The sequence below is a fragment of the Sceloporus undulatus genome, chromosome 6, assembly GCF_019175285.1.
Source record: "Sceloporus undulatus isolate JIND9_A2432 ecotype Alabama chromosome 6, SceUnd_v1.1, whole genome shotgun sequence".
In the NCBI taxonomy this organism is placed as follows: Eukaryota; Metazoa; Chordata; class Lepidosauria; order Squamata; family Phrynosomatidae; genus Sceloporus; species Sceloporus undulatus.
This window is the reverse complement of record NC_056527.1, coordinates 154,125,290-154,259,573: the sequence shown is the minus strand read 5'-3', so window position 1 is coordinate 154,259,573 and position 134,284 is coordinate 154,125,290. Positions and strand designations below refer to the sequence as shown.

Genomic DNA, 134,284 nt, shown 5'->3' with positions numbered 1-134,284 from the left:
GACGATTGCGGGTTGCTCTAGAACTGTTCTAGATTTAATTCGGTTTCTAATAGGAACGATGTAGCTTCGATTCGATTTGTAACACGGAGTATAAGCAAGTGAGAACACCCCCTCAGTGGGCCATATGAGATTAAATCAGGAGTAAGCTGAATTTTTACACCTATGTCAACTGGGCCTAAAGATACCCATGAACAGGAAAAAAGACAAATAAGGGGTTGTTCAGACAGCCCCGAAGGTGTGGCATGGAGCCGCCCCTGTTCCAGGCAGATTGGGGCTGCGGCAGCCGCATGCCACAACCCCGATCTGGCCCTTCCAGGCTGCAAAAAGGAGCTCCAAAAAGCAACTCCGTTTTGCACCCTGGAAAGCCATGTTGCTGCAGCTTGGTGGGGCATGCAACATGTGGACGCAATGCCCTGACTCCGCCCTCAGGCCAGCCTTAATGGCCAGTCTGAACAGGGCCTAAATTCAACAATGTCCAAAACACACTGCAGAAATAATCCAGTTTGAGACTGCTTTAATTGCCCTGGCTCAATGCTAGGAAATTCTGGGAACTGTAGTCTTGTGAGACATTTATCCTTCTTTGTCAGAGAGCTCTGGTGCCACAACAAACTACAATTCCCAGGATTCCCTAGCACTGAGCCAGGGCAGTTAAAACAGTCTCAAACTGGATTATTTTTGCAGTGCATTTTGGACGAAACAAATCAAGACTGAGTTCTGACTAGAAACCAAAATAACTAAACAGTAGATATCTTACCTAGCACATATCATGACATCTCATGACTCATTCGAAAATGCTTTAACCTTGGTATAATTTAAAGTAGTAGGATAGAAAGGAAAACCACATTATCAGGGTATTGACTCCATTAAGGGAGCCACAGCCCTGAGTTTGCAAGATCTGAGTAGGGCTTTAATAATGGGGTCTCTTGAGGTTCTCTTTCATAGGGTCACTATGATTCGAAGCCAACTTGATAACACATAACAACAAGGTTTGCTTGCAATTTCTCCATCACATTCTCCACCCTCCATCTCTACAGTCAGTCCTAAGAGTGTGCATCACCCAACATAAGATTCAGTTTGGACACAATTTGGAAAACAGCCCAATTCATTTTCAGTGGCATTCTGATCATCTTCTTCTAATCTTCAAAAACCCATTGCCCATATCCAGAGCCAATTTATAATGGATAAACATCAGTTCTTCACTAAACAGTTTTGCAGTGGAGCAATAAACCAATGCCTAACAGTATATTACAAATCTAACACTCGAGATTAAAATTAATGAAAATTTGGAGGCTGTCACAAGTGGAAAGCCACCGAGTGAGACTTGTCATATGCAAAATCAAACTACATCCCAGCACCCAATATCAACACTTCAGAGATGATAAAATCAATGAGGTTTTTAAAGTTGGCCTTTTCACCCACTTGCAAAATCATTCATCAAAAGAAACAAAACAAAATGGCCACTTCAAAACAAAAAGATTTGCATGCCATTGTTGCTTTGGAAAAAGGAATGCATGAGTTCCTCGTTGTGACAAATTCATACATATAGACCATTTCTTCTACTATGCTGTGCCAATCTCATCTGTAATCATTAACAATCTTCTATGTTACTAGTCAAGTAGAGAGATGCCCGGTTAGCGGAAAGGGTCCTGCCACCCTTGTTTCAATTCATTACCCAATTTAATTGCATTTTCTAAAGGTTGTTGTATAGGGGAAAGCCATTAAGCAAAACAAGCACAGTTGAATGTGTTGCCGCCCCCTCCCTGAGAACACTTCCATTTGCTTTTGGTGGAGCTCATTTTGCGGCTTATCCCTTGGGGAGGGACTTTCTGGGATGTGGCAACTGAGCAGATGATGAATTTTGAGAGCTGGGTCAACATCTTAATTGGCACAGTGTACATTTTCTGTAATGTTTTCTATCACCATCACTGAATGATCACAAAAGAGCTGAGGATGAAACCCTTCTGGATCAGACCAAAGGTCCGTCAGCCAGAACCCTGTTTCCCAGAGTGGGAAACCAGATGCCTTTTGAAAACCTCACAAGGAGGGCATGATGTCAGTAATGAACCTCTCAACCAATGGATGTTTAGTGATAGATCTCATATTCAAGCATTCTGATTCAGTGTTTAATCAACAAACAAGGAGGCGAAAGGTGTTAGCCCTGTCCCTTCTTTATTACCAAGTCCATCATCATCTACTCATGAAGGGCAGTGAACTGAAAGAGGAGAACCATGGCTATTTATGGAGCCTTTGTGAGTGATTTGGAAGCCAACAAGAATCACATCAAGGCTGTAAATGACTGCAGAAGCTATGGCGATAATTACAGTGGACACTTAGTGTCCACTTGGGTTTGGTTCCAGGACACCAGTGGATACCAAAATCTGTAGATGCTCAAGTCCCATTAAATACAGTGACAAAGTAAAATGGTGTCCCTGTATAAAATGGCAAAATCGAGGCCCTCATTCCCACTTACAGATAAATTGGTGTGCGATCCGAATCAATGGATTGATTCGACATTGTGGTTTACACTACACTTGCCCTGATCGCATTTTCTGACATTCTCTGGGACCAAAATAACCCATTTGTGGTTCACACTCATGAATGAATTGATTCAAAATGATTCAGCTCCAGCTGGCCAAAGGGCAAATTTGAATCAAGCATACTGATTCCCACTAGGGGTGCTCTAGCTTCTGGTTCACATTTACGTTGAATTGATTTGGTGAAAATGACGCAGAGAAAATCAGCGTGAAAAAGACATGGGTTAAATGGGTCTGGTGCATGGCCCCCCGCACTGAATCGCTTCAACAAATCGATTCAAGTGGGAACCAGGGTTGTTTGAACTGTGTTCCTGCATGGCAGGAGGTTGGACTGAATGGCCCTTGTGGTCTCTTCCAACTCTATGATTCTATGGTTCTATGGCTCAAACTGAATTGCGATCCGTAGAGTTGGAAGAGGCCCCATACTTAGGGTTGCCATACTGCTGGACCTCGAAACCGGGAAAAATGTAGGACAAAATTTTCAAATGTAGGACACACAAAAAGTGTGTCCTACATTTGAAAATTCTGTCCTACATTTTACCGCGATCGCGGCGGGGAACGGAGGCCAAGCGGCAAGGGAAAGCCTCCACTTAAGGAGGCTTTCCCTCCCCGCCTGGGCCCCGCCGTGATCGGAGGCCAGGATCGGGGCCTCTCCTCGTTCGTGGCCCCCGCAGGGACCAGGAAGGAGGCGAGGAGCCCGCCGGCGATCGCCGCGGCCTCTCCTCCTTCTTGGCCCCCACCGGGACCAGGAAGGAGGGGGAGGCCGGTGGCGATGGCCAGGGCTTCGCCTCCTTCTTGGCCCCCGCGGAGGCCAGGAAGGAGGGAGGAGGCTGCAGGGAGGCGGGGAGGTTGGCGCGGCTGCGCCCAAGAGGCGCCGCCTCCCTGCAGCCTCCTCCGCCTCAGGCCTCGCTGCCCTCCTTTTCCTCCGCGCGACCATGCGCGGGGGAGGAGGAGGAGGGCAGTGAGGCCCCAGGGTTGCCTAGCAACCCCGCTGCAACCGGGCTTTTCCCGGTTTTTGGCTGCACCCGTGCCGTGACCGGGCAGGTGCAGCCAAAACCGGGAAAACCCCGGTTGCAACCGGGTTATGGCAAGCCTACCCATACTCCATCAAGTCCCGCTCAATGCAGGAATTCTAGCTAGAGCATCCCTAGTGGGTAGCTGTCACATCTGGCCTCTTTTTGGAGATGTCCAGACGTAGAGACCTCCCTAGGCAACTGGTTCCATTGCTGAACAACTCTTATTAATAAGAAGTTCTTTCTAACATCCAGTCAAAATCTACCCTCCTGTAACTTGAAACTAGTAGACCTTGTCCTGCTTTCTGGGGCAGCAGAGAACAAACCGGCACCCTTCTCTCTGTGGAAGTCCTTTTGATATTTATAAAGTGCAATCCTGCTTCTTTTTACCAGACTGAACATGCCCAAATCCCACAACCTTTCAACTCATATGTTTTCTCCAAACATCTTAACATCCTTGTTGCTCGTCCCTGAATCCGCTCCAACATGTCTATATCCTCCTTAAAATGAAACACCCAGAACTGAACACAGTGCTCCAGATGAGTATCTGCTTGTGACATTCCAGTCTTAGGATCAGGGTGAGTCCCCTCCTTTTTCTCTCTTCCTATTTGGTGTTTGTTTTTTAAGTTGCTTTGTAAATAAAACACTGGAGAGAACTAATCCAATGCAACATCAGACTGATTTCCAAGGTGACAGAAATCTGAGCAAAAGGTACCCATTATGTCAGGCCCATATGTCTTGCTGAGTGTTGACAGCAGCACCTGCAGAGTTCAAGTAGACATCCACGGGGGAGAAAAGTCCATTGTTTCTCCGAGAAGTAAACAACAGATAATAGATACCTTGCCAAGGCTCCATTGAAAGGTAATCATTTCAGCATCGCTTGACTGGCAGGGAGATTGCTAGCCTCCATGTCACTTCACAAAAGACACAGGAGATATAATTAGTCTATTTTTCTTAACCAAGTTATGTAACTTATCATCTCTCATTGCAGAAGTCAGCTATTAGAAGAGAGAACGGCGACAACAGAGGAACTTTATCCAGTGTATTTGTGTGCATGGAAACTCCCATAAAGAGCTTAATCCTCTAAGTTGATGTTCTCTTCAGCAAACTGTCTTAAAATAAATGAATGTCCCTCCTTCACCACGGTTGATACATGACTGGGAAGGCTGGGGATTAAACAAAGAGGTCTGACTGTTGTCAAATGTAGGTCGAGGGATCATCTGTAGGCATTTCTGAGAGCTGGACTGTACTGTTGGGTTATGGCACCATCTAGTGCACCATCCACATCTCTTTGCCAGTACTGCAATCTGACATCTGATAAACAAGTACATCATAGAATCATAGATTTGGAAGAGACCTCAAGTGCCATAAAATCCAACCCTCTTCCATGCAGGAATATACAATCACATGCAAAATTATTGTGGTGATTTGAAAAGCATTGATAGGTACATGAATGCATGCAGCTTGCACATGCAGATGTGAGTTCCAAGCTACACCTTATGATAAATGGGAAAGCATCTTTTTTCTACTACAACATCCATATGCCTCAGTTAGCCTAGCCATAAGCAATGCTAGTTGAGAGGTTCCAGGAGTTGCAGGGCCTTTTCACATTGCACCGTTATAGTGTTATGATCCCACTTTAACTGCTATGGCTGCGTCCTATGAAAACCTGGGTGGGGTTACAGTTCAGTGAGCTCTCTGGCTGCAAATTCTAAATCCCCTCCCTAAACTCTAAATGCCAAAACTCCATAGGATGGAACTATGGTAGTTTAAACAGGAATCATGACACTACAGCTGTGTAGTGTGAACAGGCCCACGGGCCCAGAAAGGAACATTTTCAAGTGCTGATAAACACATTTTGTATAAGTGGCCATTTTTTTGTACAGAAAATATAGCCACAGATCACTGAGCGGGAATGAATACCAGTCTGAGTCAAACCCTTTCCATTATTTTTCTGCTGAAAATTGCACACATCCCATCCACTGCAATTTGATGTTTGTTTGCAGGAATCAACAGCAACATTAAGGCAAACAGTGGGAAGTAGATGACAGGATTTTGAGCAGCACACTGTGGAGAACCAGTAGTAACAAGTTGATCTTCTAAAACAAAGCAATTCTAAAGAATAACTCCTTGGAATTATATCTGCAGCCAATTAGCTTTTCGAAACTTTTTGTGATGCTAGAGACTGCATGGCTGAGTTTAGTTTTCTTTGGGCTTGGGGCAACCTTACAATACTTTGCTTCATTTATAAATGCACAAACAGTGTCTAAGTAGAAGGAAAAAGGCGCTCTTATGAAGCAAGAGATTGCTTCCCAAAGAATAATGGGGGCATTCAGATGTGTCACAAAATAGATTCCAGCTTTCAAAGGGGCTAGACAAGGTTATGGAGATATAGAGTACCCATTTGATATGGCCATTCTCTTCATGATCAGAGGCAGTCTACTGGGAAGGAACAGCAAGAGAAAATGATGCCTTTCACATCCTGCCTCTGGACTTGCAAAGGCATCTGGGTGGCCGCTGTGAGAATGAAACGCAGGACGGTAGGTTCAATGGACCTTGGCCTGAGCCGGCAGATCTCTTGCTATGTTTTTACAGCTTTTATCCAGGATGCTTTGGTCCTTGTCCTCAACCTGACTCACATCACCAGCAAAAAAAAAAAAAAAAGGCTCCATTTCCCTAGAGGCCTCTCTCCCTTTTCTAAGAACCTTCTTAATCACGCTCTGGAATGAGTTTTTCTCGCCAGTGAAATTAGGTCAACATGCTGTCCTCATTCCTTAGGAGCATAGAAAGCTGCTTTCCACTGAGTCAGAACTTCTCCTTGGGAGTCCTTGCTCACCTCCATCCCCTCCAGCTGCATCCACCCACCGCCATCTTCCAGTGGGTCTTGATTGCACAGTAGACATCACCTCTTGCAAGCCCCAGACTCCAGAGAGAGGCTTGTTTGGCATTTCTAACCCATGTCACACACACACTGCTCTTTCATTCCTGCTGTTCTGACCATTGGTTCCAAAAGTACAGTCAGCCTGCCGTACCCACTTATTTTTTTATCCATGGGTTCAAGCATCCATTTTAAAAATATATACAGTGTGCCCGCATCATATGCGGGCATGCCATATGCAGCTTTCAGCTTATGCTGAAAGCAATGCACCAGAAAAGGCAATGGCGTGTGCACCCATAGTGCACGAGCCCTATTGTTTTCAATGGGGCTCAAGCATATGTGGTATTTCCCTTATGTGTGTGTGGGGTGCTCTGGAATGAATTCCCAAAAGCAAAACTTGATTTGGCCATTTTATATAAGGGACACCAATTTACTGTGTCATTGCATTTAATCAAGATTTGAGCATCCATGGATTTTGGTATCCACAGGGGTTCCTGGAACCAAACCCAAACAGATACCAAGGGCCCACTGTAGTCATGCTGGCTACAGTTAGTTCTAGACCCCAAGAGTAATTTGTGGCATAGTGATCTGAGAGATAGCCTATGACTCTGGAGGATCTGAATCCCAGCTTGGCCAGGAAAAGCTACTGGCTGCCCTTGGGCACCTCACACTCTCTCAGCCTCAGAAGCAGTGGTGTCACTGGGGTTGGAGTCATCCAGCGTAGTAACTTATGGCGTCATACACACACCCATTGACCTCCTCCCATTTCACACCAACCAGAATTCTTAGTAATGTTCTTTTGCATTAATGTTAGTAATAAATTGTAACTCCCATATGCCACTGAATGTAATGAAATTTGAATTTTAAAAATTTCTGGGGCCTCTCCTTTCCCCTCCCACTAAGCTTCACCCCACTCCCACCATCTCTTAAAGCATTTTAAAAGGACACAGGTGAATGTCATAGCTCATTTCTGCCAAAAAGTAGGTGTTTGAGGAGCAGTGGTGTCACCCCCTCCCCCTTTTAGGGTGTCACCTGGTGTGGTCTGCACCCCCACATTCCCCTAGTGATGCCACTGCTCAGAGGGAGGCAATTTCAACCCCCCTCTGAAAAAACTTGCCAAGAAAACCCTGTGATAGGTTGCCTTAGGGTCACCATAAGTCGGAAATGACTTGAAGGCAGACAACACACACTAGGTTTAATGGAGAAATTAAAGGACCAGTTAGGCAAGTGGGTTGGCATCACTTGGTGCAATAACTCATGGTGTGTTCCTCCTTCCCCACCCCACATTAACCTTCTCCCCTATAACACACCATACAGAAACCTTAAAAATGTACTAATGTCACTCATAAATCATAATTCCCCCAGTTCACTGAATGCAAGGGCAATAGTTGCAACACAAAGAACCAGAAAAATTAAAATGATACCTGTAAATGACAATATCATAAACACAGCCTAAAAGTATTTAAATTACATAGTTCCATGTGACTGATGTGGACATTTGGTAAGAGGTGATGTTTTTAAAGAAAATTGTAAAGAGTAACAAAATTTAAAAAATACATGTGGCCTCCCCTTTCTCCACTCACTGAGTCTTGTCCCATTCATACCTGCTGAGCTCAGGGTTTTAAATGGACATGGGTGAGTGCCACAGTCCATTTCTGTGAAAAAAGCAGACATTTGGGGTACAGTAGTGTCACCTTCCCCCCCCTTACCGTGTCACCAGGGTTGTCCATACTCCCCATACACCACTACTGACACCCCTGAGTTATGAGAGTAAAAAAAGAGTGTTCCAGCAAAGGATAGGATGCATACATCTCAAGTCAGTGCATTTATAGTTGCTAGATCATGCAGATTCTATGGGAGACTGAATACACATAAAGTAAGAGTACCCGTTGTGTTTATATACACATAGCGATCTTGGGATAACAACCTTCAGATGGAATGTGGCCTCTGATTTGTTTGCATGCTTAGGAGATGACTCAGAGTCTAAAGTGACCCGAAATGGGACGAAAAATAGCATTTTGAACTGCTAGCAAACCCTCCAAGATTTCGCAGATGTAAAGCAGGGCACATGGGGCCAAGTAACATCAGAATATGTTCAAGATGGCAATGAAGAGGGATATATGAGCTAGATGAAGCTGCAACAATTTATTTTGCCTGATCCTACTGGGAAGGGCAAAAGTTTTAACCAAGTGTCAACTGCTTTTGCACTTAACTCAGCAGCAATTGATATAAGCTGAGGGACAAAGTGGGTAGTTGAAAGAGTACAAACCAAACCAATGGGTTCTAACAAAAAATGTGAATACCCAGGATAAATAGGAAGAAAAAAGCCAATAAAATATCAGCATGGGTACAACCCCCCTTTTAATTGGCAAAAGCAGAAAATAAACTGTTATAGTAATAAAAACACAAGGCCAGATGCGTTTCGACTACCGTCTTCCTCAGTGGCCTGCCAACATTTAAAATACAAAATATATATCAACTCCATAGCTCACACAATGTGACTGTACTCAGTTCAAAAGCAGCTGCTTTTTTCTTCCAGGGTTTAGTTACTCTGGTTTTGAATTTTGAAATTTTTATTATCATTATATATTCACCCTTTGCATTTGCAGACTTTTCAGTAGGGTATTTATACCCTTTTAGAAATAATATTGTGTTTTTTTTTGTTCCAGGGTGCAGTTATTTTCCTATTTATCCTGGCTACAGTGGTACCCCGGGATACGAATTACCCAGCTTACGAATTTTTCGGGATACGAAAAAATCCCATAGGGATTTATTGTTTCGGCTTACGAAGGTTTTTTCGGGTTACGAAAAAACCTCGGCGCTATTTTCAATGGAGCCGCGGTGGAGCCGCGGCTTTTTTTCCATTAGCGCCTATGGCAATTCAGGTTACGAAGGTTTTTCGGGTTACGAAATTAGCCACGGAACGAATTAATTTCGTAACCCGAGGGAGCACTGTATTCACATTTTTTGTTAGAACCCTTCGGTTTGGTTTGTTGAGAGAGTAACCAGGACATTTTAAAGCAGCTGGAAAAGTGGGATGGCAGAGGATTAATCTGGGCTGTCCTTGCTGATTTCAGGACAATTTGAGGGTATATGCTCACCTACCCCTCTCTTCCATCTTGGGCTCATATCATACAACTACAACAGTAAGCCTGCTTAAATGTTATCATACAACTACAACAGCAAGCCTGCTTAAATGTGATGATAGTTCCAAAGAGAAACTGAGGGATGTTAAGAAAGTCCAAAGATAATTCATAAGAGGTTGGCATTAATGGTTGGTAAACTCCCCTTGGCTCGGTTCAGAAGTGGCTTGGTATTTACAAGCTTTCGCTATGAATGTTCAAAGCTGATTTTTTATTTCTCCTGTTTTGTACTGCTGGTGCTTAGGAACTGATGTTTTCTATGTATCTGTTATCCCACTAGCTGAGAAAGAGATCCACTTCCAAATCTGACTCAGTTCATCCCAAACCAAACACATCTGGGATCGTAGCTTTGGAGGCTCAAGAAAAAATTGTCTCAGGGTTCTATATAGCACTATATAGCACTTCACTGCCATGGCAACATGTTATGGAAACCTGGGATTTGCAGTTGAGTGAGGAATGTCTCTGCAAACTGCAAGCCTTTAAGGTTCCATAAAATGGACTCATTCTGCTACAAATGCGTATTACAAAAGGGCCTTCAGTTCCATTTTGGTAAGAAGATAACCAAATTTGCAAATATGAAGACTTTGATGAAGACGTATGAAGAAAATGGAAAGATGTTATGATACTGAATGTGGGAGAAACATACCCTCCAATTGTCCTGATCAATCCTTTGTCATCCCACTTTTTCAGCTGCTTTTAACAATTAAACTGGCAGATTCACATATCCAAGTAGAGAGCTTTGAGTTGTGAATGTTTAAAAATGACTGTTCAAATCCCTGTGATTCAGCAGTTCACCAGCAGCTGGCATCCTTTTACAGACATGTACATTCCCTTATGCATGGGTGTATGTGTGTGTTTAGCCATGGCGTAATGTCTGTTGTTCAGTTCAGTTGTGTAAGTGGTCTTCTACAGATGTAATTGTCTGATATACAGTTGTGCATTCTTGGATCATGAGTACTTTCAATGTAGCACTTGAGTCACTGGGATTGTAGAAGCAGCCAGCAGATTTTCAGATACACAGCTGATTGCAAAATGTAAGTGTACAGCTGAAGGATGGTGCAACACAATCACAACTTGATTTACACCATGCAAGCCCAATATAAGATCTAGGCTTATGTCTGTGGTGCTCTGTTAAGGCTGCCACAGCTTAGTTTATAGCTAAGGGTTCAAACCAGGGACTCCCTGATGCATAGCTCAGTCACATATCAATAAACATCATGCTGCATTTTAGTTCATTTTAAATCAATTAATGAAGGCACTTTAAATAAACTACTCAAGGCAATGCATAAGCACACATCTCTTCTGTCTGAATTTGGGGAATGTTGACCCTTTTACAACATGGTCCATATTGAAAAGTGCTCTATATCTCTTGAGATGTCTCCAAGTATGCCAAAGCATTGTTTGCATACAGTCCCAATTTACCTCCAAGAAGGACTGCGACATCACCAACTGCAATTGCAATTGGAGGAAATAATACAAACCAGTGCAAACAGTTCACACAACACTGCACAAGACTTTCATCAAACGTTTCTGCACATTAGCTCACGAAGGAGCTAGGATTTGGAACCAGTTTGGTTTCACAGAAGAGACATGTCTGTACTGAAGGGAAAACCCGGCTTACTGTCAGGGCTTCCAGATCCATGTGGAGGACAGGCTGTCTGCATTACCAGCAAAAATTATTAATGAAGAAGAGCACACAGTTAATGAAGAAGGGCGCATAAGCTAGGAGAGGCTGCAGGAGTTTGCTTTTGCCTAAACTGACTGAGAAGGGCAGGATGCTCCCCACCTCTTTCCCTCTTCCAACTGCTGATATAACTGAATGCAAACATGGTTTGAATGTTAGACTACCACTCTGGAGGCCGGGGTTCGATTTCCAGTTCAGCCATGAAACCCACTGGGTGACCTTAGACAAGTCACACTCTCTCAGCCTCAGGGGAAAGCAATGGCAAAATCTCCTCTGAACAAATCTTGTCAAGAAAAAAACCATGATAGGTTTGCTTTAGGGTCGCGATAAGTCGGAAATGACTTCAAGGCACACAGCAACAACAAAACAACTTAAGCATTTTGAACTACTGTAGTTTGCAGTAATTGAAGTAAGCTGGGAACAAAATGGGAAAGTAGGAAAGACAAGAGGGAAACGGGGGCATTTTAAAAGCAATGGAATAAATGGAATGGCAGAGGATTAATCGAGACTGTCTTTGCCAAACTGGGACAGTTGGAGAGTACAGACCCCAAAGTTGACACACTGTGTTTTTTATACTCATTTGTGAGTTAGGGTGTACCTCTTCGTGGCAATTGCTTGAAAGCTTTAATGATATTTTCTGAGAAACTGTTGTTAATGGTAGGGCAAGCAGGGCAAAGGGGATCTGGATGGCGAAGAGAAAAACTGAAAGGGACTAACTGGAGCCTCTGAGTTTATCCAAAATTTTATTTCTGGCACGGACTGCCGGTTTATGACATCAGCTCTGGTATTTCCAATCCCTGAGGGATAAGAGGGGGGGAGAGGAAAGAGAGAGAAAGGAGAGGGGGAGAAAAAATAAACAGGAAAATAACACACTGTGGGACATCTTTCTTCAGGGTCCTAAAAGTTGTGCGGTTGTTTAGACCGAAGATGTGACTCCCAGTTCCTTACTGAAGATGGAGAGGATGCTGCAATGAAAGCACTGGAGGCCTGAGTCGGCATCCAAAGCTCTCCTCTTTGCTTGAGCTGGCCCCATTCCCTTGGCACTGGAGCTGAGAATTGAAAGCAGCGGGGGGAAAATAAATTAAAACACAGTCAGAGTTTAAAGATACAAAATCCTCTTGTAACTCTCCCCCACCTCCTGTCACCGCTTTCAACAGCCTGACTCCCCAGGCAGTGACAGAAAAAAAAAACATCCTGAGCCCTGCAAGTGCACAGTTGAGGGACAGTAAGGTATTTTTGGCCTTCTGCTGCACAACCTCCAAAACTTCCATAGAATAGAACAGAATCTCTATTATGGTTATAGACCAGCACAACTTCCATAGATTCCGATAAGGATGTGCTTATAATATCCCTGTTTCTCATAACAGACCACATGTCTTGCTGCGTGCCACAGTGGCCACAAGTTCCATTTTTCAGGGAACTGTCTTCTGTCTTAAAGTGTTCTCTGTTTGAAGGACTTCTCCATTCCAGGTCACCCAGTGGGTTTCGTGACCAAGCTGGGTATAGAATCCTGGTCTCCAGAGACCTAGTTCAACACTCAAACCATTATACCATGCTGGCTCCTAATACTCTAATAGAAATTATGTACTCTGCCACTGAGCTATGAGAATTCCCATGTCACTTGGTTAGTCACTGGCCATAATGGTTAGAACATCATCATCACCATCATCATAAGGCAGTAACAGAAAGAAAAACAATATATTTTCCAAGCTCTGGTCCAGTTTAAGTCTCATGTTGCTATTGCTTCTGTGTGCCTTCAAGTCATTTTTAACTGATGGCACCACAATTTAAGAAGGATGTTGACAAACTATACCCCCTCCAAAAATAATCTCTCCAAAACTACTCCAGTATTGGAAAGCAATAAAATAATGCAAACCCCTTAAATCCCCTTGAGCTTACAGTCTCGTATTCACTGAGGCTGAAACCATTCCTCTTTCTGGCTGAATTCCCTCATTTCCTCCACCCCCCACAGGTACAATCTTTGAATACCATTCAAGGAACAAAGCATGCACCTGGTTGCAATATTTCCTCCACTTCCAAGCAAGCAGTTCCCCTCTATAAGAACTTCTAAGCAGAAGAAAGACCACAATGGGTACAGTATCTATCTGGTATAAAATCAATAACAGATTAGAGCTTGGAAAAGTGACATTTGGGGGTATCACAGCTCTCAAAATCCCTCAGACAAGTAACTTTTCCAAGCTCTGGAAGGGAATCCTGTCCATTGAGACTGTGGCTCACAATAGATAGATAAGATTGCAATACATCCTGACATCACTGCAGTGCATTTGTGAATTTGTGAATACAGGAGTCAACCATATGAGTTCTTTTCTACCAAATAGGTTGCTGAGAAACCAATGGTGGTTCACCATTAAAAACAGAAGAAAGATAATCATGTTTAGACCAAAGTCCTATCTCAGAGTGGGGAATAGTTTTGGTCAGGGGCTGGATTAATCTAGGAGTCTATTGCATTAACAAATCTTCCAGTTTGAATTCAAGATCTGGGATGCCCCCAGATATTATCATATCTAAATCACTGCTGATCTAGCCGGAATACCACCACCCAGATGCATCCCGGGTCAAAGACTTGCTCAGCCAGCATTTTTTGAAGTTGGGGAGCTTCTGACTTCAAAAATTGGCTGGCTGAGCAAGGCTCCGACCCGGAATGCACCCAGGCAGTGGCATCCCAGCTAGATCGACTGTGATTTAGGTATGATAACATCCGGGGGCATCCCAGATCCTGAATTCAAGCGGTAACCCGGCTTATTTGTTAATGCGATAAACTCCCTAGTCTGACAAACTGGATGATATCAAGGAAGGACTATAGACTCTGAGATTTAAAAACCCTGCCTAGCAGGTATAATAACCTATGACATGGTGCCATACAATATAACAAAAGAACAATGTTAAGCTTTCTTATTGTTCATTCTTGCTCCTTTTCACTGAGCCATGCATCTGTTAAGAGGGTAGTCTTCACCTTGCCCTTCCACATTAATTCTTGCCTTTCCATCCTCTGCCTTGCACACTAATTCAGCAAATGCAATAGGCAGGGATGTCATTGGGGGAGTGCGAGGAATGTTACCCACACCAGGTGACACTTCAGAGGGGACAGAGAAATTTGGTAGTTTAATAAGGACAGCACTGTGTACATTTACAGCACTATAGAAATAAACTATGATGATGATGATGATGATGATGATGATGATGATGATGATGATGATGATGATGATAATAATAATACTTATGCAAGCATAAAGTAAAATTACACTAGCATATGTGACTGAGAGGATGCTGACTATAGTATGTCAGGAATCTGGGTAGATCTTCAGCATGTTCTGACCAGTCAGTTATCTATCTGGTGGGATATGGATGGGGAGCAGATTCCTTTGATCCCCAACCTTCCATCCAAAGTGGAACAGCCTAGGGATGGTGCAGTGGCAACCAAGGTGGTATGGCCTCTCCAGCATGCCTAAATGGACCAGTTTCACAAGTATAATGTCATGCCCTCCAAAATCTCACTGGTGAAAACCAGGACACATGGGGCCAAGAGACATCAGAGTGTGATCAAGATGGGGAAAGTTATGCATGAGGAAAAACACACAAGCTAGCAGAGACTGCAGCAGTTTGCTTTTCCCTGAGACTACTGGAAAAGGCAAGACCCCTCTTCCTCTCCCTGCAACTGAATTAACAGAGTACAAAGCCCTTTTGCGTTTTGAACTCAGTTTGCAGCAACTGCACTAAGTTGAGGGCAAAGGGGGAAAGTAGGAGGAGGAGGGAGAAAGTGGGACATTTTAAAAGAAGGTGAAAAGTAGGCTAACAGAGGATTACCTAGAATTGTCCTTGCCAAACTGAGACATTTGGAGGGTATGCAATGCCAATCACTGTCAATATTCAAAATGGGGGGGGGGGGGGGGGGGAAGAGCTGGGCAAGGATTTGCAGTGGCATTTCTAGCACTGATATCACCTGCCTCCCCCCCACCTGCTCAGGGGGACCAGCTACAAGCTATCCAGTGCAACAGGGAAGGTGGGAGAGCAGTCGTGCCCATGCACATGCTCACCCCTCCTTCTCTGTTTTGGTGGAGAGAGCCATGGCAGCAGCACCAGGTGCCACCCTTCTCTCAAATGTCACCCGGAATGGTCTGTACCCCCCGCACCCCCCCTAATGACACCATTGAGGATTTGTACTGCTGTAACCCGCGAGAGCCCCACTCCTGAGAATCTATCTCTCCTCTTTACCATTGCAACCTCCTTCTTCATTCTGGTCCAAATGGGACAAACAAGGACAGAAGCAAACATGGTAAGGAGGAGCAGTGGACACATCTGTTATCCGCTTGCTTTCTGTCACTCTACTCAGCAGGTAAGCAGAAATTATAAAGAAGAGGGACAGCTATAGCTGGCAATAGTGGTGGTGAAGATACAGGCTGGATAGAAAGCCCATCAACTGTGGCTGAGTCTAGAATGCAGAAAACTGCCATGGCTCAATGTTATGGAATTTGGGGTTTGTAGTTTTGTGAGATACAGCCATGAGCCATGACAGTTAAACTGCCAATGAAACCACATCAGTGTCAAACTGCATTATTTCTGCAGTGCAGATGCAACCTGTGTCTTGCCTAAGGGCTCTTCAAAACCCTATTCTCCCAAACAGCAGTGCTAGTTTAATTAAAAGTGGAAAGGACATGGGTTTCACCAAGAGTTCCCCCATTCTCCTCCCCCCGCCCGCCCCGGGCCATAATATCAAACAAGTTGACTGTGAAGCAAAAGTGAGATCCTATTATTTAACTCTGAAGTTCTCCCTGCAAGCTTCTGTTCAACATTGTAGTGCTGTTAAATGCAGGTCCAAGTACAAATGAATAATTCTGTATCTTCTGAAAATTGCTCACTTCTAGTTTATCTGTGCCTGCATAAACGGACCATTTCTCATGAGCCAGTGTGGCATAGTGCTTTGAGTGTTGGACTACAATTCTGGAGATCAGGGTTCAATCCCCATCTTAGTCATGAAACCCAGTTTGGGGCATGTCACATTATCTCAGCCTCAGAGGAAGGCAATGGCAAATCGCCTCTGAACAAATCTTCCCAAGAAAACCCCATGATAGGGACCCCTAAGACCACCATAAGTTGGAAATGATTTGAAGGCACCCAATGCCAAATTTCTCAATTTGCCTGGAGGAGATAGTGACTTTTAAAGAGTGTTTCAATGTTAGTGGAGATAGTGACTTTTAAAGACTGTTTCAATGTTAAACAAACAAACAAAAAATGGTTTGAGGAAATATAAGGAACTTGTCAGAAATTTTAGCTACCCTTGTCTAGATGTTCTGAGATGTTAAATGTTTTGTTAAACCTTAGACAAAGATTCTGCTCAGGAACAGTCGTGTGGCCTAGGCACTGTGGCGAGGGGACCACTGAAAAATGAAAAATGAAAACTGGATGGATTTTAGGACCCTGCGCAGCAAAGCCTGGAACTTCCCAACATTTTTCAGAGCCTCTTGCTTATTCATTCAGAGAAGGAACAAGGAAAGCTGTCCAGCCAACGGGAAAGAGCAAGTGGGACAAACTAACATTCGCACTGCAACAGGCACAGCAGACATGTGAAAAAAAAGCAAAATAAGAGAGATTGCCAAGGGGGGAAACAAGATTTTCCAGGCACCCCTCAGTCTTCCAGAACCACATTCCTTACAGATTCTTCTCCTTCACAAAGCTCAACATGAAACTTCCAGGAGAGGCCCGGAGCAGCTTAAAAGAAGACAGGAATGGACAGAGTTGAAATTCATTCACCTAAGGAAAAAGAGAACAGGGTGCAGAAAGGGGAAAGACAAGCACTTGCTGCCATAGACCCTCCAGGCTGCTTTTCACGGATTTCCTCCTCCAAAAAGCATCCCTCAACATTGATCTTGGCATCACCATGACTGCTCATGGCTTCTTCTGGGACCTGTGGGCTTTTGTAAGCTTTGGGGTTTTCCTGCTGGTCCGTGGGCAACATGCCCAAAGCAGCACTAACACGGACAACGGGCACTGGAGGCAGATGATCCAATGGGAAAACAACGGCAGAGTGTACAGCCTCCTGAACTCGGGCTCAGAGTATGTCCCAGCCAGCCAGGTGAGGGCCGACAGCAGCACAAGGGTCATGTTGGCGGATGCTGCCACCCACCAAACCCGAAGGGTGCCAGGGAACACCCGACGGCAAGCCCCAACCTTGCCAGTCAGGGCAGGATCAGATACCGTCCGGGGACAGACACGGCATCCCTTTGGCTTTGGACAGGTGCCAGACAATTGGAGAGATGGGGCCACCGGGGATGGTCACTCCAACTCCCAACGGCCTCGATCGCCCACCACTCGGCAGCGTCAAGTTGGCTCTTCTTCCTCTGCTTCTTCCTTTTCGCAGACCTCTTTTGGTCAACTCTACCCACAGTCCTCTTATCCACAGCCGCCTTATGTCAACCAGTATGAGACCTATGATCCACAGGTGCCTCGTGCCTATGATGAGACCTATACCTACTATCGTACCGCAGGAACTGGAGGGAGTGCTGTGGCTGCGGCCGCAGCCAGTGCTGGAGTCATATACCCTTTCCAGCCACAGGTGAGATATGAAGAGTATACGGAAGATCAGACCCCTTATCGAGCCCAAGGATACTATCCAGCCCCAGAGAGACCCTACGTCCCTGTGCCCCAGCAGCTTCCATCCTCCGATGGCTTAGACCGAAGGTACTCACACAGCCTCTACCATGACACAGGAACTAGCTACGACCAAAGTGTCCAAGACCCTTATTCCTCCACCCAGAACCAACAGTCTGTGGGCCAAGGGGTCCCCCTTGCAGACAACTTGCATCTCAATTCTGGATCTCCTGTGAGTACTGGCACCCAGTACAGGAATGAGCCATGGGTAGGCCAATATCCACCTTTTGGGGATGTGCCAGGAGAGCCTTATGTTCCTTCTCGTAACGTGGAAGCTCAGCCACCCTTCCGACCCTTAGACCCCCAAGGGGTCCCTAGGCCTGAGCCATATCTCCCCATCCGGAATGCGGAGCCTCCCCAACTGATTCCAGACAACCAAGGTGTTAACCAAGGTCGGATGAGCGTGGGCAGCATCTACAGACCAAATCAGAACGGACGGGGTGAGTTACTGAATCCCAAGCGTTTGTGAGAAGGGAGCTAGGGAGGAGAAGGAACAGTGCATTATGGGGTGGCTCTTTTCTTTAGGTCCCCTGAGCAGAGGTGGGGAAGAAACTGTGGGTGCATCTACACTATAGAAATAATGCTGTTTGACTGCACATAAACTGCCATGGCACTATCCTACAGAATCCTGGGATCTATAGTTTTGTGAGGCATCAGCACTCTTTGGTAGAGAAGGCTGAAGACTGAGTATAATGACAAATCCCAGGATTCCATAGGATGCACCTATAGTACTTGAACTAGGGTCAAACTGCCTTATATCTACAGTGTCAATGCACTGTGTGTGTGGCACCAGGCTTCCAGGCTGCATCCACACTGGAGAAATATTTTGATTTGATGCCATTTCAACTATCCTCGCTCAATGCTGTGGAATTCTGGGAATTGTAGTTTGTTGCAGCCCCAGAGCTCTGCTCAGAATTCCCAGAATTTGACAGCAGTGAGCCTCAGCAGTTGAGGTGGTTTCAATCTGGATTGTTTCTGCAGTGTGGATGCAGCCTGGCCTTCTTGATTAATGAGAGTTGCATCAGAGAGACTCAGACTGCACATGGCTGTGGTGTCTAAGAACAGAAAATCAAACAGCACAAAGTTAAGAGGTGATATGATGGTTCTGTTTAAATATTTAAAAAGATGTCATACTGAAGATGTAGCTCCAGAGAATAGGACTCTGAGCAATGGAGTAAAACTACACCTAAACATTAGAAAGAACTTCCTGACAGTAAGAGCTGTTCGACAATGGAAGATGCTGCCTGGGAGAGTGGTAGAGTCTCCTTCTTTGGAGGTTTTTAAGCAGAGGCTGGATGGCCATCTGTTAGGGGTGCTTTGATTGTATATTCCTGCATGGCAGAATGGGATTGGATTTGATGACCCTTGAGATCTCTTCCAACTCTATGATTTTATGACATCAAGGTGTGTCTGCACCAAAGCTTTTTAAAAGTGTGAAACAACTATTGAACAACGGTGCTTGAACCATTGGCCCAGCTGACCATGGGAACTAACAGCATTCATAGAAAAGCTTTCATGCTGGAATTGAATCAAACCAAAAGGATCCTAGAAGAAATTCATAATTTTTATGTGTGGCCTTGGATATGGGAGGGTCTTTGCATAGAACACATAGAACACAAAGAAAACATAGACTGGTTCAGGCCAGAGCTTGGGAAAGTGACTTGTATGGACTACAGCTCCCACAATCTCCCACCTCATGCCACTAGTGGCTGGGGGATTTTGAGAACTGTAGTCCAAAATAGTAATTCTCATTCAGACATCATCCAAACTACCATTCACAGGTTCCAACAAGCAATGACTTGCAGGATACCTCTTCCTATAACCCTCCCCACTTTACATATTATGCATGATGCCCCTTTCGGTAACTTTCCCAAGCTGTGCTTAAAGCACTGCTGCATATATGCTTATTTGAACCAGAGTCTAATAATACTGTGACTTGTTTTGAGATGGTGTGGGACTCATCTTAATTAGATGTTTTTAAACATAGGTTGGATGTCTACCTGCCAGGAATACCTGAGCAATGGATCCTGTACTGATAAAGGGTTGGACTGGACTGCTATTGGGTTCCCGTACAGTTTTATGATTCTGTGGCAGTAGTTTTCAGTCTTTGGTCCTCCCAATGACTGAGACTAACTTCTAGAAATCTTCTGGGAGCTGAGGTCCCGAACATCTGAAGGGTGGAGTTTATCACGCAATGGAAATTGGAAGTTTATCCCGTGAATATCCCGGAAAAATCAAATTATACGAAACAATTTCACACAACGTCACACAAAACCCGCCATTAAAGTGGCCACAAAGAAGCTTTAATGCACATCTTTTTTACTTTTGGGACTTCAGCAACAATGTATTTCCAAATCACTTTATTTGCACAATACCATGTGATAATCATTTGCGCAATTACTCGCCATTTCCGCTTCATGTGCGGGATGCTTTAAATGCGCTTTAATCTCTCTTTAATGTCAAAATCAGCCCCAGTGTGATAAACTCCAGTCAAAAGTTGTCTGCAGGTGACGTACGCTCCCCTGGGGTGTTTTTGTGGCTCCCAGGGCCCTCTCAAATCTCCCAAGGTGATCATGTTCTTTTCTTTGAAACAACAAGCAAATCGGAAGTGCTTCTGCTCGTGGTGATAATGCCCCCATGCCCTACAGGGCTCTGGGCTTGCTTAAGACCAAGAGTGGACTTAAAAAAAAACAACACCTATTACAGGGTTCTCTGGGGTTGAGAGGATGTGACTCGCCCAAGGTCACCCAGCAGGTTTCCATGGATGAGCAGAGAATCGAACCCTGATCTCCAGAGTCCTAGTCCTATTATGCTCAAACCACTACACCATACTGGCCATAAATCTAATTATTAGCCCAGACTAAATTCGACCCATTGAGTCAATTGCATTTACCTATATTTTGACTCACTATTCCACAACTGAGTCAACAGGTCTACTTGAATTGGATCCAGACAACAGGACTCGAGCCCAGGATTGTTACACCCAAGAAAAGATAGAGAGGGGGTTTCATTGCAAGCTACATAAGGCAAACACTCCTAATATCAGAACTGTCCCGCTTTTACGTGGTCAGCATTTGGCCAACATCCTTTCCCCAAAGACCTGTACCTCCCGATTAGATAACCCAACAGTCTTGGAATTTAGGGGAATCCCAGTGGTCCAAGAGGATGCCAAACTCTAAGTTTGTTTTTGAAATTAGACCTCTCCGGTCAATGTTTCCTCCAAGCGACAGCGAACAAAGGGCTGTGTTTATGAGCTTGACCTGATGCCTTCCTGGCTTGCCTCCAGATGCTCTTCGTCTTACAGGCCAAAGAGAGCCATAAGTGTAAATATCCTTGTCAGCTCTATCAAGACATAGGTCAGCTTTTCTCAAATAAAACCAAACCCTTGCTCCTTTTTTACTTGGCTCTTCTCAGCTTTCCCCTCCTTGGTTTAGTTTAAACCAGTTGGGGAAGATGCAAAATAATTCTCATAAACCATTCCATGGGGAGAATCCATCTCATCCTTAGGATTCAGATGAGGTCGAGGACGACAGTCTGTCTACAGTGAGTCATACTCCACTAAAGGTCATATAAAGATTCAACTCAACCCAGTTTCATAAACAAATGCTTATTGGGAACAGATCATGTTCTCCAGACCAAAACACTGTTGCACTACACAATTACAGTGGGCCCTTGGTATCTGCTAGGGTTTGGTGCCAGGACCTCCATGGATACAAAAATCCATGGATGCTCAAGTCCCATTGAATACAATGGCATAGTAAAAAGGTTTTCTTATTGGAATTGATATATTTTAAAAATGTTTTCAAGCTATGGATGCTTGAATCCGTAGATGAAAAAGCAGTGGATATGGAGGGCTGACTGTATGGCACTAGGAATCCACTTTGACTGCCACAGCAACTCTGCATGGAATCCTGGGGTTTGTAGTCTGATGAGGTACTAGGGGTCTCAGAATGAGAATTCTAAATGCATCTGCCTCAATAACTATCCAGTATCCCCTAGGATGTTGCCATGGCTGTTAACATGGGATTATAGTACTATTATTGTTTAGAACTTTATCCCAAGTCTCTTCCCTGTTATTGTTTGTACTAACTTGGTCCAGTGAGGAACTGAACTCTTGCAAAGAACTATTAGTTGATCTATCATAGGGGTGAACAACTGTTGAAGTCCACGGGCCAATTTTCTGCCTTTTCAGGCTTTGACCTTTGCGGATTTGATTATTTGTGGTTTTGGTTAACATGTTCTCTCTAGGAATCTCTAAGTCCTCCAGCACAATTCTGCTGGAAAAGTTGACCACAGAGTTGTGCTGGAGAACGTAGAATTTCCTAGAGAAGACACTTCTCTAGGCATTTCTGGGTCCTCCAGCATGATTCTGTGATCAACTTCTAGCAGATATTGCACTGGAGGACCTGGAGATCTCTAGAGAGGTGTTCTAGAGAGATATTCTCTTAGGCAAAAAGACTAGTGCCTTTTTATTTGGGGATTTTCCACATGAGTGTGGAGGGACCACTGTAATCTCAAAGGTTCTACAAGATCTCTCTACATACTAGCTCTTACAAAGTTGATCTTGCAGCTCTAAATCAGTAAGAAGTTTCCTCCCAAATAAAGGGAGAAGATGGAGCTCAGATGAAATTAATCACTGGGTGGGGGGACCCTACAAGGCAGTAGATAACATTGGAAGCTAGTGAGCAGAGATCTTGACCAGGCCTTATGTTGGTAATCAACCATTTGAAAAGAAAACGTTGTCTCCTATCAGGCAGACCTGACCCAATGACCAACAGATGACCAACATTCCTGCTTGGAGCTGACTTTCCCAACTCCTTTGCTGCCTCCACATGTCTCTGATTAGATTTATTTCCATTTTATTTCCGTATATGTACAATGGTCACTTAGCAACAGTTCAGTTTAGCATATTTGTCTTGGATTCCCACCGGGGCTTTGATTCATCGCGTGGGCGTTGGGATGATGGTCTCCCCCCCCCCTTTCCTTCCTCCTTTCCGTTTACAAGATTGCATGAATCTCAGATAAGGACACTTAAGTGAGACAACCTGGCTTCTCTGGGTTCATTTCACTGCTCGCTTATAATCTTAAGAATGGTGCTCCTTCCTTGATTTCCTGCAGAGAGAGGTAACAGGAAGGTCCTGACCCCATGTAGCCTGCTCTGAAAAAAATCCTTGACAGTTTGGAGAGAAAGGAGCCACAGAGAGGAATTTGCATCTCTTGGCTGAATCTGAATCATTCCTTTCTGGCTTATCGGAAATTCCCTGTGCAGCTTCAATTGCTTTCATCCTTCTCCTATAAACAATGTTTACATAGCAGTGCAAGCACACAAGAGCTGTCCATTCCATTTAAGAAGGAAGCACATTTAACGTGCCCAGATGTTCCCAGATAGGGAACATAGGAAACAGCCTTGGACTGAATCAGGCCGTAGTTGATGGAGATGCCTCTACCCCAGCCTTGTCAAAAAAAACGACGACTGAACTACAGAAAACTGAGGCCTGGGGCCTCTTCTCACTACACAATTACAGTTGGCCCTTTATATCCACAGATTTTTTTATCCATGGATTCAAGCATCCACGGCTTGAAAATATTCAAAAAATATATAAGTTCCAAAAAGGAAGCCTTGATTTTGCCATTTTATATAATGGACATCATTTTACTATCTATTGTATTTAATGGGACTTGAGCATGCACAGATTTTGGGATCCATGGGGTGTCCTGGAACCAAACCCTACCAGATATCTAGAGCCCACTGTATAGTGCTATGATTCCACTTTAATTGCCACAGCAATATCCTGTGGAATCCCAGTCTCTATAGTTTGTTGTTCTTGTCTTGTTCTTTTTCACCTTCAAGTTGTTTCCAATTTATGGCGACCTTAAAGCAAACATATTGTGGGGTTTTCTTGACAAGATTTGTTCAGAGAGGTGGTTTGCCATTGCCTTCCCTTGAGGCTGAGAGAATGTGACTTGCCCTAGGTCACCCAGTGGGTTTCGTGGCTGAGCCATGAATCGAATCCTGGCTTCCAGAGTTGCAGTCCAACACTAAAAGCATTATGCCATGCTGGCTCCCCCAAGTTATCATTTCTAATTTGGTTAGAGTTCTATAGATTAAGGATTTTAAGAAAGAGCATTTACAATTCAGGGCCAAAGAGCTCCAGCTCCTCACCAGACTACAAATCTCAGTATCCCAGGCCCATTAAAGCAAATCACACATTTGTAATCGTGGCTACTGCCACACTGCTAAATTAATGCAGTTTGATACCACTTTGATTGCCCATGCTATGGAATCCTGGGATTTGTAGTTTGTTGTGGCACCAGAGATCTCTCACAAAGGAAGGTAAATAGCTCACAAAACTACAGATCCCAGGATTAGGTAGCACTGATCCATGGCACATAAAGCGGTGTCAGACAGCATTAACGTTTTATGTGAAAAAGCCCCTGATGAATCTGGGATTTTCTCCATTCAAAGCATAGTTTTGCTTTTTTGGACTACAGTTCTCAGTGCAAAGTGTTGAAAGTACAAAAGCAGGTTGCACACAATCAGCTCAGTGTTTGAGGGGAGGAAGAAGAGGAGGGATTTTGTCTTTCCCAGTAAGCTCAGGCATAAGCAAACTGCTGCACCATCTCCTAGTTTATGACTTCTTCCTAATTATTAACTTTTGCCATCTTGAGCATACTCTGATGTTAGTTGTTGTTGTGTGCCTTCAAGCTATTTCCAACTTGCGGGTACACTAAGGCAAACCTATCATAAGGTTTTCTTGGCAAGAGGAGGTTTGCTATTGCCTTCCTCTGCAACTGAGAGAGTGTGACACCCAATGTCACCCAATAGGTTTCTGTGATGGAACAGGGATTCGAACCCTAGTCTCCAGAATCCTAATCCAACACACCAAACCACTACACCATGTTATCTCCTTCTTGGCCATATTTGCCCCAGTTTTTATCTGTGAAATGTTAGAAGGCATGACCTATCAGAGGGCCACCTTTCTGGAACAGAGACCTCCATTTGATGTCAATTATTGCAAGCAAAAGAGGATTTTTACAGAGTAAACGGTAACAAATCCCTTTCCTTCTCAAATGCATGCATGAAATCACTTACTCATAAAGATATGTCCCCTCCCCTTAAAACATTGACAATTGACTTAGGGGAGTGTTTGGGATGGGTGGGAGAGATGTCTCAAATTTTATTTCTGGAAGGCAAGAGCTCAGCTAAAGAAACTGTTCCCCCATCACACGCATACGCACATAAATGCACTGACTTCTCTTAATGTGAGAATCCCTGGCGCATTACCTCAGCAGAAATGACCAAGCATCGAGGCAGGAAATGAAAGCCAAAGTGGTGATGTGATTCCTCCAGGGAGGACAGCCTGAGAAACAAGGAGGCATTGTTCTTTTCGGCTCTTGGAAAAACAAATCAGGGTCTAATGGTGTTCCCACTGAAATCTGCAAAGGGGCTTATGTTATATGGCTGGAGAGGGAGAGATCAGAAAGGGTAGACTTTAGCATTGCGTAGCTCACTGCCTTTTCTGAATTAAACTGTGTGAATTGTGTGTTTTAATTTTGCACAAGAAGAGAGTGCATGCTCAGGACATTTCTGAAAACATCACAAAACTAAATGACTGATGCACATGGACAGCACACCCTCCAAATGTCCAGATTTGGTAGCGACAGTCCCAATGAACCCTCTCTTGTCTCTCTTTTCCAGTTGCTTTTAAAGTATCTCAGGCCCCATCCCCACTTACAGATAAATCAGTGTGCAATCCAAATCGATGGATCAATTCGACAGCAGAGTGTGGTTCCCACTACATTTGTCTGGATTGAATTTTTCCCTCCAAAACAATCCACTTGTGGTTCTCATTCACAAATGAATTGATTCAAAATTATTCAGTTCCAGCTAGCTGAAGGGGAAATTGGAATCGATTCCAATCCACATGTGGTTCGCACTTGCACAGATTCGATTTATCGAAAAAGAAGCAGAAAAAATCAGCGTCAAAAAGATGCAAGTTAAATAGGTCTAGTGCATGGCTCCTCTCTCAGAATCGCTTCAGCGATTCAGATTAGTGGCAACCAGGTTCGTTTGACCCACTTCAAATCGATTCATGGTTTTAAACCGATTCCAGTTTAAAAAGTAGTGGAAATGAGGCCTCAGTTTCTCTTTCTTTCCCTCCCACTTCCCTGCTTTGTCCTCAGCTCACTTCAGTTGCTGCAGACTGCATCCAAAGTGCAAAAATAGGTTGCACTCAGAAGTAGACAAATCTTGTCTTTCCCTGTAGGCTTCAGCAAAAGCTAACTGCTGCAGCTTCTCCTAGTTTGTGTGTTCTTCCCTTTTACAAACTTTTGTCCTCCTGACCCCACTCAGATGTTGCTTGGTCTCATGTGTCCTGATTTTCACCTGTGAAATGTCAGAGGGTATAGACTCCATCTGCAAATAACATTGGCCAGAGTATCCTTCAGGACTGAAACCCAAAACTTAGGGTGATGTCTCAAAGGGAATGTGTGCCATTAACCATAAGCATCAATCGCAGGAACACAGACTATACAGTTTAAATAAAAAAAACACTATGTGAGAGCCAGCATGGTGTAGTGCTCTGACCATTGGACTATGGCCCTGGAGTCCAGAGTTCAAATCCCCACTCTGCCGTGAAAACCCACTGGATGATCTTGGACAAGCCAAGTACTCTCATCCTCAGAGAAAAGCAAAGGCAAACCCTCTCTGAAAAATCTTGCCAAGGAAATTCTGTAATAGGTTCACCTTAGGGTTGTCGTAAGGCATACAATAACAACCACATCCAACAAATGAGGAAATGACCCACATACATGCCTTTCAAGGTTGAGCTCTTACCCCGAGATTCCTCCCCTTTAACCTGAGGTCCAGATAGGAGCATCCTGAGATCTAGGAATCCTATTTGCAAAGGTGATGCAAGTAATCTGACCTACTGTATATACTCATGAATAAGTTTACAAATTTTAGTCAAAAAATTGGCCCCAAAAGCCAGGGTCGACTTATCCATGGGTCAATGCAAGTACTGTACTTTAACTCTCACACATACATATATAGGCGCTGTCCCCTTTCTTTGAATAGAGTGGTAAAAGATGAGAGCTATCCTGAGAGCACTAAAAAGAAGCATAGATCACCTCTACTCTCTCATCTGTCTAGCCTTTACAATGAGCACAGACAGTTATGCCTGCCAGAATTTGCTAAATTCTCCAGCATTATTTTCCTTTGCATCATACTTTACATCTTTTATTACATGCCCCTAAGTTTTATCCTCAACTTATCAATGGATCATAACAAAATCCATAATCTTGGCCCCAAAACCTGCCCTTGACATATACGTGAGGTCGATTTATAGTTGAGGATACAGTATATGGTAAATCCAAATGCTAGCCCCAGTTGGATTGGACTATTCAGCAAATAACTGAGTGGGTCTACTCTAGTTCGAGAGCCAACCTGGTGTAATGGTTTGCAGGTTGGACTACGACTCTAAAGAGCAAGATTCAAATCCTTGCACAGTCATGAAAACCCACTAGGTGACCTTGGTCAAGTCACACTCTCTCAGCCTCAGAGAATGGTAATGGCAAATCCTCTCTGAACAACTCTTGCCAAGAAACTCCTGTGATAGGTTTGTCCAAAAGTCAGAAACAAATTGAAGGCATTCAACAACAACTTTAGTTAGGACTGGCCCTTTAAACCCGTTATCTTTTTCTTGGGAAGCATTTGCCAACCTACACTTCAAGAGAACTGAATTTTAAGTACTCCAATGCAATATCTTCAATATCCTTTTCTTTTCTTTTCTTGCAGTTGGTTTGCCCGGTAGCAGATCTCTGCATGTTTTTTATGCTGAGATTATCGGCTGCCTGCTTATAGTTATTGCTTCTAAATAGGCATCAGCTGCTCTGATAGTCTTTTCATGGAAGAGTAGATTAAGAAGAATGGGGCAATGCTTTATTAAAATGCTTTTGTTTTCAGTTATTTATTTATTACATGCGCATCCTTCTCTTTGCCAAAGAAATTCATTGCCTTTAATTATGTTAGGCATCATTCCATACTTATCTGTGTGCAGTAAATACCGTATATATAACATATATACTATAAGTCAAGAAATTTGTGCCCCAAAATTGACCCTAAAATCTTGGGTAGACTTATATAAGGGTCAATACTTCAGTAGTGCTTAGAAGGGTCCTAAAGCGAGCATGCCCCAAACTACATTAACACCAATTCCTTCCCCCTCCAATCCATTTTGCAAGCCTTTGCTTCCTATCGGAAAAACTCCCCATTTAAATCCACTTGCTTCTCTTTCTACTCCCTTTTGCAAGCTTTTGCTTCCTATTGGAAAAACCTCTCTATTTAAATCCACTTGTTTCTCTCTTGCTCCCTTTTGCAAGACCTGGCTTCCTATGGAAAAACCTCTCCATTTAACTCCACTTGCTTCTTTCTCTGCTCCCTTTTGCAAGACCTGGGCATGGTACAGACATGCCTTTTGTGCCGTGCTGGTGGCGTAGTAGGGTTAAGGGACTGCGCGGCAGGTTCTCCATAAGTTAGAATTGAATTGAAGGCAAATTACAGCAACTATATACCAACACTTGCTTCTCTTTCCAGGCCTCCCAGACCTTGTACCTGATCCAAATTATGTCCAGGCTTCAACTTATGTCCAACGGGCTCACCTCTATTCCCTCCGTTGCGCTGCAGAAGAAAAGTGCCTTGCAAGGTAATGCTCTCCCTTCTTTCTGTCAGACCTAGGCTGAATCTGCACTGCAAAATTAATGCAATGTTCAATCTGCTTTAACTACCATAACTCAATGCTATGAAATTCTGGCATTTGTAGTTTTGGGAGATATTTAGCCTTCTCTGTCAGAGAGATCTGGAGTCACAACAAACTATGGAACCCACAATTCAATACATTGGCATCAGGACAGTTAAAGGGGTGCCAAACTGCATTAATTCTGCAGTGTGGCTGTTTTAACTTGTTTCACCTGGTATTAAATTTTCTGGCTTTTAATGGATAAACTATTTAATGTAGTTGCAATCTTTTAAAATTATTGGTATTATTGTTTTGAATGGGTTTTTGATCTCGGCCGTGTGATCCTAACAGATAGGGCCAGATATCAACATTTTAATAAATACAATAAAATAAATTTATAGAGAGGTCTTGTAGCACCTTTGAGACTAACTGAAAGAAAGAAGCTGGCAACATGAGCCTTTTTAGACTTCAGTCTCCTTCCTCAGATGCATTTGGTGGCATCTGAGGAAGTAGACTGAAGTCTACAAAAGCTCATGCTGCTAATTTCTTTCTTTCAGTTAGTCTCAACAGTGCTACCAAATCTCTCTATCTACTGATTCTACAGACTAACATGGCTATATCTTTGAATAAAATACATTATTCAGCTAAGAAATGTACATAAAACAGCATTAATCTACAGTGTCACTGCAGTCTTATCCTGTCATGGAAGGTTGGGTTTTTCTCTCTGACCAAAAATGGTTCGTGTTGCATTGGCCTGCTGTCTCTTTATTCCTGCTCACATTTGTGATTTTGGTTTGCCACTGGAAAAACCTAGAGTGCATACAAGTTAGTTTTTTTGGATTAAAGGGTTTGCATTTATGACTGATGTTTTCCCAGAAAGCAAATTTCCTATTCTTGGGATGTACTTTTATGTTCTTCCAGCACTGCCTATACCCCTGAAGCCACAGACTACGATGTCCGGGTGCTCTTGCGTTTCCCCCAGCGAGTGAAGAACCAGGGGACAGCAGATTTCCTGCCCAATCGGGCTCGCCATACCTGGGAGTGGCACAGCTGCCATCAGTGAGTACCAGGGAATTAGTGGGATTTTGAGGTTGGCAGGAAGTGGCATTGGGAAGGGATTGGACATAACCAGGCTTCCTTGTATCCCATCATTTCTCAATCTCTTTCCCAACGCACAGAGTGCTTAGCTACTGCCCATGGGGATGAGAAGGAGACAGAATATGAAAGTTAGAAACGTTTGCTTTGGGGGTTTGAACCTCTAGAATTCCCCAGCTCCCAAAACAGTGGTGTATACCCTCCAGCATTTCACAGTTTTAAACTGGAAAGCACATTTCCAAGCAACATTAGAGAGTGTCAAGATGGTGAAGGTTATTAATGAGAATGAACACACAAACTAGGAGAGGCTGCAGCAGTTTACTATTTAAATGTCTGTTAAATAAATCAATTCTTTAAAAAATAATTTTAAAAATTCTTTTAAAATTTCCTTTTAATTTTTTCCCCTTTAAAAACCATCAAATATTAACAATTTTTACTTTAACCATAAGAAACTATGTACATGTAAACATACTGAGGCTGTGAGTTGTAAGTTTGATCCTAGAGGAGGGCTCCAAGGTTGACTCAACCTTCCATCCTTTTGTAGGTTGGTAAAATGAGTACCCAGCTTGTTGGGGGCAATTGGCTTACAGATTGTAAACTGCTTAGAGAGTGCTGTTCACTGAGAAATTGTATAGAAATACACTTGCTATTGCTTGTGATTGCTATGAGACATTCAAAAAGTGGAACAAAAGCTCTTCCAATATGAAAAAGTAGTGGATGGTGTAGCTCAACCAGCATGAGGCTTGGTATGTGAGCAGGATGATCACAGGTTATGGCAACATCCAACCCTTGGTATCTGTTCCTAATGCAGGCTTGCATGTAGGTTAGAATCATAGAATCACAGAGTTAGAAGAGAGCCCAAGGGCCATCCAATCCAAACCCATTTTGTCATACTTGAACTCACAATCAAAGTACCCCCGACAGATGGCCATTAAGCCTCTGTTTAAAGCCCTCCAAAGAAGGAGATTCCATCACTCTCCGATGGAGTGTGTTCCACTTCTGTGTTGTTCCCTTCTTTCCCATCCGCAGGCATTACCACAGCATGGATGAATTCAGCCACTACGACTTGCTAGATGCTGCCACAGGCAAGAAAGTGGCCGAGGGCCACAAAGCGAGTTTTTGCCTGGAAGACACCACCTGTGACTTTGGGAACCTCAAGCGCTACGCCTGCACATCACACACACAGGTGGGAAGAAAGGAAGGGCTGCTCAGGTTTTGGAGGGATCCAACTCTCATACCCTCCAACATTTCACAGATGAAAGCTGGGATGTGTGTGGCCAAGCAACATCAGAGTTTGGTCAAGATGGCAAATGTTATTCATGAAGGAGAACACACAAGCTAGAAGTTGCAGCAGTTTGGTTTTGTCTAGGTCGACTGGGAAGGATCAAATTCCCCCTTCTCTCCTCTTGCTGTACTGAGTGCCAACTACTTTTGCACTTTGAACTAAGATGAGGATGAAGGGGGCAAGTGGGAAAAAGAGAGAGACTGGGGCATTTTAAAAGCAGCTGGGAAAAAATAGGATTAATTGAGATTGTGCCTGCTAAATCCAGACACTTGTAGGGTATGTGGTCTTTGACAAACAGCATGCAGTACTGTTGAGGTCTATTCCTTAGGACCAAAACCTGGGTTGTAGTGGAGTCCTGTCTTGCAGGATCAAACTGCTAGTACTTCTTGATTTTCAGGATTAAGGAAATAATTTACTGTTGCCACTACTTTCCCCATTTCGTCTAGTTTAGCACAATATTCACATTTGCTGAAGTGGGTCAATCATCCCAGCAACAATGAGTTGTTATGCTAGCCATCTAATTCTGGGGTGGTTTAGTTTTAAATGAGTAACTCAGACCCCATACAATACTTTAAAGCTTCACGTTTTTGCTCTTTTTCCAGGGTTTGAGTCCTGGTTGTTATGATACATATAATGCTGACATTGATTGCCAGTGGATTGATATCACCGATGTACAGCCTGGGAACTATATTCTAAAGGTAAGTGTAAGTTTAAATCTTTGGTGGTAATGAAGGAGGCATAATAATAATAATAATAAATAATTACTTCTGGATACTACAACTTCCCCCAGCCGGTATGGCCACTGGCTGGAGAGCCTCTGGGACTTGTAGTACCAAAAAGGAACTTTCTCACACTCCTGGCTACAGTACACTTTGAAATGTCTCATGTCAAAAATTAGCTCCATAAGAACGGGGAAATGAGAACCATTTCTGTGTTCTTTTGTGTGCACTGCTACTGTGCCAGAAACGTCTTTTGTGTTTTCTTCTTGGCAATGAAAATGTTTTGCGGCCGAAATGGAGTTCTCCCACCCTTTTGCATATTAGTTTGTTTTCTCTGTAAGGGAGAATATTATAGACGCAAGGATTTCATTCTGTGGATGGGGTAAACAGGGTCAGCCAGGAGCATTTTGCTGCCTAAAGCTAAGGAAAACATGGTTCCCTCTCTCCTCCATTCCCCTGCAAGAGTCAACTGGAAGTACAGCTCAGTTTTATGCCCAAAGTGGCAATGGGTGGGAGAGCAGCCTCAGCCATAGGTATGGGGTACCTCAGGCCCCGGTATTAATTTCAGCCCTCTGAATCCCCTTTCCCTCAACCAGTAGGAGCCAGTGGCATCCATGTCAGTGGGGTGGCATATCCATTCTCGGGACAAAGGGTGAAAGTGGGAGGAGAAGAGAAACTAGGACATTGTAAAAGCAATGGAAAAAGTGGAACAGTAGAGGATTAATCAGGACTATCCCTGTCAAATGAGGACAGTTGGAGGGTATTGCCTTTCTCTTTGGGGTGAATGCAGTTTTCCATATGAAAGGCTTACTTGTACTCTCTGTCATTGCAGGTCCAAGTGAACCCCAAATATATTGTGATGGAGTCAGACTTCACCAACAACGTGGTGAGGTGCAACGTTCACTACACTGGGCGCTACGTGGCCACTACAAATTGCAAAATCTCCCAGTAAGAGTTTTTCTTGTTGAACGCTTTCTTTTATTTTCCTTTGTCTGAGCCAAACATGATGTATCAAACTCTTTGGGCAGAAAAGTGAAGCAAGCTGGGGTCTATTGGAATGATGATGGGACGTAACAGCACTCCTGAGATGTCACCAAGGCACTGTGGAAATAATCCAATTTGACACCGCTTTAACTGCCATGCCTCAGTGCCACGGAATTCTGGAAACTGTAGTCTTGTGAGACCTTTAGTCTTCTCTGTCAAAAAGCTCTGGGGCCACAACAAACTACAATTCCCAGAATTTCATAGCATGAAGCCATGGCAGTTAAAGCAATGTCAAACTCCATTACTTCTGCAGTGCAGATGCAATCTATGTTACAGTTGTACTGTAATATACTTATGTCTTTGTTGCTGAAAAAAGAATGAATTACAAGTAATTCCATTTGTTTTATATATACCTTATACACATTTGTTGTTGTTGTGGTGTGCCTTCAATTCATTTGCAACTTACGATGATCCAAAAGTGAATTTATCACGGATTTTTTTTCTTGACAAGATTTGTTCAGAGGGGGTTTGTCTTCTCTTTCTTCTGGGGCTGAGAGTATGTGACTTACCCAAGGTCACCCAGTGGGTTTTAATGGTTTCACCCCTTTCCCCATGGCAGCATCCTTTGGTGTCTTCCTAGCTTTTATGTGCTGTTTTCTCCATTCTGAAAGATGGAAATGCCTCTCCAAAGCTTGAGTTCTTCACACTGCATTGTTACAGCACTATGACTCCACTTCAACTGCCATGGCTGCATGCTATGGAATCCTGGGATTTGTAGTTTTGCGAAACACTAAAACAGATCTCTTGTAATAACCAGTACACTGCACCAAATAACCAGAGAACAACAAAGAGAGAAGGCTCTTGCCATCCCACCCAGGACTAATGGGTTTCTGGGGGCATCTGCAGTGAGAGAAAAGCTGGGGGAAATGACCATTTAGGATTACAATTCCCAGAATGCCCCAAGGTAGGGGAATCTGGGAAATGTAGTCCAAAAAGGTTACTTTCCCCAGCTCTTGACAAAGGTCATACAGAAAACAGACTCCTGGTTAGGAATGATCTCATGTTCTTATAGGAACAAGCTAACCAGACATCCTCATTTTCCCGGGCATGTCCAGGAGAAATTCCAAAATGTCCTCCATTCTGAGCATGACAAAGAAGCATGAACTTATATTTGCCATATATACTTGACTATAAGTCGATCTCACATATAAGTCAAGAATAAGTTTGGGGGCCAAAATTATGGATTTTGGTATGACTCATAGATAAGTCGAGGGACATATAAGGATGTAAAGGATGAAGCAAAGGAAAACAACACCAAAGAACTTACAAAATCCCAGCAAGTATAAATATTTGTACTCACACTGAAGGCTGGATGCATGAGAGAGTAGAAGGGGTCAGTGCTTCCAGAGCAGATGAAACTCTTGCCTATCACCAGGAGCCAGTTATATCTACAGCTTACAAGTACAGTACTTACATTGACCTGTGGATAAGTCAGCTCAGGTGTTTTGGGTCCATTTTTTAACTTAAAATTCTAGACTTATACATGATTATATATAGTATATGAGTGTTTTTAGCTTTTATTTTGTAATGTCTTACTTTTTCCTGAATATCCTACATTTTGCAGTGACTCTTTTGCATTTAGGACATCTGGTCTCCATGTATAGGAAATTCTTCTGCCTATGTAAACTGCACTTAAACAAAATAGGGCAAATCTGCCATTGCAGGGGCACAGAAAGAGGCAGGTTAATGTCGATTTGAGCTTCCACAACACTATCATTTCATCCTGACCATGAGCTGCAGCTTTGATCTTGCCTTCCTGTGCCTCTCTGCCTGATTTTTTGCTTCCTAGGGTTGACCAAAGTGTGCAGTTTTTTGCATGCTTCCAGTTTCTTAACCACATTTGCTGGACAGCCAGGATAAATAGGCGCCTTCCCAGAAATGCATGGCGATGCTTGTTGATTTTGACAAGGGAACTGAGAGGGAAAAGAAAGAGGAAGGGAGTGTTTTCCCCTAAAATTTTATAGCTATATGGCTGCTCTTTATATATATATTTTTCAAGTCTCATTAAAAATGCATTGCTCCAATTGGGATTTTGAACAGAGAAGCAGGCAGACAGCTTTATTTGGCAGAGTCTGGAACCGAGGCTACAGTGAGTCTTTTGGGGGGGCAGATTTCCCAACTGGCCAACAAATGCAACCATCAGTTGTATGGAAGCACTAGTTTTGCTCTCATTGTTGTTTCTGGCTTATGGTGACCCTATCATTGGGTTTTCTTGGTAAGATTGGTTCAGAGACAGATTGCCATTGCCATTGCCATTGCCTTCCCATGAGGCTGAGAGCATGTGACTTGCCCAAGGTGACCCAGTGGGATTCTATAGTATAGTATTTTAACTGTGAGTTTTATGTGTTTTTAATTGTCTTTTGTATTCCAGTGTGTTCTATTCTGTCTCAAGGAGAGTTGTGAAAGAAATAATAGTTATGATTATCATATATTACTATTATTATTATTAGCATAAGACCTGAGCCTTACACTTCTCCCCCTGCTTCTTTTCCAGGTCTTAATTTCCAACCAGATGGTAGACGCCTTCTCCTCTCTCCACTCCAAATATTTCTCAAGGTGGAAGAACCCAACAAAGCAGCGATCAGAGGGTGACCAGCATCTTTCTGAGATTTTTTTTCAAAAAATCAAAAACATGGCATTGTTATGTTTTGAGAGCACAAGTTAAAATGACAATTGTCACTTCAAATACTTTTATAAAGCCTTGGTTTTTAACCTCTGTTTCGTTCACAAGATCTCTGGGTTCCTTGAGAGGGTGGGCAAGGGTTGCTGTGCAAACAGGACCCTGCATGAATGTCTATGGTCTTCAAAGGCAGTTAAACCTTGGATTGCCCATCCCTGCTATAAATGAATGCAGCCATCACAAAATATACAACAACAACAAAGTCTGTGGTAACCTTCGAAGTAAGTTACACATTGGATCATCTCTTTCTCTCCCCAGAGTTCTCATCACTTGGAAAACTGGGATCCAGGTGCATAACAATATCACTACATGCTTGTGTACACAATCATCTAGTGATATTGTTATGCACCTGTATCCTGGTTTTCAAGTGATGAGAACCCTGAGGAGAGAAAGAGATGATCCAAGGTTTAACTTCCTTCGTAGGTTACTACAGACTTTGTTGTTGTTGTACATTTTGTGATGGTTGCATTCATTTATAGCAGGGATGGGCAACCCATTTTCCTCAAGAGCTGCATTCTTTCACAGGTAATCTGTCATGGTAGCTGGTAGCTTCTCTGTCAGTGGAACGGCAAATCCACCCTAGGATCAAATCTGAACTGTAAAAATGCTGTTCATGGTGCTGGACCCATTTGGAAGCCCTTGACTATTGTATGTACTCATGTATAAGTCTAGAAATTTAGGTCAAAAAATTGACCCAAAAAAAACTTGAGTCAACTTATCCATTGGGCCAATGTAAGTACTGTACTTTAATTCTCATTAAAAGAGGAACCATCCCCTGGTGAAAGGCAAGAGTGTCATTTGCCCTGGAAGCAGTGAACTCCCTCTATTTTCTCATCCATCCAGCCATTAGTATGAGTACAAACAGTTGTGCCTGCTGGAATTCTGTAAGTACTTGGCATTGTTTTCCTTTGCTTCATCCTTACATCCTTTCTTAGATGCTCCTAAGTTTTACTCTCAACTTGAGTCATATCAAAATCCATAATTCTGGTCTCAAAACTTGCCCTTGACTTATACATGAGGTCGACTGATAGTCAAGTATACACGGTATTCCTTTAAAGCAGAGGTGGGTCAAGCACAGGCCTCTGGCCCAGTGCCTCTAGAATCATTTTTATGGCCCCTAGGAGTATAAAAAAATAAAATAAAAATTGGCCCACACAAAGCACACTTTGGTTGTGGGGCATTTTAACAACAATTTTTGACCAGTGGTCTAAGATTCTGGGAGCTGAAGACCAAAACATGGAAGGCCAGTGTTTGGGAAGTATTGATCAAAACCAGTGATTCCCAAACTTTGGACTTCCAAGGGTTTTGGACTTCAGCCCCCAGAAGCTCCAACCAGTTTGGCCAACAGCCACAAATTCTGGGGGTGGAAATCCAAAACATCTGGAGGACCGAAATTTGGGAACTGCTGCTCTAAACACTGCATCACATTGGTTCTCTAGGAAGGATCTATCTGCTCTTTCCTCGCTTCTACCATAAAGGATTCAGATCAGTTTCGCCCCTCTGCCAGTTACGTTATGTAAAAACCACTGTTGGAAAGAGACACGTTGTGGGCTCATCATAATTGCACACAGCCTTCTCTTCTGTGAAACCACGGTTGCCGCTCCTGCGATTAGGCAGTAATCCCCCCAAAGAAAGAGAAGCCAAATTCCCAAGCTGCAGGGCCTGGGAAAAGCAGATCAGGGCAGAGAGGGTGGTCAGGAATGAACAGAATGCGGCGGTGGTCCATGAAGCACATTCCTTGCTCGGAGTTAACCCTTTGCTAGGAAGGAGAGAGACCAGCAAACCCCATTCCCTCAGTTCAAAAGAGGTTTCATGGCCATACTGTTTGGGGAGGGGGAATTCTGTGAGTTGCAATCCAAAAAAGCACCTTTTTCAAAAAGTCAAGGGCTTCCTTGTTTGGGGTGGGCAAAGTAAACAATTGTGATATTGAGCTACAATTGCCAGCAACTGCCTATCCAGCAGAGCCAGCGGTGAGGAATGATGGGAGCTGCAGTCCAACAGCATCTGGAAATCCACCCCATCCTAAATGTTAACATTTTTAGGAGAATTTAAGAGATTTTAGAGGGAATATGTTAACTCTCTGGATTATTGGTAGACTGCAGTCCCCATAATTGCTCCTTATAGAATAAACTCACTACAGACAATAGGATTCACAGTCCAAGTGTTGAAAAAACAGCATGATGTAGTAGTTTCAGTTTTGAACTAATACTCTGGGAGACCAAGGCCTGAATCTATACTCAGCCATGGGACCTTGCAGAAATCACACTCTCTCAGCGTTAGAGGAAAACAATGGCAAGCCTCCTCTGGATCAACCTTGCCAAGAAAAAACTGAAAGAGTCAACGTAAGTCAGAAGGTGAGTCTACACTGTATAAATAATTCACTCTGACACCACTATAAGTGCTGTAACTCCATCCTATGAAATACTGGGATCTGTAGTTTTACAGTGTCCTTGGCAAGGAGTGCCTCACCAAATTAGATTCCAGGATTCTATAGGATGAAGCCATGGCAATTGTAGGCTTCATCCACACTGCAGAAATAATACAATTTGACACTACTTTAACTATCACAGCTCCATCCTGTGGAATTCTGGAAACTGTAGTCTTGTGCCTTCGCTGTCAGAGAACTCTGGTGCCACAACAAACTACAAACCCCAGGATTCCATAGCATTGAATCATGGCAGTGAAAAGTGCTGTCAAACTGGATTATTCCTACAGTGTAGATGGACCCAGAAAAAACACAGAGCAACAACAGAACAGTTCTCCACAATCAGGTGCTGACGAGATGTACAGGATTATACCTCCCATCATGCAAGTTAGGCACCATAAGAGTTACAGTCCAGAAAATACCAGGTTGGAGAAGGCAGGAAGAGAAGATATATACACATTTAGACAGGACAGAGCATGAGCGAGGAAGCTTTCCAAAGCACACAGCACTGAAGAGGAGAAAAGGCAGCCTCTGAATTCTCTGCCGAAAGAACAAACTTCAGTTGAAATTCCAGCTTCCTGAACATGAAAGGGCAATTTTTAAGCCACAGGGGGAAAGTGGGAGACGGAGGTGGTGGAATTAGAAGGAAATGGCTGCGGCAAGAGCCTTCTGACAGATCAAAGCACTTGCAAAGCACCTTTGGCAACAGCAAACACATTTTCCTCTTCCCTTCTGAGCCTCCAAAGGAGCAGGTGTGGGCAGTCTGAAACTTGTGGGGATGGAGGGATGTTTTCTTGAGTAAAATAGGAAAAATAAATTCCTGAAAAAATAGTTTTTAAAAAATACCAAGCCACATACCACTTACAAACTCTTTTGGTCGCAGACAGATCCAAACCCCAGGCTACATTTTGTACATACCTCCAAACACAGTATGGAATCTATGCCCTTGAAGGCACAGCAGCATTAGAACATATAAAGCAGGGGCAAGCAGAGTGGCATCACTAGGGTTGGTGTCAGGGTGTCACCCCTGGGATGGGGGTATGGATGGTGCGTAAGTGGCCTTCTTACTGGGTCCCATGGTGATGAATTTTCTCTCCTGAAAGTCTTTGGGAGACACAATTCTCCTTTCAAATAGGTTGCAGGCCCTCCTGGTATGGTTAAGAAAAGATGGGCTAGCATACTACTTGGGACTTCAGTCTTTGCAAAAGTCCTTATGTGTGTACAAAATTGAATCGTGTAGTTGCTCAATGTCCATATTCTCACGGTTGCCATGATGTTTGAATGTAAGGTCATCCATTTCACAATGGTAGCCAGTGGAGTTGACTGATATGCCACTTTTGGTGCACATCATGACACCGGCTCAGGAAGTGATGGAGTGCAGTGGGAGCATATGATGTGCATCACAATTCTCCAAAGCACATTGTTGCAATTCACTAACAGGGTTCTGTTGTGTTTCTGCAATTCTACAGATTCATACATATTACAGACTGTGATGTAGGATTGTAGCCATGCATTTTTTAAAAAACAAGACATGGATCCAGAACACGGCCTCATAGCCCGAAAAACCCACAAAAAGCTATGGATGTCAGCCATGAAAGCCTTCGGCTTCACATGAACCTCTGTCTGTTTTAAGTTCTTGTTTTTTTCTGCATTTTTGGTAGCTCATATAAACTCTGGAAGTCTCCAGAGGGAGAAAATGGGCTCCCAGACTAACTGTATTTGCAAACATTGGGTTTTGAATTCAAGTTTAGCAAATAACTTTTTAACAAGCGATTTATTCCGTTCTGAGTTCCAGTTTCTTTTTTGAAGCAAGGCAAGTTACTTCTAATTTTACATCTGAGGATTGCTGTATGTCCCTCAAGCACTCTAAGGCAAACCTATCATGGAGTTTTCTTGGTAAGATTTGTTCAAAGTGGGGTTTGCCCTTGCCTTCATCTGAGGGTGAGAGAGTGTGACTTACCCAAGGCCACTCAGTGGGTTTCCACCCTGGATAGGCATTCTTAAAACTATCACTCTCTTTGCAAGGGAGGGGAAGCAACAATGGATTCTTCTCTTGGGCATGCTGTCAATGGAGATCTAGATTCTGTGGCAATTTTTTTGCCTAAAAACCATCACTACCATCAAGCTGTTAAAGGTAAAGGTAGTCCCTTGACATGAATGTCTAGTTGTAACCGACTGGAGGGGGCAGTGCCCATCTCCATTACTAAGCTGAAATGCCAGCATTGTCTGAGGACTGCTCTGGTGGTCATGTGGCAAGCATGACTGCACTGAACACTGTACCTATTTATCTACTTGCATGTCCATGCTTTCGAACTACTAGATTGGCAGTAACTGGGACTAGTGATAGGAGCTCACTCCATCATGTGGAACTTGGGCCTCAAACAGCCAACCTTCCAGCCATCAGAACCAGCATTTTAACCACTAAGCCACCACATTTAGAGTCCAGTAACAAGCTGTTACTTAACTCTAAGTCAGACAATAATGTAGACTCAAATTGATTAACTCAGACAAGTCACTTCAGTTACTCAACTTGGACTGGAGTCTGCAATACTGACTCAACTACTGTATATTTTTATTAACTGACTTGCTGCCCTAACTTCATTCAGAAATGTTACAGAACAGAAAACAGTTTTCCTCCTTTGATCAATGCTTCCATCTCACTGCTTTTTGCTTACTGTGATGAAAGCAGTATTTTACATTTGCTGTACAAGGAGAGACCTTCACTTCCTATAGCCCCCCCACCTGAGGCCCATTGCCTAATGTGTTTTCTGTTCCCCTCTGAGAAATGAACCCTGCACAATGGGAATGACTCTTAGGAATCTTCTGCACAAGCCCCATCCTTGCAGCGGTCACATTACCAAAAGTAAAATGGGAACACACCATTTTCAAGGCAGCCATCAATGCACTTCCTCTCAATTGTGTTACTGGGGCTGCTCACCCATTGCTCTTTCTTCCTGACTCTCCTTTAACCCTGCCTCCATGCTCTACACAGCATGGGTTTTTTGATTCCCCACACACACATTTTCTGCACAATTCTGTAACTCTGCTACCTCAATTGATGTTAAAAGGAAAAGAAAGAAAGTCAAGAATTTAGAGAACCAGCATGGCATTGTGGTTTAAGTGTTCGACTACGACTCTAGAGAAGAGGGTTCAAATCCTGGCTCAGCCACTGAAAAGCATGGGATGACCTTGGGCAAACCACACTCTCTCAGCCTCAGAGGATTGCAATGGCAAACACCCTCTGATGGAACTTGCCAAGAAAACTCCATGATATGGTCCCCCATAAGTCAGAAAGGACTTGAAAACACACATACACAAACAAGAATAATGAGAGGGAATGACTCACAACCATGCAACAGCCCCAGGAGTGACATTTTGTATATCTTGACCGAATGCCTAAATTTTGGATCTATGGACCATAATAAATTATGACTCACTGACATTTTGCACCTGGGGATTTGTGTGCTTGCCAGATCATTGACAGGTTTTCCTCATCAATGAAAAGGGACAGGTTGGAGACAGTGCAGCTAAGGGTCAGAGGTGTCATCATGTAATGAGTATCGCCAAGCCAGTTCCTTCCTAGTGTAATCACAGTGTAAAAGCTGTATATAGTAATTTCCTTACCTGTTGCTCCTAGGAAAAGCTTTAGAAGGCTCCTGGGATGGGCAATGGGGTGAGTAGTAGTCACCCCAGAGTGTTTCTCAGAGGGGAACCGCAAATGTGTTAGGCAATGGGATTGAGATGGGAGTTGAACTCTACTCAGCAGCCTGTCCCTGATGCACATCCAAGAAGCCTTCTAAAACATTTCCTAGGAGCAGCAGATTTCAAATGACTTGAAAGTATCTTGCAAGGACTTGAGACTTAAAGGTAGAGATTTCTGTCTTGAAGTAAAAGACTTCAACACTTCCAAAAGGTGGTGTCAACATAACCCAGGCCCATGGAGGCAAATACCAGATGAGAGAAAGGCTCTCTACAACAGGGGTGTAACTACAGATTGGAGGAAGGGCAAAATGAGGACACTGTCCCCCAAATAAAAATTCTTTTCCCTTCCCCATGAAATTTTCCTTCATTCCCCAAATTTCTAGCATTGCAGTAACTTAAAACTTCATTTGAGCATTTAGAAATGCAACTTAAGCATCCCAAGAAAAAGAGCAGGTATAGTTACAAGGGAATGAAAAACACAGCAAACATAAAGAGTTCTGGGTGTGAAGAATTTTGTGAGCCTTCAGTGCCAAAAATCTGAGGACCGGAAGAAAATTTTATGGGAAGTCAGAATTTTTATTTAGAAGGGCAATGCCTGTATTTTGCTCCCTCCTGTAGCTACAGCCCTGCAAAAGCTGGCATGGGGCCCTGATCCTACCCACAGGCATTTCTGGGCCTGTACTTTGAAACCAAAGTGGCCAGTTCGAACCACTCAAAGCTTGAAAGTCACTTTCAAGATTGAAAACTGGAATGGTACCTTTAATGGTTGTGTAGAAGAGGGAACAAGTAACAAACTATACCTGCTGAAATTCCACCTTCAAGTTGCCCATTGACCTATGGCAACCCCCTGAATTTCATAGGGTTTTCTTAGGCAAGGAATCCTCAGAGGCAGTTTTGCCAGTTCCTTTCTCCGAAACATAACCTACAGCATCTGGAATTCCTTGGCAGTCTCCTGTTTAAGTATTAACCAAAGTCAACCCTGCTTAGCTTCCAAATTCAGACAGCATTTGGGGTCTTTAGAGTATTTACCAAACACAACCATTAAAGGTACAACCCTCTCCACTTTTACTCCAGGCAACACTACTTGCATAAAACAATGAGTTTAGTGCAATTGGTTCCTTACTCTCAATTACTGCATTGCATTAAAGTTTGTAAGTAAAGGGATAACTTCACGTTATTTGCCATTGTAACTAATTCCTTTCATGACTCTTACAATTCTAACTAATTGCAGTTAGTTTTATAGTTACAGGATATGTGTGATACCACTTCTTAACTTTAAATGACAGGCCAGGAGTTGGTGGCATATTGATGTTTTTCTGCCTTTCCTTTGAAAGAAACCCTAATGCTTGCATATTACAATTTGTTTTTCAACACAAAGAAAGCAAAGAGACATTTAATATTTTGTTTTAAAAAAACACATCTATAATGATAACTACTATTGTAAATGTGTTTAAGTTTTCCACACTCAATGATCACTATGTGTACACGCATGTATACGTACTTTGGCCCTATTAACTTTCTCATGTTTATATTCTGTCAGTTCAGCAATAATTCCCAACTGCCTTACTACAACATTTCTAGCCAGAGGTCTATTCTGTGAGTGCAGCAAGCCATGCTGGGGAAAAGTTATGGCAAACAGCTGTGACCTTCTGCTTCTGTTTATTCTAACACAGGAGTGGGCACATGTGCCAGATGTGGAGGTCATATCTGCCACCCACAATACTCTACTGGGCCCCATCACCTGTGTTTGTATTCTGTAGTTCCTACCCTGAAAATTCATGGAGCTGGTGCCAAATGGAAAAAGAGTGTCCCCCATGTTGCCAGAGGGCTCTGTTGGCCATTTTTGCTGCAATTGGGAGCAGCTTTACACAGCAACAGTTTGCTTTTGTCTGAGCCCACTGAGAAGAACCAAGTCCTCATTGATTCAGTACGTCTGCTGTAGCTGAGAAATATTTCAATCTGGGAAAATTATAATTTACTAAACAATAACAAAATAATCAAGTCAGGATGGGAAATTCTGCTTCCAAAGCAGGCTGCATCACAGTAGCTTTGCTATATATAAATATGTCTTTAAATGCTATGCATCATCACCACTAAGTGGCAGTAGAATATAAGCTATGACTAGAAATTACATTCATTTACAAAGCAACCTGGTCAGTGGGGGGGGGGACATAATGGAATGTGGATGGGCTTTACCAGGCTGTATAGGTGTGGCGTGGTGTTTTGAGCATTGGACTGTGACTCTGGAAACCATGGTTTGAATTCCCGCTTGGACATGGAAAACCACTGGGTCACCTTGGGCAAGTCACATTCTCTCTCAGCCTCAGAGGGCTGCCATGAAAGCCCGATTCACCTTCAGATCACCCTAAGTCAGAAATGACTTGAATACACACAACAGTAACAATCACTACTATATAATATAGCACTTTGATTTCACTTTTGAACTATCATGGTTCCACCGTATGTAATTATAGGATATGTTACAACACCTTCAAAAATGAGCCTGGGGGATTCTGGGAGCTGCACTCTAAAAAGTAGCATTTCCAAGCACTGGTGATGATGTTAATTTTAGTGTATGAGGCAGCACTTAAGAGGTGATATGACAGCTCTGTTTAAATATTGGAAGGGATGTCATATTAAGAAGCAAGCTTGTTTTCTGCTGCTCCAGGGAACAGGACCCCAAGCAATAGATGCAAGCTCCAGGAAAAGAGATTCCACCTCAACATTAGGAGGAACTTCCTGACAGTAAGGGCTGTTCGACAGTGGAACATACTCCCTAGGAGTGTAGTGGAGTCTCCTTCTTTGGAGGTCTCAGGAGGTTGGACTGGATAGTCCTTGTGGTCTCTTCCAACTGATTCTATGATTCTATATACTTCCCTCACCCGTTACAGAAGGTACCACATTTTTTTATTCCACCCATTTTATTTTATTTTATTGTTTTGCATTTCAAAATTGGTCAAGACAGCTCACGGTTGACCCGAGTCTGGCTTTTCTTGCAGGCAAGGAGAAACACCAGAGTCACTGAAGCCAACGCTAGAAGGGCAGTTGCTACAGTCAGGCCCATCATTGTAAACAGAAACTTTGCATGGACACCTGAAGGCAAAAATCATAAGAGACAGTCAGAACTTTGTCTCCATCACTGGAAGCCAGTCACCGGGGCTGCTTCATGTGCATCATTTCATGCGTCATTCAAGAATTAAGTTCCCATATCTGCATGTCTTTTAAAAATTGAAAAAAATTAAGTTCTCAAGCAACATTGAGAATTCAAGTGGCATCACTAGGGCAGGAGTTTGGATAAGAAGTTCCAATGCAGAAAAGGCCTTGCTTAACATATTTTTAACTAATACATTGCCATTCTCTAGAGAACAAGCCCCATCGAGCCCTTCAAATCCAAAATCTAAGGTTACCCAACTGCATCACTTCTTGTCTGTCATCATAGGCTATTTTTAAATCTGAATTAAACACTTTTCTTCCTAAAGCATTTGGGACTTTAATTTTGTTATCTTTGGTTACATGTATTGGCTAGTTTTTTTATATATATCGTATCACATTTTTGTGTTTTACCTGGATTAATTTGTTTTGTAACTATACTGTTATAAATTTATTTCTTCCTCCGCTCTGTATGTTCATGCACACATTTTAGGTTGTACATCTCTGGCAGGACCCACTGGTTTTGGTTACCTGTAAAGTGCCATGCAAACTGATGGTGCTTTATAAACAAACAACAACAATTCTTGCTGTAATTCAAACCATTTACTTCTCCCAAGTGTAACCTGGACTGTTTTTCCAGCACTGGCTATAAAATACAATATTGTATTTTATATTGAGTGTGACCATCAGTACACTTAGTTATGTGGTGGTTACAATGATCAGCCTCAAGTCTGCTTGTTTCCTTACCTGAAGATGCCAGAGCCTGAACCTTAGATCTTCTGCATGTAAGGAAGGTGCCCTACCACCTAAGCTACAAATAGAGTTTATAAGTTTCTACACCATAGAAATGCCAAAAGCTGACTAGAATGCAGTAATGTCACTCCATTTCTCATTGCGAGACGTTCACATCTGGCCCTCCCTGACAAAGATAGACCAGATTCTTCCACCAAATGCCAAAGACAGGTGATCAAAGACTGTCTTATCCCTTTTATAGGTATAGCCCTATGCCATTGGAACCTGTTCTTCTATAAGCTTGGGCAGCTGCAGTTCCCCATGGGACTTCTATAGTCAAACCTACTGACTTGCCTAGCAAGGCACACTGCCAAAATATTTAAAATGGAAAGTGCAGCTGTGTCCTGCTTTACCAAGTCAAACTATAAGTCCATCTTTCCTAACAATATCATAAAAGATCTGAACTTTTGGTCCTCCAGATGTTTTGGCCAATCCAAGCTATCCGATAGGCCGTATCTCCATACCTTGAGATCCAAAGGAGAACCCCTTCTTCAGTCCCACCACCTTTATAGGAATGGTTGGTGGGAACACTAGAGGGCCTTCTTAGTGGCTGCTCCTAGACTTTGAAACCTCTTCCATAAGAAGGCTTAAATGACTCCCCTATTCTTGCTGTCCTTCCATCAGCAGGCAAAGAATTTTTTCAGGCAGGCTTTTAGAACTGGATACATTTAGCAAAATATCTCTAAGTGCTGTATGGTTTTTAAATTATATAGTTTAACTTTCTAAAATTGTGTTCAGAATACCAGCATGATTTTGATATGGTCCATAGTTTAATTTGGTGTTCACGTTGCCTTTTTATATGTATTTAATTGTAACCTTTTAAGCTGCCTTGAGTCCCAGTCTTGGGGAAATGGCAGGATATTAATAAAGTGGAACCAGTGGCCTTGGGCAAGTCACACACTCTCAGCCTCAGAAAACCCTATGACAGGCTCACCATAAGCCAGAAATGACTTGAAGGCACACAACAAAAATTAATAATGATGATTAATGAGGAGGAGGAGGGAGGAAGAGGAGAAGGTGATATTCTTGGAACTGAACCAAACTATCTGGAGATCCAGCAGTTGGGTACCAACGTAGCCAGATTCTGTAGCTGCTTCAACTGATAATCTCTCTCCAGGGTCTTTGACAGTGGTCTTTCCTAGTCCTACCTTGAGATGCCACAACTTGAACAGTAGAACACTTGCAAAGGTTCAAGGCTCAATACCTGGCATACTAGGAAAAACAATCCTGAGAAACCAATTTGATGAGCCACTTCCAGTCAGGATTTGATAATATCAGACTAGATTGGGGTGGGAATTATGCAGCCCTCCAGTTGCTATTCCCAGCAGCCCTCACATTTGGCTAGAGGTGTTGCAAGCTGCAATGGAACAATGTCCAGAGAACCACAAGATTCCCACTCCTGGGCTAGATGGACCAAGACAACTTGGAATAAGGCAACCTCCTACATTGCCATGCCCTTCTGAACTTAACATAAATGGCCTCCTTCAAACTAGTCTTACCTTTTTTCATTAGCCCCATTCTGTCTTGGAGTTCAGAACGAGGCATTAAAGTATTTGGATCATCCAAGATGACAGGTCCTAGCACAACATCAGCTTCCGTTTCTTCCACTGAAGGATCATCTGTGTAGGAAAGAAGTTCAGAACAATTTTCACCTAGGCTGAGCTCATTTTGTATTGACACACACCCTCCAATCTAAGAGATGGGGATCAGAATTTACTGTGTATAGAAGCAGCGTCTCTCTGGAATCGTCCTCCTGAGCCTCTCCACCAGGCATTGCGGCTTCCAGATTGGCCTCCAAATAACCCACAGTTCTTAGTCTCACAACATCTGCAAACATCTCCAGTACCTTCAACTGGGAGCCAACTGCAGCAAGCCAAAGTAGAGAAAGACATTTGAGATCACTCCTGCATTAACCTGCTCTTTATTTTCCTTTCCTCCCTCCTCTCCATGGCTCTCACTTGCCCTTCTTACTTGTTACTGGCTTTATTAAAAGAGCAAGCCTTGTTCAGAGGATCCAGAGGTTGATCAGCTGCTGTGACTTTCAAGTGGCAGGTAATATAAATCTGGAAGGACAGAATAGGGGATGACAGTGAAGCACCTCTGGAAAGTAAGTTAGGGCAGAGAGGACAGAACTGGATCTTGAAGTAACGTTTTGCTAGCATTAAGTGGTGGGAGCAGAAACTAGTTTATCTGAAGGACAATTCATGGCTAAAGTAACAAGCCACTGTAACATAAATCAATGGCTTAGTGTGACATACAGTCACTTTGCCAATAACACTAAGGCAGTTCTTCCAGTGATCAATGTTAAAAGGGAATACAGCATGCAAATGTTGTGTGTATTATGGTGCATTTCAGGACAACAAGCTCAACATCTTCTCGGTTATCTAGAGCAGCATTCTATTGAACAAACAGAGAATTAATTCATTTCTAAAGATCTCAATAAATGTATGTGAGATAATCTTAGGCTTCTAGATGTTGGGTTAAAAAACTCATCATTTCCCAAAGTCCATGTCGGCAGGGGCTTGTGGAAGTTGGAGCCAACATCTAAAGAGCTTCAGGTTCTTTGTGCTTGTTTTAGATACTCACCACATCTCTGATGTCTCCTGCAAACCTGAAGGCATCAATTTTGAACTGGAGAGAATCTTGTTTGGGTCTTGGAGACACAAAGGCAGAGCTGGAGTCATCTGATTGCCCATCAACCAAACATCTAGATGCAACATTGAATTAACAACATTATACAGTAAGTCTGAAGCCAAGAAAGCTGACACAACCCAGAAGATACCACAGAGACACAAGTGCTTCTTACCCATGGTAGTCAACAACAGCATATCTGGGAGAAGACGCAGTGTCTGGACTCAGGGTGGCCACACAGTGGTCAACAAAGAGCCTCAAGGCCACATGGTTGTCAGTATTCACATCTGCCTGGATGTGCATGGTTTCCCCCAGCTGGTACCTGTTTGAGGTTCTCTCAACACTCCAGTCACCTATAAGACAAGTTTTAATCAAGGTGCTGATGGGCAATGTCCCTAGATGTCACCATTACAGGAAAGGTCCAATCAGTCAGGGATGGAAGCATCTCTGACCCTGCAGAAGTTGCTGAATTCCATTTCCCATCCATTGCCTGAGCAGGGGTGGCTGAGGATGATAGGAACTAGAGTTCAGTGACATCTGGAGAATCACAGGGTCCAAAACCCTGCACTAGTCAATGGTTTCTCAAAGTTTGTGGAATTTGGTTTAGACTACAATTCCCAGAATAGAGCAAGAGGTTCCCCCACCCAACCGCTCTATGGAAAAGGAGTAACAGGTGGTTTCTGCTACAGTCACAGGAGATGTGTTGATGCATGGGACATCTCCAGACAGACAGCACGATTTGGGAGGAAATCAACTGGGACCAGAGTACTCAAACCTGATCTCCAGCTCTTTTGTACTTCAGCTCCCAGAAACCTCTATGAGCATGGTCAATGGGTGCTGGGAGCTGCAGTTTGATTGAACCATTGTCAAGAGCAGTCTCTTTCCCAGGGTCATCCACTAAGGAGGGAAGGGGACAGCCACAGTTACCACTAGATTTGGCCCCCAACCATTGAAAATATCCAGTTCCCAACCAATTTCTTCCAAGCAAATCCTACCCACTACCTGGCCCTGGAGAGCATACCCTTCAACTGTCCTTTCTGCAGGTCTCTTCTATGGAGTGGATTACCCTTCCTCTCACACTGTCACCTACCATTCATGAGGCGTAAGGAGAAGGCCAACCGCTGTTCTGAAGAAATGGTAGAGGTGAAGGGAACCCATGTGGGTCGGATGGCTTTGCTGCTCACGTTGTCTTTCCTGAAGGAAGGAAGGAAGGAAGGAAGGAAGGAAGGAAGGAAGGAAGGAAGGAAGCTCAGTTGGGTCAACTACATTCTTAGAGGAGCAGTTCTATATAATCAGAGCTGGATTAGATGGGTTAGATGGCAACTTAGTATAAGGCCAATGGATCTTCTAGTCCATCTTTTTGTCTCTGCAGAAATTCATAACTAAAATGTTCCCCAAAAAACCAAAGGCCTTGGATTGTCTCGATTAAGCCAAGTTGATTTAAACCCAGTTTAAACCAGGTTGCTTTAAACTGCTCTTTAAAGAAAAACTAAAGTTCAACAAAAAACCACTCCTTGTTCTTCAATATGAAACAACGACCGTTTGAATTTAAACATTTTAACTTTTAACCATTTTATTGGCAGTCGTACAATGTTAGGCCTGTATCCAGTGTTACTTGCTTGTTTTTAATCCCTTTAAAAATGCCATTCAGAAACAAAATCCTTCCATTGATATAAAGGTCAATCAAAACAATTCTGATAATATTTTGCATGTTTTTTCACAAAGGGCCCATACAGACAGGCCAAAATAAAGCTGCTTCGGGTCACATTGGAGATATGCTGTTTAAATGATGTACGTATGTGTCCTAAGAGGCCAGAACCTGTGCCAAAGCTGTGGTCCAGTCCTTAGGACTGGAGCGTGGTTTTGTCGTGGCTTCTGGCCTCTTAGGACGCATGCTTCATTTAAACAGCATACCTCCAAAGTGCCCCAAAGCAGCTTTATTTTGGTCAGTCTGTACAGGCCCATAGAAAGGTAAATGTAAATCTCTAGTCATAGGGGGTGGTGCTCATTTCCAATACTAAGCCGAAGATCAAGCATTGTCCAAAGACAAATCCAATGGTTATGTGGCCAGCATGACTGCACCAAACACTGTTACCTTCCCACCAAAGTAGTACTTATCTATCTGCTTGCATTAGCATGCTTTCAAACTGCTAGGTTGGCAGAAGCTGGGGCTAGTGACAGGAGTTCACCCCATCATGTGGCACTCAGGCCTCAAACTACCTGATGGTCAGAATTGGCATCTTAACCATTAAACTACGTATATTCAGATTTAAGCAGTAGAAAAATGGTGTTTCATTGAAAGATGTCGATCATATGTTTGCATGGCTGGGGGTTTGCACCTGATGGCCCTTGAGGTCTCTTCCAGCACTATGATTCTATATCAAAACTTTGTAACTTTGGAATGTTAATGGTAGAAAACACTAAGATCAAGCTTCCTAATACATAAAAAAGTATTTCATGGTATTCATCTAAGGAGGACTCATTTTTTTTCAATAAAACATTAATTAAAAAAAACCTGGCAACAAAATAAACCAGTTTCAAACCTACCCACCCCCAAATTTTTAAACCCAGTGTTTTTCCAACCTTGAGAAGAAGGTCCCTCACCTTGGAAAATGACATTCAATTGGAACTTCAGCTGAACTGGTCCTGACAATAACAGGATTGCTTCCAAGATTCGGGTGGTAGTAGAGGGTTACGCTATAAACCAGGGAGTCTGGAGTCATCTAGAGAGAAAAGAATGGTGCAAAAAGATGACTTTAAAGCAAGTTTCCTCTCCCCCCCCCATCTGATCCTCTCCAGATACATTGAGCTACATCTCCTGTTGTCTTCAGCTGACATATTTGACGGGGGAGTCTACTGCTCCTGATATGTTTTCTTTCTCCATCAGCAGTTATATCAGCAGTGAAGGGGTTGTAGCCTGCCAGGAGCTGTTAAACTCTAACTCCCATCAGCCCTATGTAAACTGATAAGTAGTGAGGAACTGTGGAAACTTATGGTCTTGGTGGGATAAAATGTTTCCCAACCCCAGCTGTAGAAATTCTTCATTGTCTGGGGAAGCATCTATATCAACATATTATGCTAGTGAGAGCCATGAGAGCCAGTGTGGTGTAGTGGTTTGAGTGTTAGACTAGGACTCTGGAAACCAGGATTCAAATCCCAGTTCAGAAAACTAAACCCACGGAGTGACCTTGAGCAAATCACACTCTCTCAGCCTCAGATGAAGGAACTTGTCAAGAAAACCTGATGGTAGGTTCACCTTAGGGTCACTACAAATCAAAAATGTCTTGAAGGTACACAGCAACAATAAAGAGAGAGCCAGCATGGTGTAGTGGTTTGAGTGTTAGACATGAATCAAAATTCTTGTACAATGAATCGTCAGAAAGCAAAGTTGTCAGTAGCTCAGCTGCCCATGAAACAAGTTTTGGGTTTTGGACTATTGCAGATTTCAGAATTCCAGATAATTGGGACTCAACCTGTGGCTACATACATATATGTTTGTGCGTGTGTGTTATTGGTTATGTTCCAGCTCTGAACAAAACAGTATGAAAAGGAAAAACAAAACCCAACAATAAATACAGTCCCTAAGGCGAACTTACCTGCAAGGTACTGCCACACTCATGGAGCCCCACATCAAAGATCACAGCATCTTCTGCAGCATCAAGGGAGGTGGGCCGGCAGCCCAGGGAACCCAGGGTCAAGTCAGCAGCCTGGATGAGCCTCCCAGTGCCAAAAAGGTCCCTTTTGACAGTCACCACCACCTGAGCCTCTCCACATTGTACAGTCACTGGTTGCAAACTGGACAAAACCCTTGGTTGGGAGACATCCACCCAAGCCCAGGGGGAGGACCAAGCCAAAGAAGAGCCATAGATCTGCTCCACTGGTGGGACATCTCTGGCAAAAGATCCCCAGGACAAATCATTTCTTGAAAAATCCCAGGGATTGTAAGGATTTACCAGGCTGATTGTAATAAACAAAAGGATGCCCTGAAAACCATGAGAAAACCCCATGCTGATATCTGAGTTGAATGAACCAAAGAAGCCAAACAGAAGGCCCAGGAAGCTTTATATACTGCAGATGGGTCTCCTCTCCTTTCACAGCTGACTTGTGTTACAACTATGGGGTGACTTTGGCCTTCTGCAATGAGACTCAGCTGGAGATAAGGTGAGTTATAGCTCTGCGACCTGATCCTGAAAACACTTCAAACTTTATAGCATCAAGAAAGCACCTGCACCATCTCTGCTTCTAGAAACTCCTTTATGACCTCTGAAGATCTGCCCAGAACTGATGCTGGGAAGGTTGCTTTCAGAGACTACACATCCCAGAATCTTCCAGCCAGCCTTTCTCAAGCTGGTGTCTTCCAGATGTGTAAAAATTCCCTTCATACCACAGCCCTAGCCTATCCCAATCAGGCATCCTCCAGATGGAGACAACTCCCATCATCCCCAACCCTAGCCTTCCCCAATGTGGTACCCTCCAGACGAGATTCACAACTCTCATCACACCCAACCAGAAGGGTTAGTGGCTTGAAAGGATGTCAGGTTATGGAAGATTGCCTTGCACGCTCCTTCCACACACTGAAAAAGGCAGTGTTCCTGACCAGAGTTCAGAAAAGTTACTTTTTGCTGGAGGAATGCCAGTTGTCATAATGCAGGTTCTGTGCCTGGCTATAATGTCATGACAAATTTTGAACTGCTAATTCTCATCTGAAGTACAGACATTTGACAAAGGCCTTAGCTTTCCACCAAGGTTTAGAAATTATGGCTTAGTGATCTTGATGAGTGATCAAAGCACCATTGTTGTTGTGTGCCTTCAAGTCAGATCCAGTTTATGGTGGCCCTAAGGCAGAATTTGTTCAGGGGGGGGGGGGGTTACCTTTGTTTTCCTCTGAGGCTGAGAGATTGGGACTAGACCAAAGTCACTGAGTGGGTTTCTATGGCTGAGCAGGGATTCAAACCCTGGCCCTGCATAATCCTAATCCATCACTGAAACCACTGCACCATGCTAGCCTTCAAAGCCTCTGTGGGCAACAGGTGGGATGGAGATAAGCCTAAATCATAATACAAATGCAGTGAAAGGTGATGAGGTAAACAGTTTGATTTCAATGAGGGCCATGAAAGGTAGTTAAAGAACCAATGAAGATGGGTCTTTCATAGCAGTCAAAATAAACATGTGAAGAGTAGAGTGTGACAGATCCTGCTTCAGTACAAAGTTCTCAGCTTTTTGTCAGCACATCATGTGTATTTGTGCCATCAAGTCACTTGCCAATTTATGGCAGCCCCATGGATTTCATAGGGTTTTCAAAAATGGTTTTGCCAGCTCCTTCCTCTGAAATATGGCTTATAGCATTGGCAGTCTCCCATCCCAGTACTAACCAGGGCCGACCCTGCTTAGCTTCCAAAATCAGACCAGATCTGGTCCCTTGACAAGTATTAATTGTGCATCTGATGTGTCTGGCCTTTCCACCTGGAACAATGTTGTGGTTGACCAGAGTATAGGTAGATGTTCGTTGGAAATGACTTAAAGGCACGCAGGAACTTCAATCAGCAGTGGAGAAAAGAGCTGGCATCTTCCAGATGTTTTGTGTTTTCAACTTACATTAGCCCCAGCTAGACCAGGAGTGCTCAATTCACACACAAAGCATCTGGAGGTCTCCAGTTTTTACCATCCCACTGACATGAAGGCCAGCAGCCAGCACCACAGAATCTTTCAATGAAGCATTTTTTTCAATAAAGCATCACTGAACACAGCAGCTCTCCATGTGAAAATAGTCAGTGGATACAGAGTAAAGCTGAGACTTTTAGCATACAATGCAAACTACATGATAACGGAGGGGGCCTTTTCAGTGATTTCACCCAAAATCTCTACCCTGCCACTGAAGACCATTTTAATCTTCCCAGGCACATTATATATTGTTTTGTGTTTCAGCATCTTAAGACATGTATCCTCCTACATGTCCTCCAGGATGTGGTTTCTTTTGGTATATGTGTGTTGTGTGTCATCAAGTTGTTTCCAACTTACGGAGACCCTAATATGGGGTTTTCTTGGCAAGATTTGTTCAAAGGAGGTTCACCATTGCCTTCCCCAGAGGCTGATAGCATGTGACTTGCCCAAGGTCACCCAATGGGTTTCATGGCCCAGTGGGGAATCGAACCCTAGTCTCCAGAGTCATAGTCTAACACCCAAACCACTAAGCCACATTGGGCATCTGGCTTTATCCTAGTTTTGTATTTTGTTTCTTTAATGTACCAGTTCAGTTCCAGAAGGGCAATATACAGTCGGTCCTCTGTACCCACATATTTTTTCATCCATGGATTCAAGCATCCACAGCTTGAAATATTCAAGATTAATATGAATTCTAAAAGCAAACCTTGTTTTTGCCATTTTATATAAGAGACACCATTTCACTATGTCATTGTATTTATGAACACTCACAGACCTCTGTATCTATGGAGGGTTCCTGGAATCAAACCAAGGACCCACTGTGATAATATAGTAATACTAGGAGGAAGGAGGAAGAAAAGGAAGATGAAGATGATATGTGGTAATGATTAATTCCAGCATTATTCCCAAGTCCCATACTAGTTCATAGATTTCTCAAAATCAAATACCCTCCAAGAAAAGTATTCAATAGAGTTTATTCAGAACTACATTTTAATACAACAGGTTATTTGGAAATAATGGCTAACAAGCATTGAAAAGAAAAAGAATGAGTATACTATGTGCAGACAGATTCAGCTTGTTGGCTATAGAGAAGAAAAGAAAAAGGAAGAGCCAGACAGCTGGTAAGGCCAATTGACTGGGGAGAGAGGGGAGCAAAGTATCATTTGTGACAAAGCTTTCGTGAAACAATGGAAAATGCTGCTTTAAAATGGAACAGAATGTGGTGTATCTCTGCAGGCAGACCTTTAAATCAGTGGTGGACAAAGTACAGCCATCCATTTGTTGATGGACTCCATCAGACATAGTCATCAGTGAATAATGCTAAGAGATCTGCCATTCACTAACATGTGGAGGGCCTCAACTTACCCACCCTTGCTTTAAGTCTTTAGGAAAGAGAGATGGAATAAAAAAATCAGAGCTAAAATGAGTGCTTTCAAGCCAGTGGTTGCATGCTCCCTATTCCTACCCATGGACTATGGGGTAACCATGATGTCTTTGGAGCCATCACTCTTACAAGAAGGTCATTACAGGGTTCAACCATAGCCAAAATATCTCTTACAAGCTCTATCTAGACAGAAAACTCTGGCCTGTTACAGACTGCCAAAATAAAGCTGCTTTGGGTCTCTTTGGAGGTATGCTATTTAAATGATGCATGGGTCCTAAGAGTCCAGAGGTCGCGCCAAAGCCACACTCCATTCCTAAGCACTGGAGTGCAGCTTTGGTGCAGCTTCCGGATTCTTAGAATGCATGCATCATTTAAATAGCATACCTCCAAAGAGACCCAAAGCAGCTTTATTTTGATAGTCTGTAACAGGCCTCTCTCAACATGACAAAGGATGGGACAAAATTGGCCTTTGGAACTCCAGTTCTCACCATCCCTTACCATTGGCTGTGTTGGCAAGGGATAGGATCTGTCATTCCCACCCTTAGACTAAAAATCCCACTTGGGTGTTAATTTGGTTCCTAACCATTCAGGTTTGCCATCTTCCTTAATACATTTTTACTTACTATCCAAAGCATCCCAAGTTCCTACTTGACAACTTCAAGGGCAATCATGATGTCTTTGGAGCCATTCCTCTCACAAGAAGGTCATTACTGGCTTCAACCCTAGCCAAAAGGCCTCTGACCAGCTATCCCTAGATAGAAAACACCGTCAAGATCCAACCCAACAATGGCAGGACAATGATGTACACTAGAGTGTGGAATTGCAACTGCAGTTGCAGTGTGCAGTGCCATACATCTGAACAGGTTTGTCAGGCTCTTAGAAGACCATGGCTTCCACAGTCATAGGTTGTCCCCCAAAATGCTGATATTGTTATTTACACTTCCACACTCTTAAAATGTTCTCCCCTCCATACAACCAAATGGAACCCCAACTAAAGGTAGGTCCTCCCTCCTCCCATGCCAACCTTGTGCTTTTAAATCCCAGCACGATCCAGTCAGGACAAAATACAAACAATTTCTATACTCTAGACATGTTTGAACAACATATTTAAAAGATCCAACCTATTAATAAAAAGAGACCATTATGCTTTTGGTGATACGGTCTGGGGATGCTGTCTACCACTGCTGTAAAATCAAGGTACTCCTTCCTCCTTCTATGAAATTCAGGATGCAGACAAGTGTTGCAAAACATCATCCGAGTTTTCTGCAAAACTGGTTGCCTTTCCATTTTCAGAAATCACCACCAAACTCTTTCTTGCATCCTCAGCAACTCAAAGGTTCAGGCGTGCATGCCTTTCTGGTCCTATCTGCAGGTGAGGGACCAAACTCAGATGGAATGAGACATCATTCCATCATCACTGAAAGCCTTTGTCGATCTAACCAACTGCTGTTGTCGGAAAGTCCAAGTGTCTGCCCTCATCCTGTGGGTTAAAGGTAAAGAGATTACAGTCAGCTCAGAAAGTCTTTTGAAACAAGGCATCCATAAATAAAGTGGAAGAGATGCAGCAGAGTTTCCCACTGCTAAAAGAAAAGGCCAGTGGGAAATATGACCACCAGGCCTATATTACCTAAAAACTATCACCAATCCAAGGGGAAAAACTCGCTCATCCTTCTTAAGAGTTTTACTGTACACTCACATGTTTGTGTTCAGACAGTCCAAATGTACCTCTTCAACAATGGGGTGGAAAGCTGGGTTATTCAGTTCAAACATCTCAGTACCTGCTTCAAGATTGCATGGTCCAGTAATTATAAGCTTGTCTTTCCGGCCGAGCATCTTGGGCTTTAAAAAAAAAGGTCAGAAGTTAGGAAACCTCACCATACTGTAGTCTAGCAAGTTTTCACATCAAGAAGAAAAAGCAGCACATTCCCAAAAGTAGAATTAAGGTGCATACGAGTGACATGTGCCATTCACAAGACCTAGAAACTGTAGTGCATGCACTGGTAACCTCACAGCTCAATTTCTGCAAACTCCTTCTTGCATCCTCAGCAACCCAAAGGTTCAGGCGTGCATGCCTTTCTGGTCCTATCTGCAGGCTACACTTGTACCTAGTCCGGAAACTGCAGTTAGTACAAAACATGGCTGCCAGGCTGATCACTGGTAAAATTAAAAGTGATCATATTACACCTATTCTGAAATCTCTTCACTGGGTCCCTATTGGTTTCCAGGCGTAGTACAAGGTTTTGGTGATATCCTTTAAAGCCCTACATGGCTTGGGTCCAACCTATATAAGGGATCGCCTAGTTCTGTACAATCCGCCCTGCACCCTCAAATCCACTGGGAGGAATTTATTGCAACCCATAAAAGCCAGACTAATGGCAACCTCCCAGAGGATGTTCTCCGCTGCCGCTCCCAGACTACGGAATGCCTTGCTAGAGGAGATCCATCAAATAACCAGTCTAGACAGCTTCAAAAAAGGTGTCAAGACGGATCTCTTCTGGCAGGCCTTCCCAGAATAGTTCAATCTAATTTCTGTACTCTCCCTACTTTATGTAGCCACTGCCTCTACTAGCAAATTACTGTCATTTTAACAGGTTGAATTTTTAAACTATATTGTATTTAATCCTGTTTTAAAGGGGGGTGTCAATTTATTTATTGATAATATGTATTATTCCAATATATTCTAGTCATGTAAGCCGACTTGATTGCTGCAGCAGAAAAGCAGGGTATAAGAATAAAGTTTATTATTTATTTTATTATTTATTATTCATAGGACAACAGATTTCTGCTTCTAAGGCAAGGCTAGGAAATTGTAGCCCTTCAGATGTTGATGAACTACAATTCCAACATCCTTTGACACTGACCAGGGGCTCAGACTGATGGGAACTGGCATACATCTCAGTTCCAGGGAGTATTCTGCCTCAAGGATGCACACAGTTCTTGGGTTTCATTTGAATAAAAATATAGTACAACCTGAACAACCTGTATGCTTTATGTTTAATACAAGTGAGAGGAGGAACTTTGTTAGTTGCTGTGTGCTTCCCAGTCATTTTTAACTTATGGCAACCCTAAGGCAACCTTATCATAAGGTTTTCTTGGCAGGTTTCTTCAGAATGGGTTAGCCAGTGTCATCCTCTGAGCCTGAGAAAGTGTGACTTGCCATAGGTCACCCTGTGGTGTTTTTTAATGCTCAAGCAGGGGAATCAAACCCTGATCTCCAGGACTCTATGTTGTTCAACACTCAAACTATGACATCACCCTAGCTCTCGAGAAGGAACTACTGTATTATCGAGCATTCATCTACCTGTACAATTCAGTCAAGCTGGGCAAACAAAAAATTAATGTTGTGATTGCAGTTTGGAATATATTGATCAAGTAAAATCTGACCACAACTCCAGTTGTGGGAGTATTTTTGCTATCAGGTGCAGGTTATTTCCAATTTATGGAGATCCTAAACCAACATGCGAGTTTTCTTGCTCAGAAGAGGTTTGCCACTGCCTTCCTCTGAGCTTGAGAGCCTGTGACTTGCCCAAGGTCACCCAGTAGGTTTCCGTGGCTGAGTGAGGATCTGAATCCTGGTCTCCTAGTCCTAGTCCAGTGCTCAAACCACTACACCATGCTGGCTGTATAATCCTAAAAAATTAGCTTTTCCAAAGCTTTGCTACAGCCCTTGAGAGATGAGTGTCCAACTCTAGCATGTTCAGATAAGGTTCAGATCAAAGACACAAACAATGGTTATAAAAGTGTGTTAATATGACTGAAGCAAGGCTGTCTTACCAGCAAAACCAAGATGGGAAGAGCAATTAATGCAAGGACCAACAGAGCAATGATGGCTACAGCATAGCTTGGAATGCCCAGATTTGAAAAGGGAGGCTCCAGCCCATCACCTAAGGGAAGAAACAAAAGGGAAAACCTTGTTACATTTCCAGGGCATGCTTTGAATGAAGCAACAGCCCCTCCTTCTAACTTAGGGAAGAACACCTCGTGGTGCTCCAGATACTGCATTGCCTATCCCATGATCCCTGGTTAGGGATGGTGGGATCTGCAACACCATTTGGAGGGCCACAGATTGTTCACCGTTATTATTATAGAGCAGGGACTGGCAACAAAACTAAACTAAATAGTATTGTACCTGAATGCCCTCTTGGGGTATGCAGAACATTTTGCCACATTTTCTTGCCCCCGTGCCATCGGTGGGCCAAGGAGATGCCTTTTTAAAAATCAGGAATTCATTTCCAGTTTGCTACTGCTTGTTTAAAAAAAAAAAGCACTGCCTCTGAAAATTGCCCACCCTTGGTCTCCAAGCAAGAGTGAAGAACCTCTTTCAGCTCAAGGGCCAAATTCAATTTCAGATATATTCTCAGAATATCAACTGATTGGAGGATAATTACTATGGCTAATTATTTTTAAAAGCAACTTTCCAGTGCCAGTTCTGTAGACACAACGTTTGTGTTCAATCCTTGAGGGTCAGATTAACTCAGCCTTCCATCCTTTCATAGGTCAGTAACATGAGTGCTCAGTTTGTTGGGGGCAACTGGTTTACTGATTGAATAGAGAGTGCAGAGTTCATTGAGAAGCTGTATAGAAATGTAAATACTACTACTATTGTTAAGCTCTGTTTTCCTTCTCAGGAGGTCATGTTAAAACCCATCCTTTGACATACCTGCTACAGTAAAGGAGAATGGGTCCACCTGAAGGGTTGATGAATCCAGGTAATCCCTTGGACCAACTGCAAGGGCGAGGGTTTGGAGAACATCCTTGCTGGTTGGGGCTGGATGCTGGAATATCACATCTCCATGACACATCAAGGAGCCACCTCTGTAGTCAAAAGGCAAAAAAATATCTTAAACTGTTCTAGATGGGAAGACTTGAGAAACCACTGTGAAGCAGGTTAGCCTTATACAGAATGAACTGCCCAAGTAAATTTCACCGCTAAGTGAAAGGTTACTTAACTTAGCCCAAAAAAACGGGCAAAACATGGCCCTCCTGATGTTGTCAGATTACAACTCCCAGAACCCTCACCATTGCCTATACTGGCAAGGGATGGTGGGAATTGCAGTCCAACTATATTCGGAGGGCCATTAGTTTGCACACGCCTGCCTTGATCTCTCTCTCTAACCCAGCAGGGAGGAAGACAGTTTGGTCCTCCAGTTATACTTTAGTTCCAAAACACCCGTCAAACACTGAAGGCTTCTGGGAGCTGCAATCCAAAAATATCTGGAAGACATCAAAAAGCCTGCCTCCTGCTACTTATGCTTCTCTAACAGTCCTCCATTCAAGGATTCACTACCTTCAACCAGCACCTTCAACAGCAATCACAGTAATTCCAGTTTCTTTCCAGCCCCAGATAAACTCTTATGCCAGGGATTCTCAACTAAGATTCCTTGGAACCCTACATTTTAATGAAAGGTCAACAAGGCGTTTGCGACAGATTGCAAGTGAAAAAAAATAATTAACTATTTTTGAGCTGTAGATTTAACTATTTTTAGACAGGGATTCCCTGAGTCCTGAAAATTATCTCAAGAATTTCTCCAGGATAAAAAGATGGAGAAGGCTGTCTTGTGCCGATGTCCTTAACTCAGTGCCCTCTGGCTGCCTTGCAGTCAAGTAACCATAATCTTCAGTCACTATTTCAAATCCTATCACCCCATTTCAACTCCTGATAAAAGGGCTTTTATATATAGATATATATATGCAGCGCCTCACAAGCTTACTGAGCAGTAAGTCTCCATTTGTTGTTGTGTGCCTTCAAGTCATTTTCAACTTATGTCCACCCTAAGTAATTTTAAAACGTAATTATCATGGGGTTTTCTTGGCAATATTTTTCAGAGGAGGTCTGATATTACCTTTGCCTGTGGCTGAGAGATTGTGACTTGCTCAAAGTCACCCAGTGGGTTTCATAGCTGAGCAGGGAATCGAACCCTGGTCTCCAGAATCAGACTCCAACGTTCAAACCACTACCCAACGCTGGCTCTTAAATCTCCATACAAGGTCTATTTAATTGAACATTTTTACACTGGCGCTTATTGTGGGTTAAGCGCCGGTTAAACGTCCCTGAAGTGCGAAGGTGCGAAAGCTGGTTGTGCTTCTGAAATGTCAGTGAAGCATCCCCTCCTCTCTACCGTCCTTCAATAGTTCGCAGAGCAGCCATTTCTTATTAATGGGAACTTTGTGTTAATAGGAAATGGCTGCTCCATGAATGATTCAAGGATGGTAGAGTTGACGAGACGTTTCACTGATGCTTCAAAAGTGCGACCAGCTTTCACACCCTTGCGTTTCAGGGATGTTTTACCGATGCTTAACTTATGGTAAGCGCCAGTGTGAAAATCTTCATTATCTTGTTAATTCTGCTGTGTCACAGGCTAGGTTACTAGCAGGACTCGGGAACTTGAAGACTCCAATTCTCATGGAGCCCCATTGAGCCTAGCCAGTGATGGGGATATTGGGTAGAGCAGCTCAACATTTGGAGGGCTTAACATCCCAGCAGCAGAGTATATGTTGAAAGTGCTACTTACGTGATCCCTCGGATTGCCACTTGCAGGAGGTTTTTGTACTTGCCCAGTACATGCATTAGCTAATGGGGAGGAAAAAAAGAGGTTTACAGCTCTGTAAGTCATCAGTTAAAATCTACGAGAGCCTAGACCAAGGGTAGGCAACTATGGTGGGGCCAGGAGCCAGTTTTCTTCCCCTGAGATCCTCTTGGGACCAGATGGCTAAGAATGCAAAAGAAACAACAAAGACCCATAACTGACCAGAAACCCACTCCTGCTTTTTGGGGAGCGAAGGGGAAAATGGAGTATTGTACACATTTTGAACCCAGAAAAGGAGGAGATCTACCTTTCCCAATGCTTTATCCAGTTTCAAATCTCTCCTACCATTTTAACGACAAACAAGGAGTGCATCTACACTGTAGAAATAATGCCATTTGACACCACTTTAACTATCATGGCTCCATCCTACAGAATCCAGGGATATGTAGTTTTGCGAGGCACCAGTGCTCTTTGGCAAAGAAAACTAAAAACTTTATAAAACTCCAAATCCCAGGATTCCATAGGATGGAGTTAAACTTAAAGTGGTGTCAAACTACAATGTACAGGCTCTCTAGAACTCAGGACGCCCTTCAGATGCCCTCATTTTGTGAGCTTTATTGATTGATTGATTTAAATATTTATAACACATTCTCCATAGCCAAAGCTCTGAGGATGGCTCACAAAGTCGATTTCAAACATTAAGTAACAATGATTTTAAAAATGTAATTCATTTATCAATTGAAACCCATACAATTTAAAACAGGAGAAAACGATTCAAAGTAGTGCCAGCCACAGCACATGCACAACCTGGAGGAAAAAGACAAGTTTTGGCTTGGTGCCGAAATGCTGACCATATGTACCATTTTAAACAGTACAGTATCTTTTTTTCCTATTTTCAGACTGTCCAGTCATTTTCATATCAATGTTAATTTTGTCCCATTTTCAAGAAAAAATGTCCTGTTACATTGTGAAAATGATTTGAAGATCCCTTTTTGAAACTGTGGTTGTCAAAAAGTTGTGTCACGGAGGGGCATGGGAAGTTTTATGATAAGGTGTTCAACGAGTGAAATTTGCTGAATGAGATTACTTCATCGGAGAAATATTCATGGTACAATCGTGGTAAAACACAGTCAGTCCCCCTCTACTTATACCAAATTTTTTGTACAAGTTCTGTCACTGAAGAATAATTCAAAGTTATAGCCATGCTAGTCTGTGGAAAGATCTTGTAGCACCTTTGAGACTAACTGAAAGAAAGAAGTTGGTAGCATGTGTGCTTTTGTAGACTTCAGACTAGTTCCTAAGATGCATTTGGAATAATAATTGTTAGCTCAATATGTGCATGTATTAAAACTTTTGTTATCATCTTTTTCACAAATATGGAATATTATATAACCCTGTCCTGGTTTTGCCATCCCAATGTCCCATTTTTGTCTCAAGGAAATATGATCAGCCTATGCCAAAATGATGCCAACATTGGTGCCAATCCAAGGGGAGGGTATTCCACAATTGAAGTGCCACTGCAGAAAAGGCCCTTCCCCATGTCCTTCCACAGTGCATTTTCCATACCGGTGGGACACAGAGGAGGACCCCTCCAATAGATCGCAATTCTTTGGCAGGCATCGATAAAGAAGAACTCCCTCAAGTATCAAGGTCTGCATTTTGCCTGCCATGACTTTTGTGCAAAGGTGTTGTTGTGTTGCCGTATTGCAATGGGATATGCAATGAAGCAATTATTGGAAGGAAGGGGTTACTGCATTTACAGCTGGCATGATAACAACCAAGGGAGGGAGATTTGGCTCCAGACTATCCAAGGTCATTCTTCTGGGAAGAAAGTGGCTGTAGAAACAAGGAGAGGGCAGTATGGGAAAGGAGGGAACCAACATTGCTTTGAGTTTGTAAGAAACAAGCAATTAGCCCACCAGTCATCTGAAATTAGTTAAGGCATTGCAAACACTTGTTGTTCGAACAATGAACGTTTCCGGTATGCACCTTTAGTTAGGGTTTGCTGAGTTTTAACAACTAAATTTTGAATTTCTGAACTTGGGCTGCAGAAATAATGCAGTCTGACACCACTTTAACTGCCATGGCTCAGTGCTATGGAATTCATGGAACTGTAATTTGTTGTGGCATCAGAGCTCTCTGACAGAGAAGGCTAAATGTCTGACAAAACATGGACCCCATTCTTAGGTTAAGGATTGTGGGGGCAAATTCACAGAAGGCACATATGAACTAGAAATGGGAAGTTGGTGGCACATGTCACAGAATTGAAACCCCCAACTATTCCACACTACTGGATATGGTAGGGCTACTGGGAGTTGAAGTCAAACAACTTCTTAGGAGAGCCACATGACTCCCATCCGCTTCTGATTTAGAGTTGCCAGAGATAGTGCAGGGAAGAATCCAGCTCCCTTCCTTTGCCCAAGGAATTTTGTACCCATCTGTCACTAGAAGAAAGATCAGTCAGTCCTTGTTCCAAGATTGCAAAGTGAAATAAACATAGAAGAAGATGTACTGTTAATTCAAGCACAACAACAACACTAATACTCTTTTCACAGTCCCTTCAGTCTTCTTTTAAGGAGGCGTTGCTCATCTAGTCTAGCCGTAAAAGACTTGATGGGCAAGCTCTAGAGGTCCAGGAGCCAGATTTTCATCCCTGGCACCCACCCAGGGACAGCATCACCCTCAAATAATGAAATCACAATTAGAACACTGTAGTTTCACTTCAACTTCCATGGTATCAGCCTATGGAATCTCGGGACCTATAGTATAGCATGGCACTAGAGCAGTAGTTCTCAACCTCTGGTCCTCCAGATGTTTTGGATTTCAGCTCCCAGAAGCTGCAGCCAGCATGACCAATGGTAAGGTGGCCTGGGAGCTGAAGTCCAAAATGGACTTCAGGATGGAACCATGGCAGATACAGTGGAATGATGCACTATAACTAGGTAGTGTGAAAGGGTCCCAGGAATTGGCCAGTGCATTGATTCAACATGTTTGTGTCTTATTCATACCACATTAGAGAGATCCCTTGCGAGATTCTGATGTTCTGCCGAAGAACGGTCCATCATTTTCTCATTGAATATTCTGTTGGTCACCAAGAAAGAAACTGGGAATACTTGAAGGCTGAGCCTTGACCCTGTAATCAGAGAAAACTTTACTGGAGTAGACTGGTAAGCTTCCATTCATTACCCACTATCACCCTTAAAATGGGATGCAGAGAGGTTGGGTTGGACAAGTACCTACTGACCATTGATGGAGAGAGATGTGAGGTCTACTGAGTAATTTGAAAGTGCCATAAGTGCTTCTAGAGCCCAGCCAATGTCAACATGAGTGTCGGTATCAATGTAGACTTCTCCATTTATGTTTATGCCACCTTGGATGTTTCTGTGCAATAGAAACCATGTTACATTAACATAAGAAAAACAGGAGATGAAACCAAAGACCTAGCTAGTCCAGTATTCTGGCTGGCCACTGTGTGGGTAGATGCCTATGGAGAATGCCAAAGTAGGATTTGTGTGCTACAGACACCTCCTATTTGTATTCTCCAGAGGCATACTATCATCACAATTAAGCAGTCACTGATACTTTCATCCATGTTGTTGTGTGCCTTCAAATTGTTTCCGCCTTATTGTAACTTAAGAGAAAGTTTGCCATGGGGTTTTCTTGGCAACATTTGTTCAGAGGAAGTTTATCATAGCCTTCCCCTGAGGCTGAGAGCATATGACTTGCCCAAGGTCACCCAGTGGATTTCATGGCCAAGCTGGGAATCATAACCTGGTCTTGAGAGTTGCAGTCCAACACTCAAATTATTACACCACACTGACTCTCTTCATCCTCCATATAGACTAATTAAGGTTATTCCCCTCCTCCTTAGCTACATGCAATGCTACAATATACAACCATGACCCTCTCAAAATTGTTGGGCCACAATTCTCAGCATTGCTACTCAACATCATCAATGATGAAGGATGCTGGGGGTTGCAGTCCATCAGCAAGTGGAGAACCACAGTTGCGAATGCCTGTGCATTAATACAGCATTACTACCTATTTTATTTTTCTGCCAAACAAGAAGACATCAACCTTGTTGGCCAAGTAAGGTCTCATGATTTATTAAATGTCAAACCACACTGGTCTCATGAAATTTTGTCTACTTATTATTAATTATTATTATTATTATTAAACTTTATTTCTATAGCGCTGTAATTATACTTCTTTGAGAACAGGTCCTCCTATCAGTACTTGATATTTAGCCACTACTGGTGGACTGACCCAAGATTAGCATCACCCAGATCTGAAGAAAATTAGCTTACGTACATACCCACTTTCAACAAGCGAGATGTTCCGCACAGCATAACAAGCTCCAAGCAATTGAGTCACCTACGGAGATAAGAACCATAGTTTTATTTAGTTATAAGGCTTCAGCTCACATACTAAAAGAACCAACAGGCCACCACAGAGACAAAAGCCGAATGCTCAAGCCATACACAGACAACTCAGGCCCCCTTAGAGTTTGTTTTAATTATTTAATTTATCTCAGTCTGCAAGGAATATTTGTTAGCTTTGCTTTATACAGTACTTGTTTTGCCTTGTTAATTGTTATATATTTTGCTTACTTAATTTTTTGCTACTGTTGATTTGCTCTGTATTTTTGTTTTTGTTATTTACTGCTATTGTTAATTGTTTTCCGAACAGTGAACCTGGCCTTCAGGTTGAAAGAAGTATCCCACCCTGGGATTAGAACAAGGGGGGCCAAAGTGTGGCCCTCTAGAAATAATAGCTTTAAAAATTACCCATTTTTCACAATCCAAAGTGGGATTTATTTGTTGTTTGGCAATCTGTATGGCCCCATGAGAAAAAGTTGGCCTCTGGGATCCACCACAACTGTCCACCACTGGATGGACCTCTTGGACTAGGATGAAGGACCCAAGTTTTTCCCCAATTTAATGATGGGAGGAGGATGCTAAACCTCCCGTGTGATAATCTCCATAATCTCTTCAGACACTTAACAAACTGACTGGATGTAAAACTATCTGCCATTTCTATTATACTCTCCTCCTTACTGCTTTTTGTTCTTGACTCAGTTTGTTCCAGTCTTAAAATAGGTTATAGGTTGGTAATAAAAGCACCTACAAGAATCGTCACAAGGCTAAGGCAGGAAAAAGCATTTGGAGTTACTGCCAGCGCTCAGCAATTCAGACAAGATGCATTGTTTACCTCCAAGGGCTTGGCATGAGTTGGTACAACCAAAAACATATCATTTACCTATATGGGTACATGAGGCAAGCAAGAGTAATGGACACAACCTACACAAGAACATGACAGTCTAAGTGCTATGTCTCCCAGACTCAAGCTCAAATGCTTATGTTACCTTGTTTCCCAGACTTTCCAGATGGTCCCAGTTCATCATACCATCCAAGGCTCCTCTGGAAGCTAATCCCAGAGAATTGAAGGATATGTCCAGCTTCTCAGGTTCTAGGTTGTTCAAGGTGAATCCTGGTAAGGATGGAGACAAAGAAGCATTCATCCCTTGCCAACATCCCGAGCACGCCCTGATGGCCATTTTGCTCGAAGGAATTCAGTTGGCACAGAGCTTGCTTGATAAGCACTCACCATTTGAATGAAGAGACTGGACATCCAGCCTCCAATCAAAGAAGGTGTCCATGGCCCGTCTCTTTACCTCCGTGACAATCGTACGGATGACATCAGAAGGTGTGGGAACAGGGACCTTTGTCTGGAATATAGCCTCACTCTCAACAATCACAGAGCCATTCCTATTCAGAAGTGAAGAAGTTTAACATTAATTTGGCCATTTCTATAAACCTCCTAATGTATCACTGGTCCAGGACCACTTCTACAGACCTTATAGCACAGGGGTGGGTAATTGTGGCTTCCAGATAATCCCCCCCCCCTTTATAATCCCCAGGTGGGCTTTGGGAAGAAGGGTCTGAAAGCTGTAGTCCAAACAAAGAATTTAGTCAAGCTCTGGTCCTGTTCGCAACCTCTTCCACCTGCAGGGACCTTCTACTCTCATCAACTTGAAAACAAGTAAAAGTATCTAACCAAAATCTCTGAACAAGTATGTTCCTTGTTACTAGCCATGCTGGGGCTGCTGGGAGCTGAAATCCAAAACTTCCAGGAGTCCAAAGGTTTCCAACACAAAGGCTACTATTTCTATACAAGCAAGGATAAGTTAATTAAAGTAAGAATTTATTCAAAGATTAGTCAAAGAAGGTCAACTGGATAATCATAATTTAAAACGATGTCACTAAAAGGATATAAGTTACTGTACAGTTTACACAACTAAAAAATATTAAGATAAAACAATAAATTGAAAGAAGAGATGGAAAAGAGATCCTAGGTAGAAGGAGGTCAAACTTTTATGTTACGTGTTTTTTTACAAAAATGAATGAAATGTAAGTTTTATGTCATGTTGTATATGTTTTATGTCTGATGTTGATATGTGGATATATATATTGGATTAAATGGCAATAAAAACATATTTAAAAAAGCAAGGAGGAGCAGTGGCTTTCAGTAGGAAACATCAGGCAGGTGAAGGCCCATCCCCTCTACTTATACAGATAGGTTGCCTTTGGGCATAATACCTGCTGTGTTGGTCTCTAGTCTTGCCCAATTAGGTGCTATATGCCCACATTTTCAAAGCACTGGCTAGGAGTTCCCTCCGCTGATCCAAAAAAATAATAATATAAAATCAGGACTCACAGTACCTTACAAGAGTGCTGTGGCAAAGACCCTTAGGAAACGTGAGTGTTGAAACAGGATGGGGAGATTACCGTCACTATTGCAAGAGCAATTAAGAAATTGAGCAATTCCTGAGAGCTACATCAAGTAAGGATTCATCATCAAGTTAATGGTGGGCAGTGAAGGATCACCATCCATCTATTCCCTTTATTTATATCTCACCTCCCCCCCTGTCAGAACTCCAAAGCCAATAACTAATCAATATTCCCATCCACTGTAGTTACTGTTCATATTGTTGTAATGGCTTAAAATTGTAGTCTGCCAGCTTGCTTTGCTATGGGGGTTGGGATGCTTTGGCGGGATAATTGCATAGGTCTGGAATGCACTGTTTAATTAGTAAGAGACATCTGCAGAGCTTCTCCAAGGTCACCCTGCTTTCTCTAGCCTGGGAAGCAAACAGGAGGGAGAGGTGTGGGGAGTAGAAGGCGGGAGAGTAAAAAAGGTGGGGGCCAGCCAGGAGTGCTTTTAACTTGAGGCTTGAGATTTGCTTTTCAGAGTTCACTAAAAAGTCTGTCTGATCACTTTCATTCATATCTCAATAAACTTCACTGCTTTTAAGCAAGTTGCTGTTGGAGATTATTGGTGAAGGTTGTTGGATCTTACCCCCCCCCCCCCCCAGGCTTGGACTCAAAACAGTTTAGAACAGACAGAAAATTACAATTAAAACACATTGCAATTAAAAACATAGAAAACTTGAAATTAAAAGTGTTAAACGAAGAAAAGAATGTAAACCATCTAAAACTTTACTTTAAAACAGGAATGGGGAAAATGTGGGCCCCCAGTATCAATTATCTCTTGCAGGATTTTAAGAGTATTTCAAGATGTTTAGAGCCCCCTGGAATCCCCAAGAGTCAAATTTAAAAAATAAAATAACCCCCAAAATGTTGCAAAATGCCCTTTAGGGTCACAGAGAGGCCCAAAAAACATTCCCCCATATCCCATAGAGGGTGTTTCGGAGCAAAAATAAATAGTCTTCTTTTGCAGGACCAAAGTCTGGGAGTGGCCACAGAGAAGGTCCTTTCCTGCATTCCCACGAAACATGCTAGTAAAGGCGGTAGGACAGACACAAGTGCCTCCCTTGTAGAGCTTAAAGGTTGGGCAGGTTCATACAGGAAGATCGGCTGTTGTTATCTGCTGCCAAATCGACTTTGACTTATGGCAACCTTATGAATGAGAGGTCTCCAAAAGCCCCAGTCATCAACTGCCCTGCTCAGGTCTTGCAAACTCAAGCTCCAGCTTTTTTGAGTCAATCCACTTGTAAGCCACTCTCCCTCTTTCCCTACCTGTCTTCTACTTTACTTTTAATTATTGCACATGTTAGCAGCTGAGCATCCTCTTGGCTTGAGTACAGTTGCATCATTAGACCCAGTGCTATGAAAAGAGATGGTCCTTCAAATAGTATGGATTTGATCCATACAGGGCTTTTTATATATCTGTCAGCACTTTAAAATGGTGCCCAGAAATAGACTGGAAACTAGTGGAGCTATTGTAACATCAACCTGGCTACGGCTGTGTGGAGCAGTTGAAGTTTCCAAACATTTGTCAAAGGCAGCCCTGCACAGAGTACATTATGGTAATCCAGGTGAGTTCTAACTAAGACATTTAACAACAACAACAACATTTCTTACCTGCCTCCCCCCATGGATTGAGGTGGGGAATAACAACAATGAACAAATACGCAACATCAGTTAATCAATTTAAAAGGACAAATAAGACATAAGCATTTAAAAACAGTCCACATTAAGAATTAATCACTTAAAATTCACGATTTAATAATCTTCTGGATAAGCCTGCCAGAAGAAACTGATCTTTGATGCTGTTTAAAATTCAAACAATGTATTCATCAGCTGTCAAATCCCTTTTGACAGGTCATTCCACAGTCTAGGGGAGGCTAAAGAAAAGGTCTCTAGCTAACAATTGCCAACCTAGTCCTGGCTGTCTGGAGTAAATGTCTGCCAGAGGACCTGAATGTACCGAATGGATTATATGGGAGGTGGTGATAGATAAGTAACTGGGACCCAAGCCATGTAAGGCTTAGATAGTAACCAACACTTTGTACCTTGTCCGGAAACTAGTTAGCAGCCAGTAGATTGATTTTAACATTGTTGTGGTATGATTCCTTCTGGATGTTCCAGAAACCAATCTGGCTGCCGTGTTTTGAACTAACTGAAGTTTCCGAACTTGGTACAGAGGTAGCCCAATGTATAGCACATTGCAAAAGTCTAGTCATGAGGTTACCAGTGCATGAACTACTATTTGTTACCACGACCAAGGAAAACATACAGGGCTCCTGTTCACTTAACAATTGTATAGAAAGGGAATTTAAGCAGGTGTTCACCTAGTGAGCCTACTCCAGATGCAGCTCACCTGCCACTGCCTGCTCCAGTCTCAGCAGTCACTCCTCAGATGCATGAAACTTGAGTAGCAGAATACTTTAAAGAGATTACAGGACATGAAGGAGCCCAAGCAGCTTGCAATGGAAAAGGGCTAAAGAAGGGACTGTTCAAGAACATGCAACTTTTCTTTATTATTATTAACCTTTATGGGGCTACAACTTCCAGAACCTCCCAGCCAACATCACCACTGTACTCCAAGAAAAATAACTTTCCCAGGCTCTGGGCAAGTTGTGCCAGCAATCATGAAATCATCTTAAAATGAACAGTAAATATGCCCAATTTACAATTAAAGTCATAGACAGGCTGCAATATTATTAAAGAAAAATGACTGCAGTGAGAATAATGCAACCCCCCCATGCACAATGAACTGAAACTCCCAGCATTCCTCACCATTAGTTATGTCAGCAAAGCTACTAGGAGCTGTAGTCCAACCATGTAATTCCTACCCATAGTTTACTCAATGGAGTACAGTACAAACTTCCCCTGGGGAAAAAATGCTGTGCAACACATTTGTTAGGACTACTTACAAGAAATGGAGAATGTTTGTTTGAAGGAAGCTCTCATAAGTAGATAACATCTTATTTACCTGGGGGCAGAACATCAAATAAGTTTATTGTTAAAGGACTCTTTGCTCAAAGGAACATTTAGAATGAAGAGTTCTGACAGAATGACAGGCAGATCAACATACAGAAGCAGTCCAAGATTTTCTTCTTCATTCTTCCAACCTGAAGGCAAGATGCAACAGGATGGAGATGCAAGCTGGGCCAAGAAAAGTAGCACTCTTTTGACTTTAGAGACCTGGCGAACTACCACCCTCACTGCCAAAGATGGCTGGTGGAAGGCTGTAATTCCAATACTGTGCACCCTTGGCATAAACGCCCTCGCCATACATGGTTTTTAAGCTTACACAAACGGCGAGGAGTAAGGGACAAAATGGCGTACATGCCAGAGGCGCATGTGTGCCACAGCATGCAGGAGCATGCCACCATTCAACTCAATGGGACTCCAGTATATGTGAAATTTTCCTCCAGAACAAATCCCCCACATATGGCAAGGGCAGACTGTATATCTTTTGTCAAGCTCTGCTTCTTGCTACACAAATGAAATCCACTTCTTAGAGCAACCTTTTGCAGACCAGTCCATCTACAATGGGTTGAACAGAAATAATGGTAACCTGGTATGCTACAAGTATCATAGTTAACTCCCTAAGCCTCATGAAATCTCTCTTTGTTAGTTCTTCATATCTCCTTTCTTATTCCTAGGCAGCATCACACTACATTCCAATAACTCCCTCCACTACCATTCATATGGTTAACTATTCACCTTGGATTTAGGTGACATTCCTCTTTCTGCCTTTGTCCCCCAACAACCATCATTAGAATTAAACTTGTCACTCCATCCCACACTGGCTAGATTTGCATTTCTATTGCTAATTACATGGCTGTTACTGTTGTATGCTTTCAGACTTAGGGCAGGCCTTCAGGCAAACCTATCATGGGGTTTTCTTGGCCAGATTTGTTCAGTGGAGGTTTGTCATTGTCTTCCCCATAGCCTGCTTAGAAATGTCTGTTCCTGGACATTTCACACCACAGACTGAAGTCTATGAAAGCTTATGCTACCAACTTCTTTCTCTCCATCTCAAAGGTGCTACAATATCCCTTTGCATTTTGATCCTTCAGACTTGAACTCCCAGAATCCTCCTCCATTGTGAGCTACACTGGCCAGGATGTTTCTGAAAGCTGAAGTCCAAAACATCTGGAAGACCAAAGGCTGAGAATTACTGGCTTTAAGTACTTTCCTGAGAGCAGGGGTAAGACACTTGTGGTTGTCTAAGATGGTTCCCAACATATCTTGGCGCTGATGTTATTGGGAAAGGCTGGTGGAGACTGATGTCCTGCAACATCTGAAGGGGGAGAGCCAGTGTGTTGTAGTGGTTTGAGCATTGGAACACAACTCTGGAGTTCAGGGTTTGCTTCCAAACTCGAGCATAATAACAGTAAGGCGAACCTATCATAGGGATTTCTTGACAAGTTTCTTCAGACAGGGTTTGCCATTGTCATTCTCTGAGGTTGAGAGTGGGGTTTTATGCTCAAGCGTGGAATCGAACCCTGATCTCCAGAGTTGCATTCCCACATTCGAGCCACTACAACACATTGGCTCTCCCCCTTCATATGTTGCATAAGTCTTGGTTATGATATCAGAAGCCAGCAAGATTCACAACTTAGTATTCACTCAACAACCATGGACTATCATCACCAATATGGAAGTTGCTGTTGTTGTTGTTGTTGTGTGCCTTCAAGTCTATGGCGACCCTAAGGCAAACCTGCCATGGTGTTTCCTTGGCAAGGTTTGTTCAGAGGTGACTTGCCCTTGCCTTCCTCTGAGGCTGAGAGAGTGTGACTTGCCCAAGGTCATCCAGTGGGTTTTATGGCTAAGCTCGGAATCAAAGCCCTAGTCTCCAGAGTCATAGTCCAGTGCTCAAACCACTATGCAGTAATATAGATAAGAGCAAAAAAAGTTTAAAGTGCTGCCTATTCCCTTCACAAAACCTGGTTTTGACTCGACATGCTGAAAAACCAGATCCAAGTAGGGTACTGTCAGGGCCAGTTCCCATGGCTATAGCCAAGCTTTCTGGCAGAATTCCAATGCTCCAATAAGCCTTTGTAGCATTTACAAGAATCCAGAAACCCTAGGAAAGATGACTCAAACACTTGTTGTCTGGGACATTGCATATACAGCATAAAACAGTTGCCTTCAAGCCAAGTTTCTGGCTGCTCAGGTGTTTTTGTAAGTATGACTTGTTGCTAGCATTGGACATTTAAGATAAGAGACATAAATAGTGGGAAATCTTTCCAGTGTCCTTTTATCATTTTCATTTTTAACCCTTCCAGCTCATCGCCAGCCTTTGCAATCTAAAAACAACAAGTCCTTCACCCAAAATTGTAACATTTCTACCAAGCTCTAGCACCATCACCCAAATAGATGCATTTTCACCGCAGAAATACTGTAATACAGTTTGACACCACTTTAACTGTCATGGCACCATCCTACAGAATCTTTGGATCTGTAGTTTTGCGAGATATTTAGCCTTCTCTGTCAGAGCGCTCTGGTGCTACAACTAACTACAAATCCCAGGATTCCATAGCATTGAGCCACAGCAGTTGTCAGGTGTAGTCAAACTGCATTTTCTGTGGTCAATGAAGCTTCAACTTTCAAGCTTAAAACATGGCTAATACTAGCCCCTTCCGACGGGTCCTCAATAAAAATGGTAATTTCTCCTTTAAGCTTCTTGAACATAAATACAGAAATACTAAAGTGCTTTTTAAGATAAGGGTGGAGGACTTTAGATCTTGGGTTCAAATTCAACTCTTCCATGCTTCCCTAGCTCTTGCTTGAGGTACTAAGTTACTAATGGTATTAGCAATCTGATGGGTTCATCACACAGTGACATTTTGTAACCTACCTGTAAATACACAGATGTTGTTTATTGCACAAATCCCAACAAATCTCTATATGAACCCACCTAAGATCCTCTGTAGAAGCCTTTTTCTCAGTCCCACCACAGAGGCCCACTGGATGATAATACAGGACAGAACCTTCGCAATAGTTGGTCTCAGAGTGTGGAATTCCTTTCCACTGGAATAGACTAGTTCCCATCTTCATTATTGCCAGTGTGGCGTAGTACTTTCAGTGTTGGACTATGACTCTGGAGACCTGGATTGGCCATGAAGCCGCTCCGATTGCCTGAGTGCAGATGGGCTGGATATTATTATTATTATTATTATTATTATTATTATTATTATTGAATCCATTGGGTGACCTTGGGCAAGTCACACTCTCAGCCTCAAGGGAAGGCAAGGGCAAACCTCCTCTGAACAAATCTTGCCAAGAAAATCCCATGATAGGTTCACCTTACGGTAATTCAGAAACAATTTGAAGGCACACAACAACAACAACCATTTTATTTAAACAGGCCTGTGATGATTAATTTGTTGCTGAAGGGTCTTGCTAATGGTGGCGGTGTGATGTACTGCTATGTGTACCTTCCAGTCCCTTTTTATTAACAGTGACCCTGTTACAGGGTTTTCTTGGCAAGATTTGTTCAGAGAGGGTTTGTCATTGCCATCTTCTGAGGCCGAGAGTGTGACTTGCCCAAAATCACCCAATAGGTTTCCATGGCTGAGCGTGGATTCAAATCCTGGTCTTAAAATTAAGGGTGTTTTAGTATGATAGCTTGTTCAGTTGTGTTTCAACACTTTTATCATCAGGTTTGCTGTTCTAGTCCAGTGGTTCCCAAACATTGGTCCTCCAGGCATTTTAGACTCCCAGAGGTTCCAGCCAACCTGGCCAAGAGTCAGAAATTCTGGGAAGTCAAGTCCAAAATACCCGGAGAACCAAAGTTTGGGAACTACTGTGCTATTCTATTTTAACTTGACTTTTGTCTTCCAGCAGTTGTTTAATTTTTAATTGGTGGTATAAATTCTATGGCTTTTAAAGAAATAACAAGAAATAATTAAATTATTTAGATTTTAATTAATTAAAATAATTAAGTTATTAAAGAAGTAATAATTAGCAATTTAATTATTCCCAGCTTGGCTGTGATGACCTTGAGCAATCACATGCTCTCAACCTCAGAGGATGGCAATGGCAAATCTCCTTTGAAATCTTGCCAAGAAAACCCCACAATAAATTCACCTTAAGGACACCATAAGTCAACAACCTTAAGGCATACAACAACAACAAACTGTCCCAAGGCCTGCCAGCAACAAATGTATATATATACACACACACACACATATATACTTGAAGGTTTGAATGTACACCAGGGTCTCCAGAATACTTACTGTTAACTTTACTTCTTTCTCCAGCTTCTTAAAGCTTTCAGAGGATTTGTTCCCCAAGGCTTTGGTATAATTAATTCCAGTGAGGCGAAACCACAGAGGCAGAGCATGTACTGCTGGAACGAGTAATGTAGGAGTAGTTAAGGTGGTCAGATTTGCTTTTGTAGCTGACTCACTCAGTACTGGAACCTTGGGTGAAACTGGTTGCCTTGAAGAGTGAGTACCTGGGATCACAGTCCCCCTCTTAGCACCAGTTACTGTCTTTGCTTTGTTCTCCTTTGAGCTGGTTGCTTTGGCATCAACTCCAACAGTGGACCTGTTCTTCATAACATCTCCTGTCCCTAAGGTTGACACCAAAACCTTCCTAGTCAAGAGAGGTTGGGAAGTTGTGTAAAGATGAGGTGGAGATAGAGATGGAGTGAAGGATGATGTGGTGGTTCTCATCCTGCAATAGATGTTGTTGCAAGTTGACTTTGATTTATCAGGAAGAAATCTGGGGGTGGTCAGCAGAGCTGCTGTGGCAGAGGACATGAGGACATTTTGGGCAGAAGAGGACTCTGAGACAGGCATAGAGACAGGAGGGTTTGAGCCAGAAGAATCTATATAGCCTTGTCTAGGAATATGCAAAGCTGTTGTGTTGTCATCTAGTGGGGCAACTGCAGTAGAAGCATCAACAGACTTGTATCTTAGCTCAGTCTCTAATGTAGTAATTACAGCAGATGTATTTGGGTCAACCTCAAGGTCCTTTGTAAGTGGAAGTGGTGGTAATGTTCTGTACAGAGTGCTAGGTGATATTGGAGAAGGTGTAACTGCTTTGGAGCCAGGCTGCCAAACCTCTGCACTTGAAAGGCTGGACAGCACTGTGATCTCTGACACTTCCTGGTCTTTCTGAGCTTTTTCAGTAGCCCCAAAGTGCATTTCCAAAGTCAGCTCAGGAACACTGGTCCTAGAGGAGTCAAGTGATGAAAAGCTTGTTGATACAGATCTATGGGTTGTAAGTACAGAAGATCTCTCCAGTTTTGTCATATCTGTCAGGGAAGCTGTGGTATGCAAAGGCATGGGAATGCCATCTTTCCATTCAGGGGATGTTACCCCGAAGTGCTCTGTGGGGCCTCCTGTGTGCAGATGTGCCATCCCAGAAGAAGTGGGTTCAGTTGGCAATGTAAACCTTATTGTATCTAAGTAGGGGAGAGATTGAAGTGTACTACCTGTTCCTTCCGAGGGCTTGGGTGCAACATCATTGCTATACTTCTTTGTGACCGATGACTCCGCTGAGGCCTCCAACCCAGAAGGTTCCTCAGATGTCAGCACAACCCTAGATGTGGCAAGAGAGGTGGAACTTGGAGGAGGTAGTTTACTCCACCTTTGAGGCAAGGTGTTGTGCTGACCTGCCAGATCAGCTTTGGGCTGTACAGAAATTAAGCTGGAGGCCAACCTTAGAGTTGGCATGGTCTCTGTAGTTGTAAGTATGAGCTCCAAAGAGAGGATAGGTGACACCACCGCAGTTTTAGTGCTCTGTCCCATCTTCACCAATTCCCACCCACTAGGAGTGTTAGTCACAGCTTCCAATGGACCATCTTGTAGAAGGGGAATATCATACCCAGTTCCAGTGTCCCCAGAATGCAGTGTGCCAAGTGGAGAAGCAGTTGAAGGCTGCCAATATAAGACGTCTGGGCCAAAACGGATGCTACTACTTGTGCCCTTTGAGATGGCATCATGTGTAGGACCAACATAGAGTTTAGTACTTTCCTCTCCTCTGTGAGAAGTGATGCCCTTCCATTCTAACTTGGTTCTTTCAGCCAGAGAAGTGCTTAGTGCGTCCTCAGTTGCTAAGGAGGAGACTTCATATGCTTTTGTAGTTCTCAGACTCGGAGGAAGAGCTGTCAAAGCTGGACTCCTGAGGTCATCTTTTAGCTGGGAACTAAAGTTAGCTTCTGCAGGCATGCCAACAACTACTGTATTAGGATCCAGTTGGGTAGTGGCAAGAGAAAGGCTGAGTTCTGGCATCCCAGCTTCAGAGGAGTAAGGAATGTGTATAGGAATCTCTGTGGCCAGCTGGTTAATACTATTACCCACATTGCTGGGAGACTCTGTTGATAGAGCAGATATAGTACGAATCTCTGCAGCTGTGGGAGCAGGGGTAGATTGGAACAAGCTGGTACCCAGAGGTTCAGCTTGGTAGTGAATGGGAAACTTTATGCTAGTTGTGGAGCCAATGAAATCTGGCAGACTAAGGTGAGATGAGCCCTTGGCTGAGTGACTACTTAAGAACCTAATAGAGAAAGGGAGCAGAGTTACAGGAGCTGCACTTGTAGGAGACACTTTAGTGGCAGGTTCAGTGATACCAGTTTCCTGGCCAGTATGTGGAGTCATCTGCTCTGAGTGAGTCTTCCCTGAGCTTGAATCAGAAGGCTGTGTAGGGGGCAAGTCAGATAAAGTATTGGTAGAATGCTGTAAGACAAACGTTAGAGAGCTGTGGGCTCCACTACTTGAGTAGAGACCCTTAATCCCCGCATCAGTCGTCCCAGGAGTTGTTCCACCAGGAGATGCAGAACCTTGAGGACTAGCACTCAGGGTCTCAGGAGGAGTTGCAGGAGTTGGGTAGGACACTTCAGTCTTCCTGTACTGGTTACTGAGAAAGCCATCCTGTTTGGGAAGATCAGTGCTATGGTAGCCAGCATTTCCACTGTACAGATATCTCCCCGTAGGATGCCAAGGCGGGTGGCCTTTGGTAAATCCATTACTCAAGTCTGGATCGGTCATGTTCCACTTATTTGTAGAGTTCTGGAATGACAAGGGCGCTGGGGATCTTGGTCTTGCGCCAGGTAAAGTTTGGTAAGATGCAGCCAAATGGCTTTCGTTATATGCAGCAGTGTTGGCAACCAGAGGAATGATAGCCAAGAAGATCTGCCACATCCATCTTTTGGAAACTGTTACCAAGCCCACAAGAAGGTGGGAAGTTCCTCTCCTGGGTTTTTGGGAGCCTCTGTAAGGGTCCAGTTTGCCAGATGGTGGTCCTGCCCATTGACTTACAGCAGAAGAGTCCATCGGTGTTGGTCAACTGCACATCAGAAAAAAACAGGGTCGCCTTAGGGTCACCATAAGTTGGAAATGACTTGAAGGCACACAACAAGGCAACTGCTGCAGAAATTGTTTTAGGTCCAAGGCAGCCTTTTTTTTTTTTAACAACCCAAAATGACTTGGAACTCATTGACATGTTGCAAGCTTTCAAAGGTTTATATAAGAATACATTAAAGTCTTTTTACAGGAACCTTTAAAAGCTTGCAATATGTATTTTGTGCATTTTAGTTGTTCTGATAAAGATATCACTCTTGTGTGGATTCTGGATGTTATTGTACTTTGCTATATGGCCAGCATGGCTACATCTGGATAGGTTTCCTGTAGAAGAAGGTAAAGGAGACTCAACCTAGGGGAAAAGAGATTAAGCTGGAATACACTGTGAGGATCTAGGCTTGTTGTGAATTGGGCCTTCCTAATGTTTTTTCATTCTCATCCAGGTAGGTATGTAGCTATGGAGGAAGCAAAATGAAGGCATTGCTCTCCAAAAGAATTCTTAACTGCCCAAAACCCCAAACATGAATTTTAACCTGTCCCCAAACTGCATGCAGAAACACAGTTCATGCACCCAAACAAAAGGGGTAGGCTGTGTTTCAAAGAGAATTAAAATACAGCAAATTATCAGAGTTCTGCAGACTGAAACCCCATCACACTCTCTCAGCCTCAGAAGATGGTAGTATCAACCTCCTCCCCTGACGAAACATGCCAAGAAAACCCCATGATAGAGCCTCGGGGTCACCATAAAGTCAGAAATGACTTGAAGGCACACAACAACAACAACAACAACAACAACAACGGTGTATATGATTTCCAAAGGCTCACACTCTGCAAAGCTAGAAATTTGGGGACTGAAGGGAAGTTTCTTGGCAAGTTTCATTGGGGAGGACAGGATGCTCATTTGGAAGGACAATGCTCTCATATTTTGCTCATCTTCTCATAGCTACAACCCTGTTGCCTCCTTTAATTAAAAAAGGAGGAAAGAAGAGAGGGAGGGAGAGAAGGAAGGTCAGGACAGCATACCCAATCCTCCTCTCTTACCTTGTACAGTATATAGTTTTGAACACATTTTCATATTTTGCATTGTGTATTATTTATTAACTCTTTAACATTCTTTGATTGCTTGTTTTTAACCATACATCTACACTTTTCAATGCTTTGGTCTGGTTTTTAACTTGCCCTGTTTTAAATTTGTTGTCAGCAGTCTTGGGAGAAAAGCAGGGTAAGGATAATTATGATCAATCAATCAATCAATCAATCAATCAATCAACTCACTGTACCACAAGCTTCCCTGGGGAATTGAGATTTGTTCCTCAGCCCTAGTCTTTTATTGCTGGTTCAAGGACCCCCCCCCCCAAAAAAAGCAAGACATCACTTTGTCTTGAGGCTAGCCTTCAGCTGCATTAATAACATTGGCATGAGCCCACTGAAAATACTCCATTGAGTGCACACTACCTGGATCCATTTCACAGATGCTTACCTGAAAGCAGGTGACCCAACAGCAAAGGAAATGAAGCTTCGCTCTGTGTTTCTCCTCCTATTATCCCTTTTTTCCCTCTTGGGGCGGGGACTGCAAAGCCCCCATTGATTCTTAGAGAGCCAATAACCTTTTTTAAAGCTGGCCAGGCCATTTAGCATCTTTTTCAAAGAAGCTCCCCATCCATCACTGGCTCTTGCAAAACCAGGAAAAGACACTTTTGCAAAAGAAAGGATAGGAGTTTATAGGTTCTTTTTCCTCTGAAGAGGCTGACTCTGGAATTAATTGTATCACAAAAGTCCACAAAACCTTATACCAGTAATTGTCTTTCTTTGGAGGAATCTGCAAAGAGCATCTCATGCCTCAATATCCCCTTTTTTGCATTAAGGTTGCCAACTTTCGACTTGACCATGCACCAGTGCAAATAGTCTTACCAATGCCACTGTTTCCTTGCTTCCTTTGCGCAGAGCTGGTGGCTATGAAAACATATGGAGCAGTTGCGCATGATGGGTTTTATGAGCAACTGGCAAGCTACTCGATAGGCCCAAATACCCTAAATATCATGTATGATCTTGGAAACTTCTTATGCCAACTTACAGTGACCCTAAAGCAAATGTATCATGTGTTTTCTGGCTAAATACCCAGCACCACATCATGTATGATCTTGGAAGTTTCTTCTTGTGTCTTCAGCATATGACCTAAAATATTCTTGGGATTTCAGGCTAAATACCCTAAAGGCACCAGTTCATGTATGATCTTGGAAGCTTCTTGCTGTTGTATCTTCAAGATATGACCTAACTAAAGCAAACCTATCATGGGTTTTCTAGCTAAATACCTTAAAGGCACCAAATCATGTATGATCTTGGAAACATCTTGTTGTTGTGTGACTCCAACTTCTGGTGACCCTAAAGCTAACCTATCATGGGTTTTCAGGGGCTGAGAGTGTGTGACTTGCCCAGGGTCACCCAGTGGGTTTCCATGGCTGAGCAAGGAATCGAACCCTGGTCTCCAGAGTCACAGGCTGCATCTACAATCTAGAATTAACCCAGTTTGACGCCACTTCATTACCATGGCGGTATCCTACAGGATCCTGAGATTTGTTTTGTTTTGTTTCTCTGTCAAGAGAGTGCTGGTGCATGACAAACTGCAAATCCTAGGAGTCACAAGTTCAGTGTGTGTCTGAGAGAAGACTATTGTGCCTTTAAGTAAAAAGGTACTCTGCAGTGTGGGAAGGAAGCAGAGAGCAAATTGCTGCTGCAGATTGAATTGCAGATCAGGTAAGGTTCAAAAGTGCAAAGCTAAGAAGCAGTCATTAGATGGGGGAATGGCTCATCCAGTGAGATGGAGAGGTAGATGCATGGAAGCCAGATAGAGGGACAAGAACACTGCCTTTTTGAGTAAATCATTTTGGGTCACAAAAGATGCTGAATAGTTTTTGGATTTCCTGGATATCCATCAGGTAGAGGAGGAGGGAGAAAGGCAAGATTTTGGACTACAGTTCCTAGAGATGGGACTACAACTCCTATGCTGGATCTGGGAGAAGGTTCAGAGTTGCAGTCCACAAAGGTCATTTTTCCAAGGTCTCAGGCTGACAATCCTCTGGGTTGTTGTTGGACTACAATTCCCAACATTCTGCACCATTGCTGTGTTGATTGGGATTGCTGGGAATTACAGTTTAGTAATATCCGGAGAGCTATAGGAGTAGCCTTTTTGGCAATATCTGTGGTATAACTCTAGTAGTATTTGCTTTTTAATCTAATGAGTCAATAAGAGTGGGCAGGTTGCAGATTTTGCTGGACTGCAGCTCCCACCAGTCTCAGCCAGAATAGGAATGCTGGGGGTTGCAGTTCAATGACATCTGGAAGGCCACAACTGCCCGCCTATGTGTCCAGATGCTATATATCATAATCTCTGCAGTGTCGAGACAGAGATTATGGGAACTGTAGTCCAAAATAGCACAAAGAGCTGGAAACATTAAAGTAAACATTTAATGTTTGACATATAAATATTTGGAAATAAACAAGATGCCCATCCACCAGAGAGAGAGGGGGGAGAAGAGAGGAGTTTCAGCAGGAGTGGTGCAGCCAGCTGTTATGTCTAGAAGTTGAAATTTTGGGATGCATCTACACTGTACAGATAAGGCAGTTTGCAATCACTTTAATTGCCTTGGCTCCATCCTACAGAATCCTGGGATTTGTATTCAGGTACCAGCACTGGCAGAGAAGGCTAAGAACTTTGCAAAACTACAAAACCCAGGATTCCAGAGGATGGAGCTATAACCCTTAAAGAGGTGTCAAACGGCATTATGTATACATTGTAGATAAATGTTTTGGATTTCCAATTCCCAGATGCCCCAGCTAGCTTGACCAACTGTCAGGAATTCTGGGAGCTGAAATCCAAAACATCTGGAAGACCAAAGTCTGGGAAACACTGTGGTAAATGCACTTTTGGAGTACCTCTCAGAGAATTTGCCAGACAAGTGAAGAGAACCATAGCCTTATTTGGGGTGATTACATTAAGTTAAATTAAAGGCATTCAACTGCCTGAAGTTACTATTACGTGGATTTCCAAAGGTCACCCAGTGGATTTCCTGGCCAAGTTGGAAATTGAACCTTGATCTCCAGGGTCATAGTCCAACACTCAAACCATTACACCAAGCTGGCTTGGGTTGCCTTATTCCACTTCCTACCAATTTGGGTGTCTAATTTAGATATTATGCACATCACTTTTAACTTGCATTATAACAATGCAAATAAAAAAGATCTCATGCCATTGTAATGTGCTTTTCTTTTGCTTCTTGCATTCTGCCTTCCTTCGCCTTGCCTTATGCTCTCACCGTACATCCCTCCTTTGCCTATCTTTTTTTCCTTTTGGAAAGGGAAATCCAAAATGGATTTGGTTTTTTTGCAGAACAGCTTGATTTTTGCCCAGTATCTCAGCTCTTACAAGAGCTACATTTTAAATCAAAACTTCAAATTCGGGGCAGATGATGGTCTAAAAGGGCACCGGGGGTCATGCCAAGAATCCAGGTAAAACCCAGGCAAACCTGGGGTATGGCAACTGTATAGTAGAAGGATGAAAACACAAAAAGTGCCAAAAGAAGACAAAGCAGCACAGCAGTTCCAAAACAGAATTTTTAATCTCAGTGAAGCACCTCTTAGAAACTGTATCTTTAAAAAAACGTTTTTAAATAAAAAGGCAAATATGTTTCCAATCGCAACTTTATACAAAATTTACAGTATCAAACGTTACCAAATGGTCACCCTGTACTATATATATATATATATATATATATATATAGATATAGATAATATTTTAAATTAAGACTTGTTTCTTTCTCCTCCAGCAAAAGAGGGAGATGTCTGATCTCTGGCATTCCCTTTTCCAAACTGAACTGTATGTGGAAAAATAATAAGAACCATCAATGCAGACAGTCCTGCCTCCAGATTGCATTGCCTGAGCAAAAAGGCCTTTACAGTGTGGTTTACACAACATTGAAAAATAAACACTTCTTATGTTACCGGCTATGTCCATTCCAGATGTTCTTTTTTGGCATGATTGTCACCTGAGAACAACAGTTGCATGGCAAGCTTTCCTGGCATTATGTGGATCCCTAGGACACTGAGTGCTAGCTAAGCCACAGTAGGAACCAAACCATGGCAATGTTGCCTTTTGGGAACAACAGCTTCCAGCATCCCTTAGCCAGTATAACCAGCATAAGTTCTAAAAGAGATAGTTCCAAAAAGTAACTTTTTGAAGCATTTTTTAAGGGAGGAAATCTTCACTGGGCACTTCAAATTTTTCCAGAGCATTTTGTGATTAAGCACATACCAGACTCAGGAAGATAACCCAAACCTTGGAACTTGTTTATGGTTTTGCCCACCTTGTCAACAACAATCCATTCTGTCAACAAGGTAATTTAAGTGGGTGACCTTTTTGTCACATATACAAACACACATTCATACACGCTCACTCCTCCAGCTCCAACCAGCCCTTTTTATAGTCCTGCAGGATCTCGAGGTAATATTGCCACTCGGGTTCGCTGTCGTACTTCACCTCATAAACTGTCTTCAGAGGGTTTTTGTGATGCTTGTGAACCCGCAACACCACTCCCTGATACCATGCTTGAGTCTTGTCCTTCTCCTCGTACAAGTGTCTGATTCGCTTGCCAACCAGTTCCGGATACCTCGCAGGCAAAGCAGGGACCCTCATGCCACCACATCTCTGTCCTACAAAACCCTTCAGGAGCAGTGAAGGTGGCTTTCTCCCTTTCTTCTCCATGGCATTAAGGACAGAAGGCCCCTGTATATCTCGCAGGGCATTCTGGAATTTGATGTGGACCGATTTCCGGAGATGAAGGGCCTTTGAGGTACTGGTTGTTTTCCTGGCAATCTTATTAGTGAACTGAACCTGAAGAGTCCTGGGCAGTTTATGGGCTGGCAAAAGCTGCCTCTTAGCACCAGGGTGAAGTGGGAGACCCTTGGCCTTCGAAGTCGCAGAAGCAGCAACATTTTCCTTCCAGATGTTTACCTGCTTTGATGCAGTGTTAATCTGGACAGAAGGCAAGGAAGGTTCCTCAAGTGTTTCATCATCTGCTGGTCGGCTCGTCTTGGAAGGAAAGCATTTAGTCCTCCTCTGAGGTGGTGATCCCCATTTTCTCTTTTCCTTCCACTTCCCTTGGAAGTTCTGGCCCTGAGTCTTGGTCACTGTACCCTGTAAACATCTGGCCACATCTGCTAGCTTCAGGTCATCTGCTGCTGAAGAGCTGTTCTTGCCATTTAGGATTTCCCCAGAAGGATCACCTAATGAAGTGGGGAAATTGAAAAAGAAAAATCCAAGCGTGTTAGCACCTTCCATTTCTGTAACCTCAGACTCATACTCTTTGCTCAAAAGATAATACAATGGATTCCCACCATCCTCACTGCACCTGCAACAACCTATTAGATCTAGTTCCTGCAAAGACGACTCTGAACATAAACGCTGGTGGCCGAATTTGGGATGATCAGCTACAGCTTGCTAGTTTTCATGCCAAGAAGTGCTCAACAAAGAGGAACCTTGGTCTGATTGTGATGAATACTTTGTGGGCTAGAGTGGTGCCAATGTTGGTATCATTTTGGTGCCAAGTCAAAACCTGGCTATTAAGTTAAAGCCTTTGGGCCTAATTGGTTTTAGCCAGGCTGCGGACATGCTAGAGGTGCACTATTTTAAAATGTTTTAAACATTTTAAAATTGTCTTGATATACTGTTGTTGTTTTTGGGTGCTTTCAAGTTGTTTCTGAGACCATGAGGTTTTCTTGGCAACATTTCTTCCAAATTTGCCATTGCCTTCCTCTAAGGCTGAGAGAGTATGACTTGCCCAAGATCACCCAGGGATGACCAAGATCATGGCTGAGATGGGAATCGAAACCTGGTCTCCAGAGTCATAGTCCAAACTCAAAGCAACTACACCACAACTGCACATCAATTGATTAATTATCTAATACATTTTTAGTCTTTAAAATTATTGTTATTATTCATTGTTTTAAATTTGTTTTCTTGTCACCTGCTGAGATCTGCGAATATAGGATGGAATACCAAGATTTTAATTAATAAATAAACAATATTCTCTCAAGTAAAGGGGGCAGCCCATGATAACTCAACCTAAGCATTGCCACAACTGGACAAAACAGTCAAAAAATGTTTTAATAGTAAGGACCTATATCTGTTATTACAACACGTAAACCAAATTGATATTTCCAATTTGGTTTAAAAAGTGCCCTTTGGCTGCTGTGCACCATGAATATATGTGAGTATATGTGGAGCTCAAGCAAGCCTACCATCTCATCTCTGGTTTCTAAAATTACTTATACCAGAGGAGATCAAGTAGCTATGATGACTTCAGAACACATTCCATTTTAGAAATATGTTCCGGGGCTGCTTTCCAGAAGTGGTTGGGACCAAAAGCAAAAAGGGTGGAGACAAAAAAGAAGAGAATATTTTAACTTAAAAATTCTTCCTGCTAGTAGCTTAAGGCTCTTGAGAATTATTTCAGTCTTTTTACAAAGGGGAACAAAAGTCATATAAATGCTGGAAAACCAGTAAACAATGTTAACATGGGAAAGGGGATATAGGATTATGAGGAACCCTGGGAGATACAATTGGGTCTCCAAGAGGGGGGAAGATCTATACCCTCCATCATTTCAAAGATATAAACCTACACAGGTGTGGCCAAACAACATCAGGGGTTGGTCAAGATGGCAAAATTAAGGAACAAGATATGCAAGGAGACACTGCGGCAGTTTGCTTTTGCTTGAGCCTACTGGAAAGGGAAATGTTCTATCCCTCCCCCATCACCCCATTGAGTTAACTGAGTGCACAATACATTTGCACTTTAAACTCACTGTGCAACAATTGAAGTGAGCTGTGGACAAAGGAGATTTTAAAAGCAGCTGTAACTACAGAGGATTAATCAGGACTGTCCCTGCCAGGTGGTGGCATTTTGGAGAGTGTGCAGATATGGCCCAGAGCCTAAGGCCTGTTATAGACTGCCAAAATAAAACTGCTTCGGGTCTCTTTGGAGGCATGCTGTTTAAATGATGCATGCATCTGAAGAATCCGGAAGCTGCACCAAAGCTGCACTCCAGTGCTTAGGAATGGAGTGTGGCTTTGGCGTGACCTCCAGACTCTTAGGACCTATGCATCATTTAAATAGCATACCTCCAAAGAGACCCGAAGCAGCTTTATTTTGGCAGTCTGTAACAGGCCTAAAATTCCTCATCTCTGGTTTACTCTGATAACTGCTCTCTGAGTATTTGGACACATAGGGCCCAAACAGAAAAGCCAAAATAAAGCTGCTTCAGGTCACTTTAGAGGTATGCTGTTTAAATGATGCATGCACCCTAAGAGGACAGAAGCCATGCCAAAGCCACACTCCAGTCCTAAGGACTGGAGTGCAGCTTTGGCACAGCTTCTGGCCTCTTAAGATGTGTGTGTCCTTTAAACAGCATACTTCCAAAGTGACCCGAAGCAGCTTTATTTTGGACTGTCTGTTCGGGCCCATAAATGTCTTTCTCAACATCCTCTAACTTTGAATTGAAGATCCTGGTGACTAAACCCTATGTTTTCCATATGGAAAACACCAGTTCATTTCCCCTTAAGAAGATCCTTCTGTCTAGCCAAATCCAAATCAATTGTTTCCTTTCAGTACCCTCCTTCTCCAGCCCTTTGACCTGAGGATCATCTCAAAAAATCATATGGACTCTTCCTGCCTTCTCTTGTACACACACAATCTCTCTTATGAGCAGATGCACCCACACAAAGAGCAGATACCTACTTGGAAGCATGCAGGTCAGCCTGCGAACTTGGACCTGGAAAAAATAAAGTTATTTATAATCATCTGAAATGACAGTGGAAGTGTTGGTCATAGAAAGTCAGTCTGGAAGGTTGTTGTTGTTGTTGGTAGATCACAGCTAATGGAATTAAAAATCAGCATGCTCAAGAAGAACACAGGAAACTATCTCATGCTGCATTGGATTATCGGACCACCAAGCCCTGCCATTCCCAGTCTGGTACCTCTAGACTTTAATTATGTGACTTTGGCCCAGTACAGACCGCCCAAAAAGGGCGGTCTGCCAGCACACTGGTTTGCTCTGCGAGGAAGCCACAACGGACAAACCGCGTGACTTCCTTGCAGAGCAAAAAGAACCCACAAAAGAAGGTTCTTTTTGCGGCACTCTTATGGCACCATGACGGGCGGACGCTAGGCGTCCATGGCATCAAAATGGCAGCACCCATCTGTACAGGGCGCCGCCATTTTGACGTATGGATGACATGCTAAGGTTGTGGGGCGTTGCCCCGAGGCAACCCTAGCCCATCATCAAGACGTGCCACGAGGTCCGTCTGTACCAGGCCTTACAGACAGATCTTCTGAAAGATTGTGTCTCCCTATATGTACCTGTCTTGAGTCTTGTGATCCTTAGGGAGGGCTTTCTCTTTGTCCCACCACCATCACAGGCCTCTCTGGTGGGGACAGAGGAGAGGGCCTTCTTGGTGGCTGCTCCCAGGATGTGGAATTTCCTTCCATGGGAGGCTAGTTTGGGCCCTTCTCTTTTCGCCCTTCTGTGACAGGCAAAGATCTTTCTATTGAAACAAACACCCAGTGATTAATTAGTTGCAGGGGGTCACTTTTATTGGCAGGGAGGATTGCTGGTTGTTGTTTTTTTTAATGTTCTTGTTATGTTTTAAAATAGTTTTAAACTTTTAAAAATGCAATTCTCATACTTGTCGTCATGTGCCCTTCAAGTCATTCCCAACTTATGGCAACTCTAAGGGAAACCTAAGGATCCAGCGCAGCATAGTGGTTTGAGTATTGGACTGTAATATTCTGGACACCAGGGTGGAAATCCTCCCCATACATTCTAGAGGGCATTTTGAAGCATTTTGGATTTCTTTTTAACTACAGGGGACACAAAACAGCCCACAGGCTGCACATTGCCCACCCTGAACTGAAATTAATTAAAAAATAAAACCTTATTGTTACGATTATTACCCGCACTTACCAAGTTGTTGCTTGACACAGTCATGCCAATGAAGGGTCAGGAGGTCTGGGTAAATGTCCGGCAGTTGCTTCAAGGCCAAGAGCTTCAACATGCGGGAGGTGCAGCTCTTCAGCTCCAACTCCCTCAGCAGCTTCTCTTCGGAAAGGGTGGTGGGACGCAGCTCCACCTTGTGGTTCTGCAGCACGTGGTCCACAGAGGTGCCTGAGAGGTTGGGGAAGAGCTTCTTCTTCACCACATGGATGGGGATGAAGATGGTGCCTGCTCGGACCACGTGAGGGAAGGGGCACTTGTGGGTGAACAAGAAGTTGTCCAGTTGAGAGAGAAGCTTCCGAAACAGGGCCACCATGTCCTTGAAGGCCAGCCAGACCTGCTTGCCCTTAGATGGTTTGGGAACGTTGGGGACTTTCACACCATTCTTGGATTTGGCCAAACTAGCTGCCTTCTCCTTGAGTTCTTGGTCAGACTCAGCCTTCTCCAGCCACTCCTTGAGTTGCTCTGGAGAAGAAGCAGACACCGAACAGGAGATGATGGTGCAGATGGAGGTATGCAGGTCAGTGAAATACTTCTGTGGTGAACTCTGCTCTCCAGGAGATTCATCACTTGCAGGAGGCAAAATCTTGGCTTTCTCAAGCACAGGGGAGACAGGTGGTGTGCTAGGAGACAAAGCTTTAGGAGCATCTGGCAGGGTAATGTTGAAGACTCTCAACTGCAAAAGTTGTGTTTCAGGCTGAGTCACTGCCTGTTGACCGTGCTGAATGGGTGGGCTGATCTGCTGGGTCATGACTAGTTGGTCAGGTGAGCTGTTTTGCCGAGTCACCCTTTGACAGGGGCTTTGTCTATCTGTTGGGCTGCTTTGGGACACCTCTTGGTGGGCAAGTGTTGGGCTCTTTTGCCGAGTTGCCACTTGCTCAGCATGTTGCTGTAGACAGACATCACTAGACAAAGCAGCCATTTGGGAACTTAGTAACAGTGACAGAGAAGGGCTTTGCTGCACTGAAGAGCCCGCCTCCATTGCTTGCGATTTCCTGATCTTGAATTTTTTGAACAGGAATGCTGCCGAACTCTGAAAATTGCACCTTCTTTCAGAGCTGCTTTGCACGGACAGCTCTGAAGCCTGCCTGTTGGTCTCTGGTAACACCTCTTGTCCACTGGATGGTCTCTCTTTCACCTCCCCTACATTGGTCTTGGAACTTTTCCTCCGAAAACTTGGGCTGTCCACCAAGGACTCAGTTTTACTGCTAAGGTCTAGTGCATTGTCATCAGACTCTGTTTCCCCAGCCCAGCCATTTGCACAAGTTTTTGTGGATGGTTGACTAGATACAGACCCATTTGGAGGCAACAGCTTGACTTGAAAGCTGTCTCTGGTCCCAACACATTCTCCATCCTCTCTCTTGTCCCCTGTGCAGGTCCTATTTGGTTCCCTTTTGCTAACTTCTGCCATTGCATTGCCAGCTACATCTTTCTCCCCAGGCACTTCTGATGACTTGAGACAATCTGGCTTTGCAGAATGAGGGCTGTTCATACTTTTGCCTGTGTTCTTGGAAGAGTTCTCCTCCAACTGGCCAGTTTTAGAAAGTGGAATCTCTACTGAATCTGAAGAACCTTCTAGGTAATCTCGGTATGGTGCCAAGCTAAAGACATTGTTGATCACTGGCATAGGAGGGGAAGGTGGAGGTGGGGGCATCTCAGGTATTGTAGTAATGCCTCTTGCTTTTCCTTCAGGTGACTGTGGTCCATCCTGGAAAGAGGGATTTGAGTCTTCTGAAACATTTGGAGCCTGATCTGCCTTGGAGTAGGAGCTGCAGGCTGTGACTGGACTATCAGGAATAATTATGCAAGTGCCTGATTCAGGTTTGTGATTGTCTACATTTCTCTTCTTGGCATCAGCAGTTAAAGAGGACCATTTGGGCATGTGAGGGGGTTCTTTTTCCCTAGCTTTGGCCTTCTCTGAAGGGCAAAGTCCCACTCCACAGCTGGTCTCTTGCATTTGCCCAGAGCCACCAAAATAGCCAGGTAACTGGTCCAATGAGGAAAGTGATTGGAAAGCCTCAGATTGTGGAGATGGCTGTTGACTTGGAAAGCTCTTGCTTGTTTGCTCCATAACTCGCCTATCTTTGCGCCAGTCTCTAGGGGGAAAAGAACCATAGTAGGATGACTTTTTGGCCTGAGCATATGCAGCAGTCGGGGGTTTCTGTGGTGCATCCACTTTGGCAGCCAATGAGTATTGTTGGTGCGCTTGATCCCTTGAAGTATGAAGGCCAGGAGGAGTCATTGGAGGAGGACCATCTAGCTTGTAAGGGTAACTCTCTGGATAGCCAGGATGGTAACTCCTTGGCATTGAAGGAAAATAAGATCCAGGAAGAATGGGGGGGCTCCTCACTAACCAGGGAACCAAAGCTTTTGCAGGCCGGCAATGCAAGCAAAGAATTTGGTTTCTCCACTTGTGCATAGCTCTGATGATACAGCAGCATCTGCTCATGGGAAGTTAGTGGGTAGGAGGTTAGCGGGTAGCATGCAGATGACCTATCTTGATATATTAAGGGTGGAGGATGCTCTAGTGGGTTCACAGGAGGAGGTATTTTAGGCCACACATGTTTGCTGAGATTACTGCCATGTGTCTCAGAGATGGTTTTCTGACTGCTGCATGTGCTGGGATAGCTTCCATCCCTAAAGGAAGTGTTCTGGCCCCCTTGGCATTTTTCAGAGGACTTGCGATAAGGTGAAAAGCCAGCTGGGTTTCTGGCAACATCCTTGTGCCCTGGAGGTAATGGCAGAAAATTGGTTTTAGCAACCGCTGCTTTTTTGGGCACAACAGTGCCATAACTAGTGTTTTCTGTACAGCTCAAGGGTCCCAATGGAGGCAGAGTCCATTCAGTGCCCAGTGGCAGTTTCAGGGTGCTTTCCACTGGCATTCCCAAATCTAAAGAATCTTTGGGGCTGTAGCCAGACTCAGTGCTGTAAATGTGGTGTCGATAAACGGGCTTGGGCACTGCCAAGGTAGGGAGACTTGTTGGTGCTCGGGGAGACTGCTGTGCCACATAGTTGTGAATCCAGCCTTGTGGACCATAGCCTGGATAGCCCATGTAGCTGGCCCACCTCTCCTGAGCACTAAATGCATCTCGGGATATGCATTCACTGCCCTTCCCGTGCCCAAGTGTTTGCCCCTGTGCCCCAAAGCTTTCTGCCTCATGTCTGTACAGCATACAAAGAGTTTTCTCTGTCTGCAGCTGCTGATTTGCCACACTGGATGTGCAATGGGGGTAGGCCTCGGCAGGAGTCCAGTGAGTCAATGATTTGGGCCTTTCATGGTAGTGCAGAGGATAAGAAAAATAGGATCCTTTGTAGCTGTAATGGTTTTCGGAGGCATGGCCTGGCAGAATGCCTGACTTGCATAAATCTGCTGTGTGGAGTTGGCTCGGTTCTGCCTCCAGACGAGGGAGCTTGCTGTAACTCACGGTGCCCACAGACTCCAGGTGACGCTTCTCCGCCATTATGCCTCCGGTCTGGGATGTATGGTAGGAAAATCACACTGGATATTCTGGACCGGGAAGGAAGAAAAAGAATATGATCAGCAATCTAAGCAAACATCAGTTTGGCAAGCAAAGGCTCAGTCAATATGTGTGTGGGTCACATCATTTTGGCTACAGACAAAAGTATGCATAGCCTTAACACTGTACACAGAGGGAGAAAGTGAAACCAGAAACCAGTGCGCTCCTCTTTAGGATTCCAACAATGCACTTTTCCAAGATACCCCATTCCATTCCCCTTTCTTCTCAATTTTTAATCCCCACTAAATCTGTCCAACCAGATTTTAATGCTCATGATATATCATTAAATACCAACATCAGAATCATCCAGGTCATAATACAATCATCCCTCCATATCCACGGGTTTTGCATCATCAATGGATTCAACCATTCACAGCTTGAAAATATTCCAAGGCTGATGAGGATGGTGATAACAATAAGAATAATTCCAAAAAGCAAACCTTGATTTTGCCATTTTATATAAGGGACACCATTTTCCTACATCATTGTATTTAAGGGGGCTTGAGAATCCATGTATTTTGGTATCATGTGATGTCCTAGAACCAAACCCCAGCAGATACCAAGGCCCACCTTCAATGTATATATGGGCATGAAAGCTGAACAGTGAAGAAAACTGACAGGAAGAAAATCAACTCATTTGAAATGTGTTGCTGGAGAAAAGTTCCATGGATACGCCCGGCTGCCAAAAAGACAAATCAATGGGTCTTACAGCAAATTAAGCTTGAACTCTCACTAGACATCAAGATGACTAAACTGAGGCTGTGGCACTTTGGACATACCATGAGACAATTAGAAAAGACAATAATGCTTGGAAAAATCAAAGATAATAGGAAAAGAGGAAGACTGGTTCAACCAAGGATCCTGCAGCGCTGAGTTTGCAAGACCTGCGCAAAACCTCTTGGAGGTTTCTCATTCATAAGGTCATTATAAGTCAAAATGACTGCACATGTTTACTCAGCTCTGCCCAACAGGGATTGTAACTTAAAGCATTTTTCTTTTCTTCCTTCCTTTTTCTCTCTTCCTCTATCCAAGCATTCGCAAACCACTATAAACCACAATAAACTTTTGTCCCCTAAATTTAAAAGGCCATAAACATTTCATGGATTTCCTGAGTTGCCATTCAAAAGGCATTCTGTTGTCACTTCCAGAATTTCAGTCTGCATGGCCATTGACCATGTCAATTTAGAGATTCTGGGAGTGCATCTTTCCTTCCTTAACCAGTTTTGGTTGTGTGGGCAAGAAAAAATACAAGGTCAGAAGAAGCTCTAAGGAAAAACAACAAGAGAATTCGAAATCTAAGGCAATGGCATCTGTTCCCTTCTCTGGCAGAATTCCATGAATGAGGCAAAAAAAAACTCTACAGGGTGAGTCTCCTTTATCCAAAGTACTTAGGACAAGTAGTGTTTTGTATTTTGGATTTTTTAGGATTTTGGAATACCTGTATTTCCGTATGTGTACACCATGAGATATCTTGGAGAGGAAACTCAAGTCTAAACACAAAATTCATTTATGTTTCTTTCACACCACATATACACATACCCTAAAGGTAATTTTATACAACGTTTTCAATAACGTTGTGCATGAAACCAAGCGTGCATACACCGAACCATCAGAAAGCAAAAGTGTCACTCTCTCCGCCACCCAGATTTTGTAGCATTTCGGATTCTGGAACTGCAAAGAACGGAGTCTCAACCTCTAGAAGGAAAGTCTAGCCTGGAAATATTTGGAGTGTAAATCTTACCATGCAACATTCTTCCAGCAGGGGGTATACTAACTCATCTATTTACATCCCGTGATCTTGGGAAGAACAAGTTTATGATGAATCAAAAGAATCATCTTTACCAACAGTCTGTTTTACCCATCCACTGAAATCAGTATCATTTGTAAGGGTAGCTATGGCAGGAGATGAGGGCATTAAGTTCCCCATATGAATTCTGCCCTCCCCACAAAATTCCTTTAGTCAACGAATTTCTAGCATTGCATGAAGTGAAGACTGAAAATTGTTCACACCTGGAGCTTTATACAGCATACCCATGCTGTATACAGGCTCACAATACGCAGACTTGAGGTCACATGGATGGCAAGCACTAATATAGTGAATGGGGTGCGCACCATGCTATGCACCATGGGGCATAGGCGGAATTTGTCTTATGTGGGGGAGTTTCAGAACAGATCCCCGCGTAACACGAGGGCACACTATATTTGCTGAATTTGTACTCGTCTGCCTCTTTTCTTTGGATGCCTAAACTGTATTTCCTTATTTCTAAATGCTCACAGTTTTAAATTATTGCAATGCTAGAAATGTGAGGACTGAAGAAATTTGGAAGGCAATTCCCTTATTTTGTTATCGTTCCCGCACCACTTCCACTACACCCCTGATTATTTTAACCCTGGGAATATAACACATAAGCAAAACATTTCCTAATGCAATGTTATACACCCTTAGAATGTCTTCCTTTACTTTCAGATGCATACCTAAAGAATGAGTCAAAGTAGTCTAGTTTATAGCAAGAGCGTTTTTGTAACATTGTTTCATTCTCACTGGGTTTGGATGTCAAAACCAAAGATGGTTAGGTATCCCATGTCCCTGTTCTTTAAAAATAATCATAACCAAGATTGTGCACCAAGCAATTTAAAATTAGTTTTTTGTGGGTTTTTGGGCTATGTGGAGTCCATATGGTCACAGACAGAATAGGCAAAGTGATGAGGAAGAACAACCTGCAAATGGTTTACAAACCGACGAAGAAAATCCAGCAAATGCTTCGCTCAGCCAAGGACCAGAGAGACCCTCTCACAGCCGCAGGAGTTTACCACATACCATGCAGCTGCGGATATGTCTACATAGGGACCACCAAACGCAGTGTGCAAACAAGAATCAAGGACACTGCAGACTGGGCCAGCCAGAAAAATCAGCAGTAACAGAACATGCCACAAACCACCCTGGGCATAAAATACTTTTTGAAAACACTGAAATCCTGGACGATGCCAACCACTACCAGGTCAGGATGCACAGGGAAGCCATTGAAATCCACAAACACCTGGACAATTTCAACAGAAAAGAGGAAACCCTTAAAGTAAACAAGGTTTGGCTACTAGTCCTGAAAGATAGCAAGATAAAGAATCAACAAATGCAAATGAGAAACAATGAGCACTGTCAAGCAGACATTAATCTTCTTTTGCAGACCTTCCCACCCTGAGGCCTGCCATTAGCAAAAAAACAATATACATGCAAATCACTCCTGCCTTTCCAGTTCATACAATATATATAGCCAAGTCCTTTCCAGGCAAACATTCTCTGAAGATGCCACCCACAGATGCTGGCAAAACATCAGGAAGAAACTCTTCTAGAACATGGCTACATAGCCCAAAAAACCCACAAAAAGCTATGGATGCCGGCCATGAAAACCTTTGACTTCACATTACAGTTAATGTTGATCAATATCAATGGCCCAACTATCATGATAAGGCAGTAAGCATAAAAGAAAATGCTGGTATACATAACGGGTTACAAACAAGACATCATTCCTGGTTCATGATCTGGTGCCCACAATCGAAACAGGAAAGCTGCCAGGTATTTGGAAATGTAAATATACCAACGGATGTTTTGCAATAGGGTTTCGTTTATATTTGAATGCCAATGTGATGTAGCATCCAGAAAGCTGGAATCTGAACTAGGAAGAAACAGGTTGAAATATCCACTCAAGATGGCCTTTGGCCAGCTACCTTCACTCCCTTTCTTCCAGCCTATGCAACCTTACAGGACTATTGGGAGGATAAAATGGGTTAAGACCATCATGGTCAACACAGAACTCCTTGGAAAAATGGTTAGAGAGACACTGATAGAGTAACAGAAGCTGTGATTTGTGTAGATTAGCTTTTCCCATTTGCTCACTCTCTGTATGTTCTGGAATATCATTCCCATAATGCTGGCTGGGGATGTTGGAGTTGTATTTCAACATAACCAGAGGTTGCCCATTTTGGAAAAGCTACTACTGTATAATCCATTTTACACAGCAAACCTTGTTGAAAACATCAAAGTGCCATTCATTTAAAACCCTTTTTTAACAACTTGTTGTTGTTGTGTGTCTTCAAGTTATTTCTGACTTATGGCAACCCTAAGGCAAACCTGGAGTGTCCTTGGCAAAATTTGTTCAGAGGAGGTTTGCCATTCCCTTCCTCTGAGGCTGAGACAGTGTGACTTGCCCAAGGTCACCCAATGAGTTTCATGGCTGGGTGGGGAATCGAACCTGGTCTCAAGATTTGTAGTCCAGTAACCAAATCACTACACCACACTGGCCTGAGTTATAGGGAAAAAAAACCCAATTGTTTAAAAAAATGCCAAGCATTATAGCACCCAAGGTTTGACTCTGGAAGTGCTGAGAGCAATGCCAACCTGGATTTGAAGACACAGGTTGAGTCACCCTTATTTGGAATTCAAAATCCAAAATACACCAAAATCTAAAACTTTTTCAGGGTTGATTGAGGCAGTGACACCTTTGCTTTCTGATGGTTTGGTCCAAGATTACTTTAAAATATGATGTGTAACATTACCTTCAGGCTATCTGTATAAAGTGTATACTAAAGATAAATTAATTTCATGTTTAGGCTTGGTCCCATCTCTAAGATATCTCACATATAGTCGCCTCTGAGTTTTCACCAACTTGAGATCCACGGTTTTGATTATTTGCGGAGCGGCAACCTCTATTAAAGTTAATGGTGTGTGTGCCAATGGCATGTGTGCACAGCAGGAGCACGCAGCCATTCAAGCCTATGGGGCTTGAATATCTGCGGATTTCCAGATTCATAGGGGGGAGTCTGGAACGGATCCCCTGCGAATTCAGAGGAAGGAATGTACAGTATATGCAAATATTTCAAAATCCAAAAAAAATCCAGAGTCCAAAACACTTCTGTTCCCAAACATTTCAGATAAGAGAGACTCAATGTGCAGCAGATTTCACTGCAATAAGAAGGAAGTAGGGACTGGGACTTTATTCTTTCAGGTTTCTACCTCCAACAAAGGTAGGAAAAAATGTAAAACTATAATAAGCTGAGTTTTACCTATAGAGCATCTAAATGTTTTTCCAGATGTAGCAGTACAGAAACTTCTTGAGACATTCAGTGTTCTCTGCCCAAGTAAGGGGACTGTGGCTCCACTTAAAAGAGACAGAGACATCCTGTTCCCCAAGAGAAGCTACTTTTCTGCTGGCCTTGTTTCCAACCCTGGTCACCTACACACACTTCAGAGCTGCTACTGCAATGGGAAAACAGAGATGTGTGAAGTGTGGTTACTTAGTACTGTTTTGCCCCACCTATATTCTTATGAAATGGGAGGCTTGAGAACATCAACACACCCAGACCCCAAATTCACTCCTACGCACCCGTCCTCCAGAACAGTGTAGCCTCAAGGCAGGGTTGCCTCGGCGGTGAGTGGATTGAACAAATGAATCACAACTAGGTCAGCCGCCTTCACAAGCCTTTCGTAGACAGATTGTGTCAGATCCTCATTAGGTAAAGCCAAGTTACGACAGGTTCAAATTCCAAAGTTCAGAGCTGGACATGAACTATTCTTCAAAAGCTTTGCAAGCCTATCAGGAGGTAACCATTATTTGCTACTTTCCAAAGAATGAACTGAACTGAACTATGTGTGTCACAGGATCAGAGTTTTCTCTCTTGCTCAAAACAAAGCAATGGAAAACATGCCTAGGAAGGGGAACTGATGGCTTACACTAGGGATGGGAATCAGGTGCCCTCCAGGTTTTGTTGGATTGCAAGTCCCAGCAGCTCTGGACAACACAGCATGCAATACAGTTCACATTCACTGGGGTTAGGGGTGAAGGATCCATGTGAATATGGAAAACCCACAAATAAAAAACATATTATATGTTTTTGTGTGTTTTTCAAGGTATGCGGTCATGTTCTAGAAGAGTATATTCCTGACGTTTCACTGGCATTCTCAGAGAATTTGTCTGAAGATGCCAGCCACAGATGCCGGCGAAACATCAGGAATAAACTCTTCTAGAACATGGTCACATAGTCCAAAAAACCCCACAAAAGCCTATGGATGCTGGCCAAGAAAGCCTTCGACTTCACACAAAAAACCCCATTCTTTTTACCTAAGAGAACACCTCTTTATGAATCTCCAAGTCTTTCAGTGCAACTCTATCATCAACATCTGCCAGAAGTTGACCATAGAATCATGCTGAAAGACAAAGAAATGCCTAGAGAAGTGTTTTCTCTAGGAACTTCTAGGTTCCCCAGTACAACTCTATGGTCAACTTCCAGCAGAATTGCATTGGAGGACCTAGAGATTCCTAGAGAGGATATATTAATCAAAACCGCAAAATGGTGAAATCCACTAGTGTCAAAGTCATAAATGTAGAGGGCCAACTGTACTTGGGAGCTGTAATCTAGCAACATCTGGAAGATCGCACAGACCTGCCCCTTTTCTAACAGCAGCATTCGCACAAGGTTATGATGGCCCATAACTCATAAAAACACATGAAAAATAAATCATGAGAAATAAATGACTAGTCCTAATGCCTACAGAAAACCTCTGGAGATCAAATGATCCAACATATAATCCTTCAAAGCCTGCAATATGAAACTGGAAGTTCAGACCTACTGAATCCAGTGAGATTTCCTTTTCAGTAGACATAGATGGGATGCCATGCCTCAAACCAATCATCTTGTGTGCTGACTTGACTGTAAGCAAGGATTTCCAATTAGAAAAGTAAATGTACAAGCACACAATGGCCCACATCACAACACAAGGTTGTCAAGAACTTAGAAACACACGTTTCATTTCCGGGGGCCCATCCACACTACACTGAGGTCCAAAACACACTGCAGAAATAATCCAGTTTGAAATCGCTTTAACTGCCCTGGATCAGTGCTAAAGAATCCTGGGAATTGGAGTTTATTGTGGCACCAGAGCTCTCTGACAGATAGCTAAATGCTTCACAAAACAACAGTTCTCATAATTCCCTAGCACTGAGCCAGGGCAGTTAAAGTGGTCTCAAACTGGATTATTTCTGCAGTGCGTTTTGGACCTTAGTTTTTCTTTCCTTCCTGTGCTTTCTGGGCTATTTTGTCGTAAACTGTATTCTGCACCTATCAAGTTGCATGGTTTCAGCAATGCAGTCCTATAGTACAGTTGTCTGTCGGTATTTACACTGCATAGTTTCAAACTGGCACCAAGTGATACATTGTCCAATAAACTCCATTCAAAAAAGTAATCATTGGGATTTGAAGATCAACAACATCTGGAAGGTTGTGTGATTCCCACGGCTTGTGGGAGATCTAGCTGTCAAAAAGTCAGTCGTAAAATCTGTCACACATAAAGGAGCAGGGAAGGGAAGGGAAGAGCAATGTGCTGGTAGTTCATCTTTGCTCCTCCCTGGGGCTCCACAATCATTTTGTACATACTGACCAAAAACCAATTTGTACTGTCAGTGGAACAAAGAAGAAATGCATTCCTTGAACTCAAATCACTGGGCTTAAGGGAGAATCAGAGTTTAAATCTGGAATATTCCCTTCCCTACACCAGCAAAACCCCCTTTCAGCTAGAAAGCTAGCAGCTCAGTGTTTTCCCCATCCTGATCTAAGAAGATCACAAGGTTTTTAGATTTTTCTAGTTCCTTCTCCCCTCCATCTTCCAGTGGACCAGTATAGCATCTTTATTAAAGGGCTCAAACAGACAGGCCAAAATAAAGCTGCTTTGGTTCAGTTTGGAGGTATGTGATGCGTGTGTCCTAAAAGGCCGGAAGCCGCGCCAAAGCCATGAAAGTGTGCAGTTTTGGTGCAGCTTCTGACTTCTTAAGATGTGTGTGTCATTTAAACAGCATACCTCCAACGTGACCCAAAGCAGCTTTATTTTGGCCTGTCTGTTTGGACTCTAAAATGACCATCACCCATTGTATAACGTTTCTGCATTTCTCAGAATCCAATGCATTTATCTGAAACTGTTGCGCCACTCCCTTGTTGCACAACACAGAGAAGCCGAAACTTTTTTAAAAGCGGGGGCTTGCAAAGAGCTTCAGTCTGCACATCATTTAATATGCATTGTGAGAAAGTAGGCATTGTACCTTCACAGCTCATGCAAACCTATTTTCTCCTAAGCTGCCAGTACATACTGGATTCATAGCCTGGCTGTGAAGCTTTTCAACTATCTGCTATTTGACTACCACAATATTAATATATTCATAAATTGGGTTATTGCAGCCCTGCTAGACATAGTGCTCCCAAACCTTGGATTCTCAGATGTTGCAGTATTATGATATCTCCTCATCCCCAAGCAGCATCAAAGGTGATGGAAACCATAGTTCAACAACACACTAATCTAGACCAAGAAACACTGAGATCTAAATGTATAATTGGAGTAAAATATTGTTGTAAAGCCAGTGTAGTGTAGTGGTTTGAGTGTTGGACTACGATTTTGGAGACTAGGGTTCAAAACCCCTGCTCAGCCATGGAAATCCATAAGCAAGTCACACTCTTTCAGCCTCAGAGGAAGGTAAACACACACATACACACACAAAACCATCTTCAAGAAAACTTCAAGACCCCAAGAAAACTCCAAGATAGTTTCACTTTAGGGTCGCATAAGTCAGAAACAACGTGAAGGTACATAACAACAAAAACAACAACACTGACTTAATGACCTGCTTTTGAGTTTCCCAGAAGCATTTGGCCAGCTATTGGGGAACCAAAGTGCTAATCTGGATGACTCTTTGGTATGATCCAAAAGATTTCCGGAAACCTAAATCCAGAGTTTAGAAAAAGTATTGCTGAACCACAGCTTTTAGAATACTCCCAGCCACCATGGCCTGTCTGGGGGATTATGGGAGTGACAGTCCTTCATTTTGCTTCCTTTTAAAGTTCGTTGGTAATGAAGTTAGTGTCAGGGATGATGGGTGCTGCAGTATCTGGGCCCATAACCCTTGTCAGGGATGATGGGAGTTGTGGCTCTTCACCTGGCCTGGAACTCACCACCTGGTTGTGCACCACGCTGACCAGTTTTGGCCAGTTGTTGTATCTTTGCAAGAGTTGCAGAGAACAGGCTGAAGACCCCGACAAACTCTCCAAGCCTTCTCACTCTTGCTTCCACAGAAGTCTTCACCCTTCTTCACCAGGGTCCTGCTGGTTCTTGTAGTTTCACCCAAGACACCAGACAACTCAGTAGTCTTATATAAAAGATCTACTTTATTCTACTATATACAGCTCCAAACAATACTCAACTCCTCACTTTCCAATACACTCTACAACCGCTACTATCCACAACTACAACCCACAAAATGCATTGGGATGTATAGTCCTTATTATAGCCAAATCATGGCACCACCTACTGTTGTCTGTTTCCACCCAGTAGGCGTGTACATCATTCCCATTGGTTCTCCTTGTTCATCCCACAATTAATGATTTCATCATCTCAGCCTTGACCACTTAACAATTGTCAGGTGTGTCCAATTATCCACTTTGCAACTCTTGTCCTTGGCATTCAGGACATGTTAATTGTATTACCACTCACACCTGTGTGGTTCTCAATTGGCTTCTGCTGAGTCACTCTGACTCTCACATACAAGTTTTATTTCTCTAACTGTATGTCCCATGTTGCTTTTTCCTTAACAGTTAGACTTCAATATGAACAAGGATGAAATCCTATTTGTGGTAAAATATTGTCCAAATTACTATCCCCAAGAATCATAGCTTGGAAAAGTTCTTTTCCTGGAGTACAACACTCAGAATCCCCCAGCAAGCACACTTTGGGAGCTGTAGTCCAAACGAACAAGCTTTCTGATTTCTATGCAGTGCTGAGCCAAAAGAGACATTCCAGACAAACAGCTCCTACATACTAATACGGGTTGAATCTCCCTTATCCAGAATGCCAAAATCCAGAATATTCCAAAACCTAAAATTGTCCACATGGGTGGCTGAGACAGTGACTTCTTTGCTTTCTGATGGTTCAGTGTACACAAATGTTGTTTCATGCACAAAACTATTAAAAATATTTCATATAAAATTACCTTCAGGCTATGTGTATATATGAAACACAAATGAATTCCATGTTTAGACTTGGGTCCCATTTCTAAGATATCTCATATATGTATATGCAAATATTCTAAAATCATAAAAAAAGCAAACCAAAATCCAAACAATCTTAACCTGCCATCCAAAATCCAGGTTGAAATAGTCAGTGTGGTATAAGAATTAAGAATACTGGACTGAGGCATGCAAAATTTGGATTCTATTAGCTATTGAGCCTTAGGACTTGCTGGATGATTTAGGGCCACCTTATCTTAGGCCTGAAACACAGGGTTAGCAACTCATATAGTAAAAAGAAATTTCTTCCTACAGTTTAGGTGGAATCTCTTCTTGTAATTTCAATCCATTTATTCATCTCATAGTCCCTGTAGCAGCAGAAAACAAGCTTCATCCACCTTCTACATGTCATCCTTTCAAAGATAGCTATCATCTCACCTCTCAATCTTCTCCAAGGTAAAGATGCCCAGCTCCTGAAGTTGTTCTTCATAAGGCTTGGGTTTTATTGTCTTCAGCGGCCCTCCAGCACTTTTTCCACCTACCCTCTATTTTCCAAGATCTTTCTTTTAGGTTCCAAGGAACCACTGAACACCCATACTGGACCAAATACATAAATAGATGAAAAGGGATTGCATCAATGGGAAAGCCAACTCTATGCAAGCTGTGTGCATGTTCTGTTTCAGTGAAATTGCAATTTGATTGAGACCTTGGCGCCTGGGTGAACCATGATAAGGATATGTAGAGCAGAACTGTACCCAGTAGGAGGCCAAAGGGAACATCACTAGGCGTCACTGACATTTAGGGAACCATAACATAATTGTGTTATTTTTAAAAAGCTGATATGAAGGACGCTGATGCCTTGGTTACATACCCTTTGGATTTCTGTAATGCGCTTTATGAGAGCCAGCATGGCGTAGCGGTTTGAATATTAGAGTACAACTCTGGTCATAAAATCCACTGGGAGACCTTGTGCAAGTCACACACTCTCAGCTTCAGGGGAAGGCAATAGCAGACCTCTTCTAAATAAATCTTGTCAAGAAAACCCCATAATATTTGCCTTAAGGTTGACATAAATTGGAAAAGTCTTGAAAGCACACAACAACAAGATGTGCTTTAGATGGGACTGGCTTTGAAAAGTGTTTGGAAACTTCCAAGAGCTAAAATCAGATTATTAACTGGGCTCCCTTGCTGCAAGAACTTCACTGGCTTCTGGTCTTTTTCTGGACACAATTTAAAGTGCCGGTGATGACCTATAGAGTCCAACACAATGTTCATTCCGGCAATTTGAATTGTATCTCCCTTTATGAGTCCATCAGAGCCCTAAGATCTTTAGGAGATGCCTGTCTCTCTGTCCCATCACCATCTCAGCCTTGTTTCGTAGGGAAACGAGAGAGTATCTTCTTGGTGGCTGCTCCTAAACTTTGCAACTCCCTGCCTAGGGAGGCTAGGGTGACCTCCTTCTTGCTCTCCTTCCACATGCAAGTCAAAACATTATCATGCAGGCAAACGTTTAGAAACTGTGCTATGCTGTTTTGCAGTTTCATTTAATCTTTGTTTTTGTCTTTTAAACAACTTTTATATTTATACAGCCAGCCCCATGGATTCTTTAACCACTGATTCAATCATCCACGTCTTGAGAATATTCCAAGTATATATTAATTCCAAAAAGCAAACCTTGATTTTTGCCATTTTATATAAGGGACACCATTTTACTATCCCACTTTATTTAATGGGACTTGAGCATTCATGGATTTTGATACCCATGGGGCATCTCGGAACCAAACTCCAGTGGATACCAAGGGCCCACTGTATAAGACACCAGATCCTGTCTGATCATGGAAGTTAATTAGGTCATCCCTGGTTAGTACCTGGATGGGAGACCACCAACGAATACCAGGTGCTATAAGCTATATTTCAGAGGAAGGAACTGGCAAAACCACCTCTGAGCATTCCTGGTGTAAGAAAACCCTATAAAATTCATGGGGTCTCCATAAATCAATAAGTGGCAGGAAGGCATATATTCATTCTCTCTCTCTCTCTCTTTCTAATATCACATATATAGAACAGGAAATGTTTGTCATTATATCAACACGTGCAAAGTCCTTTGTGAGCAATTTTGAAACTTCTGCATTCAGAAAGCAGTGGGCAGCTTGGATAAATAGGCTACGGAGGGGATTTTCCCATATTTGCTAAACTCAGGTGGGTGGGAGCTTCTCACTGGCAACTGGCAGCATATGCCCAAAATCATAAAAGGCAAAATGTTTGCTCAGCACAGCTGAGGGCTATCTGGGAGCATCAAAAGCAACAAGGGAAAAGGCAATGCCCCTCCACCTCTATGTATCCCACCCCCTCAGCTCCTGGAATAAGAAACTAAAAAGTACACTGAGCCTTTCGTATTTGCTGGGTTTGGGGTCCAGGACCCCGTGGATACCAAAATCCATGGATGCTCAAATCGCATTAAATACAATGGCATAGTGAAATAGTGTCCTTCATATACAATTGCAAAATCAAGGTTTGCTTACTGGAATTTATATTTTTTAAAAATATATATTTTCAAGCCATGGATAGTTAAATTTGTGGATAAAAAAATCCGTGGATAAGGAGGGCCAATAGTAGAAGATACAAACAAATGCATCTGAGGAAGTAGACTTAAGTCTCCGAAAGCTCATGCTATCAACTTCTCTCTTTCACTTAGCTTCAAAGATGCTGAAAGATCCCTTCATATACTGATTTTCCAAACTAACATGGCTATGTCTTTGAAGACGAATGAATAATCTGCCGTGCATTGCATTCCTATGCCTCCCTCTTCACCCCAGCTATGGGTGAGAGCACTTTGATAGTATTATCACTTGTGGAGGACAATAACATGAAAATGTTAAAATCCTTTAGTATCAGTTCAGCTCTCATAGCTCGAGAATCACGAGGCCTTGGCTTCACTTCCTCCACATCGACTGACAAATTTCACCACAAGGTCATTGGGGTCCCTTTTCCTCTCTCCTCACACACTGTGCCTCATTCTCAGCTGTCTGGTTTGTTTTTCATCAGAACATTTCCAAACTGGCACATTTCTTCATATTCTGAAAGTTGTGAATTGCAATAAAAATTAAATGAGGGCAGGTACCAAAGCAGACAGATTTGTTCATCAAAGGCCAGGGTTTTCAGTGCATAACTGTTAAATGTCTGGTTTTGAATCCCTGCATATTCCAATACCTTGTTGCTGAGCGAGGACTGCAAACTCTCTTTTTGTTTCTCCTGAATTGCTTTATCTGGAAAATCTACAGAGCAGGCAGGCAAGCAGGCAGAATATAGTTGGCCCTCCACATTTGGACAACTTCAACAGGAAAGAAGAAACCTTTAAAGTTAGCAAAGTTTGGCTACCAGTCCCGAAAAACACTACAGTCACCCCTCCTTTTTCATGGGAGATCCATTCTGGACCACCTTGCGAAAATGGAGTTTCGCATATATTCAAGCCCCATTGGCGTGAACATAGGTGCATTATTATTGTTGTTGTTTTTGTTTTTGTTGTTATTGTTATTATTATTAACCTTTATTTATAAAGCGCTGTCAATTTACACAACACTGTACATGGCCATAGGAACACATGTACGAGTGCCTCAGGCACACGCCACATTATGTTCTCCTCGCGACTCGGGATGCAAGTTCCAAAACCACAAGAATGGAGGAAGGATTGTAAAATCAAGACCCAGAAAATGCAAATGATACCACCCAGGGTCAGAGGTTTTCCCAGCAAACAATGGTTCTCTAATTAAACAGACCCTAATCCTCTTTGCATATCCTCCCACCCTGAAGCCTTGCCATTCAACCACAGAACAATACACAGATTAACATGGAAATCACTCCTCCCAACCCAGGGTCACACAGTACACACACACACACACCACCCACTTCCATGCCAGCATTCTCTGAAGATGCCAGCCACAGATGCTAGCAAAAACATCAGAAACAAACTCTTCTAGAACATGGTGACATACATAGCCCAAAAAAACCAAGTCATTTGTTGACACAGAACCACAGAGCCCAGCTATATACAGAATCAAGTACTGTAAAGCGAGTCAGTGTGCTGCAGTGGTTTGAGCACTGGACTATAACTCTGGAGACCAGGGTTGAAATCCTGGCTCAGCCATAGAAATCCACTGGTTGACTTTGGGCAAGTCACAGCCTCAGAGGATGGCAAAGGACAATCCTCCTAAATAAATCTGGCCAAGAAAACCCCATTAACCAGGTCACATTAGGGTGGCCATAAGTCAGAAACAAGTTGAGGGCACACAACAACAACAACAAAACTTATCATAGTAAACAGGTTTGTGTTGATGATTGTTACTGTTTGCTGGCAGGTCAGCTTTGATTTATGGCAAATCTAATCCAAGAGCCCTGGTCTTCCACAGCTCCACTCATGTCTTGCAAATTCAAGGCTGTGGCTTCCTTGATGGAATCAATCCATCTATAACATTGTCTTCCTCATTTGCAAACATTTTGGTGCCAAGAACAGAGACTGTGGCCTGTTACAGACTGCCAAAATAAAGCTGCTTCAGGTCTCTTTGGAGGTATGCTGTTTAAATGATGCATGGGTCCTAAGAGTCCAGAGGTTGCGCCAAAGCCACACTCCATTCCTAAGCACTGGAATGCAGCTTTGGTGCAGCTTCCGGATTCTTAGGGTGCATGCATAATTTAAACAGCATATCTCCAAAGAGACCCGAAGCAGCTTTATTTTGGCAGTCTGTAACAGGCCAAAATCATCTTGCCCATGGGCCATACTCCATGGAGATGTTCTACTACATAAACCCTCTCTGTAACCTTTGGTCTAGGAGTGGACCACTTCTGGCCTTCTAACTGCAACCCCATCATCCCTCACCAATGGTAATGGTGGCTAGGGGCAATGGGAGTTGCAGTTCAGCACACACCCCTGCAGCAGTGTAACAAAAAACAGATTCCCTTTTCCTTTGGAAAAATGCATTTATATACAGGTAAATAGACTGAGGACAACCAGCATGGCATAGTGGTTTGTATGTTGGACTATGACCCAGTTAACTCTGAATCAGGACCCAAGTGATTCTGCACTGCAGATGGTACGCTATGAAGAGAGAGTAAGCTATTAGGTAAACATGCCATGTTGCAAAATAAATGCAGCTGTTAATGTCTCCCCTACCTAAGAGAAGTATTAAAAATGAAATAAAATAAAACTTCCAATTGTAAACATAAAAAGATGCCAATGATGTCTCTAAATGTAAACTACGGTAACCAACTTGGCTCCAACAACTGGTGAACAACTTGGCACTCTTGCATGCCTTTGACGGGAAGTACATGTCATTCATTCTGTAGAATTTCCTGGAAAATTAGTTTTAGCACTGCAGACGTAGGTGGAGTCCAAAACATAAGATTTCTTGATACTCAACATGCCAATTGTGCATTATGGGGAAACCAAGAGCTTGGGTATGTCATGATGTAGAAACAGTGCTTTTTGGCTATGCCATTTGCAAGGTCTGCTGTGTACCTGATCTCACTGTGAATTCAATGGAATTTGTACTAAGAGGTTTTTTACTTCTACAGGAAAAAAACATACAGCGATTTTTTACCAAACTAAACTTCGTACCCTTTGGAGTTTGGTTCCAGGACCCCCACTGGATACCAAAATCTGTGGATGCTCAAATCCCATTAAATTAATAGTGTAGTAAAATGGTGTCCATTCTATAAAATGGCAAAAATCAAGGTTTGCTTTTGAAAAGTGTATGTATGTATGTTGTGGATGCCTGAATCCGTGGATAAAATATCTGTGGATCCTGAGGGGAGACTGTATTGTGTTTGTAAATATAAAATAAAAACAAAAACAAAAAATAAATAAGCAAACCGCATTAATTCTTCCCTTTTTATGAAGCACCCTAATTTCTCTAGCCCACATTTACACAGGGTTAGTCAAATCCTATTTCCATCTGTCTTTTCCCCCTCTTACGATGCTAGTCCCATTGCAGTCTGTAGATTCCTCCATCCTTCTTTTCATCCTTCAGAGTATTTGAGGAGCAGAGTACATTGTTCCATATGCAAAGGATCCCAGGTTCAATTGTGGACAAGTCAGGAACCCTGAAATGCCAATGCCTCTTGTGGCGTAGTGTTTTGGGCTAAGATTCTGGAGACCAGGGTTCGATTCCCAGCTTAGCCATAGGAACCCAGTAGGTGACTTTGGACACATCATGTGCTCTCAAGCAGTGGCAAATGTCTGAACAGATCTTGCAAGAAAACCCCATGATAGGGTCACCCTAAGTCAGGATCGACAGGAAGGCACACAACAACTTACCCACACTCCACTGGTATACACAGGTGAAAATGATCCTCACGTTACTCAGCCCCTCGTAAGCTTCCTTGATCTAAACATATTCCCCAACTTTTAAGAGAAGCTGACACAGTTGGTGGGGACCCCCCCAGTCCCGTCCCTACAACCTTTCTTTGAGTAACACCAGCATGAGCTACAATATAACCTGTTTGCCCTGCCCCTATTTCAACTGTTTTTCCATGCCTGTTTTAAAAACTTAACAGGTAACACCACTTCTGGCATTCAAGGCATGTGAGCAATGTGCTAGTGATTGATGTGTTGCCTTTGTACAAAGTCCAGCCTTCCATCGGCATACATATATCCATCATTCGACCTGCCCGCATGATGTTAACGGTCACCAAACAAGCCAAGAATGCTTTGACTGAAAACAAAACGCATTTGCTAAGGTTCCTTCTCGCCGTGCCTATTTTCTGTCTCACATGAGCTCAGGACCACATGGATTAGAAATGTAGTCATCCAGTTTCATGACCCATTCTGTTTGCTCAGCGATATTACGGATGGCTTATAAAACACTTCCAAAACACTTTACCAGGGGGGAAACTCTCCAAGCTGGCAATCTCATTAACTTTTGCTTTGCTCAGAAATTACCTCTCGTTTCTGAACAACGGCATGGCAAGATCCCAAGTCTGGCTTAGCGCATGTAGCACACCATCCATTTTACTTAAAAGTGGCTTTTAGTGCATGTAACAAGAGAACGAACCCAGTATGGTCCCAACACTTGTAAATTTGTTCAAGCTGCTAGAAACGGGTCTCAGAGGTGCTTTTTTTTCCTGGCTGTAGGCTGATACTAGTGGTAGACCACTGGCGTTTGCTTGATTCGCACTGGCAGAATATACATAACCATGCATGACCACAGATGTAATTACTAGGAAGTATAAAAAAGCATAGCCACCACCGACGGCAGGGAAATAACACTGTACACCAAATACCACTGGCATGATAGTCTACCACATCTGATAGTAACCCTTTTAAAGAGCGGTATCTTTAACAAACAGAAACATTATACATAATGGTGTCCAGATTTTCCCTTGTAAACTGAACATATGCAGCAGCAGCATTCTTCATGCACTCCAGTTTCTGGTTATTATTACTGATAATATTACTAGTATTGAACAGTGCAACATTATGCACTTTTACTCATAAATGAGACTCACTGATTTCAGTGGAGGGTTTGACGTTGTGGTTTGTGCACTGGACTGTGACTTTGGAACGTTCAATTCCCAGTTCAGCCATGAAACCCACTGGGTGACCTTGAGCAAGTCACATTCTCTCAGCCTCAGGGGAAGGCAATGGCAAACCTCCTCTGAACAAATCTTGCCAAGAAAACCTCACAATAGGTTCATTCGCCTTTCACCTAAACATGCGCACCATTTCTTCCCCTCCCCAAAAATGTACTTTTCTGGAAGCATAACCAGCAAAATCAGCCAAGCGAAATTTGGCTCCATGCATCACAAAAAATAAAAGTTACTTTCTCCTACATTTTTCATCTCCTTGGCTTCATGTGTGTCCTCCTGCAGCAGCTCCCCATGGCGAAGGAGAGCCCAACTGTGTGTACGCTTTCCCTTGTGCCTCTGGTGGAAGCATGACATGCTCGCTCACACCAAAGGCATTTCCTCTGCCCTGCCCACTGAGCACATTTGTGTACATGAGCACTATAGTTACAACACACATCACAGCTTTCGGTGGCTCAGGCACTACCCACAACCACCTCGGCACAAGGTAGAGCTTTCAGCCAGAGCCAACCACATGTCTGTGCCGAAGAAATGGTTTCCAGCCTTATATATGCGTGCCTTCATGCGCATGCATGCCCACTTCCCCCCTCCACCCAAGGCCAACCCTCCCACACTCTCCTATAAAAACCACAAGCACAACTTGAGCAATCCATGCATGGCCAAGAAGGAAGGCCTAGGGCCATTGCATTGTCGTAACTTTCCAACAAGAAACAGATGATCTGGTGGGAACCAGGGAGAAGAGGAGGTCCACTCCACAGTCAAGGGAAGAGGAAAAAAGGAGAGGGTTGGGGAAAAGTGTCCCAACAATTTTTTAAAATAAACACAGAACACTTTGTCAGATGGAGATCAAGCCCAGCTTCTCTCCAAGACAGGATTTGTCTTTCTCTGTTGAAAGAAAGAAAGCATGCTTCACTCATTTCCTCTGCTCTTTTAAAGCAGACAATCCATCTGAAAAATTGACAGAGCATCCAAGACTAGCAGGGCTGCAGCAAATGGGTGGTGTGGGGTGCAAAATTATTATTATTATTATTATTATTAAACGTACTTCAGAGTAAGCCACACTGTGCATAGCAGTTTGAGCCTATTATTATTATTATTATTATTATTATTATTATTATTAATTGCATTGTACTGCAAACTTACTGTGGAGTAAGAGAGCCAGCCTGACGTAGCAGTTTGAGCCAATTATTATTATTATTTATTGTTTGGAGTAAACCACACTGACACAGCCAGCTGGCATAGCAGTTTGAACCACATAAGCCACACAGCCTGGCATAGTAGTTTGAGTCTATTATCATCATCATCATCATCATCATCATCATCATCATCATCATCATCTCACTTTTTCCCCAAAACTAGGACTCAAAGCATTTTACAATACAATTAAAAACATACAAAGATGAGACATCAAAATAGACCTTGGACAAGTCACACTCTCTCAGCCTCAGAGGATGGCAAAGCCAACCCTCCTGTAACCAAACCTTGCCAAGGAAACCCCATGATCCAGTTGTCTTAGGGTTGCCATAAGTCGAAAGCAACTTGAAGGCACACAATAAGAACTCTACATTGCAGATCTGATTCAGTTTGACACCACTTTTTAAGCGCTCTAGCTCCATCCTATGATTTATCGTTTTTACAAGGTCTTTCCCCTTCTCTGCCCAGAGTGCTGAGGCCTCACAAAACTACAAATCCCAGGGTTTCATAGGATGGAGCCATAGCCATTAGAAGTGGTGCCAAATGTCATTGTTTCTACAGGGTAGATGCGCCCTTTGTCAGAGAAGTCTAAAGACCTTGCAAAACTACATATCCCAAGATTCCATAGGAGAGAGCAACAAAGTGATTTCAAACTGCGTTGTTTCTACAGTGTAGATGCAGCCTTAGTCTCAAAGATGCTGTTGGATCTGACATTTCATGCTGGAACAGACAAATGCAGCTGTCTGTTTCGAATACGCTGAAAATGGTTCAAACCTAGAAATCTTAATATTTGCTGTGTTTGCATTCCCTGAATCCCTTTGGATGCTCAGAACTCTCTTTCTGAAGGCTCCAATTAAATTTTAGTTTACTGCAATCCTAGAAAATGTTAAGGAAAATGTCATGGGGGGATGGCAGCACTATTCTTATCTGGGAGCAACACTTTCACAGCGACACCCCTGCAGGACTTTTGAATGCCATGCTACCCACATTTTTCCTTCCAAAACCATACTTTCAACAGCGTTGACTCACTATTAAAACATGCACAGGACTGTAGACTTGAATGCAGGAAAAACCTCAGCTTTTCAAATGCAATGCGTGCCCAGTGGTGGTGAACATGGGGTGCCCACGAGCATGTGCAGAGTGCTTCTTGAGAATCCATGGGGTTCTAAGATCTCTCCTTTTCATACCCTTCCTCTCAAATTAAACTATTTTCTTCAGATGGGGTCCCTACAAGCATGTGCAGAGCACTTCTAGAGACACTCCTTCCATGGGTTTTTGAGGCTTGAGAGCTCTCAGTCTCATGGTTTTCCCCCTCAAACTAAACATTTTTGTTCAAATTGAGTCCCTACAAGCATGTGCAGAGTGCTTTCCAAGGCACCCACGTCTTTGGGTTTTTATAAGGCTTGAGATCTCATGTTTTCTCCCTTCAAACTAAACTTGTTTTTGTTCCAATGGGGTCTCTCTGAGCATGTGCAGAGTGCTTTCCAAGAAGCCCCTTCCATCTGAAGCATGAGATCTCTTTTCATATTGTTTTCCCTCTCAAACTAAACATATTTTGTTCAAAGAGGGTCCCTAGGAGCATGTGCAGAGTGCTTTCTGAGACGCCCTTTCCATGGACTTTTGAGACTTGAGATCCTTCTTGCCATGGTTTCCCCCCAAAAAACTTTTTTCTTCTTCTGGACAAGCCAGGGGTCCAAGATTTCTTCCTTTTGGTAGCAGAGAGGCCCGTGTCCTTCCAAGAGAATGTCTCTCTCCAGTCATTTTAATTTGGTGAAAATTGTATTTTTCAGAAAGCCAAGGAGGAGGAAGGAGATGAGCATCAGGATGTGAACCAAGAGATCTCTTCTTGGGGATCCAGTCCTGGAAGCACGTTCCGGGCAGGCATCCAACTTCATCACCCGCAGACTAAACACTGCCTTGATTCTTTCTTCCTCCTGAAGGCTCTGTTTATGGAGAAGGAGACATTTCTGGCCAGCCAGGGACCCAAGCATCAGATACACAACACAGATACGCACACAAACACACACTTCTTCCACCTGGGTCCTCTCTTGGAGAACAGCTGCTTCCATTCATTCACCTCCCTTCTCCTCCATTTCCCATAAACTGATGCAATGCAAGACAGGTCATCACTCTGGTTTTCTTTTGGTTGCACTCCTGTATAGACAAAGAATGGAAACCCAGGAGCCCCCTTCCATGCAAAAACTACATCACTAAGGGAAATCTCTGCTTTTGGACCCAAATCGTTGCCCCAAGGCCTGTTTATGTGAGGAGTGACTCCAGATTCCTCAGGGATCTCTTGCCTGCAAGCTCTCCAAAGAGTGGATCTACACTGTAAGAAATCGTGTGTCTTGGCATCCCTTGAAGCGGTCCAGCTCCATCCTATGGGATCCTAAAGGACTTAGAAGTTTTACAATGGCTTTGTGTGTAGAGATGATGGGAGAAATAGTGCAGCTTGGCACCACTTTTAAGCACTCTATCCTATTGGGCCCTGGGATTGGCAGTTGTACAAGGTCTTTGTGGATGCATCTGCACTGTAGAAATAATGCAGTTTGCTATCACTTTAAGCACTCTAGCTCCTTCCTGGGATTTGCAGCTTTACATGGTCTTTGTGGATGCATCTACACTGGAGAAATAATGCAGTATGACACCACTTTAAGGGCTCCAGTTCCATCCTATTGGGTCGTGGGATCTGCAGTTTCACATGACCTTTGTGGGTGCATCTCTACTGCAGAAATAATGCAGTTTGGCACCACTTTTTAGTGCTTAGCTCCTTCCTGGGATTTGCAGCTTGGGCTTGGGTGAGAATCCTGGGGAAAAACATAGAGGTCCGATACTTTTCTTACCTGGATCTGCTGCGGCTTGGCTCCTTTGGAGGTAAATCTGGACCCCTCAAAAAGCATCTTATTCCCCCCCCCCACCGAAGGCTGGAACAAAGTAACTTTTTAGGGAAGATGGTGGAGACAAAGTTGCAAGTTTGTAGCAACAGAAGAAAAGGATCCACACGAGACAAAGAGAGGTTTCAACTGATCCCAGGGACTTGATCCCTTCGGATCTGGTCCGGCAAAGAGCGATCTGCCACTGGCTTTCCAAAGAAAGAAAAAGAGCCCAAACTTCTCAATGAGGAGAAGAAAAGAAAAGGTGCGGATCCGGATTCACTTCGCTTTAAAAAGAGACAACTACAAAAAAAATGCCAATGGAAACCAGACTCCGAGGGATCCCAGATCCAAAAGGTTCGGCCAAACACCCAAAGAGAGGCTTTTCCCCCTCCTCTTGCACAGGAAGGAAGCAAATCCGGAGTGACTCCGGAGCAGCACCACTTCTGAAACTCAATGGGTTTCCTTCTCTTTCTTTCTCTCTGGCTTTCTCCAGCAGTCCCTCCCTTCGGAAGCGAGAGAGAGAGAGAGAGAGAGAGAGAGCTAAGAGGGGGGGGGGTCGAAGGGAGGAGCTGCAAGGAAACCAAGGCGATCCGGAGCCTGATCCGGATTCAAGAGGGATGGAGCCCATCAGGGTCCCCCAAGGAGGCTTCCAGAAGGGCCAAGAAACCCCCCAGGAATATTGGCTTCCAGGCTTAGAAAGAGAAAGAAAGCCAAAGCAGAGAGGAAGAATTCAAAGATAGAGTCTGTAGAATCAGTAGCCAAAGAGATCGTGTAGCATGTTTGAGGCTCACTGAAAGAAAGAAATAGGTAGCATGAACTTTCCTAGGCTTCAGTCTACTTCCTCAGATGCATTTATGGAAAGTAATGTAATGTCCAAATGTATCTGGAGACATCTGGTAGCACCTTTGAGACTAACTTTAAGTAAGAAGTTGGCAGCAGGAGCTTTCCTATACTTCAGTCTACTTCCTCAGATGCATTTGTGTAAAGTAATGCAATATCCAAATGTATGTAGAGAGATCTTGTCACCCCTTGGAGACGCACTGAAAGAAAGAAGTTAGCAGCATGAACTTTCCTAGACAACTCTACTTCCTCAGATAATATTTCGTATACTGTAGTATACTGTAATATAGTGTAGTATATTTAGATATAGCCTTGTTAGTCTGTAGAATCAGTATATAGAGAAATCTTGGAGACTAACTGAAAGAAAGAAATTGGCAGTGTGAACTTTCCTAGGCTTCAGTCTACTCCCTCAGATGCATTTATGTCACGCAATGTGATGTCCAAATATATCTAGAGAGATCTTGTAGCACCTTTGAGACTCACTGAAAGAAAGAAGGTGGCAGCAGGAGCTTTCCTAGGCTTCAGCCTACTTCCTCAGATGCATTTCCCTTGAGTGAGACCAAGCTGTGGCTAACAAGGGAACTGAAACTATTTTTAAAAATCCCCAGTGCACAGACCTAAACACTAATGCTACAAGTAAAGGGAAACGGAGGAGAGACAAAGAGAAAAGAAAACCTCCCACACATCTCTCACAGCTGGGCGGAAAGATGTTGTTTTATTTTAGTTTTTTCAAGAATGCAGGTGCCCAGCTCCTCTTTATCTGCTGGAACACTCTGCAAAGATTAATAGTAAATCCTGTCTCTACCAAGTACAAAATAAACCCTTGCATATCACTGCGTAATGGCTGTCAGTGGAGCTGAACACATAGTCCAAAATTGTCTGTGGTTTCTGTTTCAAGTCACATCCAGCTTATGGCAAACCTCTCATGGGGTGCCATTGTCGTCCCCTGAGGCTGAGAGAGCGCGACTTGCCCAAGATCATCCAGTGAGTTTCATGCACGAACTGGGAATTAAACTCTGATCTCCACAGAGTCACAGTTCAACACTCAAACGACTATGCTACACTGGGCCTCAAAGGTAAAAGCTACTTGCCCTGATCAACATGTTTTGCCTGATCCAGTGCTTAAAGTTATCTCCAGTTTTGACAACATAGGGTGCTTCTACACTGTAGAAATATTGCCATTTGGCACCATTTTAAATGCTGTAGCTCCATCCCCTGGAATCCTGGGCTTTGTAGTTTGGCCTTCTCTGCCAAGGAGTGCTACACATCCCCTGCTTCTGTAGGATGGAGCCATGGCAGTTAAAGTAGTAGCAATAGCAAACGGCATCATTTTTACATTGTAGATGTCCAGGGCTACCCAGTAAGTTTCATGGCCAGGCTGGGAACCACCAAGATGCAAACTAATGAATGAATGATGTGTCTCCAGATGTTTCTGGACTGTACCTCCCAGAATTCCATACCATTGGCTATTCTGACAAAGGATGTAGTTTAACAATACCGAAAAGGCCACATGATTCCCTTGATGAAGAGAATTACTCTGATACCCCTTTTACCATAACCATTGCATTTCTTTGCCCCCAGCTGACCTCTTCCTTTCTTCCTTCCTTCCTTCCTTCCTTCCTTCCTTCCTTCTGTCCATCCGTCCTTCCTTGCTTCCTTTCTTTCTTCCTTCCTTCCTTCCTTCCTTCCTATCACATTACCAGCCTTTGACAACAAGAGAGACTTCAGAGTTCAGAGAATGATGCAAGAACCTTAGGGCTTTTGATGAGCTGCCAACACAAAAGAGTGGAAAGCTTTCGTCTAACAAGACCCATGGGAAGCGAAAGCAGGAAAGCTGGATAAAAGGAGGGGCAGGAGAGACTTCCAAGGCAGCAAAAACACCCCCACCAAAAGTTGAGAGAAGCAGCCTTTGCCAAGGCAAGGTACCCAAATGCCATTGCTGGCCTCTCATTGCTTAGTGAGCAGGACCAGTGGACACTGGCCAGTGGCATTGGGATCTGTAGTCTGACAAACTTGGAGGAACCTAAATGAGAAATGCTGGGACCACTGGAGAGATTATACTTGGACAGGCAAAAGTTTCTGCTTCTTCTGAGATGGCAAACTACTCTTGCCCAGTAGCCCAATCTGGCCAGGAGTCAGGGCAGGGATACATCAAAGCCCATTGAAATAATCACATCAAAGCCATGTCTTCACAACTTGTGTGACATCCATCTTCATTTCAAAAGCTCTCTACAAGCAATCAGAGCTTAGAAACTGCCAAAATCCCTCCAAGCCAACATGGCCGCTGGAGACTGGGATCTGTATATTCCCAGAATGACAATGTAAAATTATTTTTTGCACTTCTGATGGACAGTGCTGAATTCTGTAACATGGGCCCTTGGCATCCACTGGGGTTTGGTTCCAGGACCTTTTGTGGATACCAAAATCCCCTGGTGTTCAAGTCCCATTAAATACAATGGCAGACTAAAACGGTGTCCCCTCTATAAAAAGATAAAATCAAGGTTTGTTTTGTGGAATATATATATATATGAGAGAATACTTTCAAACTGCAGATGGTTGAATCCATAGATAAAGAATCAATGGAGGCTGAGAACATGCAACTTGCTCAAGGTCACCCAGTAGGTTTCCATGGGCTGAGTGGGGATTCGAACCCTGGTTTCCATAGTCACAGTCCAACGCTCGAACCACTACATCCTGCTGGCTCTCTCTACCAAGTAACATAGCAGTAAATTCAAAACATATTGAGCTGAATTAAAACTGCAATTCTGTATATACTTGAAGAGGACATAAGGCAAAATGCCAGCCACAGATGCTGACGAAACGTCAGGAATAAACTCTTCTAGAAAATGGCCACAGAGCCCAAAAAACACACTAAAAACATTTGTTGTTGTTCCTCTCCAAGTTGTTTCCAACTCAGAAGCAACTTTTTGCCTTTGCTTTCCTCCGTTTACCAATTTTACCAATTTATTTATGAAATAATAAATGACAAAACGATGACAAACTCAGATACATCCATGAAATAACCAAAAAAAATGTAACACAGAAATATAAAAGCAATAATATTGGCAACAAAAGACTAAAAATAAACCCAACGACAACAATATATATAAAACAATAATACTGTAACAACTCCTTTCTATCTCCTAGTCTTTGGCTATTACATCTCACATTGACATTTAAGTGCTTTTACTATTCAAAATTGTCTAAGACTACATTCCTCAGTGCACCCAAATTTTCCTATCTTAGGTCTCAAAATAAACGAAACAAACTTTTACCTATCATAATAACAAAATAAATAGTCTATCTTCCTTTCTGTCAATATGTTCCTGTTTCCTACCATTAGTTTCATTGATGTGATCCTAATCTACAGTCAGGTTTGCAATATGACCCCAATTTTGATCTTAGATATAATTTTTTGTTTTCTTCATGTTCAGCTGTAAACCTCCCTTTGCACTTTCTGCCTTGACCTTCTTCGATAATCTTTCCACATCTCTGATATTTTCTGCTAGTATTATGGTGTCATCTACGTATCTTAGATTGTTGATGTTCCTTCCTCCAATGTTCACATCTCCTTCCTCTGAACCCGATCCTGTTTTTGTATGATGCTCTTGGCATACAAATTAAATAGACAGGGTGACTGAATACAGCCTTGCATGTCCTCCTTTCCAACTGGAAACCATTCTGTTTCTCAATATTCTGTCCTGAAAGTAGCCTCTTGTCCTGTGTACAGATTATGCATCAGGATTACCAGATGTTGTGGCATACCCTTTTGTTTAAGATCAATCCATAGTTTCTCATGATCTATACAAACAAACGATCTTTTGAAATTCCTTAGTGAGATCCATTATCCAATGTATGTTTGCTATATGATCCCTAGTGCCTCTTCCTTTCCTGAACCCCACTTGGATGTCTGGCAATCCTTGTTCCATATATGCTAAGAGTCTTTGTTGTAGTATTTTAAGCATCACCTTGTTTGCATGAGAAATAAATGCAACACATGTATTTCTGAGTAACTATGCATAGGTTGCGGTGAATGTTATGAGTTTTTAAAAGTTAATTTTGAACTACCACTCCCAGAATCCCCCAGGTTTCATGGCCAGTGACTTGAGGATTATGGGTGTTTTAGTCTCCATACCAACTTTTCCAGACTCTGGGCCTATCTACTCAGAAACAAGATCCAGTAACATTAGTGGTGTAAGGCAATGTATTGCTTTGAGTGTTAGACTAGGACACTGGGAGACCAGAGTTCAAATCCCAGCTCGGCCATAGAAATCCACTGAGTGACTTTAAGCATGTCAACCTCAGATAGCAACAGCAAACCCTGTCTGAAGAAACTTGTCAAGAAAACCTGGCAATAGACTTTTCATAAGTTAGAAATGACTTGAAGGCACACAACAGCAACAACAGACTCTCATGTAACTCTTGTGGCTTCCATACATAGCTGACTGCTGTTGCAGTCTAAAATTCCCAAAGAGCAGCTTGTCTTTTGGATGCAGTGAAGTGCTGCACCTGTTGAACTGTTGGCCTGTGATGAGGCTATTAAAACCAAAAGTCCAGGAAGAAGTGAGGAGAGAAATTGCTCTTTAAATCCTTGTTTTGCATGCCAAAGTCCTCTGGAAGACATGATAATGGCCTTCTTTTGCATAAAAATTAAATAAGCTCCATTCTAGAGGTCCAAATGTCAAGTACTTGTATTTGCTACTGCATGGACAAATGCTTACTTCCCCAGAATACTTAGCTATTGTTAAACAAACTTGCAAACCTTCCAGCTCTTGATGACTCTGCATTGAGAGGAGAGAACAATAAAGTTTGAAATGATGAAGAACTGAGGAATGACCCACATGCATAAATATAAATTTCATCTGCAGTCTAGTTAAAGCAGGAATAAATAGATTTGTGAATTATGTATCTTTGGTTGCCTCTTTTCTATAAAACAAGTGCATGCATCCAAGTAACAGAGAGGGGCAATCTGTAACCATGCAAATATTTTCATACTACTATTCCCAGTGCTACCTAGCAAAATCCCTCAATGGTTTGGGATGCTGAGGGTTTACATCCAACAGTGTAGTCTTGTTAGCAGGGCAAAAATATCATCCTTCCAAATCAACGTAATTCAACATATCTGGAGGATCTGAGACTGAAGAAGGCTATCCAAAGGTCTATTTAGCTGAACTCTCAGTAGAAGCTAAAATGATGCAGCTGCACTTTGGGTCGATCGTGAGGCAAGGATAACACTCAGCAAAGTGGAAGGCACATTACAGGTGGATTGATGCAATAAATATTTGGGGAGCCCTGTCATGTCTGTGATCCTTCCCCAGTATCTTCTCTGCTGCACCAAACATCCCATTTTGGACACTCTTGGCCCTTTCATCACATCTCCTTTCTTGTTCCCAGCCTGCACACACTACATTACCAAATTCCCTCCACCATTCATATGGCCACCAACCCTGGCCCCAGGCAGCATCTTTTCTCCTGCCTTTCTCCTTCAATGACCATCATTAAAACTGAACTTGTCCCCACAAGTTTTGCATTTCCATGGCTATTCATACAGTCTGATTATAAAGGTACTTCCTGAGCATCAGTTCACACATCTGAGGAAGTAAATCAAGTCTGCTAAATCTTATGCTACAAATTCTTTCTCTTGATGAGCTCGTCACATCTCCTTTATGGATCCCTCACTACATTTCAGTAGTGGTAGAAATCAAAAGTATAGCTGTGTTAGTCTGGAAAATCAGTATGCAAACATGCATCTGAGGAAGTAAGCGAAAGTCTATGAAAGCTCATGCTTCCAACTTCTTTCTTTCAAACAAAAATCCATCAGTGATACTTTTATTGGCCAATAGATATGCACAATATACTTGTTGCAAGCTTTCGAAGTTCCATGGGTATAGAAGGGCAGGATAAAAATAAGTTGTTGTTGTTGTTGTTGTTGTTATTATTATTCCCTGTCTCCTCATAATGTAAACCCACTCAGCCTCAGAGGATGGCAACAGCAAATCGTCTCTGAAGAAACTTGAGAAGAAAACCCCATGATAGGTTTCTTCATTTATGATAGCCTTATGATAGCCCCAAACATTAGGATTTTAGGGTCGCCTAAGCTGGAGATGACTTGAAGACACACAACAACATGCTATAGTTGCATTGGATCTCACAGCTGCCTTGTAGCCCCAAACAACTGTTTGTGTAACTATTTTGATGCTTAGCCTTATGCCTCAACAGGACAACAGACAAAGGATAAACTTATGAGGTCAACCATAGCATCTCTTTCTTGGTTTATGTAATCCTGTATTATTACAAAACACACACACTAACTTGATCTCCCTACACACACACCTTGATCTTCCTACAAAAAGGGATTGCGGGGCTGGCTGGGCTATAAAACAGACACTTGATTGATTGAGTGATAAATCCCAAAACCAACCAGGAACCCTTCTAAGGCCACATGGCACTGTTTGACACTGTTTACATGAATGCCCCTGTGGTTACTAAGGGCCCAACAGCCCTCCAGCTTTGCATCAGCCTTCCTGAGCTGTTGGGTTTCTGTCTTGTGAGAGACTGGCCTCAGATCAGTTTTTGTGATAAGGCAGCCAACTCATCATCTATATAACCACAACTTGTTTAGAAAATGCCTTGTGTGGCAGCACAGGTGGAGTTTTTGTTCATTAAAGGATCAGAGTAATGAAGCAGCTGAATGCAGTTGGCTTCTAGCATACATTTTCCTCATTCTTATGGAAATACATGCATGGGATGACAAATTGTGCATCAGCACAGGTGCTCTGCACCACTCTAGTTTCCTAATGGACTTCTTTGTCAGTTTTCCAAAATGGCGTTTGTAGGCCACATGTCCCTCAAGGAGCTCTAGAAGGTCTGCATCAGAGGATGTATCCACAGCAGACAGCAGTGGTGTAAGACGAATGAGTGAGTTCTGACTCAAACCCAGAGCTGAAGAACCGAAGAACCAAGGAACTGTTCTTTAAACATAGCTAAAGGATCAAACAAGATGGTTCCGCACAGAGCATTGATATGACAAAGGTATTTGGCAACCGAGGCGAGGAAAGTCTGAAAACTTGGAAGCTGAAGCAGGGTGCCATCCAGGTGTGACGAACTATGACCGGGAAGAACCTTATCTCCTGAGTCGCCATGAAGAGGAACTGACAGAACAATGGAGGGCTTTGAACAGAACGAGTTGCTTTGAACATGGACTGATCTGAACAACCTGTCCGTCCTCCCAAAAGTAGAAGTTGAGTAATGGGTTGCAATATTGCAAGACTTCAGCAGCCAAAAGCCAGAGAGAAGAAAAAGTATAAAGACCCTGGACTTTCATCTCCATTTTGTTGGCATCTACCGCGGCAACGGTGTCATCCTCAGCCTTTGAGAACAACTGATCAATGTTCGGCGGAAGGAAAGTGTGTGTGAGTATTATATGAATGTGTGAGTGAAAGAGCTCTTGATAATCAATGATTGTGTTACTTTTGTGATTCAATAAATGTTACATGCATAGTGTTTAAAACCAAATTTGGTGTCTCAATGTCTTTGTCAGCCTTGCTGTTAATAGGTCCACGGAGGGAGAGGTTTTCATTATACACTCTCAGGATAAACAGGTTGCCCTTACAATCTTGGGCATAACAGTGGTTCCCAAACATTGGTCCTCCAGGTGTTTTGGACATCACTTCCCAAAAGCCCTAGCCAGTTTGGCCAACAGCCAGGAATTCTGGGAGCTCAAGTCCAAAAACCAAAGTTTTGGACCAAAGTTTGGGAAACACTGATCTACACTGCAGAAATCACATGGTTTGACATGGCTTTAATTGCCATGGCACCATTTTACAGAATCCTGGAATTTGTAGAGTAGTGAGGCACTAGCACTCTTTGGCAGAAAAGGCAAAGGACCTTGTAAAATTACAAATCCCAGGGTTCCATAGGATGGAGCTACAGCCCTTAAAGTGGAAGTGGTGTCAAACAGCATGGTTTCTACAGTGTAGGTGCATCCAGAGATGGGAAACATGTAACCCTTCCAATTGTGTTGGACTGCAATTCCAATTATCCTTGACCATTGGATATGCCAGCTGAATGGAACTGGATTCCAACAACATGCTGCAATTTTTGCCATATTGGCCACACTATGATGTCGCTGGGCCACATATGTCTCAGTTTTCATGTGTGAGATGTTGGAAGGTGTGCAATTATCATCATTTGTCCCTCCGTTTAAACATCATGGCTGCTTCCTAGGATTTGTAGCTTGGTGAAGGACTTGGGATCCCCCTGAACTACAGGAATGAAGTTCTCTCTTGGAGAATTATGGAAACTTCCTCACCAGACTGAAGATTTTAGCATTGCATAGGATGGAGCCCTGAAAGTAAAAGACACTTAAACCAAGTAAGAGATACATGTTTCTCAGACTGGGTGTCCACTGCCATGGTTCTGGGTTCAAATCCCAGCTCAGACAGGTAAACCCACTGTGGCCTTGGGCAAGTCACACTCTCTCAGCCTCAGAGGATGGCAATGGCAAACCGCCTCTGAAGAAATTTGCCAATAAAACTCTATGATAAGGTTCACCTTAGGGGCGCCATCAGTCAGAAATGACTTGAAAGCACACAACAGCAATTGTTGAAAACGTACAAAAGGTCAAAATTAAAATAGGATTAAATAATTAATTTTCGCAGTTTCTCAACCTGCCATACTCCACATACTTGTTCCAAGGGTAAAATGCAGAGAAAGGGGAGCACTACATACAACGCCTTGCATTCACTGGAGGAAATGTGAAATAGAACAGCGACAGAGAAAGAATATTATAAAGATAGACATTAGCATCACAGTGCCTTTGTCAATCTGTAATTTTGAGATCCATGTGGATTTCTCCAGAAACTGACAATCCTGAAACTGAAGTTTTGCAATCGGGACTATCAGAGAGATGGGCAAATACTTTGTGAAATTTTGTTTGTTTTGGACCAGGATGGTTGTTGCGTCAATTAAGTTTCATTTGCTTTGGCTGTTAACCAGATGGAGGTAGTGTGCCTCGGCTTATGATTTGTTAGACCAAGGATGGTCTTCTAGACCAATGTGTGTCTCCAGCAGATGTTGCTGGACTGAAACTCCCATGATCTCCCACAGTTGGCTAGGCTAGCTAGGACTTTTAATCAAATGCCAAACTGTTACCCATGCTGCTCCATATAAATTTTGGTATAAATGATAACCCTTAATGACCCCTAGATGAACTCTAATAGCCTGTCCACCATTGCCAGCAAGGCATGAGGACATATACACACACCCCTGAGGGGCACCCACATTATCATATCTAGAGAGTCCCATAAGAGGATTATCATATGACCAGGAAGAGCAAATATTTGCCTTGCCTGAGGCTCTTGCCCCCTCCCAGGGTCTGTTGTCGGAGCAGCTTAAGACCACTAAGACAATCAGACAGGGACATCCAGGTGAAAAGAAAGTAATTAAACACCTTTGTTCTCACCATCAAGCACCTTTGCCAGAATCAAGATTTTGCCTATAAATACTCCCAGATTTGCTTGTTCACTGGGCCAGTCTGGATTTCAGGGGAAGCTATGTCCCTTTGAATCCTGGCTCTTGGCCAGTCATTCCATGGCTGAGCCTCATGCCATCCTCATCATATTCCATTTGGATTCCTGGAGGGAGTCTACATTCTGGTACACATCACCCCAGTGATGCCTAAAATCCTATTCCATGCTAACCTATGCTTTTCCTGAGCCTTGTATGTATGTGTGTATGTTAGTGAATTGCGTGTGTTTTTCCCCTTATAAATAAATTGGTTATTAATTCTAGAAGTCTGTCTCAGCTCCATTTATTGGGACCCCCTGGTCTACTCCGTATACATATCGGGAGACGATTCTGCAAGGGCCGTCGTAGCAGGCCCTCCTCTTGCAATATTTGAGCTAATAATAATGATAATAATAATAATAATAACATTCCCCTAAACAGACCCTTGGCTACAAAACTCAAAGGGAACAGTCAGACAAAACATTGAAATCTGAGTCCTTTTTCTTAGGTTCTTAGGTGCCATAGTGCTTTAAGTGCCTATCGAGACTAGGGTTTGATTCCCAGCTTGGCCATGAAACCCACTGGGTGACGTTGGGCAAGTCACTCTCTCTCAGCCTCAGGGGAATGGAATGGGAAACCTCCTCTGAACAACTCTTGCTAAGAAAACCCGATATGATTCGTTTTAGAGTCTCCATAAGTCAAAAACAACTTGAAGGCACACAATATTGCACATAAAACACACACACAACCAACGCAGTCTTGGCACCAGGCTAGTTTTCTTTTTAAAGAGAGTTCCAAAAAATGATGGATTGTTTAACAATAGCTCAAATACATTTAGCTGCCCTGTTCTGACATACAAGACAAGGCTAGTATATTTATAGTTTTTAGGGCTCTTTTCGCCACCTGTTTCTAAGACGGTGTCACCTTATTCTGTAACCCACTGACACCCGAAAGCACATCATAAGCTGCCATCTCCATGTCTCCTTGCAAGATGGAAACAATTCCTGATGCTCAAGGGGTTGCCATTGTTTGAGAAGGTCAGCTGTACTGAAACTCTATTCTCTGTCTAATAAATCTTGATGAGTTGATAATTTGAGGGTTAATTGCGGGCCATGTAACCCAGTGATTTGCTGGAGACCTTTTATAATGATGTCCTCTGTTTTGTTCTCTCATTGGGAAGGCTTGGATACTGTATCCAAGGGTAAAATGCAGAGAAAAGGGAGCACTATATACAACGCCTTGCATTCACTGGAAGAAATGTGAAATAGAACAGCGACTGTGACTATTTCTCTCTTCCATTGCTAGGGAGGGATAGCGCAGTGGCGGTCATTTTAGGTGGGTGGCCATTTTACAGGCCATATCTCAAATGATTTGAGAAAGGAAGCAAAAATAGAGCTTGGAATCAGCCATGTTGAGGATGCTGAGATGTATCATCCAAAACCCAAACCAAAACCCCCAGTGCTTTTTTCAGCTTTCTCCTAGGCTTGGCCTGTCTTGCCTGCTTCCTCCTTCTCTTCTTTTTCTCCCTTTCTGCCTCTTTCATTTCTCCATGTGAGGTGCCACCATCACAACTACAATGCAGTGCAATGCAATGCAACATAGTTGCTCAAGTGTACAAAGGGATCTTACAGCACATTTGAGACTTCAGCAAAAGAAATGGTAGCATAGGCTTTGGTAGACTTGGTCTACTTCCTCAGATGCATGGAGTGAAGTGATGTTCAGGAAGGACCTTTATAATCAGACTGTGGCCCCATGCAAATTGGAGTCGGGGTGTAGCGTTTACATGACACATGCCCCAACTTTGCTGGAAGGTAGCGTGACGCTGCACACTGCTCTACATGGTGCACAGCACCACGGCACTCCTCTGGCACTGCGTCTGCATGATGCAGTGCTGAAGAAGTGCTGTAAAGCCATGGTGCCATGACTATCACTTTTTGCTGTTCCTTTTTGCACCCTGCAAAGGCCAGATTGAAGCCAGGGCATGCAGTTGCTGTGGGCCCAATCTGATTGTAAAAGGGGCTACTGGAGGCCATCCCTTTGGGGCTGTCTGCAGAGCCCCTATATAAATAGCCATGGAAATGCAAAACTTGTGGGTATGGTGATGAGTTGACAGGTTTAGTTGCAATGATGGTAGTTGAAAGACAAAGGCAGGAAAAAAATGTTGCCTAAGGCCAGGGTGGGTGGGTATCCATATGAATGGTGAAGAGTGTTTGGGAATGTGGTGTGTGCTGCAGGCTGGGAACCAGAAAAGAGATGTGTTAAACTGGTTGAGAGTGTGCATCAGTATAATATGTGTAGCGTGCAGGAAGCCATTGTCTTTGTTCAACCCACTGTTTGCTCCATGCATCTGAGGAAGTAGACCAAGTTTATGAAAGCTTACATTGCGACTTGTCTCCAAGATGCTACAAGATCCTTTTGCTCCATTCAGTTCCTTTGAAGAACTGATATAAATTATCAGGGCAGTCTTCATGGTCAGAAACAGTGTTTTTCATTCTTCATGCAATTAGATGCTGAGGACACTTTGCAGTGCAGGGTTAGGGGAGGTGTGGCTTTCCAGATGTTGTTGGATCACAACTCCCATCATCCCAGACCACAGGCTATCCTGGTTTGAGACAATTGAAGTTGCAACCCAACATCTGGAGAACTTTGACTTCATCTGCTAGCAACTCTAGACAGCACAGCCAATGATAATGGATAATGGGAACTGCAGTTGAGCAACATCTGAAGGTGCACTCGTTCACAGTCCCTGCTGTGGTATACGACTCTCAGTAGCAACACCCATCTTATGTGTTTCTCTCCCAACAGAGGTTCAGTTAGCCCCATTTGACTTTTAGGAAACCTTTTCACTCCTCCATGACTTCTATCTGTTTCAGTCCTTGAGTGTATTTTTCACCTCACCCAGTTAGTTTTTTTTAAACTGCCTTTTAAAAAGAATGTGACAAACTAGTTTTGGTGGGCGCAGAGCCATAACTGTAATTAATTACTTCAAAACACAACTTTCTACACTCTGAGGTCAGATGAATAATGGATTTCTGCAAGTGTCCATTCTAGCTAGCGTATTTTTGGAACTGTAATCCAAAATGATAACTTTCCCAAGTACTGTCCCTGGTAAATAAGGACAGCTGGAGGCTGTGTATCTTTATCAATGCAAAATTACAGCAAGTGCCTATTCTGGAACATATTTCCTACAGAAGAATGTTGGGTCAGCCCATTAATTTAATCTCTGTTTCTTTCTCGCCTCCTACCATTTCAGGTTCATTGTACTTCTGTTGATACATATTTAGACTTCACGCCTGCAACTTTTCCTCCTCTTTGTGTAAGGCTTTCCTTGTGCCAAGATGTCAAACAATGCCTTCTTCATTCCTTGGAGGGCAGTATCCGAAATGCCAGCTGGCCAACATTTTTGCAGTCTTGATAAGGTGGCTGCTTTGCTCTTGTTGTTGTGTGCCTTCCAGCCATTTCCAATTTGTGATGACCTATCATGGGGTTTTCTTGGCAAGATTTGTTCAGAGGTACTTTGCCATTGCCTTTCCCTGAGGCTGAGAGCATGTAACTTGACCAAGTTAACCTAATGGGTTTCATGGCTGAGCAAGGACTTGAACCCTGGTCTCCAGAATCATAGTCCAACACTCAAACTACTATGCCATGCTGGCTCTCATAAGGTGGCTGTGTACACGTCACCAAAACAACTAGAAGAAAATAGGAGATATATTTGCATTACATTTGCACATGTTAATTAGCATGAGTTGATGTAATCTGATTAGATGGTAATTTGATACCAGTTCAGCAGTTATGGCTCACTCCTGCACAATCCCAGGACTTGTCATTTGGTGAAGTACTCAATGGTTCTCAGTCTCGGGTCCTCCAGACGTTCTAGACTTCAGAACCCAGAATCCCTGACTATTGGCCAAGTTGGATAATGCTTTGGGAAAACAACTGGAGAACCATTCTGGAACTACAGCATATAGCTTGCTAGCCAAGACTTCTAGGGTAGGAGCCATGGCAGTTATTAAAGTGCTGTGACTGTGTAAATCCCAGACTATAGGCCAATGAAGAGAAGGTTAAGAGGTGATATGATAGCCCTGTTTAAATATTCGAAGGGATGTCATATTGAGGAGGGAGCAAGCTTGTTTTCTGCTGCTCCAGAAAACAGGACATGGAACAGTGGATGCAAACTGCAGGAAAAAAGATCCCACCTCAGCATTAGGAGGACCTTCCTGACAGTAAGGGCTGTTCAACAGTGGAACACAGTTCCTTGGAGTGTAGTGGAGTCTCCTTCCTTAGAGGTCTTCAAACAGAGGCTGGATGGCCATCTGTCGGGATGCTTTGACTGAGAGTTCCTGCATGGCAGGGAGTTGGACTAGATGGCCCTTGTGGTCTCTTCTAACTCTATGATTCTATGATTCTATGTGGCTGAGGCGCCTGGGATCTGAAGTTCAAAATCTCTTAAAGCACACAGTTTGGGGACCACTGGTATATAGATGATCTAAGTGTTTGCTTGCTGAGTCTACTGTCCAAATGCTAATTGATGATAAAAAAATTGAAGGCCAGTAGCGGGTCCCGGGTCGGTGCAGGAATGGGCATGTAAACACCCACCTGTACCCATACCGATCTGGGGACCAACCCCGGTGAACACTGAGGCCAGGATACTACAGGTTGAGCCCATGCTATCCTGACCTGTTTGCTTAGCCCCATATTATGATAGATTTTTAAAAAATCATCATCATCATCTGAGGAAAATAATGCATCTTGTTATCAGTACACTTTATCATGGTGTTTAATGCAAAAGGAATACCTACAAGGCAGAGATGTTCATGGCCTTTTGGATTTAAAAAAAAAAACTTCGACCTTATGGTTTGAATACAAATAACCATTATCAGCATCTCCTATAGAGAAGTTAATGAGGGCAGTCATTTCACTTTAAGTAGAACTACCATTGCAATTTGAAGTATGACTACCTACATGTGTCCACAGCCAAAACCCTCATTTATCTATTAGGGGATGAGTATAAAACCTGTTTAGTAGCTGTAATGTTACCTTCTTCGATTGGAAGTGTTAGAGGGGGGGGAAAACATGAGAGCAATAGATCCTTGTTGGTAAGTGAATGGAATTACAAAAGTCATTGTGATAATGGGTATTAGTATGATTTCTTATGACTGTCTAATGTTGTTATTGTTTAAACAGAATGTGGAATACTTTTTTTAAAAGAGCTGACAAAGTGGTCCCTAAGGACAAAACAGTTCAATAGCAACCTGAGGAAGAACATTCACCGTCTTACTATTTCACAAATTGATTTACTACACTACTCCATTACCACTTGGTAATTTACTTTTGCAGCTTTTGATATGGTGCTCTATCTAACTCATTGCATTATTTCGCCTTGCTGCTTTTGGATGTTTCAGTGTGCTATTTTGTTTATGGGCTGCTTGAAAGATTTTTGCAATGCAATATAGGAAGATTAATTGGATCCATTGCACTATTCCTTGAAAGAGTTGTTTACCTCTGTGGCTTTTGGATGCTTTAACATGCTTATTGGTTAAAAAACTATTTACAAGACTCACAATCTTAGTCGCAGAAGGAAGGGTGGTGCAGATATCCCCAAGTTTTACACTTATGGCATAGTGAAGTGGTGTCCCTTATATAAAATGGCAAAATCAAGGTTTGCTTTTTGGAATTTATATATTAGTTTTCAATGTTTTCAGGCTGTGAATGGTTGAATCCATGTGGAAAAGGGCCAACTTGTATGGACATTTTTTGCTGCACTGATAATATTGCACTTACAGTGTTAAAAATGTTGGATTTTTTAGGCAAAGGCAAACCTCATCTGATCACATCTTTCCAAGAAAACCCCATGATAGCTTCACCTTAGGGATGCCCTAAGTCAGAAATGATTTGAAGGCACACAACAACAACAACTCCTATCCAAGCTGACCCTGCTTAGCTTCCAAGATCAGACAGTATCTTGTGAAGTTGAAGGCTTTCACAGCCACCATCCATAGTTTTTCATGGGTTTTACAGGCTATGAGGCCATATTCTAGAAGAGTTTCTTCTGAAGATGCCAGCCACAGCTGCTGGTGAAACGTCAGGAAGAAACTCTTCTAGAACATGACCAAAAAACTCACCAAAAAATGTATGAGACAGTATTTGTCAGTGCTGATGGAATAAATGCAAGGTTTCATCTGTGGCATATAGAGATTGAGAACAACTATATGAGGGCCAAAAGAGAAGTAATATTTAAGTTGTGTTAAAATGAAAATCGGAGCTTATTTCCATGCAACACCTTCTTGGACTTTCAGTAGCTTCTTATCTCTCACAGACTGGAGGTAAGAGCAGAAAAAGTGGGTGGGCTAGACAGGGAATCCTAGTGGACCAGATTAGGACCATAGCTAGAAGTTCCACTCTCCTGCATTAATGCACACAATTATCATCCCTTCCTTCAATCCATCCTTAACAATAATGACAGCATGGAACTGACTGCACAGAGAGTGGGCTATTCCTTTCTGTCTGAATTGCACTCCCAGGGATGCTGATGGAAGTGTCTTTTGGAGACATTTCTGGGACCAACAAAACCTTCAGGAACCAACACAGTCTTGTGACATGGAGGAAAGAGCTACCTTCAAGTTCTTTTTGAAGGCCCTTGAGTCTGATCCATTTTTGCAATATTGTTCACAAGTTAAGGGATTTCTGGCCCTAGGGCCAAATCTAATCCTCTGGTTGGTTCCCAGAAGACTGTTTTCCCTACTTCATGTTGTTGTCATTTGTTGGCTTCCCAGCCTTTGTATGGGGTTCCCCCCCTTCCCAAAGGCTGAAATGCCTCTCCTAAGGTCTAGTTACTGGCTCTAAGAGCTTTCAGGGAAGACACACAGGTATTTTTGCGCCAACCCATTTTGCCTTTGGCTAACTCCCCACAAAATGTGGCCTGAGTATTTCTGTGAGATTGAATTTGGCTCCCGGGCTGAAAAAGTTTCCACACTCTTCCTCTGCCCTGACTGGTAGTTGGTCTCCAGGGATTCAGATGGGTTTCTTTTTCAGCCAAGAGCATAACTCAGGGCCTTCTTCATGCAAAGCACTGAGCTGTAAAACTGGCTTTTAGCAAACCAAGGAGTTTGGTTAATTGGTAGGTACATCCATACGTGGAAGAAAACTAGCGTTACACACAAGCAAATTTGAAGGCAGCCAAGACTGAATAAGCATATTGAATGTGTTCCTGCCCCATTGCACCTCAAAAACACACATAAATGCAAACTGCAAACAAATTTCATGTTCTTTACCTATGGTGTATTGAAGGTTACTATGGGGGCTTCCACTAATCCTGTTGCAACTACCAATTGTGAGGGCTCTTACTTATCCCTACCCCTGCCACGAATGCTAGGACCTCCTCCTGTACCACTGTAATGGCATCAAATATGGAGACCTTCTAGATGCCCTTCTGGTTCTTGTGTGGGACTTTTCATCTGATTTCTCCACTGAACAGTAGTTCCCTTGAATGGTGCCACCAGAAAGCCCATGTGTCTGAACTTAAACTTTTTTTATGTAGGGTTTTAGTGTATAATATAAAAATTGATCTATTAAACAGAACATAACTTCAGATTGCTTTTAGTAAATCTAAAACCTGTTTCACTCTAACTCCAGTGCACCTCTCTCTGTCATATTTAGGTGTATAATGTGTTCCTGTTGACTGTCTTGATCCATAGAGAGAGGTGAGCAAGAAACCCTCCTCCTCTTTGTCCTCATCCCAACGTCGGCTTTATCTCTCTCACTTTCTTTTTAACAAAGTCTAACTAATCTTAACTAAGGCCTAATCTGCAATTAAAACAGTGTTTTAATTGCCATGGTTAATGCTATGGGAATCTGGGATTTATAGTTTGTTGTGGCACTAGAACTTTCTGTGATAAAGAGGGAAATATCTCACACAACTACAAATCACAGAATTCCATTGCATTGAACCACAACAGTTAAAATGGTGTCACGCTGCATTGTTTCTGCAGTGTAGATTAGATTTAACTGACTTAAATCTACCTAATCTCTGTCTCTAAACCTGACTAACTCTCCTAACATCTCTGTCTCTAATCTCTAACTGTGATATTGAAATCGGGAACTGCAAAAAATGCAGATATTCCTTCTTGCTCAGGAACAGGAAGGAATAGCTGCATTTTTTGCAGTTCCCGATTTCAATAAACCAACTTTATTTGGTTTTGCAAAATCAAGGCAAGCTTGGTCAGACAAGAGACAATACTCAAATTTGTCTGCACAAAATAAATAACTCTTCACTTCTTTTATACCTATGGCACCCATTACGTCATCCAGTTACTTGAAAGACTACTCTACTAACATCTGTCATTAAAAGGTAATTCTATCCATTACATGTAATTCAATATATAGTTACAAAAGACAGATAGAACACTCAGAGCAGATTACATTAACTTTAAAAAAACATAAATCTCCCATCTGCCTATAGATATGATTATCTAAAGAAGCATATGCTTACCAGCTGTCTTTAAACATAATTAGCTAAAAGAGTATATGGTTAGGTTACGTATACACCTTTTTAGACAAAGACATCTCCAAGCTATATTTAAGACCATTCTTGAATTATAACAGTTTTAATATTGAAGAATCACTCTTATAAGTTTAATTTCTCCAAATCTCGCGACTTCAATATACACATATGTTTGAAAATCTAATTCAAACATTCAGCCAACCACCAGTCATTCCCAACATCCCAGCAAATCACTTATCTTACATTTACTGTATGTTACATACATAGCTGAGAGCCAGCCGGGTGTAGTGTTTTGAATGTTGCGCTAGGACACTGGGAGATCAGGATTCGAAACCCGTACTCAGCCATGGAAACAGACAAAGGAAGTTAAGGGCAACTCCTCCAACACAGCTAAGAAAGCTCCTAACAGGTTGACATTAGGGTTGCTATAAGTCAGAAATGACTTGAAGGCACACAACAACAACATACATAGCCACTTGTTGTTGCTGCTGCTGCTGCTGTGTGTCATCAAGTTGTTTTCAAGTTATGGCTACCCTAAGGTGACTCTATCATGAGGTTTTCTTGGCAAGATTTGTACGGAGGAGGTTTGCCATTGCCTTCTTCTGAGGGCGAGAGTATGTGATTTGTTCAAGGTCACCCAGTGGATTTCATGGCTGAGCTGGGACTCAAACCCTGGTCTCTAAAGTTGTAGTCCAACACTCAAACACACCATACCAGTTCTCATACATAGCTATAACTTACTTTAATTAATCTAATAAATGCAGAATTTTTTTTTACCTAAGTCCTGAACATCACAGATGCCAACTTTCAAATCTTTTCTCATAGCTGCCCCTGTCACAGCTAACTTGAGATCTCCAGGAGCAAGCGGGAAACTTTGCCTGCAAGTTTGGCGCCGAGCTAAGCTTCCACCTGCGGCTAATTTCTGAGTAGGCAACTCCTGTTAAAATTGCAGCAGCAGGCCAGACAGGTTGCTTCCCGGCCAGCTGGCAATCCGAAAGCCAGGAAGGCATGACGATGCCTAGTAGGGTTTCGGAGACTGCGTATTAAATCAAATATTAATTTTTACAGATGTTCCGGTAAACTCTATTATCTCTGCCTGGTTGAGTGTGTTCTTTTGAGTGTTGAAACGAGGGGTGCTTGAAAACAGGTTTGCTGTCAATTGCTATTTGCCCTCAAGTCAACTTTGACTTATTGCTGTTATTGCTATTTGCTATCAAGTCAACTTTGGGAGCATCTACACTGTAGAAATAATGCAGTTTGACACGACTTTAACTGCCATGGCTCCATCCTACAGAAACCTGGGATTTGTAGTTTTGTAAGGCACCACCACTTCTTAGCAGCGAAGGCTAAAGGTCTTGTAAAACTAGAAACG

General features: G+C 42.9%; 4 protein-coding genes and 1 long non-coding RNA gene across 8 annotated transcripts in view; 2 read left to right on the top strand and 3 right to left on the bottom strand.

Moving 5' to 3' along the window:
* Nucleotides 1–16,759: 16,759 nt before the first annotated feature.
* Nucleotides 16,760–35,513, top strand: LOXL1 (lysyl oxidase like 1). The gene is made up of 7 exons (XM_042477636.1): nt 16,760–18,358; nt 28,513–28,621; nt 29,576–29,713; nt 30,779–30,935; nt 31,637–31,732; nt 32,586–32,701; nt 35,292–35,513. Exons 1-7 carry the CDS (start codon nt 17,149–17,151, stop codon nt 35,296–35,298), a joined length of 1,833 nt encoding a protein of 610 aa, XP_042333570.1. The 5' UTR covers nt 16,760–17,148; the 3' UTR covers nt 35,299–35,513.
* A 9,012-nt stretch (nt 35,514–44,525) lies between these two features.
* LOC121935298 (zona pellucida sperm-binding protein 3-like) lies at nt 44,526–52,967 on the bottom strand. The gene is made up of 9 exons (XM_042476679.1): nt 51,774–52,967; nt 50,782–50,900; nt 49,268–49,371; nt 48,353–48,530; nt 48,133–48,253; nt 47,518–47,609; nt 47,264–47,409; nt 47,046–47,165; nt 44,526–44,697 (listed from the first exon to the last, which is right to left on the bottom strand). Exons 1-9 carry the CDS (start codon nt 52,182–52,184, stop codon nt 44,561–44,563), a joined length of 1,428 nt encoding a protein of 475 aa, XP_042332613.1. The 5' UTR covers nt 52,185–52,967; the 3' UTR covers nt 44,526–44,560.
* A 2,621-nt stretch (nt 52,968–55,588) lies between these two features.
* On the bottom strand, nt 55,589–78,935 carry LOC121935297 (mucin-3A-like). 4 transcript variants are annotated; one of them, XR_006104774.1, is made up of 13 exons: nt 75,746–78,933; nt 71,429–71,487; nt 67,357–67,517; nt 67,115–67,239; nt 66,065–66,123; nt 64,994–65,130; nt 64,758–64,882; nt 61,735–61,793; nt 59,883–60,037; nt 58,997–59,106; nt 56,919–57,061; nt 56,344–56,702; nt 55,589–55,973 (listed from the first exon to the last, which is right to left on the bottom strand). XR_006104774.1 is itself a non-coding variant. In XM_042476676.1 (12 exons), exons 1-12 carry the CDS (start codon nt 78,788–78,790, stop codon nt 56,609–56,611), a joined length of 4,272 nt encoding a protein of 1,423 aa, XP_042332610.1. In that variant the 5' UTR covers nt 78,791–78,933; the 3' UTR covers nt 55,589–56,608. The 4 variants fall into 4 exon arrangements, 2 of the variants coding, with proteins under 2 accessions (XP_042332610.1, XP_042332611.1); XR_006104775.1 differs by having other exon boundaries at nt 56,362–56,702; XM_042476676.1 differs by having other exon boundaries at nt 55,589–56,702.
* An 8,667-nt stretch (nt 78,936–87,602) lies between these two features.
* On the bottom strand, nt 87,603–110,160 carry C6H15orf39 (chromosome 6 C15orf39 homolog). The gene is given in 4 exon segments (XM_042473282.1): nt 87,603–87,640; nt 88,832–91,202; nt 91,204–92,369; nt 108,728–110,160. Coding segments are annotated over 3 exon segments (3,528 nt in total). The 5' UTR covers nt 92,323–92,369; nt 108,728–110,160.
* A 21,908-nt stretch (nt 110,161–132,068) lies between these two features.
* The window catches only part of LOC121934726, an 11,720-nt gene continuing 9,504 nt past the window's right edge, over nt 132,069–134,284 (top strand). Inside the window, exon 1 of the long non-coding RNA XR_006104667.1 lies at nt 132,069–132,112. This is a non-coding gene — a long non-coding RNA (uncharacterized LOC121934726). The remainder of the gene's footprint in view (nt 132,113–134,284) is intronic.

Bases quoted from the DNA above. Each gene is read 5' to 3' on its own strand.
- LOXL1 (XM_042477636.1), top strand. From the start codon at position 17,149: ATGACTGCTCATGGCTTCTTCTGGGACCTGTGGGCTTTTGTAAGCTTT. The intron at 28,622-29,575 runs GTAATGCTCTCC...ATGTTCTTCCAG, and splicing joins GAAGAAAAGTGCCTTGCAAG to CACTGCCTATACCCCTGAAG. The intron at 30,936-31,636 runs GTGGGAAGAAAG...CTCTTTTTCCAG, and splicing joins CCTGCACATCACACACACAG to GGTTTGAGTCCTGGTTGTTA.
- LOC121935298 (XM_042476679.1), bottom strand. From the start codon at position 52,184: ATGGGGTTTTCTCATGGTTTTCAGGGCATCCTTTTGTTTATTACAATC. The intron at 50,901-51,773 runs GTAAGTTCGCCT...TTTTCTCTCTAG, and splicing joins AGTGTGGCAGTACCTTGCAG to ATGACTCCAGACTCCCTGGT. The intron at 48,254-48,352 runs GTAAGAAGCACT...TGTTGCATCTAG, and splicing joins GCTGTTGTTGACTACCATGG to ATGTTTGGTTGATGGGCAAT.
- LOC121935297 (XM_042476676.1), bottom strand. From the start codon at position 78,790: ATGGACTCTTCTGCTGTAAGTCAATGGGCAGGACCACCATCTGGCAAA. The intron at 66,124-67,114 runs GTAACATAAGCA...TTATCTCCGTAG, and splicing joins TGGAAAGTCTGGGAAACAAG to GTGACTCAATTGCTTGGAGC. The intron at 56,703-56,918 runs GTGAGTGTACAG...TTTAACCCACAG, and splicing joins GACTGTCTGAACACAAACAT to GATGAGGGCAGACACTTGGA.